This window comes from Manis pentadactyla, chromosome 2, assembly GCF_030020395.1.
Source record: "Manis pentadactyla isolate mManPen7 chromosome 2, mManPen7.hap1, whole genome shotgun sequence".
In the NCBI taxonomy this organism is placed as follows: Eukaryota; Metazoa; Chordata; class Mammalia; order Pholidota; family Manidae; genus Manis; species Manis pentadactyla.
Genome location: NC_080020.1, coordinates 115,699,457 through 115,843,635, shown reverse-complemented (window position 1 = coordinate 115,843,635; position 144,179 = coordinate 115,699,457). Strand labels below are relative to the sequence as shown.

Below are 144,179 nucleotides of genomic sequence, written 5' to 3'. Positions count from 1 at the left end.
ATGGTCAGTTAGGTTGCTTCCATATCTTAGCTATTGTAAATAATGTGGTGATAAATAAGGGGTTGCATATATCTTTTCAGTCAGGGATTTTGTTTTCTTCAGGTAAATTTCTAGAAGTGGAATTATTGGGTCATATGGTATTTCTATTTTTAGTTTTTTGAGGAACTTCCATGCTGCATTCCACAGGGGCTGTGCCAATTTATATTCCCACCAACAGTGTAGGAGGGTTCCCATTTCCCCACATCCTTGCCAACATTTGTTATTTCTTGTCTTTTGGATAATGGCCATTTGACTGGTATGAGGTGATACCTCATTGTGGTTTTGGTTTGCATTTCCCTGATTAGTAATGTGGAGCATTTTTCATGTACCTGTTGGCCATTTGTATTTCTTCATTGGAGAAAGGTCTTTTCAGGTCCTCTGCCCATTTTTTAATCAGGTTGTTTTTTTGGTGTTGAGTCATATGAGTTCTTTATATTTTGGATGTTAACCCCTTACTGGATAAATTGTTTACAAACATACTTTCCTATACTTTAAGTTGCCTTTTTGTTCTGCTGATGGTGTCTTTCATGTACAGAAGCTTTTTAGTTTGATTATTCATTTTTTATTTTGTTTCCCTTGCCTAAGGAGATGTGTCAAGGAAAAAATTGCTTATGCTTAGGTTCAAGAGATTTTTGCCTATATTTTCCTTTAAGTTTATGGTTTCATGTCAGGTTTTTGATCCATTTTGAATTTTCTTTTGTGTGTGGAGTTAGACAGTAATTCAGTTTCATTTTCTTACATGTAGCTATCCAGTTTTCCCAACATTATTTATTGAAGAGACTGTCTTTTCCCTGTTGCATATTCATGGTTCCTTTATCATATATTAATTGAACATATGTGTGTGGGTTTATATCTGGGATCTCTGTTCTGTTCCATTGATCTATGGGTTTGTTCTTTTGCCAGTACCATACTGTTTTGATTACTGTACTTTGTAGTATAGTTCAAGTCAGGGAGTGTAATCCCCCCAGCTTTGTTCTTCTTGCTCAGAATGTTTTGGCTATTTGGGGTCTTTTGTGGTTCTATATGAATTTTAGGATTTTTTGTTCTAGTTCATTTGTTGGTATTTTGATAGGGATTGCATTGAATCTATAAATTACTTTGGGCAGGATGGCCATTTGGACAAAATTAGTTCTTCCTATCCATGAGCACAGGATAGATCTCCATTTATTTTTGTCTTCTTTAATTTCTCTCATGAGTGTCTTACAGTTTTCAGAGTACAGGTCTTTTAGCTCCTTGGTTAGGTTTATACCTAGGTGTTTTATTCTTTTTGATGCATTTGTAAATGGAATTGTTTTCCTGATTTCTCTTTCTGCTAGTTTGTTGTTAGTGTATAGGAATACAACAGATTTCTGTGCATTAATTTTGTAGCCTGCAATGTTGCTGAATCCAGTTATTCTAATAGTTTTTTGGTGTAGTCTTTAGGGTTTTCTATGTACTGTATCATGTCATCTACAAATAGTAAAGTTTTAACTTCTTCCTTACCAATTTGGATGTGTTTTATCTTTTTGTGCTGTCTGATTGTTGTGGCTAGAACTTTCAGATCTATGTTGAATAAAAATGGTGAGAGTAGGCATCCTTGTCTTGTTCCTGATCTTGAAAAGCTTTCAGCTTTTTGCCATTAAATATGATGTTAGCTGTGGGTTTGTTGTATATAGCCTTTATTATGTTGAGGTATGTACCCTCTATACCCATTTTGTTAAGAGTTTTTATCATGATTGGATGTTGAATTTTGCCAAATGCTTTTTCAGCATCTATTGAGATAATCATATGGTTTTTATCCTTCTTTTTGTTAATGTGGCATATCACATTAATTGATTTACAGATATCATACCATCCTTGTATTTCTAGAATAAATCCCACTTGGTCATGATGGATGGTCCTTTTGATGTATTTTTGAGTTCAGTTTGAGGATTTGTGCATGTGTGTTCATCAGGGATATTGGTCTAAAATTTTCTTTTTTATAGTGGTTTTGGTATTTGAGTGATGCTGGCCTCATAGAATGAGTTTGGAAGTATTCCTTCCTCTTCTACTTTTTTGAATACTTTAAGAAGGATGGGTATTACCTCTTTAAATGTTTGGTAGAATTCAGCTGTGAAGCCATCTGGTCCTGGAATTTTGTTTGTTGGGAGTTTTTTGGTTATCAGATTTCATTGCTGGTAATTTGTTCAAATTTTGTTTCTTCCTGGGTAAATCTTGGAAGGTTGTATTTTTCTAGGAATTTGTCCATTTCTCCTAGGTTGTCCAATTTATTGGCATATACTTTTTCATAGAATTCTCTAATAATTCTTTGTATTTCTGTGGTATCTGTTGTAACTATTCCTTTTTATTTCTGATTTTGTTTATTTGTGTCCTCTCTCTTTTTTTCTTGATAAGTCTGGCTAGCGGTTTGTCTGTTTTGTTTATTTTCTCAAAGAACCAGCTCTTGGTTTTATTGATTTTTTTTTTTACTATTGTTTTATTCTTCTGTATTTTATTTATTTCTGCTCTAATCTTTATTATGTCCCTCCTTCTACTCACTTTGGGTTTCATTTGTTCTTCTTTTTCTAGTTTCTTTAATTGTGAGTTTAGACTGTTTATTTGGGATTGTTCTTGTTCTTCAGGTAAGCCTGTATTGCTATGGACTTCCCTCTTAGAACTGCTTTTATGCTGTCCCACAAATTTTAAACTGTTGTATTTTTGTTTTCATGTATTGCTTGATTTCTGTTTAAATTTGTTCACTGATCCATTGATTTTTTTTTTTAGAAGCATGTTGTTTAGTCTCCATGTGTTTGTAGGCTTCTCTGTTTTCTTTGTGTAATTTATTTCTAGTTTCATGCCATTGTGGTTTGAGAAGCTGCTTGATACAATTTTAGTCTTTTTGAATTTATTGAGGCTCTTTTTGTGGCCCAGTATGTGATCTATTCTGGAGAACATTCCATGTGTACTTGAGAAAAATGTGTATCCTGCTTCTTTTGGGTGAAATGTTCTCTAGATATCTAAGCCCTTCTGATCTAATGTGTTGTTCAGTGTCTTTGTTTTCTTATTTATTTTCTGTCTGGTTGATCTGTCTGTTGATGTGAGTGGTGTGTTAAAGTCTCCTAAAATGAGTGAGTTGCAATCTATTTCCCCCTTTAATTCTGTTAGTATTTGTTTTACATATTTAGGTGCATAGATACCTATGTTGAGTGCATAGATATTTATAATGGTTATGTCCTCTTGGTAGTCTGACCCCTTTATCATTATGTAATGTTCTTCTTTGTCTCTTTTTGCTTTTTTTGTTTTGATGTCTATTCTGTCTATTATAAGTACTGCTACTCCTGCTTTTTTCTCCCTATTAGTTGCATGAAATGTCTTTTTTCATTTCTTCACTTTTAGTTTGTGTATGTCTTTGGGTCTGAAATGAGTCTCTTATAGGCAGCATATAGATGAGTCTTGTTTCTTTATCCATTCTGCTACTCTGTGTCTTTTGATTGGTGCATTTAGTCCATTTACACTTCAGATAATTATTGATAGGATTGAAATTGTATCAAGCAGAGTTGTGCCTGTCCTCCACAAGCAGCTGGAGTCTCAGTCTCCCAGAGTGTTCCTACTGTCCTTGGTGTCCAAACCCACTAACACCAGAACTCAATGCAATGTGGACTCCTGCTCCCAGAACAGATCTCTAGGGTCAGGTGTACAGAGTTCCTGAGCACCTGTCCTGTCCCTGCTCTGTTCCTCCCACCTGTGGGTTGGGTTGGGGGAAGGGCTTGGGTCCTGCATGATTGTGGCTCTGCCACTTTACCCTTCTCTGTGTGGTCTTCTCTTCACCAGGTGTAGATGATCTGTTCTGCAGTCTTCAGGTCCTTTTCAGGGTTAGTTGTATTTGCTGTAGTTGCTTCCTTGGTGTGTGTGTGTGAGCGGGTTTCCACCTTGCCTTCCTACTCCACCATCTGTTTTTCTGTCCTGCTTTTGTTTTTAACTTCAATAGATGCAGGTGAAGTAAGTGTACAACATGAATTAAACCAAATTGTAGAAACTCATTCTAGTCAAAGATTGTAAGATATTATTTTGCCAGAAGGTGGTAGCAAAGTTACAATCAGACCTTAGGTAACAAATTTTAATATTACCATTCAGTGATAACTATACCAAACCAAATGAAAACAAAAAATAAGAATAAGCTAGGAAAACAATGAAGTGTTACCTTCTTACTTAATATTTGATTTTTACTTATAGTCCTGTTATTAGAACTCAGTATTATTTAAGAAAAAAAAGCTATAAAATAAATTCTTATCTCTTAAGTTTGATAAAGTTATTAAAAAATTTTAAGGGTCAAATATCTTTATCCAACTAAATTTCTACCATGTCAGTAGTATTCTATGCTGAATTAAGAGATTGGAAATGAAAATGAAATTAATGGTAAACTAATGAAGTTCACAGCATTCTGTGCATTTTCACAATGGTATGCCATTTAGTGTCAAATTACATTATTCAAGACATTCTCCAATAGGAAAATGTAGGGAGAAAGACTAAGATCTCATAATTAAAAATGTTCTCTGTTGAGACTATCATAGTTAATTATGAAACATTGGAACGATGAGAAGAACCTAAACAAATACTTTATTTTCTTGCTCCTGTTTGGGTTATTTTCAAACTTCCTTCATCTGCTTTCCCACCATTGCCCTCTTAATTAATCTTTCAGTTTATTGATTCATCCAAATTCACTCATTCATTAGTTGTACTTTATTGAGGCTACTATATGCTAGACACTGTTCTAGATGCTAGAGAAATTGTGACCAAGACAAATAAAGACAGCTTTGATTATAGTCACCTTATATTACTAGTTCTTAACAGACTAAAATAGAAAATTTTAAGTCTAAGATTTTCAGAGGGTAAGTCTATTACCTAAAATCTTGTATCACGTGAGCTTTGAGAAAATTTTATGAAACCTCCTTTCTGTCTGCTGTCAGTCAACAAACAAGTTCCCATTGGAGTTATGATTGGACTCCTCTGACTCTACACATGAATGTAAAAATCAGTCCCACAAAGGGTCTTTTTTTTTCCTTTACTCTTTATGGTTTTTCTTTAGGGCTGACCAGTTAGTCATGGGGTTTGGTGAAAAGAGTATGGATGAGAGATGTCTTTTAGCTAGGTAATGAGAAACAGAGAAGTTGAGTTGCTAAGAAAAAATGTGGACCAAAGTTTGAGAAGAACAACCTATCTCAAAGGATTACTTTCTAAAATGCACTTCCCTAACTCCAACATTCTCTTGTATATGTAAGAAATTTGCAGGCCAACCAGTCAAAGCTCACACCTCCCAGGATTCCCTTCTCTTACCTGTCTCTCACTTCTGCTTTGTGTTTGAACATTTGAAGCAATAAGAGGTCACTGGGACTTTAGGAGAAAATCAATTCTATTTTTGGAAGTCAGTAACTTTTCAAGTGACTCTACATGTATTGAGCTGTAGTGTATTGCTCCGTAGAGTCACCCTTGTTTTATGCTTTGGGAGCCAAGAAGGAAAGGTCTACTCTTTTTTTCATATAAGGAAACCCAAGTGCCCGGAAACATCAACACCCGTGGTAAAATCCATCCGAGATTCTTCAGGAGGCTGTGTGGAGGGAGTTGCCCAAAGGATGCTGGCTCCACTATTGGTGCGTTTCCCCTGGAAACCCCCTTGCTCATGACAGCTGTCCCTATCTTGTTGGCCTTAATGGGGCTGTGTCCACCCCAGCACTTAAATGCTTTTGCCCCGGGCCCCTAATTCCCTGTAGTATAGTCAAGACCAAGGGCGATTATCTCCCACTGTTCATACGTTTTTGCTTAACACAATGATTCACAACAGCCTCTTGTGCTTGCTCTCTGGAGGCCACAGGCCCATTCAACGTTCACAGGAGGCCAGGGAAAAGAGGGCATCCTCAAAGAATGTATTTCAAACCCGGTTGTCTTTCAAATTCTGTCTTGCTCCCCCTCATAGCTTCTGGCTGGGGGCCTCCCCAGTGTGAGCAAGCAATCCAAACGCAAAGGCAGTTGCTTTTGCCCCAGACCATGGTTTTCCTTTCAGGCTTGGAGGTGCCTTAAATATCTGGAGTTCTGAGAGGTGTAAGGAGGTGTGGGAAGCAAAGAGCAGGCTGGTGGGCTGAGTCCTTGCCAGTCTGCTGCGACCCCCACCTCTCAGTCACATTATAGTTACTTTTTCATTTACACCTCTTCTTGATTTGGCAAGGGGAAGGGGAGATCTACTTGGAAAATCTGTTACAGCATTGTTGCTCTTTCCAAAAGGAAAATAAATAACATGAAAAGATGAAGAGAACTGAGTAAAGAAAGTATGTATGTATTTCTTCGTACACACACCTATTTGGGGAGTGGAAGATACAGGATAGGAAGGAACAGCATGTTCCAGATGCAGTCTCTCTCAGCCGCAGCTTAAATTCAGCCCTGCCTTTGGTAGGAGTACACTTGGAAGGTTTCTTTTAGCCTTAAGATCCTGTAATTCCATTTCCACCAAACAAAGCTCACAGATTCCTCTGGTAACAGAATCTCAGCTTCTAATGTCTCACAAGTCTTAGAGTTAGGAAATTTCATCCAAATTCTCACAAAGTAAGTTACCTTACAGCCTGTGGCACACTTCTGAGCATGTGCATACGGGAAGGTCTCTTCAGCATACCGGGACGTGGGCTGTGATGAGGAGAACCAAGAATTAAAGAATGCTGCTATGCATCTATGAACTAATTAAATGCAAATTCTCAGCCTGGAAGTTGGAATGTTTTAAGAGAAGGATGAAAACCTCTGAAAATGAAGCTCAAGGTGCTGCACATGCTTTGCTTCAGGGTTGCAGGCACTTCCTAAAGTCTGCAACAGGGACACATAGCATGCTGGGAGTTAGGGCGCAGTGTGAGAGCCAACGGTGAGTGCAGAGGCCCACAGGAAAACCCCAGTGCATTACTGGGACCAGACCTTCCTTTCAAAACACCAGCATGTTGTAGAATGCCTAATGATTCATCTGACCAGCTTCAATTGCTATTGCTTCCAGAAGTGGCTCTATGTTTTATAAGAGCTTTCTTTGCTTTTATAGTGTCATCTTCTTCACAGTGTCCTCCCTGTAACATAAACGTAGAATATGGAGTCAGGAGACCTGGATTTCAGTCTTCAATTGACCACGTATCAGCACCAGGGCCTGTATTCAAGTGGTTGAGTCTCAATTCTCTCATCTGTAAAAGGTGATGATTTTGGTCATAGTATTGCGGACGTGAAATAGATGTTTTATCATGTATGAGCACATAAACACTGTCAAAGGGATTATTCCTGCTTTTCTCCTTCCGAACACTTAGGACAATATAATAAGACAAGTGGCTAATCAAACTGTCTCATTATGTGGGGGAACCAGCCATATTCTCCTAAGCACCAGTGTTCACAAGCTTGTCCTCGAAGCCTGTGTTGGTTGGAATTTGTTTTATAATCATCCAGAAGAGGTTGAGAGGAGAGGTTTGGGTTCTATTTCAGGAGCAGGAGGAAGCAGTAGGACAGAGGTGGGCTCTAAGCCTTCTGACAGAAGCACAAGCACCACCAGCTTCAGGAGGGCCCAGCAGCCTGCTCAGGCAGGTGGTGAAGTGATTCTGCCTTCCATCTCTTCTCTGAGCGCCTCTCCACACCCTGGGGCTGTCCCCTCCACTGCTATTGCTCCTTTAGGGTCCCTGCCTTCCCCGGGCATCCTAATTAGGCCGTGGACTCTCTGAGAAGCCCAAAGGTCAGCCCATCCCCCTTCAGAGAGCTGTCTTGTCCCGTTCTCTCAAGGGTTTGTTTTGTCTTCTAAGCTGGTCCATAGAATACATGTGAACACAGGTTAGCAAGTGAGGAGGGGCCAATGTGTCATGTCTCCCAGCTGCCCTGTATGCTCTTGGTCAGGCATCCTCTGCAGCCTGAGCAGTCAGAAGGCAGATGGCAGGCAGGTGGTGGAGGGAGATCTGATTGGCACTTTTGCCTCCTTTAGGGACTTTGAATCGATGGGCCTGACGACTGTCCCTCACTCACAGTGGGTGGGGGTGGACGGGGAGAGGGGCAGTTGTGGTGGAGATGCCCTAAGGAGAGGCCACCTTGGAGGAAGACGCCTGCTCTGATCCTGGGGAAGATAACATACCAACAGTTGCATGTGGTAACTGACGTCTTTCAGTCTTACATTCCCTCTTGGTCTAGACCAGCACCAAGCAATAGTGTGCTATTGTGTACAATAATATGCTAGTTTCTTAAACAGTTATGAACAATTAAAAAAAATTCTTTGAAAATTTGTTTTGTGGCCACCTTAGCCACATTTCAAGAGCACATTGGCCCCATGTGGCTCTTGTGGAGCATGCAGGGTTAGGCTGGCAGCCTGTGAATTTGGTCTCCTTTGATCTACTAATTGATGTGTTGATGTAGGCAAGAGGCCATAGACTGGAAGGCCCACAGGGGCCAGACAAGTAAAGAGAAGGAGGCCCCTGGGCCAGGTATGGTAAGAGTTGGGGGCCTGGGTCAGATTGGAGTGTGTCTGCCTTGTCCGAAGAGCAGCTGTTACTAGATTTTAGCCATTTGGTGCCATTTGGAGGTGCGGGCCCTGGGGTGCCAGAGCTTTACTTTTTTCTTTTTTTTTTTTTTTCTTGACATGGATAATGAATTCTAAAGATTCAACATTATATAGGTTAGAAAACAACAAACCTAAAAAAACAAACACCTAACCACAGTGGAGCCTTGACATAGCCCATGAGCCCATTTCACATTCTGAGGTGGACCCAACAGTTGCACGTGAAACAGCTTCTGGGGCATCAGCTTCCATGTGGAAAAAGGAGACCCCAGGAGTAGTGGCTGTAAGAGGCCAGAATGTGGGTGGGAGCTTCTAGAAATGGGCAGACTAAATCAAGGAGATTATAGTAGGTGTAAAAAACAAAAACACAGAACACATGCTGCTTTTTTTTAAAGGGTCAAAAGTCAGATAAATTTATTAGATTCACACAAGCTGATAGAGAAACAATGGTAGGGATTAGCTTCCATATGTGAAGTGTCCTTAATTAGGGGCAATGATTTTCCCCCAATGATCACCATGTCAGCATTTCATAACTGCCAGTTATCCTCAGGCAAGGAAGAGGAAAACTGTTTCCAGGCCCCGGTGCAGACCATTATTAGTGGCCTCCAAGGCTTCATTGTATGGCTCCAAAGTCATAGCACAAGAAAACAGCTCAAAGTAGTAGTGCAAACATTTCAATAGAAGGAATGGGTAGGGGAAAAGTGATTTAGTTTAGTTAGAGAGATGTCAATTATCTTAATGAATCATCATCTTGCTATTCTGTGATCAAAGTTATTACACATCCAATTCAATCTGTTTTTCTGATTTATAAGAGTGAGAGACAGTGTTCAAACCACCAAACATAAAGGGCATCATAGGTGGCCAACATCCAAAAGACAAGCAACAACAAATGCTGGCAATCATGTGGAGAAAGGGGAACCTCCTACACTGCTGCTGGGAATGTAAAGTAGTTCAACCATTGTGGAAAGAAATATGGAGGTTCCTCAAAAAACTAAAAATAGAAACACCATTTGAACCAGGAATTCCACTCCTAGAATTTACCCGAAGAAAACAAAATCACAGATTCAAAAAGATATATGCACCCCTATGTTTATCACAGCACTATTTGCAATAGCCAAGACATAGAAGCAACCTAAGTGTCCACCAGTAGATGAATGGATAAAGAAGGTGTGGTACATATACACAATGGAATATTATTCAGCCATAAGAAGAAAACAAATCCTACCATTTCCAACAACAGGGATGAAGCTAGAGGGTATTATGCTCAGTGAAATCAGCCAGGTGGAGAAAGACAAGTACCACATGATTTCACTCATCTGTGGAGTATAACAACAAAGCAAAAACTGAAGGAACAAAACAGCAGCAGACTCACAGAACCCAAGAATGGACTAACTTTTACTGAAGGGAAAGGGACTGGGGAGGGTGGGTGGGAAGGGAGGGATAAGGGGATTAAGGGGTATTATGATTAGCATACATAATAGAGGTGGGGGATTGGGGAATGCAGTATAGCACAGAGAAGACAAGTAGTAGACTCTATAGCATCTTACTATGCCAATGGACAGTGACTATTATGGGATATGTGGTGGGGACTTGATAATAGTGGGGAATGTAGTAACCACAATGTTACTCATGTGAAACCTGAGCATAAGTTTGTATATCAATGATACTTTAATAAAAATAAAAATAAAATAAAGGACATCATACAGAGAGTATCTTTTTATTATATTAGCACCACGAAAAACTTGCTGTATCTTAGAGTTCCAGTCTCTAACCATCTGCATTACTAGATTGTTATTTACTGTGTGTTTCTGGTTCAGAAACTTGAAGAGAAAAAAATGATTTATTTGCATTTCAAATTCCTGGGCTATGTCTTAGTTATGACTCAGATGCTCTGCTGATTGTCTTAAGACTGCTGTTTTATAATGTTTTTCTGACATGATGCCAAGAATATGGCAAAAAAGGAAAAAAAAAGAAACATTGAGAAACCTGAGGCAAACTGAGGCAAACACGAGGAAACTTCATCCAAAAGAGAAAAAAACTAGCAGTTTTCACCAAATATCTCAAATGGCTGCCTTTTTATTTTGTTAAATTTCACTGCATATGCCAACATTTATTGAGTGACTATTGTATACCCTCTATTAACTGCTTTGTGGTTGGGACAAAGGAATAAATTCAACACTCATTCTTGCTGGCAGCAAGTTTGATATTAAGAAATTCAGTCATTGACATTTTCTTCTGAAGTTCAGTTGAAATTCACAAATAATGACTGAGGGCCTAATGTGTTCCAGGCAACATGCTAAATCTATGAAAGTCACTACAGGATACCAACAGGAATACGTAGCTTACTGAGTAATACTTTAAAATACCACCAAGTGTTTACAGATAGGAGACATTCTCTCTCAGAATGCAAATGTTTTCTGGAAAAGGAAATACTATTAAGCCACAGAGATGCTGTTGCCTTTTGATCACGGAGTCCCTTTTCCCTTGGAGCCTTGGAGCATGTACTGTACTCAGTTCAAACCATCCTCCTTCCCCAGGGTGGACACTCCCTGGAGAACTTGCATTAGGTTTTAACAGGCACCTCAGCAAAGGGCAAGCCTGTTCCAGGAGTCAGGGGCCTTGCCGTCTGTATTCGTCTGCTTGGGCTGCTATGACAAAATACCACCAACAGGTGGCTTTAACAGCAGATACTAATTTTTTTAACAGTTAGAGGTTAGAAGTCTGAGACCAAGGTGCTGTGAGGGTTGGTTCCTGGTGAACCCTCTCTTCTTGGCATGAAGGTGGCGGCCTTCTGGCTGTGTCCTTACAGGGTCTCTTCACTGTGGGTCGGAGGAGGAGAGAGATGTCATGTCTTTTCCCCTTCTTTAAGGACACCAACCAGTCCTATAGGATGAGGGCCCCACCCTTATGACCTCTTTTGACTTTAGTGACTTTTTAAAGGTCCTGTCTCCAAATGTAGTCATAGTGGGGGACAGGGTTTCTACATGAATTTTGGGGGACACAGTTCAGTCCATGACAACTTATTAAGCTATCAGACCATTCATGTGGGAAACAGTAGTCCCTGTAAGTAATCATCCCCCACACTCAACTTTATAAAAAGACAATAACCAGATACTTCAGGATTAACCCTGGAAAGAGAATTTCTTTGAGAGATGGAATAGATGGCTGCTATAGCCCTGTTGTTTGTGCCCCAAGTTCCACTGTCCTGTGGGGGATCTCTCACACATACCCCTGCCACCACCTCCACCCTGGGTGGGGGTAGGGGTGACAGTGCATATCATTTTCCTTTTAGTAAATTAGCCTAAACAGGGAAACATGACCCTTCCACTCATGCCTGATAGCAAGGCCAAGCCAAGGTCATGTCACTTAAGCGAGGCTTTCCTAAGAGCCGGGACATGACGAAAGGCAGAGAATTACTGACTGCAACAGGAAGTGCAGTAATCCTTTGGCCAAATCTTCCCCGTTTAACGTCCACTGGAGTGCGTGGCCTTGCTCCCTAGTTCCCGGGGTATTAAAGATACTTGAACCTCCGAATTCCATCCCAAGAGAGAATTCATAAGCTCCTTTTCTCTATTTCCCATTTCCCTCCTTCCTGGTCACCCCAGCAGTGACCATCCCTCTGCAGAGGACGTCATGGAAGCGGAGCCCACGGGGACAACCATGTCAGTACACCCCTCAGTGTTTCCTGACCCAGTGGCCTTTGCTGGGGGTAGTCTGTCACCCCTTTGCACCCATGGGTGTGGCTAAATAGTGAATCTTCGTTAGCTCCCCAGTGATGTAGATTAAGCACCAAGATGTGCGAGGCACCCTGCGTGGAACAAATCACTCACATGCTGTCTTTCTATTTGGGTCTTGGGTGATCTCTGTCTTATCTGACCTACTTGTGCATCATTCTCCCTTCCAAATGGCAGATATCCAGTGCCCCCAGTAAAGAATTCAAAAGGAATGAGACCAAATAGTTCTATTAGCTCTTCCTTGGAGAGTTTATTTTCACAATTACTCAACAACCTCAGACAACATGAATACCCATCCTAAAATCCCTAGGGACTCATCCATAGTTGCATAGCAATAATGAAAGGACTAAAAATATATATTCACACCCAGACATGATGAGCATCTAGTTTTTGTGACAATATTTTTAAAAATATCATTTTTGTACATGCATTTTGTCTACCAGATACACATTGATAGAAAATGTTTTTGTCTAATAAAAGAGAATCTTAATATTAAAACCAAGGCTTCATTTATTTTCTGAAATCAAGTGAAGCCATTATTGTCAGCCTTCTGCCATCACTCTTCAAAGAGCAAGGAGAGACTGCAGTTGCATAGCTTCTTGGGCCCAGCAGGTGTTCAGAAAGAAAGTTATTTAGATGACTCAGTAAAAAGAAGAGATAGGAATCCAGGCTTCTTGGTCAAACATGGCTGCTTTGCAGGAGGATGGGGCAGGGGGACAAGGAAATGGGAAAAAAGGCATGCGTGTGTACATCCAGGCAACTGCAGGAGAGTCTAAAAGGCAATGGGAATTGAGTGAAAAGGGAAACCCTCTAGGTAAATGTCATCGGAGCTGATGAATATAGAAAGACTCTAATACAAAGCCGAGCAGATTTAGAACAGCTCTCTTGGAAAAGACTCAAAGGACTTTGTAAATACTATGAAATTAATTTTTGTTGTCTATAACACTGTATAACACTTTTTAATCTCTTTCATCTCCCTTCTGCTGTGAATCTCTAGACAATCCATGGGAAGTTTTCCCTGGCATTTAACATTCTTTTGAGCATTCAAAGCTTAGGTAATTCTTATTTTGTCTTAGGGTGGCAGTGTCTATAACACAGTCAGTAGATGTCACTGTCGAATAGTAAGGTGTCCACCCAACCAAGCCCTTAGGTCAGAAGCTTCAGGTTCCCTTTGATGGATTTACTTCCTACTTTGTTGGCTCTGTAAGGTCTAAAATCTGTGCATAGTATTTACTTAAGAGAATGCTGTAGCCCCCTCTGCATTTCAGATACGACGTTGGAGACATGATTTGCCCCAGTTCTGTGACCACAGGCTTTCACCGGCTTTCAGCTGTAGCACATTGCCTCATGCACTGAGAAGCCACAGTTGCCCTTCAAGGCTGATTCAGTGGCATTTAATGGTATCTGACTCTGGCCCATTGCCCTCTGGACTTGGATCTTTAAGTTGTGGCCAAATCTTAGCTCTGAAGATGGAGACGGGATCAGGTACCACCTGGTCCTGAGCACAGGAGCCAGCCTGAATGTGTGCTGTCACTTGATAGCAGACAGACACTCTTCATCAGCTACTCAGGACTCCAGGCGCCAGGAAGTAAGTTGAGGTCAGGGAGTTTGTTTTATCTACTGATTTGGAAAAATATTTAGCCTCCCTGGAACAGGGATGTGCATTCCGTGTGCCTGAAGCCATGAAATTTGGCAAGTCCCATATCAGATGCCTAAAACGGTTATACAACTCAGTCTAATTTAGATTGTAAGGCTGCCAGAGGGAACCAGGTCTCTCCCTTGGTCTGAAACTCCCCTCTGACAATTCTTAGGGCCCAACAATCAGTATCAATCCATAATAATCATAATAATAATCATAATCATAATAATCATCTCTATTGCCCAGATTTGACCTACAGTTCAAGACACACAGCTTCAGATAATTAGAAGCTAGAATTTGGCTCAGAGGGACATGTGAGTACTTGTGCAAAAGTTGGCCATCCTACAAAAGAAGACAAAGGTATCTGAGAGTGTGAATTAGAATGAAACATTTCCCAACCTAGTATTTCTTCCACAACTGGCTGTGGCTACCAGAAAAGAAAAGCCATCTTTTCTGTAATTTTTCAATGAAGAGGCCATTGCATGTCTCAGGTAATTTTTATTCAAGATTATCTTCAAAAGATTTAAGTTTACTTAATTTTGCATGGTATATATGCATCTGCAAGAGCAAGCACTTAAAACTCTGTTCTCTGGGAAAGTAGCACTTCAAATGGAAAGGCAAAATAAAAACCAGTATGCCTCATACTTACCTGCCAAAGGATTAATGATCGTTGTGTTTGTGCATATTGTATGGAACTATGAAAAGAGCATACATTTAGATTCAAATAGATTGGGGCTCAACTCATCACTCCTTTTCTTCTGTTTTCTCATCTTTATATTCTGTTAATCGCACCAAAACCCTTTCATCCTGCAGCATCTCTTGAAATTCTGGAATTTAGGGAAATAATGACTACGGTGCTCAGGACTCCTCAGGTTGCAAGTACCAGAGACCAAACACTGGCTTAGGCAACAAGAGGAAACTATTTGTTCAGTAATTGTATCAAAGGCAGGACAAAGGTGGAGAGAGCCTCATGGACAACTGGAGTGGCTTATGTGAGATGACTATGTGTCAGGCACTGTCACCATGCCTCCCATGCATTAATTCATTCAATCCTCACAACAGCCCCATGAGTTAAGTACTGTTAATATCTTCTTTTTACAATAGTGGAAACTCAGGTTTAGAGAGGTTGTTGCCCAACGTTACCTAGGCAGTCTGACTCCCAGCACACCCTTGGAACCCCTATGCATTGTGTGTCTCCAGGGGCTTAAATACTGTCAACGTTTATTTTCTCTATGTGACCCCTGTGTCCTTGGGTCACTTCCACTCTCTTTAACCAGCTCTCCCTATGATTCAAGACGTGTCTCCCACCTCTTATCCTGCTCTTCACCTCCTTTCCAGGAAAGGGCTCCTCCCCCTTAATGTTCTTTTAAAAACATTCTGGAGAAGGGCTCCGATTAGCCCCTGACTTGAGGTCACGTGCCCAATCTCGGTGGGCAGGTGGGTGGGTATTCTGATTAGCTCAGCTCCCATGCTTCCGTTGTCTGGAAGAGGGGAGAACTGATTAGCCACATCCACTAGGTCGCCGTGGTCTGAATAGGGTGATGTGGAGCAGTCCTCTGAAAGACAGAAGGTGTGTTTCCCAGAAGAAGATGCATGGGGCACTGATATTCTGAACTCTGACACACTCTGGGATCTTTTGGGAACTAATGGGATACATATGTAAAGTTGCTGGCATGGTTCCTGGCACTGGAGTAGGTTGTTAATTCAAGCTGTTGATTCATTGTGGCTACTCTTCTATTCAGGATGCAGAAGAGAAAGAGTATCCTTTTTTTTCTTTTTTTCTTTGGATGTTTATTTTAATTGAAGTATAGTTGACATATAATATTATATCATTGTATATTGATATTATATCATTATATTGAAGTATAGTTGATATACAATATTGTAATGTATTACATAATAGTTTGACAATTACATACATTATGAAATGTTCACCACAGTAAGTGTAGTTACCATCTGTCAACATGCAAAGTTATTATAAAATTACTGAGTACATTCCTTGTGCTGTACTTTTCATCCCCATGACTTATTTCTTTTATAATTGGAAGTTGGTATCTTTTTATCCCCTTCACCGATCCTCCATCCTCCTTCCCTATGGCAATCCCCAGTTTATTCTCTGTATTTCTAAGTGTATTTCTGTTTTGATTGTTTGTTTTATTTTTTTTTAGATTCATGTATAAGTGAAGTCATACAGTATTTGTCATTGTCTGACTTACTTCACTTAGCATAATACTTTCCAGGTCCATCCATGTTGTCGCAAATGGCAAGATTTCATTATTTTTTATGGCTGAGTAAAAGTCTATCTACGTACCACATCTTTATTCATCTATTGATGGACATGTTGCTTCCATATCTTGGCTATTATAAATAATGCTGTGATAAATGTAGGTGTGCATATTTCTTTTTGAGTCAGTGATTTTGTTTTCTTTAGGGAGAAAAACCCTTCTTGTAATGGGAATGCTAAACGAAGCAGGTGGAAGAACTAGCTAGGAAGTGTGCTTTGTATAAAAGCCACAGTTAAAACAATATGTGACTGGTCAAAGTCTAGGTCTCAGAGGTCAGGCCAAGCTGGAGGACAAACAGAACCAGGTCCGAAGTCCAGGGAATGGGGTAGCAAGATCCAAATTTGTCATGAAGAACAGACACGCTCAGATGGAACCAATCTAAGGTCCGAACTAAGTGAGAGGGCACAGGGAGGAGACAAACGAGGCAGGAGGTCCTGTCCCAAGTGACATCTGCATGTCCCCGCTCAGGCTGGAGTTTAGGAGCCTGGGTGGGAGGAGGCAGGGAGCAGTCCTCAGATGTACCTACCGTATGGCCAGGTAAAATCTTTATAACGAATGCAGAGTTATCTCCTCCCTCCGATAATACTAAATATTGAATATGACTTTCTGCAAATAATGATAATGAAAATCCAACTTCACCAGCTCTACGTTTTTGCCTCACAGAAAATATTACAGGCAAGTTTAAAAGTAATTGCCTTTTAGAAACTTATACAATCTCCTGCCTGATCTTCTTTTAGAAACTTATACAACCTCCTGCCTGATCTTCCCTAGTCACATAGGACTTTGTACAGTCTTTACTCTGCAAGCATATTGTATTATTTCTCTAATCTTTCCAAATTGCAAGGATAACCTACTTGACACTCTGCAGGGGGGGATATTGAAAAACAAGATTTTAAGGAGTTGAGGGAATGCAGTCAGAAGTGAACATATAAAAGTTCTCATACAATTATTTTTGTTGTTGTTCACTGACAGCAATAAAGGTAATACATTCAGGGTTACTGCTGCTAGGCTGTAAAATTCCTCTGTGCAAAATTTAAAATACACATCTCTGTCTGGGTGGACACAGCCTCAATTGGCCTGGCACCCTTGTGCGGGGCACAACCCGTCCAACCATACATGTAGCATTTTACACATCTCAAAATAATAATATGGATGTGCTAGAAACAATTGAAATGTGCAATCCCTTTCTTGATAGAAACTATTTAGGATCTATCTCTTCTGCACTTACAATAATATGCATGCAAATTTGTTTGGCTTGGCTGAGATAGCATGTATGGTATAAGGCATTTTTCTTCCTCTGCATCATGAGCCCGTTCAAATGGTCTGAAAGTCAGGACTGTTGAGTCATTTCTTAACACTTACCCATGATTCCAAGTATGCTGTCCCTACCAGAGCCTGGAGAGGGGTGGTGGGAGCAGGCGTCTGCTCAGGAGAGTAATCCATATGGGGCTCCAACAGCACAGGAATACAATAGTGCAAGGGTATATTGGTTCTGTAGACAGATCCCTTGAGCAGAAATAAAATAACTTGAGTGCCAAGCTGTATCTTCTAAATATGTTTGCAATGCTCACATGCAGACTCGTCCATTCAGTTGAAAGTTAGCAGTCCCAGGCAACTGGAATTCTGAAACAGTAAAGCATGGCATAGAGAACTCCTATGGTTGGAATAATGATGGTTTACTTTTATTATTTACTATACCTCCCAGTGATTGGTCAGGACTAGATGTTTTGTGAATTTCTTCACGCTACTGACTGTTTCAATCAGCACTAAATTAGTGTTTCTACATGTGCTTTATAATATATAAATGTAATTTTGAAGCAACCACATAACAGAAAAGTTACAACACAGAGTTTTTTTCTTTTGCCCTTTTTAATTAATAAGTATTTTGTGGGGAGAGACTCTGAAAATATAAATACCCTATGCCTCATTAAACTTACAATTTATTGGTTGTTTTATCAATAGAAATATGGCCTCATGTGTTTGGGTGACAATCTATTACTACCACAATTTGTCTTGTTAAGTTGTCCCAGTTTTGGCCCCAGGTAGGCTGTCTTCTGTGTCCTTTCTGGCATGTCCCCTCATAGACATAGGGTTCAGTCTTGGAACAATGTATCCCCTGCAGAAAAGGGAGGGGCTACTGTGTTCTAGTTGCTCCTTTGATTGACCCTCCTGAATGTAACCAAGCTGCCATCTCCGCTGTATCTCTTCCTCTGCCCAGATGCCCTCCTGACTCTAGGATGTTGGTACCCCTTGTCCCGCTGCCCCTCTACAAAGACACGAGTTTCACCCCTGCCATCACGGATCTCCCCTCTTCTGGGGCAGACGCCCACTCATTCTGCCTCACCTGGTAGCTTTAGGAATGAACTGGTGGGGAAGGAAAGAGAAGTGAAGCGGAAGGAGGAGGAGGATGGGGAGAGCGAGGAGAAGGAGTTACATGTGCTTCCTAATGGCAAGCAGCCTCTAGCCTTAACCTCGCTAAGTAATTGTTGAGCCATGCTCCGGGGTTGGCCTTCACGGGGCTCCTGTGTCTCCGCTCCACCCTGGCCGTCAGGCCCTCTTACGTATGCCTTGGTTCCTTCCTCCTGAACAACCCCAGAGTACAAGCCTGAGGAAGCAGGCTTCTCCCAGCTCTTTTATCTTCCTGAGGCTTTTTTGAAGAAATGCTCTATGATTTACCTTCATTTTCTATTTTCAACATTCCCGCGTCCACCCTTGTTCTTCCTTTTGTAAATATGCCTGTCAGGAATGACTTGAGTTTACTGGAATCAAAATTCTCAGGCTTGCCAGAGAGATGCATAGCAGTAAAGTTTGTTAGTAGAATTTGTTTATCAGGAACTTGGGGCTGAATTTCTATACATGTTTATTCCTGAGTCTGGAGGCTTTTTTCATAATTACTTTTGGTTTTTAGGACTTGGCATTTTACCTGGCATATAAGGTGAATGGTGTATGCTTGTTGGGTTGTAACAAGTGATCTCAACTGACACACTCCAGTGTTTGAACACTTGCTGAACTGAGAATGGAAAAACTCTCACTTTCAATTTCTGGGCTTTTAATTCACAGAGCTGGCTGTCCCTTGTTCTGGGGGAACTCATCATGACAGGCCTTTGTAATGAAAGCTAGAGCAAAGACTCTCTTCTGGAGTGAAGCGGTGTGAGCCAAATAATTTGTCTAATTATGTACAGAAGGGCCGCTACCATGGGCAGAGCCACCTCGCTGTTCGTCATCTTTGCTTAGTGTTGTTTTTCTAGATAAAGATCCAGGCCAGGATGTTCTGCATGTTGCTGCTCCAAACACCGGAGCAATCTGTGTTCTTGCCCCCACATGAGGAGCGGAGACCCTGAAGAGTCCGGGAACACACACAGGCCACAATCTTTTCCTTCCTCATGCCAGGGAAAGGCTGTGTCAAGGAACTGTGCTTGGAGCAAGGGGACCTGGATGGGATCATGGCTGAGCCCACATGCTGTTATAAAGCCTGAGTAACCCATTTGGTAAATGCACTGACACAGACATGTGTTCTGATGTCCACTGGTGCTAAATCACAGTAATAACTACATACAGCCCTGTGGGAGAAGCTGGAGTTTCCCCCGAAAGGAACAGACCGTCTACCACCAGTCATCCCAGACCGAAGTCAGTACTGGGAAGGGAGGTAGGAGTGTAAAGGTGGCCCTTAGCAAAGGCAGAGGAAGGAGGTCCTCTTTTCTCCAAAGCCTCGGGTCAGTCAGGCCTGGATACTGACAGGTGGAGGTGTTCAGAAACCTGTGGTGGGGGTGTACTGGATCGTGTGACAGAAAAAGCAGATTGGGGCACAAAAACAGGGTGTAGTCTTTTAATCTATTCTCTATTTTGTACCTTCTCATGATTTTAGAAATGCACACACTTCATGTCACATAGTTTGGAAAAAAAATCCCTGGAGTGTTGGGTAGATTTCATCATCTGTAAAACAAAGAAAACAGGACATACCACTGAGGGCTGCTGTGTGGATTAAGTGAGATAACCCTGTCAGAGTGCCTGGGACTGTGCTCATTATTAAACGTGAGCTTCCTTTACTCCCCATCGTGAGCACTTCAGGAACCATTTCCAGGGACATTTCTGTCTCATGCTCTGAGAGCTGCCGGTTCTTTGCTCCAGGGTTCTTTATTTTGCCAAACATGCTTATGTATGACATGGCAGATCACAGCATTTAATTATCTGGTCCATCCAACATAATTGTAAAGACACTAAGACACAAAATAAAATGATGAAATGTCAAACGGCAAAGAACTTCAGAGATGATGCAGTTTAGTTTCGCAAAGGGTTATGTTGATTTTCTGATGGAACAATTCTTTGTGATGTGGGCCTGTCCTCCCCATTACACAGCATTTAGCATTCTTGATTCCCTTAGTTTTTGTGACGGCCGGAAAGCACCCACACAGTTCCCAATGCCTCTGGGTGGGAGAAAACAACTCCCACTGAGAACCACTAAAACCTTCATCTTCACTGGAAGGAAGGCAGGCCTAACGGGGTCATCTGAGTCGCCAGAATCACAGAATGAATTCAAGAGTCAGAAGAGAAATGAGTCCACCACCTCCAGCAGGTGAGTCTTGCTATCTTCTTTACCTGGATTAAGAAACTGAAGTTCAGAGTGATTAAGGGGATGCCTTAGATCTCAGAGTTCATGAATGGCGAGGCCTGTATTCAGCCCCAGACCATGCGTCCACGCCCACCTGTCACACTGCCTGGTGTAATGCTCGCAGGTGGCTCATTTCCAGTTAGAGAGCCAAGACCCAGCATGCTTGACAGTTTCTGAAGGGCACTTCCTCCAGCCCCAACTCACAACCAACAAAGGGATGGATGATCCATCGATTTCCCAATATTCTAAGATGTTCTAATTTTTCTCCTATAAGTCACTATAAAAGGTGGCATTTTAAAGTGGCAGATGAAGCAGAAATCTCCAATTTTTTTGTTATGACTCAACTACTAACTCATTTTGAATTGTGCAAATAATTAAGCTCACCCAACCTTACATTCTTTGAGTAAGACCAACTTCATCACGGGACTTTTCAAACAGAGATTTAAGATGTCAGCAAAACATTTCACCCTAAACATATTACTATTAAAGGCAAATGCTTCAAATTTCTGACTGTGGAAGTTGAGAATGATTATATTTTCTGTAAAGTGAAACTAAATATTAAGAAGAGGTGTCTCTATAGCTGCCTTCATACCCCTCGCACAGTAACTAGTTTTGTTCATCTTTGTAATCAGAATAATTCTGGCATTTCCAACTAGCACATGCAAGATTGCTTTATCTGATACGGGTGATACAAGAGGTACTCTTCTCTGAAATAATCTCAGTGTTACTTGTCCATATTTCCTACACACTTGTAAACAAGACATAATTATACATCAAAGAGACTGATAGCCCCAGTAATAATCAAACCTTTCTCATTGTTATAATATAGATGGTTGCCCAGATAATCCATAACATGCTGAGATTAAGCTTTTGGAGATTATTTTAGAAATAGAAATGCAAAATCTAAACATCCTCTTACATATGAAAGCATTTCTTTTCAGCTATCAGTGCTCTGTCCTTTTTTTTTTAATGCTCTAATTCTCAGTCTAACTCAGCCATAGAATTAGAATAATGTCAATGCGTGTAAAACTTGGCTATGCTGAGTTGATCTTTTTAAATGGAGCAGAATGTCATTTAGTCTTATTGGATCAGAAATATTTCAAAATCAAGTCCTGTGTTTCCCAATCACTAGAAAGTAACATTCTCCACATGCACATTTCCTCACAAGAATAGCTAGGTAATTATTAGCAATTTCATAACTAGATGAATGGTCTGAATCTAACCTCTACGCATAAACTCAATTTACATGCTTTTTGAATACAGTCTGATAAACATGCATTCATAGAAATTGGAGCTTTCACCTCTTAATAGAGATTACCAAGAAGCTGTAAAGTATTTTTCATCTTTAAATACAGTGTGCAGAATATCAAGGGCATAAGAACTATCAAAATGCATATGGAAATTTTATACCATATACACATTTAGGAATTAATAGTAGCAAGTCATTGTAATATCCTTCAAAGGATTCATTTTAGGAAGCCACACATTTATTAAGGAGGATGTCATAGCTCTAAATCATTGTTTCTCAAACTGGGGGTCAGATGTCTGGGGGTCCAAGGATATAGTCTCAGATACCCAGGAGTTCTCCATAAGAAAGTTTAGAAGATGCATTTATATTTCTAAGGTAATCTAAAAAATTTTAGTATCAGCATATTATGGGGCATCTGGGTGAACACGTCATTACTGAATACTGCCAAGAATTTTTATGCCTCTGTTTGTGTTTGTGTTTCTGATTCATTAACATCAAATAACTCTAATTATTATGGGTTAGTAAGAAAAGAGCACAGATATTTTCACACCAAGGGAAGGCCAAGTAATGAGCTGGCCCTGCTGTCCCAAGGTTTCCCAGTGGGTTGAAGGGATAAAAGTGGTGGGAGAACTGACTCATCCCAAGGCGTGTGATGGCGCAGCAATGCTGCCCTCCCACAGGCTGGCAGTGTGGCACTCAGGGCCGGAGTCACGTTGGGGGCAGCGGCTCAGTTTCAGAAAAATGGTATTTGTCAAGTTAAACTTCTGTAAGAAATTTGAATGATTCCATTTTATCATTTTGTTTGAATTGAATCTTAAAATTTGTTGTGGCTTTATAAGGGTGATAAACCCAAGGATTTTCTTTTTTTACCTTTATTTTAATTTTTAATGTTTGTACACATTTAAATAGCACTGCTGGAAGAGGTAATTTAAGACAACATTAGATGGTCCCTGACTGTGCATTCGTTGGAATATTTTTAATGGTATAAATCTTTCTGCTCTCTTCATGGATGTGTGTAAGTCATTTTGTGTTTGCCTGCCCAGCACCCATGAAGACTTCTTGTCGTTGCTGCCCCTCTAGTTTTTTTCTTTCTGGAATGAGTCTTGGTGGAACTGACAATCATGGTGGCCTGTCCTTCTCCACCCCATCCCCTGACCTAGAGCTGGACCAGGGATCCAGTGATGTCAGTCAGACTCTCACTGGAATCTGAGGCTTGAAGCGGAGTGACACGAGGCCTGAAAATAGTCGAAGCTGATTCACCCCAATGATGGAAAAGCCTAAAGATAAAGATGTCCTGCTACTTTATTGCCTGGTTTTGCTTGGATTCTGCCTTTTCCAAGATCTAGATCAGCTCCTGCTTTAATGCTGTGGGCTAAACTTACCTGTCAACAAATCCCTTTATTTTTGACAAAATTAGCCAGAGTTGGTTTCTGTTACATGCAACCATTGATAAAGTCATAAGCATGAAGTCTGATAAAAGAGTGTGCTAATGCCAGGAAATACTGTTTGGGATCAACAATAAATAAAGTCATATGTGTAATATTTACTGGGCTCCTGATCTGGTGATTCATTCTACAAACACTGTTGAAAGAAGCTATGGAGCTTAGTGGGTTTAGCCTCAAATAGAGCTGGTTCTCCCACTTACCAGGTGTGTGTAAACTTGAACCAGTTACCTAAATTCTCTAAGCCTCAGTTTCCTCATGGTAAATTGGGAATAATAGTAATACATACTACATAGTATTGTGAAATTTAAGTGAGATAAAGTACCTAAAACATACAGTAAACATTCCAAAGATAAACTGTTATTATAATTTTAGTATGTTTTCTGAGAGAGTCACTGAGATACCTGCTGGGGATGCACAAACTAAATAAGAGAAAAGAAGTTAAATCCATCCATATCCTTCTTGGAGAAAACATTGACTATGTTCAAAGAAGTACTTCAGGTGGTATTGATTGATACTCTGCTTCAGGTGGAAAGCAAGGACTTAAGCACCCCAAGGAAATGTTTAATTAGTAGTTGAGTGAGGGTGGGAAGAGAAGAGAAATTAGCCAAAGAGCAAGAGATTGGAGATTTTAGAGTGGAAAGCAATGCAAGACGGTCCAGCCTACATAAAATCAGGGGACGGTTGTCATCTGATTTTTTTTTTATTACTATTTTTAAATTTCTGATGTTCTATGTAGGATTATTGAACTAAGGGACAAACCCAGTTATAACTTATGTAAATTCACTTTGTACTCAGAAAACAGACCCTTAAACAGGATTTGGGGATTGGGTTGTGTATATGTTCAAGAAGCACGGGGAGTACTTCCTTTGTAGGGGTGAGGGGAAAACAGGACATGGGCAATTCACAGCATGTAGAGGCATCATGACTAATCAAATGATCACTACATGATATCAAGGAGGGAAGTGCAGGTGGAGGGCAAGGCATGGGGAGATCCAGTGGCTGTGGGACTTAGTTGCTATGGTGACAGTAGTGTTTGTAAAGATTGTGGAGTCACCTGGCTTCTTCTGAGTAGCCTAGACAGTACAAGAGAAATGGGAAGCTGTGAACGTAGACTTAATACATGTAAGGAACCAAGAGGCCTGCACAACAGCTTTGAAGGAATCCTTCATCTTTTATGATGGCAGGGTTGACACAGGTTTTTTTCTTTTTTCTCCCCTTTTCCCCACCCCCCACATTATACATGCTAATCATTATACCCCCTTTCTTCTTCCCCACCCTTATCTCTCCCTACCCTCCCATTCTCCCCAGTCTTTTTCCCTTTGGTAACTGTTAGTCCATTTTGGGTTCTGTGATTCTGCTGCTGTTTTGTTCCTTCAGTTTTTCTTTTGTTCTTATACTCCACAGATAAGTGAAATCATTTGGTATTTGTCTTTCTCCGCTTGCCTTATTTCACTGAGCATAATACCCTCTAGCTCCATCCATGTTGTTGCAAATGACACAGGTTTTTTGTAATTGCAGGCTGAGGGCAAGGGTGAAGTGTTACAATGCCAATCAAATGTGTAAACCTGCTAGGCTTTTGACTCTAGGGTAAGGGCTCTGGTGGGGCTGGAGTGGGACACGAGGCACCGCTTAAAGACATTTGGGCAGACAGTGGACAAGGCTGAGAACTCTGAACCTATGCATTCCCCTTAAGTCCCTTGGCAGCAGAAGAAGCCCCACCCCTCTCGGAAGGAACAAACCTTCCTCTGCTAAAAGCCTCTGACTTGGGAACATCTGGCAGTTGCCTCCCAAACGAATATCACCACTCATTGCTGCTGGTTCTGTAACAAGAGTTAAATTGCAATGGAAATCTGATGGATAGGCAAAAGGCTGGTCTGGGAAGAGAGAGCTTATACTCAGAGCTACAAATTTTTACTGATAGGTGCTGGCAAGTGTCTGGGGAGCATTAGAAAGAGCAAGTCTAAAGGGCTAGATCAGAAAGAACACTTAAAGCTCTTTTGTCCTGAATTTATTAACACTGGAGTACTCCCCCAGGATTCCAGATTTAATGTGTTGCCTTTAGTGGCTAATCAAAATCTGGGTTCAGCCGTGGGGCAGCAGATTGTATTTTCCAAGGTGTTTGGAATACACAGCCCATCCCGTGTGCTCTGCCCCAGGGCCAAGTCAGTTCTCTTGCTCTCTATCACAGTGTAGTTTAGAGGAATATTGATTGTTTTGATATCCCATAGTTGATGGAATTATGCTAATGAAACTTGGTGATCAGGAGTAGCAAATTCCTTTGATACCTTAGCAAGACACACTTATGCCCCAGGATGTAAAAATAAACCCCAAGAAAGCTTGGGATTTTGCCATCTTAGTGAGTTTCCAGAGTCCAGAAGTCTGGCCCATCTGGGGTATTCCTTCTAAATTGAGTGATGTTGTTGTACCTTCTCTTGCTAACCACCAAAAATGAGGCACAAAGCTTGGTGAGCCTCTTTGGACTTTGAAGGTATTCATCCCATTTGGACTCATTTCCTGGGCAACCCACAGGGTTCCTGTTTCGAATGGGGCCCAGAATAAAAAATGGTTTAGGCTCTGATCCCAGCTGCCCTGTTTCTTGAGCCTTATGACCCAGCAGAACCAAGGGTAGGATAAAATTTCTTGGGAGAAGAAACTTTAGTATAATAAAAAATCAATAGTTTAAAATTTGCTTATTTTGATTTACTTAATCTCTTAGCTTTGGGTACCTAGAGTATTCTCAGCTTCTAGCTATTATGATAGGTTTTTCTGATCAACACATTAAAATTTTTATTTTAGTCAACTAAAACCACACCTTAGAAAAGAGAAAACTTTTATTTGAAAAATAATATATCTTTAAATGAAAAAATATTAGTCTGGAAAGAAATACTTCCATATATTTTAAATTGGGAAGGAGGGTAAAGCTTTGATCTGTCCTTACAATAATCTAAAACTTCCTGAAAAGTAATTATACTTCTGTGATTTAGGGATTAGTTCAGTGACGTACCCCACCGGCACTGAGCAACGTCTGGGACAGAACCATATGTAAAGTCCACAGATGGTACAGATTTCCTCTTGTTTTTTTCCACAGGGGTTGGTGAATATCAAACAGCCGTTTTACCATGACATTTTGTTTTGGGTTAACTCTGCCTAAGAAAAATTTGTTTAATAGTTGCCTTCTGCCTTCATCATGATTTCAGTTTCTTTATTTTATGATGCTTGGACGTCGTGGGGCAGCCTTGCTGGTTGGGATGTCTGCGCCTCCCCGGGCCGGCTGATTCCTGGAGAGCGAAGGACTCCACCTGCGAGCACGCTGATTGATGCCACCTTTGTGCCCCCAGCCACTTCCTTTCTGGAACTCACCAAACCAGGGTTTCCCCTGCCCTGAATCAGGCAGCAGACACCTGGAGACCACCCCTACAGCCCACAGCCCTGCAGAATTACTCCAGCTATTCAATCCTAAGCATGTTCAAACCTGTCAGCCCTGCCTCACACATCCCTTCCCTCAGAAACCACAGTAAGGGCTCTGAGCCATACTTTCTCTGGCTCCTTCTGCCTCCCGTGCCCGACCTTGGTGCTTTCCGAGTGGCCCTGCAGGGTGTGGCTTGCCTCCTACTCTTGGGAAATGTTAAGTGATAAATTTGCTTTATCTCAAAGGCAGTTGTCTCTGTGTCTGTCACCTCACCACTCCTGAATAAAACAAATCCGGGTACATTTTAGAACACCTTCCTTTTCTCCTTATCCATAAACATTGTGAAGCTGCCTGGGGCCCTGATTAGCTGCCCAACCTCAGCGTGCTTTCCCAGTTTATAGTCACATCTGTGTTGGGGCCGGTGTGTGTGTGTGTGCAGTTTTAGGATCGCCCAAGCCCTGAGGCACTTGCTGTCTGTACACTGTGTGGACAAAATACTTTTCTGTAATACAGAATACCCTTTGGGTATTGCAACCTTTTTCCCCCTTCTTCTTCTTTAATTGTCTCTTCATGGTTTTTCCTTGTTTAAAAGAAGAAGATAATAATCCGAGATTTTGCTTCATCATCTTTGAATAGCTGCATGGAACAACAGGCCCCTGGATTTTATCTAACAAAAATATGTCTAAGGCTAGAGAGTGAAGGACTCCACCTACGAGCACGCTGAGGCATGCCATGTCTGTGCCCCCAGCCACTTCCTTCCTGGAACTCACCAATGTGAATCTTTCCCTAAGGCCCAGTGACTGGACATGTAAAAGATGTGTCAACCAAAGGCTGTGTTTGCTCTCTAAAACTCTGGCAGCTTAAAAATAACTCCCTTTGAGAAATAGAAAAGTGCCTGTTCACAATGAGACTAGGAAACACAGGGGCTTCTAAGTAAATGAGTGATTCGCAAGCAAAGGATAAATGAAATGAAAATAGAACCCAGGGGATTAAGTATGTATTAGAAAACATTTTTCCTGCAAAATAAGCTGGGTAGATTTTTTTTTAAATCACTAATTTGATAAAATGCTGAATTTAGAAAATTCAGTCAAACACAAATGATCCCTGAGTAACAGCCTTATACACATCAGGCTCAGAACAAAATTACCAAGTTCTTAGTAATGTAATGTATGATGATGACACAGTAAGACATATCACACTGAGAAATAATTGTACTACTGGGCCTTGGTTCTTGGCTTGGCTTCATTTGGTGTCAATGAGCGTTCACTTAACTTTCTAGGCCCTACTTCATCCACGAAATGAAAGGATTGTACTGGCTGAATTCTTCCAGTTCTAAAACTCCAATATGTTAATAATTTACTGGGGATTCCTTCTATGACTATTCCAAGCCCATCTTTACTGAGGTCTTTATAGAGAACTCCCTCACCACTATAGAGACCTTTTCTCTTAATTTGTTAGTGGTATCTAACACTTTTGCTATATGTCAAAACACAGACCCAAGCAGACACATGCCCTCACATGTTATAATAAAGAAATGAAGAAAAAGACTGATGGTTAAAATGGAAAACTCATTGACAACAATTTCTCTAAGCAAGGAAGGTAGGTGGTGTTGAGCAGTTCTGAAGCAAAGAAGCCTCTGCTTTGGTAGGCTCAGAATTGTTATCCAAGGTGGGAGTGACAGTTGACATGGGTAAGTTCAGCCCTTGTTCTGGTTGAATCTAAACCCCTTCTTTTGCCTGTGGAATACTCTTTGGGAATATAGACTTTAGAGTTAAGCCACTGGGTTCAGATCCTACCCTTGTCACACTCAACCTGTGTGACTGCAGATAGTCTTCTATTTTTTGAAGGTTCAGTTTCATCAACTCTAAAACAGAACTAATAATAATGCCTGCCTCAGAGAGTTACTGTGAGAATTCAATGAGGCATGCATGCAGAGCACTTCCCAGGGCCTTGAGCTTCCTGATCAAGTAAGTGCTCAGGAAGTAGGACTTACTCTTATTATCACTTTCTTGGATCTCAGTTCTGTGTCCTTATGCTTTTCTAGGATTAGGAAAACTAAAGAAAAAATAAGATGTGACTTATAAATAATATAACAGAAATTGGGGAAAATAGAGTGTTCAGTATAAGAGATGACTGATTTTGCAAATGTAGAAAGTAGATCACAATCAAGTTTATAGAGGCAGAGAAACTAACTTAAGAAATCACAGGTGTGGATAAAATGAAAGTTCCTGTGGGCAGGATTCTCATCTGGCCTTGGTTGGCTAGCTCACTACACTTGTGTGGGCAATATGTGGTTATTGACTCTATTAAAAAGAGCCCTGCCCAATGCTCTGTGTGACACGGTGGCATGGCTGCAAGGCTGCAGGAGAGCAGGGCAGAGGCTGAAGTGCTGGCAGCACCGAGGACAGAGACTGTGCAGGCCCAGAGGCCCAGTGGATGGTTGTGCGAGCGGAAAGGCCCAAAGGCAGAGACTGGCCTGCTGCATGCAGACATGCTCTGAGTGAACGGGATTCTAGTGGTTGACCTGCCACTATGAGAATAAAGTTGGGTATAACCCTTTCATCCCAAGAACGTTTTACTGTCATTTCTTTTGTCACATTGAATCCATAGTGAACTTGCCCAAGGCTGAAACCCACTGGCAAGACAACAGGTTATACAAATAAACAGTACCGGGTTGGGAAGGAACACCCTCCTCCTGGTCCTGTATAACAGTAATCATGTGTTTCTATTTTACCTCAGCTTGTTAAGTACTGCTTCTTTGTCTCCAGCATTTCTAACATTTCATTCAACATCTCTTTCATTCCTGTTGATACTGGAGAGATCATTTCAACTGCAAGGTCTCCTTAGCTTTAGCAATGTGCGCTGTGCTGTCCAGCTCCCCTCGTTAGGACAGAGGCACTCATTCCTCCCATTGCTAAGAATGCTGGTGGCTGAGGCCTGTCACCTGAGTGCTTGCCAGGAATTGCACTCAGCTGAAGGCACCTCATCAAGACCATCCCCTCCCTGGGGTCTGCTTTCATGGCACAGCTGGAGACTGCTTCACTATCGGGCATTCCATCTCCGGAGCTCTTGGTGGGGCCGCACTGCAGTTCAGTCCCTCACTTCTGCCTCGTCCTCCTGCCCTTGCTCCCCCACAGATGTTGATCATGTGAATATTTACCAATAAACCTCCTGATTCAAATCCCCTTCCACAGTGTGTTTCTTGGAGAATCACATAATGACGGTTGGTGCCAGTTCATAATTTATCAATGTATCTCTTCCCCAAATCTTTGTCTTTAGTCTTTGATCTTTCTCCATCCCAAACTCTGACCACTGAGCCCAAACTCTGACACATGGTTAGTCTTCCCCCTCATGCCAATCAGGATTAGGTTCAGCTGCATATAACAGAGAAAGCAGACTCCACAATGAGATTTTAGGGCAGGATCACCTGCCATCTGGCTGACATTGAGGACAGTGTCATTGGTGGCAGGTGGGACAATGATTACCCTTTTGCTTACTTTAGTGGTGCATTCAGTAAACCTTTCACTTCTGATGTACTGGGAGGGGATACTGGTGGGTTGTGGGAATGAATGAGAGGTAGGGACCCCACCACAGGTGTCTGAGAAGTTTATTGGAACTAATAATTCTAATGTGGAATTGGACGTCTATTCGTGAGTGTGATTAGTGAACTAGAGTAAGACAGTGGAAAACTGTTTGGTATGAAACACTAATTAAAGGCTAAATGTGAAAGACAGAGAGCCTCTTTGGCAGCACATAAAGAGACTACTCCTGCAGCTGAAGGGCAGAAAGAGCAAAGGGTCAGACCTACTGAATAATTGTAAGGATGCTAGTGCCCAGAAGTGGTTGAACACCTAGCCTTGGAAAGTCTGTAAGGCTCTGGGCAAGGCCACGATGGGGACACAGCGGACCCTATGATGTGGGATGGGGAAGTCTGGGTCACTGCACTGGAAAGCCTTGAATCCCCAGCCTCCTCTAAACCTCCTGAGCCCGCAGAAAGGCATATCACCCTGTTAAGGGACCATGCTCTTCCTTTGCTTGAAAATGACATAGAAGCCTCTTCCATGCAACACAAATGAAGTTCTCTCAGGATCTATATCTGTCTTACTATTAGCCTGGCTACCATGCTAATAATGAGGGTTTAATCACAATAGAACTCAACCATGGAAGTGCAGGGACTGCTAAGGAAGGACAGGGAATCTACATGGAAAGAATTGCAGGAACTCACCAACATGCATAGCAACAGCTGGGAGGATATATATGGAACTAGATTCTGAGGGTGCCAAATGAAGGGAAGTTAGAATATAACAAAGGAGAGTTTATCACGGGAGCGTTCTTCCATTATACATGATTTAACGCCTTTGGCAATGACCCTGGGAAATGATGGCTCTTGGAACTTTGAAGAAAGGGAAGGCCCACACTGAGTGAAGTAGAAATTCCATAACTGCTATGGTAGACAATGGAAAAATAGATCAGAAGGCTCAGAGAAGAGGGCATTATATATAGGGAATATAATCCAAGGCCAGAAAGCTCGCCAACTGATGATGTTCTAGGGAAGGACTCAGAAGACAGTCTTTTGTGTGTGTGTGTGTTTATAATTATAATGGGATTTATTTATTTATTTATTTATTTTTGAGAGGGCATCTCTCATATTTATTGATCATATGGTTGTTAACAACAATAAAATTCTGTATAGGGGACTCAATGCACAATCATTAATCAACCCCAAGCCTAATTCTCAACGGTCTCCAATCTTCTGAAGCATAACGAACAAGTTCTTACATGGTGAACAAGTTCTTACATAGTGAATAAGTTCTTACATGGTGAACAGTGCAAGGGCAGTCATCACAGAAACTTTCGGTTTTGATCACGCATCATGAACTATAAATAATCAGGTCAAATATGGTTATTTGTTTGATTTTTATACTTGATTTATATGTGAATCCCACATTTCTCCCTTATTATTATTATTATTATTATTTTTAATAAAATGCTGAAGTGGTAGGTAAATGCAAGATAAAGGTAGAAAACATAGTTCAGTGCTGTAAAAGGGCTAATGTAGATGATCAGGTGTGTGCCTGTAGACTAAGTATTAATCCAAGCTAGACAAGGGCAACAAAACATCCACAGATGCATAAGATTTCTCTCAAAACAGGGGGGGGTGAGGTTCTAAGCCTCACCTCTGTTGATCCCCAATTTCTCACCTGATGGCCCCCCTGTGACTGTGCCTGTCTTAGGTTGTTCCTCCCTTGAGGAATCTTACCCGAAAAGACAGTCTTTTTATCAGTGCATTAACGAATGCCCTGTTGAGAGGGCACCAGATTCTCTGACATTCTTATTGTAGTTTCCCTGTAGGGAAGGGCTGATCCTAGGAGATACTGGTACAGAACTGGGCTTCCTGATAACAAGAGGATACCAGGATTCCAAAGTAATAAAAACCAGATGGTCAATAATCATCAGAAGCAAGGTGGCTACAAAACCAGAGTGTCATGGGGGTGGGTGGGCATGACCTCTAACAAAGCTGCAGAACTGGTTAACTGAAGATGTCTTTCCTAGGAGCAAGACAGATGGGCAGGCAATAGGGCATTGATCATTTTTATGCCATCAAGAGAAATCAAGGATGGATGATAAAGGTTGAATACTGACAGACCAAAAAGTCATGATCTCTTGCTCAGTTTCTACTCTGAGCTGTTTTAGGATCCAGAACCACTGAATGAAGGAGAGGCCATGTCTCTAGGAGGAAGGACTCGCAACACCACGACAAATGTATGCCGTGAAGATTCCTCTAGTCCTTTCCCAGGGAGAAATATGGTCATTTATTCAGATAACAAATCACCAGGAAAGGGACTGCCCACAAATTTCAAGGACTGTGAGATACAGGGTACTTGCTGACATTGCTATCCAAGGGCCCAAAGCATTTTTGTGGACCACTGTTACAATGGGGCAAAGGCGAGGCCAGGTAATAGATGGAGTCCTGACACAGGTCCATGCCACAGTGAGTCTACTGGGTCTATAGGCCCTTCAGTGATCATTTCCCTGGTCCCTAAATTGGCATATGGCTGACCTCCACACTGGCTCCTTGGCCTGAAGGATAGGACTCCATAGTGGGGAGGTCCCTGAAACGCCTCATCTCCTGCCCACTGCCCCAGCCCAAACAATACTGCATCCTCGTGGGAAACAGCTCAGATTAATTTCACCTTAAAGGATGTAGGAGAGTGACCCTTATAATATCCCTATTTAATTCACAGATATGGCCCCTACAAAATCTAGATGACTCCTGGAGGGTTACAGAAGACTACCCACACTCAAGCAGGTGGTATCTTGAAGTGCAGCTGTTGTGTCAGCTGAGGGCATCGTGGCTAGAACTCATAAACAAAGCCCCAGGAACATTAATAGTAGTGGATAACCTGATGAATGTGTTCTTTTCGATTTGCATAAGTAATGAAGGTTAAAACAGTTCATATTCACCAGAGATGGACAATAGTGTATGTTTAAGGTCTATAAATGTTTAAGGTCATGGAAAAAGAATCACTTGTCTTTCCATGTAAAGTGGGTGACCAAACAGCACAATTGCTGGATCCTATGGTAAAAGTACATTTAGTTTTATAAGAAACGGCAAACTGTTTTCCAAGGTGGCTGAACCATTTTGCCTTCCCACCGCCAGTGAATGAGAGTTCGTGTCCTGTTGCTCTGCATCCTTGCCAGTGTTTGGTGGTGTCAGAGTTCCAGATTTTAGTCATTCTAATAGGTGTGTTGTGGTTGAATTGTTTTTTGATGAGGAAATTGTTAGATTTTTCCATTACTTAGCAAATTATTTGTGAACTCTTCTGAATAAAGAGTTCACCAGCACCACAACAAACAAAACTGTATATTACTGAGTGTAACTTAACATTTTACCTATATTATCTCATTAAATATCCTGAGGTCAGTACATTTATTAACCTTGTTTCCTTTTTGAGGAGAGTGAGTTTTAGAGAAATTGCCTGATTTCATTCATCTGGAGTTCAATCTAGGTCTGATTGACTTTAAATTCTATGGATTTTTATTTTAGACTTACAGAAAAGTTGCAAAGATAGCACAGAGAATTCCTGTATTCTTAGAGCCATGGACTGAATGTTTGTGTCCCTCCTAATTCATATGTTAAAATCTAAACCCTGATGTGATGATATTGGGAGGTGGGCCTTTGGGAGGTGGTTAGGTCATGAGGGTGGAGCCCTGTGCATGAGGTTAAGTGCCATTGTAAGAGACCCTAGAGAGTTCTCTCTCCTTCTGGCATATGAAAACAGTGAGAATGCGGGTGTGTATGAACCCGGAAAGTTGGTGTGGGGCTCTCTAGATAGACTCTGCCAGCACCTTGATCTTGGACTTCTGGCTTCCAGAACTGTGACAAGCAAATGTTTGTTGTTTAAGCCACCCAGTTTATGGCATTTTTGTTATAGCAGCCTGAATGGACTAAGGCACCCAGCTTCCCCTAATATTAATATCCTATATAACTATGGTACATTTGCTGAAACTATGAGCTTAACATTGGTACACTACTATTAACTAAGCTCTAGACTATATTCAGATATTACCACTTTTTCCACTAATGTCCTTTTTCTATCACAGGCCCTAATCCAGGATACTCAATAAAACTTAGCAAAGCTTACAATTTTCACCATTTCACTTGGATTCCTCTATAGAGGTTTATAAATCTGTGGAAATGTCCATAATTGTTCTGTGAGTCTGGGTGAAACAGCCTAATACTGGGATTGTTCAGCTCAAACATCTCTATTTTTCTTAAGTATGCTAACTGCTTTGATTTTCAGATACACTTTGATTTTGGTGCCTTACTTAAAAATTGAGAAACTTTCCCTGAAAAGCTTTTTGTAATAGATTGCAGCAGTACTTTTTCAGTTTCTTAGTTTTCCAGAAAAAAACAAAGGTGCCCCCAAGTAGCCATATTAGTGTTACACACTTAGAACTTGGAAGTCATTGATGCCCTCTCTCCACTCCTTAGTCATCTCGTCCTGATGACTTTACTATGTCTCTTGTGTCCCTCTCATCCTCACAATTCCTATTGCTCTCACCTTAGTCCATCCAAGAAAATATTTCAAATCTGGAGTATTATAAGAACCCCTTAAAAGCTTTCCTTACCTCTAGACTCTTTCAGTTCCAAACTCATCTTTTATCTCAAGAACACACTGACCTTTTAAAATCATTAGTTTCATCATATTATCCTCCTCCTCAAAAGTCTGCTCCAAGTTGGTGCTGCTCCATGATTACAGGATAAATATTTTAGCTCTAAAAGGTTATTGAATGCTCTCCCTATTCTCTTCCCATTTCCTGTGATTTTCCCACGTGAGCCCATTCTTCTGAGTCCACCTAGTATAGCATGCTGACTCAAAACTCATGCTTAGGAGATTACTTTTATTTTGGAGTGTTTGTTGTTCTCTTTCCTGTGTCCAGATATTTCTATCTGTTAAAGAATGATTCAAGGCTTATCTGATGGGTCCCCAAGGCCCATAAAGAATAATTCATTTCTAAAGATATATATACTTTTATGTTTATTGCTGCATTATTCACAATATTCCAAGATATGGAAGCACCCTAAGTGTCCATCAATAGATGAATGGATGAAGATGTGGTACATATACACAATGGAATATTATTCATCCATAAAAAAGAAATCCTGCCATTTGCAACAACTGGATGGATTTGGAAGGTATTATGCTCAGTGAAATAAGCCAGGCAGAGAAAAACAAATACCATATGATTTCACTTATTTGTGGAATACAAATACAAAGCAAAACAGAATGAACAAAACAGCAGGAGGCTCATATACACTGAGAAGTGACTGGTAGTTACCATGGTGGGTGGGGGGTTGGTGTGGGTAGGTGGGGCGGTAGAGGGCGATCAAAAAAGTGCACAAAAATTCCTAATCATAATGTAGGTTGGTTACAGGGATAATAGTACAGCATGGAGAATATAATCAATGATTCTGTAACATCTTCCTATGTTGATAGATAGTAGCTGTACTAGTATGTGTGTGAGGAGGATTTCATAATATGGCCAACTGTTGAACCAATGTGTTGCACATTTAAAGCTAATATAAAATTGTATATCAACTATACTTCAATTTAAAACAAAGAATAATTCGCTTCTCTTAGTAATTCAGAACCTGCAGTGTTAAGCCATCAATGTGTCCAGGTAATGAGGAGAAGTGGATTTGTGGTCCTAATTATGTCTCTTCCCATGTCCCCTCATTTTATTATTACTACCACCATGATATTGACTCCTTGGTAAGCCATCCTCAGTCTGTGTAAAGGCAAAATCCTCTCCCTTTGTACTCCCTGGGTATAACTGAAACAAGGTCAGAACTTCAAAAGACATTCTGTATAACAGGGAAGGACAAAAGGAAAATAAATACCAAGTCTCAGGAAGCCACAAATAGCCCATTTTACAACATACAAACTACTGAACTTACACTGATGTACTAGTTAGGATTAGGTACAAATTCATTGGTGAAAAACTCAAAGGATGGTGTCAAAATACAGTTTATTCAGTCTTATAAAAGAGGCCTGCTGTCTCTCACTGGGGACTCAGACATTGATTTTTCTATGCCACCATCCTTGGCATGAGGGCTCCATCTTCAAGGTCATTCATGGTTACTGCTGGAGCTCCAGCTGTCGTGTACATATTCCAAGAAAGAATAAGAGAAAGAGCCATGGGATTCAGGGTATGTCTTCCTCTCAGGAGCCTTCCTGGAACTTTTACCTAACAATTGATTTCCACTTACATTTGGTCAGCCATATCTAGTTTCACATGGCTGTACTCAGTTTCAAGGGAGGCTGATCAATATAGTTTTTCAGCAGAGAAGATTGTTGCCTTGAATAAAACAGGGTTCTGTTAATAAGGACAAAGGGAAGAGCGGGTGCTGGATGGACAACTAGCCCTCTTTGCTATGTACTGCTTCCATGGCTAAGAAGCCCTGTTCAGTAGATGTCCTTGAGAACCAAAAAGCTGACAAGAGCTCAACACCACATAGCCTGTATTTTGTCTGTACCTTGAACTTCCCTTCAGTCTCCACGTGGAGATGTCGTCGTAGAACCCTTACCTCAGTGCTTCTGCAGTCTCTTGGGCTGGCTCGAGTAAAAAAGCCAACTACTTCTCTGGGCGTGTCCTGCTTGGATTCATTTCTTGGCCAGGGAGTCACATGCCTTCCCTACATAACTTTCAGTAAACCAAAAACACTTTATTGTAGTATGCTGTGTAAAATGTGTAGTATGTCCACTAACATGGTAGATTGTTGTTTTAATGGCCCCAATGAATTATGCATCTGGTACTTACTCCCTTATGTATTGCCTTCCCACATTGATGCTAGACTTGGCCATGTGCATGCTTTGGCCAATGAGACATCAGCAAAGGTCAAGCCAGAGACTTGGAACTTGCCTTTTTTGATCACCTCCATGTAATAAACCCAGGCATTCTTGTTGAAGAGGCTTCATGGATGAGAACTGAGATATTCTGACAGCCCCAGCTTATTGCCAGGCATCTGAGTGAGGCCGTCTTGGAATCTCCAGCCCCAGATAAGCTGCTGGAAGATTATAGCCATGTGAGCAATTCTAGATGAAAATTCCAGAACTACCCAGATTAGTTTATTTGCAGAATCATGAGAAAATAAATGACTGCTGTTTTAGGCTGTTAAATTTTGAGGTGGTCTCTTATGTGCAGAAATAGAAAACAGACATCTCAGATATTGCTCAGAGAAGTCATGACTTGGGTTAGAGTTATGGGTTGGTCATACCTGCTAACGACAGGGCTATGGTTTTAAGAACATACTCTTTAGTAAACACTTGCTATTTTTAACCATTCAGCATCCATTTCCTCCTCTTTTGGTAATAGCACCAGGATTTTACTTAGGGCCATTCAATTCTTACGTGTAATTCCTTTGGCCATGGTATTTGGACAGAAAGAGGTAGATGACCTAATTCAGAAAACTAAAGGTCAGGACTGGTACTCTTGTTCAAGCTCTCTTTTCATCTAGAAGACAGATTCTGAAGGATCTGAGGAAATGGGTTCAGCCCTCCACTTTGGTAATGGGGATACACTAAATAAGCATGAGCAACATACTGAATTTTCACTACAAAGAAGTTCTGGGAGAAAACGCTCATGTAGAGCTGGTGGGTGTACAAACTGATGCTGTCATTCTGCACAGTAATCTGGTCATAAGAAGTAAAATAAAAACACATTTACCTTTGACCCAGCAACATATACCCCTGGAAAATTCTCATGCATGTGCATAAGGGGACAACAGATGATCGTCATTAGAGTACTTTCTGTTAGCAGAAAACTAGCACAAGGGTAAAAAACTAGGAGGATGAACAAGTAAAATATGGTGGAATACTATGCAGCTTTGAAAGAAATAATGTAGGCCAGCAACACAGCAGCCTAGGAAGGCCCAATTCTTATCCACCCTACAAAAACAGTAAAACAATATAAACCACAAACTGATAAAAATAGCTCTGAGGAAGTTTTAAAGAGCGCTGCACAGCAAAGGAAATAATGTGCTTTGGCATTCTATGGAAAGGCAAACTATGAAGTGGAGGAAAACATTTGTAAACATTTCTGATAAGGGGTTAATATCCAAAATACATAAAGAACTCATACAAAATAGCAAAAAAAAGCAAATAATCCAATTTAAAAATGAGCAGAGGACCTGAGTAGACATTTTTCCCAAAGAAAACATACACATGGCCAATAGGTACATAAAAAAATGCTCCACATCACCAATCATCAGGAAAATGCAAATCCAAACCACAGCAATATCACCTCACACCTGCTAGGATGGCTCCTATCAAAGACAACCAGTAACAAATGGCAAGGATGTGGAGAAAAGGCAACCCTTATACACTTTGCTGGTGGGAATGTCAACTGATGCAACCGTTATAGAAAACAGCACTGTAATTACTCAAAAAATTAAAATAGAACTGCCATATGATCCAGCACTCCCACTCCTGACTGTACATCTAAAGAAAGTGAAATCAGTCTCTTGAAGGTATCGGCACTGTACCTTCTTTGCAGCATTATTCACAATAGCAAAGATGTGGGAGCAGCCTAAATGTCCTTCAGTGGATAATGAAAATGTAAGATATATTTCTTTATATATGTGTATGTGTGTATACATATGTGTGTACATACACATACATATATACATAAATGGAATATTACAATGAATATACTATGGAATATTTTTCAGCGATAAGAAAGAAGGAAAGCCCACCATTGGTGACAGTGTGGATGAAACTGGAGGGCTTTATGCTAAGAGAAAGAAGCCAGACAAAGACAGATATTGCATGACATCACTCATATGTGGAATCTTAAAAAAAAAAGGTGATTTCATAGAAACAGAGAATAGAATGATGGCTGCCAGGGGGAAATAGGGGGATGTAGGTCACAGAGTATAAATTTTCAGTTATAAGGAGAATAAATTCTGAGGATTTGATGTACAGCATAGTGACTATAATTAATAATACTGTACTGTACACTTGAAAGTTGAAGAGAGCAAATTTTAAGCATTCTCACCACACATGCAGAAAGAGTTAACTGTGTGAGGTGATGTATGTGCTAATTATCATGATCTTGGTAACTATTCCACAATGTACATGTATGTCACATTATCACATTGTACACTTTAAATATATATAATTATATTTTCAATTATTACTCAGTAAAGTTGGAAAACAAGAGATTCCCACTTCTAAAAATTAAACAAAAGTAATTATGTCGATTTTCACCTAATAGTTAAGGTCTATCCTTATTACTCTCTATAAAAATAAGAAAGAGCGTACTACAATTTCCAAATTGGAAAAACACATGTATGCACAAGAAGCACTCTTTTTTCTTCTTTTTTTAAATTGATATGCAATCTTATGAAGGTTTCACATGAACAACATTGTGGTTTCAACATTCACCCATATTATCAAGTCCTCATCCCCCTTATTGCAGTCACTGTCTATCAGCGTAGTAAGATGTATAGAGTCATTACTTGTCTTCTCTGCGCTGTACTGCCTTCCCCGTGACCTACCTAAATTGTGATTGTGAATTATAGTGCCCCTGAATCCCCTTCTCCCTCCCCACTCACCCGCTCCAGCCCCTGCCCTTTGGTAACCGCTAGTCCCTTCTGGGAGTCTGAGTCTGCTGCTGCTTTTGTTTTTTCAGTTTTGAAGAAGCACTCCTCCAAGAATACAGACCTACCTGTGGTATATATTAAATACATAAGGAAGATCTGATGGAGTAAAAGGCATGTGAAAGAGCAGTGAAAAGGAGAAATTAGAATAAGAAAATAAACTTGCAGATTGGTAATGTGCCAAGTATTGAGGATATAGTTAATTAAAAAATTTGTACCTAAGGTTAAAAAAAACCCAAGTGATTCACTAGAACATGAATGATTTGTATTATGAAGCAATTTGTACACTTATATAAAGGTAAATATGAGAAATTGACTATATAGAAAGTCATTTCCCTGTCATATCTCAAGACTTTCAAGTCTGCAAAGCAAGGGTTTCAGCTTAAAACAATCCTTACTATTTTTCCCAGGCAGTTAGTAAAGGGAAAAAAACCCACACAGGCTGAGAAGAGAATGATTTTTGTAGGATGGATGAAGGGCAAAGGAGAACATTTAATATCGAAGCAGGTATCCACAATTGAAAAGTAACAGTGTCAGCTTGGAGAAACAATTTTCTCCACTAATGTCAGGGTGAAATTTGATGTCACAACATGATCACCAAAACTATGAGAGGGCAAGTGTCAAGAATTTTCTTGATGTTTTCCTCATGGCATTCTATTCTATTTTAGTCTCATGCATCAGCTATCCAAGATTTAATACCTAGTGGAATGTACTTGCTGGTAAGAAAGAAAAAACTGTATCTCATAAAATTGCACATGGTGATAACAAAAATTTTCCTCACTATCTTTATTTCCTGTCCATAGCATTACAAAAGATAACATACTGATTCTTTTAGGATGCTGCATTTTTCTGATTAATAAGGAAATAAACAAGAATTAAATATGAGTGATGAGGTGTTGGTATATCAATGCACTAAAACTCGTAAAGTTGGTATTTAAATCTTTGGCTTCTTATATTACTTGCATAATCAAAAATCAACATGGTACATTTGAATGACCTGAAAACTATGAATTTAGAAGTTTACATGTGTGAATTTATATTTATGAACTTAGTTTTCTTTGAATTATCTTTTTTCCCCTTCATTGCTTAATTGTTTCTGTTCTAAATTCTGTTTTATAGGAAATTTGCATTCTTTGAATTAATCATTGGTGAAATAAAATTTTAGGTGCTATTTCTTGAAGGAGAGAATACAGAATTGAAGAAAAACAATCCTAGTCCTCATGGTGTTTATATTCTAATGGATTAATGCTGGTTAATGTAGAGTATAAACTGTTCAATATTGTGATGTGATGACACCAGGAAAAAGATTTTTAGAACATGTTTTTGAAATTTGATATCTTTTGTTCTGATAATATTTCTCTTGAACATTACACATTTACTGTTACAAAATGACTGGCTATCACATAGATTTAAACACAACTTGGGTCAAATCATATCCCCAAACAAAATGAAGGAATGTCTGATACAATATGTTTAAGCTTCAGAACACCACTGTCCTTGGCACATTGTGGATGTTTTAAAAGGTTTGTTGAGTTGCACAAGAGCACTAAGCCTTGGGCCTGACACTTTTATAGGATGGATCTTTAGTACATTAGGATACATTCTGCTCTTTTCTCATTATTTATGATGATCTGTAAATGAAATACATCATTCCTTCCAGTACAATCCTCTTTGTGCTTCTGCACAATCTGCCTATTGCTCCCCCTCATCCTCAAGGTCCTGTCCCTTTGCACAGCTACTTCTATTTTTGCCCTTAAAAAACCCACTTTCTGCTGTATCCCTGTGTTCCCTCCCGGCCTTAGTTCCCTCAGGCTGGAGGCAGTCTGGGTTTCTGGAGGAGCCTTATAGCTGTCCAGGGAAGCTGTGGGGAGAAAACATGAGCCTCTGCTGTCTTTGCCCCACTAGGAGCAGGAAGAGTATTGAACAAGCTCTTGCCTTGAGCTTACCAGGAAATATCTGAAGTTGGGAATCCAGAGGCCGATACCAAAGTGCTTGCCAAAAGGGTTTCCCTAGGGAAGCCACCAGACAAATATTAAATGAGGTCTGTTGTGGCCAGGCAATAGGTAATTCCAAACAAGTTACACATAAGCCATATCGTTTTGGGTTTTGAATTCATCCCTTCATTCCATGTGCATTTATTAAACACTTTCTGGGTGTAGTACTCTTTACCAGGCATTGAAGGGAATGTAATAACAAAAGCTGCCACTTGTTCATTTCCTAATGTAGATGAAACATTCTACATCTTCTCTTTCTCACCTTCTACAACACCAGGACAATATTATTATCTCCATTTTGGAAGCTAGGAACTTGAGGAAAGTGAGGAAACCAAAGGTCAAATCGGTGGAGTGCTAACCTACAGCATGTTTGTGAGTGTTCCTTCCTGTAGACCGGGGCCCAATTCAGACGCACCTTCTTGTACATGGAAATAAAATGTAGAGTGACAGGAACCTAAGGAGACAGCGGACACCCAGATGAGAGAGGAGGATGTGGTTGGGGTTTGGAGCTCTAAGTGAAGCCTTAAGGAAAAAAGGCCAGATCCAGGAGAGAAGGACCACTGGCTGTACATTTTGCCCTGACGAAAGTTTCCCCAAACTCCATTGTACATTTTTATGTGCCTTCCCAAATCCTTCCTGGTATGGTGCAATGTACAACTAAATAAACTAATAATTAAATATAGTCAGTACTGGTGTGCATGATGTTGAGGCACATGCACTAGTTTTCTGAATGTAATTATCTACATTAAATAGCTTGTCTATAAATCACGGATATGAGATTTCTTCATATGGCTGGCAAATTCTAAAAAATGTGTGCCAATACTCAGGTTTAATCACAGACCAGCTTACATTTTTCAGAAGTCTTTCTAATGTCATTTTGTCTCTGAATATCTCCACAGATACAAAAAGAAATTGGAGCTGGTGGAAACCTAAGAGGGCAGTAGACAGAAACAAATCTGACCATAAGGAGATAAATCTGTTAGAGCTATATTTTCCAAAGAATTCCTCAAGCCCACTACAGTTTTTGATGAAATTGAATCATAAATTTAAATAGAAAAAAATATAATTGCTATTATTTATTGTGCTGGCAAAAAACTGTAGATTTGTATAATAGGAGAAAAGGGGACAATGAATAGAGTCTGTAAGGAAAGCTAAAACCTAGAGGCAGAGTTTTAATTTAATTTTTGGCATTCATTGATTTTCCTCCCATGTCTCTAAATGGTTCCCTCTGAAACATCCACTGTATATTAAAAAATCTTAATACTCACTGATTTACAGTTCTTGAGTTCTGTGAATATTCTTGAATTCTGTGTAATATTCTTTCATTTTTTCTGCCTCTAGGGGGAAGTGTGCTTTCAACAATTTTGTCCCCAGAAGGTGTTTTCTTTGACTGCTCAGCTTCACAGGGGTGTTCTTCAATGTGACTTCAGGGCTGGCTTACCAAGAGAAGACATTCTCTTTGAAAATCTGGAAGGGCTTTTATTTTAGATGTTGCTGTGAGGAATCTGAAGGAGGTCATACAAACTATTAAAATTGGTGGAGAAAACCTCCTTCTGATAGCATTGCTAATGCATTTCAAAGACTCTCATGTTGAGGTTCCCTACATAATGCTGTCCAGGTGGTGGAGGAGTAACATAAGGACACTGGTTTGATTTCACAGGCCTGGAAAATAAACAGTTGAAGTACTTTATAGAAAACTTGCCACCTTATTTTAGTAACTTAAAAACATATGGTTTGTGGTTATCAATGAAAACATTTCTAAATCCTATAAAAATCTATTAGTTTCTGTAATGTCACGTTTAGGGCTAACATTGTCTTTTCTTTGGTTAATTTAATTTTATTTTGCAGCATTTCCCTGTAATTTTCTTCTGCTTTCATTCAACAATTGCAGTCAGAAAGATTTCACTCAGTGAATAGGTGAGCAATCTTCTGAATGCTAGAAGAAAGTGTTCACCACCCCCATTTCAGTGCTTCACAGAATTGAAAGGAATATTTTTAAAAACCTGAGTCCAAGTTACTTCTGTTTGTTTTCTTTTTCCTTCATTCTTGGTTTGATTCATCTTGATGATTAAAATGCTGCAAAAATTCTATTGTAATCTTTTTGTAATTTTCTTAGTGTACATCCTCAAAGCCTAGCTACATGTAAAATAAAGTTTTGATGTAAAGGTTGTTATCAACTAATGAGAATTAGCTTTGTTTCCCACCTTCTTTTCATGGTGGTGCATGCTTCATAATCCAATCCAATTAAAAAATATTCTCAGGGAGTGAAGAGGTATGTAAGTATGCCGTTTGTATTCTTTGGCTTCAGTTCTTCATCTAGAGAGTGAGGGTGTCTGGCTAGGTGACTTCTCATATCTTTTCTAGCCATAAGATTGGAGAACTGTGATATGCATGATTTTCATATGAACTTTCAGCTGCTTGGGAAAAATCTGATTTGATGGAAAGTGAACAAACTCGCAACATTAAAATCCATGTAATTATATTACTTGGTGGGTAGGATTTTGGTGGGTCTTTTTATAGTCTTGTGCCTATTTTCATCTGAAAAACTTTCTTTAAAAATCTTTATTTCTATAAAGTAAATAAATCATGAGGATGCAATGAATAGCATGGTGACTATAGGTGGTAATTCTGGTTGCATGTTTGCAAGTTGCTAAGAGAGTAGAACTCATCATTAGAGGTTTTTTTTCTTGGTAACTATGATGAGGGATGTTAACTACACTTATTGTGGTGATCATTTCACAATGTATATAAATGAATCATTATGGTGTGCCCCTGAAACTAATATAATGTTACATGTCAATTATACCTCAATAAAAAATACTAATTTCTTTTCATTGGAAAATTTTAAGGGGTGCTTTGAGCAATAGCAAGAGCAGTAACAAACACAGTGGTTCTTCTGATTTTGCCTTCTAGTCTGGGGGCTCTTCCCCTCCGCAATTTGGTTTGCTGGTGAGCTTGAGCGGCAAGCTGGAAACTGAGAGCTCGGAGGCCACTGAGCTGTAACACCCAAATGGAAGCGCACTGCCCTGCCAGTGACCCTCCCCGCGGCTGGCAGCGCCTGGAAGGTGAGAGGCGTCCACACCCCGCACCACTGAAACCCCAGACTTGGCCGAATGAGCCCAGACTGCAATGTGCAGAATCATATCGCCATTGGCTGGTGTTCCCCAGACACTGCATAGCGACCAGTAATAGGAAACCCTGGTTCCACCAGTCTCCTGGCAACCAGTTTCAAAATCCCTTAAGACCCTTGGAATTTGAGATTTAGCCGTTGTTCTCTTTTTCCTCTTCTTCTCTTCCCTCCCCTCCCCTTCCTCCCCTCCCCTTCCTCCCTTCTTCCTTCCTTCCTTCCCTCCCTCCCCACTTTCCTTCCTTCCCTCCCTCCCTCCCCTCTTTCCCTCCCTCCCTTCCTTCCTTCCTTCCCTCCCTCCCTCCCCTTTCCCTCCTTCCCTCCCCTTTCCCTCCTTCCCCCTCCCTCCCTTCCTTCCTTCCCTCCCTCCCTCCCCTCTTTCCCTCCTTCCCCCCTCCCTCCCTCCCTCCCTTCCTTCCTTCCTTCCTTCCTTCCCTCCCTCCCTCCCCTTTTTCCCTCCTTCCCCCCTCCCTCCCTCCCTTCCTCCCTTCCTTCCTTCCCTCCCTCCTCCCTTTAATTTCTTTCTTTCCAGGAGTTCAGGAGGATTTAATTGCTGTGAAGCTCTAAACCTCAATTTCCAGTGTGTGCAGATAACTCTCTTTGTGGAATTGAATTTTTTACAGCTGCCTCTTTTGCTACTGGTAAGCTGCTCTAATTAAATAAAGGAAAGTTCTTGCAGGAGTTAAAAGATCCTACTTGAAGATTTGGGGATCATAGTGCATAATCTGAAATCTAATGACCCAGAGGTTGGAACGTTACCCATAATTACAGTTATGGTGCCAGAAAGAGAGATAAAGAGGTGCCGTTAACTGTGACGAGCGCCGGTGCCTGAACTGGCCACATCTCCGGAAACCCCAATTTGCCTTTTCCGCGTCACAAATGAGAGCGATTGCTCTTTGTGGCCTGGACGTTAAAAAACAAAACTAAACCGAACCAAACCAAACCCAGCGCCTGGGGCTGTGGTACAGGGTTTACTAGTTGGCTGCAAGTTTCTGCCGAAAGAGGGCGTTCGTCTAAGAGTAATAAAAATATGTGGATACGGACGCCCGGTCAAATGAAAGACCATTTCAAATCATTTTCATTTTTTTTTAAATTTGCGGGACTCAAGTGTCAGAATCCTCTCGTCCAATGTAGCACGTTCACATTGCAAATGACCTCGGTGTGTCACCACGTTCATTGGGTCAAGTTCTGTCCCGCCCCGCCCCGCAGCGCGACGGACTCCGGCGCTGCTCCTCTGGCCACGGACTTGTCCACCGCTATTTCAATCCTTGTCTCCACTGCTATGGTGGCTGTGGGCAGGGGCAAGGCTGGGTCTCCGACGCAGGACCCTTCTTGGCATGCAGAACCCCTAGCACTGTGTCTCGCGTGCTTCCAAGGTAAAGCAGTTGGATTTCGGAGCGCTCGGATTGGATCAGAGGACGCGCCGGCACCCAGAGAACGATTTAGCAAGAAGGTCTCTTTATTTCGTTACCTGGTTTAGCAAAGCCCTGAGGATGCCTTTGATATGTTTTTCAAGCTTTTTGCCACCTCCAGAAGCCGAACGGCTCGTTGGACTTTGGAAGCAACAAGTTTCGCTTTTTTGCTCGCAGCGAGCCCATGGAAGGTCTGTGCGCGGGGCCACCGGAATCCCCGCAAAGCTGCGAAGCCAGGCGAACGCGTGCGGGGCGGAGGAGGGAGGAGGAAGGCGGGGGAAGGAGGGGTGCGAGTAATGCCCAGGCTAGCTGGGCGGTGCAGGTCCGTGGATCAAGCTGTTGCACTGAGACCTCGGTCCTGTTCTCTGACCTTGTGCCAGGGGGCCAGGAAGGTCGGGTGCCCGCCCGGAGTTGACGCGTCAGGAGGGAATGTGGCCAGAGTGAGAAAAAGGTGAGAGCGAGCGGGACCTATGGATTTTTGCAACGGAACCACAAATTTCTAGGACTACCCTCTTCCTCTAATCCTGCTGCTTTGTCTTACGGCGTGAGTGTGCCGGCGCGCGTTTCTTTGCTTTCAAACACGTTGTCTTTTTAAAGCCCGGAGCTGGGGAGAACACTGCAGCTTTCGGGGCCAGGGAGAGGATGGCGCCCCGGAGGCGGTGCGGTGCGGGCCCCCGCCGGTGCAGGCGTGGGCGACTGCGGCTTTAAGGAAAAGGCCCAGGGCTGGCGGCGAGTGGGGTTAGGGACAGCAGAAGGGTGGGAAGGGTAGGGGTGCGGGGAGGAGCCCTGATGTAAGAATGTTAATGAGAGGCTCCCCCAGCCCAGCCCCCACCACTCCCCACCCCACCCCCACCCCCACCCCCCGCTGGAAATACAAGCCCGGCCTCGGCTGGCCATGTGTGGTAACACGCTCCGCCGCTGCCACGCTATTTAAACGCGGGCTATGGATCCAGGAACCCGCGCGAATCAATGAGATCAAACGAGAGGGAGATGCACCGTCAATTACAAGCACTTGGACAAGTCTAACTTTTTTTTTTTTTTTTTTTACAAATACGCTTTCAAAAGAAACCTTAGCAACGCCCATATAAGAAGCCACCTCTAAGCAAAATAGTATATTTAAAGCAAGGGCGAATATATATATATATATATATATATAACTATATGTATATATACAAATATATTACAGGCGTACAGGTTTACACCTGGTGAGCTTTTCTTCTTTTTCTTTTTTTAAAACTAGTGACATTGCAAAGAAGGATTCTTCCTATCTTTTGGAGAGTTAGTGAAGGGGCTATTCTATTTTCTTAAAGCGCCCAAGGGGGCGCAGGGACCTCGGCGAGAAGAGGGGAGGAAAGACGAGGTGGGTGGGGGGCAGAGGGCGAATCGGCTGCGAGGGCAGGAGCTTTCCTACGGCACGATGCCTTCCCGGCTGGTGCTCGCTTTCTCCGCGTGCGTCCTGCTCGGCTGCTCGTCGCGGGCCGGCGGCACGGGCGGCGGCGGCGGCGGCGGCGGCGGGCGCCTGGAGCCGCAGACGATCGAGGTGCTCGTACTGTTGCCCCAGGATGACTCGTACCTGTTTTCCCTGGCCCGGGTGCGGCCGGCCATCGAATACGCCCTGCGCAGCGTGGAGGGCAACGCGACCGGGCGGCGGCTTCTGCCGACCGGCACTCGCTTCCAGGTGGCCTACGAAGACTCAGACTGCGGCAATCGCGCACTCTTCAGCCTGGTGGACCGCGTGGCGGCGGCGCGGGGCGCCAAGCCGGACCTCATCCTGGGGCCCGTGTGCGAGTACGCGGCGGCGCCTGTGGCCCGGCTTGCCTCGCACTGGGACCTTCCTATGCTGTCGGCCGGGGCACTGGCCGCCGGCTTCCAGCACAAGGACACTGAGTACTCCCACCTCACGCGCGTGGCGCCCGCGTACGCCAAGATGGGTGAGATGATGCTCGCTCTGTTCCGCCACCACCAGTGGAGCCGCGCCGCGCTGGTCTACAGCGACGACAAAATGGAGCGTAACTGCTACTTCACCCTCGAGGGGGTCCACGAGGTCTTCCAGGAGGAGGGTTTGCACACGTCCGCCTACAATTTCGATGAAACCAAAGACTTGGACATGGACGACATCGTGCGCTACATCCAGGCCAGTGAGCGAGGTGAGCGGGAGCGCGCCCCCAGCCCCCAGCAATAACCCAACCTTTCTCCGCGGCTCTCCCTACACACCTGCACCCCTCTCTGCGGACCCCACTACCCCTACAGCACTGAGGACCTGGGGCGGGGTGCGCGAGCGGGCACTCGTTCGGGAGTGTGCTGTCTGGCTGAGAGAACCTTTGACCATCGCTCATCAGAATCGCAGGGTGTAGGCAGAGGGTCCGGGGAAGGTGATGGAGCAGGAGGAGGGGCGCCTGAGCCCGCAGCTCCCGCGTGCCCAGTTTGGACAGGTGCTGTCAAGCCGCCTGGGGTTTTTCTTCTTTATTACCCGGTCGGCACGCGGGGTTGGTGATTAGCTGCGCCTTCCTGGTACCGCTCTCCAACTGGGGTCTGAAAGCGTGCGGAGGCGGAAAGAACTTGTTACCCAGCGCTTTTCCGACGTGCGCCCACTCCTAGTGCAGAAGCGTGGCGGACACTGCCTGCAGCGCCACCATCTCTAGCCTGGGTCTCCGGGTTCCCCGGGCTGTTTCTGCCACAGATCCTACCTACCTTTCTTTTAAAGGCTGATTGTATCGCCCTTCACATTCCTTGCATGGCCCCTCCAACTCCTTATAAACGAGCTTCTGTGGTTTCCACCGAAAACGCCTCGCTGTGTGTGGACTCAGGCGGCACTCACTTTCCCCAGCGCGTTCCGCACCGCGGTCTCTAAAGCGCCTAGAGCTAGGCTTTGCGGAAGCGAGCGCTGAAACTCCTTTCCACGTGTCTCCCCACCTCCGTTTCCCCTCCCCCCGACCCCGGATCTGTGGGGGTTTGAGTAAACACCGAACTGGACAAAGCGCTCAGGGCTGAGCATGGTAGCTGGGGCTACGGGGAACGGGAGGAGAAGCGCAGTTCCCTCCTTCCTGGTGTCAGGTTTAGGGCTGGGGAATCCGGCGCCCCCTGGGCGTGCTCGCGCCTGGGTTGTCAGTGGAGCAATCCCGGCGAAGCTCCCCAGGACCCTCGCGGGGAGACTGAAGGGGAGAGGGGCTGAGCCAGAGGCGGGGCTAGTCCATGACTTAGTGGGGCCGGGTACCTGGACGCTGACCGTGGGTGACAGCGCTACTGGAGGTGGGGCCTCAGGAACAGGTGAGAGTGGGCAGGGGCGCCACGGAGGACAGCACTGCGGCCACCCCGGACTCGGAGTGAACGCACCTATTAGACCGAAGAGGTGGTCGGTGTTGACAGTGGAGACCCAGGGCCAAGTTTTGAGCGTTCGAACTCCAGGCTGTTTGCGCCAAATCCCTGCCAGCCAAGCAGGCGGGGCGCAGGCATTTCTGATTGTGAAAAAGGGCACTTGTGTATGCGAAGGCTGCGGACTCGCCACGGCGGGCGGAGAAGCCTTCATCTACCTTCTCCCCACACTCAATGCCCAGGTTTCTGCAGACCCCTGTAGACCTCTGGCTCTCTGGCCCGGGAACCTGGTTCTTCAGTTCTTGGCTTCTGAGGGCCTGGAGCTATGAGTTAGAGACCTCACAGGAAGGGCTGGAGCTGGGGGTGCGTACCCCTTCGGGCGAGATCCACGGTGGGCCCACGCGCCTGTGTAGAACTGCCCTGAAGATCTCAATTGCAGGCGGTGACCCCCTGCGGATATCACCTGGGATTAGTGGTTTTGGGGAGCTGTCAGTCCGGTGAGCGCAGACCGCGGCCACGCGGCCGCTCAGCCTCACAATAATGTGGCTGAGGCCAGGGGTTAGATAGGAAGTCAATTCCCTGATGGGCCTGGGGGAGGTGTGGGGGGTGGTTCAGAGAGCGTGGGCTACTGATTAGTTCTTAATTCCAAAAGCCTGGTAGATAATGTTCCCAAGTTTCTTCGCTTTTTTTTTTCTTCCAAGTCTGAATTTAGCGGTGAAGTTTGCTCGGCTGACCTGTATGTTTTAGAAGTGGTAAGGTTGCCATTCTTACTGTAAAATATATTTCGAACAGTGACTTGACAGCTGTTCAGGAATAGAAAACAAAATAGTTTCTCCCTAAGGCACCTCACTTGCTCCCTCTTTCCTACCCCTGTTCCTTACTTTCACCAAAGAAAGTCCCTTCTTTATTTATTATCCCTTTGTTTGATAACAAAGCTCCCTCTGGGGATCTTTCACCTTTTGCTACTTAGTTCATCATAAGTAGTTAATGGGTTAAATACCGGTTCGGAGGAGGTTGACTTCCTGAGCGTCTGTCGCAGCTCAGGCACACATTGGGGGGCGAGCTTGGGCTGATACTAAGCCTCTGTACCTCAAGCCCATCAGGCAAAGCTGGGCAGTGAGTCACCCCCATCTTGGGAATGCTGGGAGGTTTAGGTGAACTAACACAGAGGATGTGCTGAAACAGTGCCAGAGGTGTACCGAGTGCTCAGAAAATGTGATGTGTTATTATAGTTGTTATTATTATTTTATATTTATGATGATAATCACCTTTAACAGAAGGTAAGGTCAGGCTGAGGGGAAAGCACTCTCCTGAGGAGCAGATGCTCTGGATTTAGTATCTATACTCAACTGCTGGGGGCCTGTGCAGGTCACTTACCTTTTCTGAGGCTGAATTTCCTCCTCTGTGAAACCCTGAGATAGGATGAGAATCACTTTCTTCAAACTGACGTTGGGTGGTTCTGATTTGTGCTCCTTCAAGTGTAAACATGTAACTGATGTATTTTTGTCTTTGAAAATTCCATATTAAACATAATAAAACTATAGAGTTCCCCCTCCTTTTTTAGATAACATTTTTAGCACATATTTTGTACTTAAGTTCATATTTAAAATCAGATCACAAATGTTTGGATCTCTTCAAGGGTAAAAACTAGTAATGCCACCATCTCAAGTAATAATGTGACTAAAATTCCATTTGGCCATGTTCTGTACTGTAGAATAAAAAACAGGGGTATTTATCATTGTTTTTAGGGACTTACTAATGAAGTCAATAATTACAAATTTCTTCTTCCTCTCATGTCTTTAGCTAACATGCTATCACCAGAATATACACACCTGAACATATATTATTTAAAAAGAAAAGATCTTTATTTGAAACTGGTTCAATTATACTATCAGCTACTCTCTTCAGCATTCTATACTTAACAATAAATTTATTTTTCAAAAGGCAAGTTTAAAAAGGTATTCTTTTCCAAGTAATCAAAGCCAGCAGTTGTTTTGTCCATATATCTTATAAGATGCAGAATTGAAGTATTACACACATAGACATTTTTGTATGAAGAACTGTAGTTTTATCCTTTTTGTTATTATTAATATGTCATTAATAATCTGGGCCTGTATAACAACTGTAGAGATAACAGAATTTAATCAGTACAAGAGTCATTTATTTTTAGAATTAGGCTGGGGTAAATGACCAGAGTGTTTGATCAGCAGAATTTTTAAGCAAAGAACCCATGATAAGTATAAAATGACTAACACATGGCAGGGGAGAAAAGAAGCATTGTAGGCTACAGGGTAGAAATTCTGAAGGCCTTTGGAGTAGATGGAGTTTGTGAACAACACAAATAAAAGTGCAATGTCTATTTTGCAAATGAGACCTATTGGTTGTAGCATAGAAACAGCCAGGAAAATCTTAAAAAAATAGATTTTATTTTTATGAAAGTTAGTTATACAGCTATATAGTTTACAAAGTGGCAAAAAGTCTTACACAAGTCTTACTAGGAACAAGAGTTTCCTGTTTCCTGCTCCCCATTTCTTACTTCCCAGAGGCAACTATTTTCAACTCATGTAGCTGTTTCTTTAGGTATTTGAGTTCATACCTCTAATTAACATATTAATTTTTAATTTTTTTCAGTTTTAGTTCTTATCTCTTGCCGTCCAGGTGATTTAGTTCTCGTCTGCTGCCTGTTAATCACACACACAAGCTTTCCTTCCAGTCATCCTTCCAAAATGGTTGTATCAAAATTTTTGATCAGCTCTGCATTCAGTGTCTATTATTATTATTGTTGCCCTCCAAATGCTATTTGTAGCCGAGCTATATAAGCCACTACAGTGACATTTTCTTTATCTCTCTGCTTATTTTCCTTGGGGTTAAACAACAAAATCTGTTTTTCTTTGTTTTCTTAGTTTCCTATGGACTTAGAACTAAATCATTTACCAATTCTCTATTTTAAGTCTTCTGAGGTGCTCCAGTGCAGTTATTTTCTGAGCCTGCTGTACAGTTGTCATTCTGGATTCTTTCTTCAGCATCTTCAGCATCTTCTGCAACTCCCATCACCTCTCTCTTGGGCTAGATCCCTGTGTGATCCTCTTTCTTGATTTATGCTCTTGTTTTGGTGGAGCTTATTCTCCAGGAACTTTCTGAGAAAGGATGGATGAGAGCTAAGTTTGAGACCTTTCATGACTGTAAATTTCTTCACCCTACCCATGTACATAATTATACAACTCCATGTTGGAAACTGCATTTTCCCTTAAAATTTGAAGGATTGTCTTCAGATTCCAATGTTGCTATTGGGAAGCTTGAATTGATTTGGGTTCTTGACCTATTTATTGTTTGGTATCTGTTTTATTTTTCTGGAAATTTCTAGAATCTTCTCTTTGCTCCCACTCTTTTAACATTTCAATATGATGTACCTTATGCCAGTATTTTGCCTTAGGTACTTTAGGGTGTTGAAGGTTAAGCTGCTTCAGTTCAGAAACTCATGTCTTTTCGTTCTGGGAAAATTTCTTAAATGTTTTTTTTTTATTTCCTTCAGCTTCTTTGTTCTCTTTTTCTAGAATTAATTTTATTTGGATTTTAGATTTCTTGGATTAAGACTCTACTTTTATTATCTCCTTTCTCCTATTTGCCACTTAAAAAAAATCCTTCTTACTTTCTGCTCTCATATTTAATTTCTGCTCTCATATTTTCAGTTTTTAGCACATGGCAGATCTTGCTTTGCTTCCATGAAGTAGTATCTCTTTTCCCTTATAAGTTTAAGAATTAAATGCAAGATGGATGCAGCAGTCAGATGGAGAATATGAAAATGTTGTTTTTATGATTGATAAAACCTATTGGAGAACATGGATTTAAACCTGTTGTCAAAAGGTCCTGCTTACTATTCCTTCCCCCCCAGAATTAGGCAGGGCCATCCACAAAGTCACAGATAGTGCTGTAGGACACCCCCTCCACCCTTTTCAGGATAGGTTCCTTATCACATGACAAAAGTCTCCTATCATTTATGCTCTCTGCAAGCAGCACACCCCAAAGAGGAAGGAAGAAAGGGTGAGTCTAGTATGCCCAAATTTTTTCTTCCAGAGTCACCAGTCAGACAATTCACTCCTTTTCCTCAGGGATAAATGAAGGCACATTGAGAAGAGTGCCACCTAATTAGAGATGGCTATAAAAGGAAACTTGAGACTGAGGAGAGGCTATCCATCCTAACTCAGCTGTGCTTCCTGGACTGTTTTTTGGTCACTGAATTCAATAGCCACCCTCCTGCACTTCTCTCTGCCATTCTCAGAGTGATCACAAGAACATGTTGCAACAGATAGAAGCCACTTATAAAAGTCATTGCGGAAATCACATAGTGGAGGGTGACATGGAACATCCCAAATTGTTTGTCGGGGACTAAATAGAGCAGATTGATGAAAAGCCTATCCAGAAGCTTTGGATCATGTAACCATTCCCCTTTTGAGAAGTTTAACAGTTCGACCAAAAGAAATGAATATTTATATTTTAAATATACTTAAATACAGCAGAAATGGTCTTAATTGTCCTCCGCTTAAGCAGCCTGCAGGATTAGCTAATGCTTTTTTTCTCTACAACTGTGTTGACTGTTAGTGAATCTGGTAGTTGTATATTTGTCCTGAGTATGCCACATGCTTCTCACATTTGTCCATATACTTCCCAGAGTTGTCCCCAAATCTGTTTATGCCAGTTGTGCTTATTAATGTAAGTATGAAATTTAATATTATATAAACTGTTGAAACATGAGTAGGAAGAGAAAGCTATTTCAGTGAAAACTATTTTAAACTTTCTGATAGATTGTATAAAGGCAAGTTGCTAAAAATACATGCTGTTGAATGAGGCATGAATGAAACAGCCATAAGGGATTACCGAATGTCCTACAAGGCTAGGAGGATGCTGCATTCTGACTGTCTGGCCAGTGTCTTCAAGTGCTTGCTCCAACTTAAACTGGATGATGATGTGCCTTTTTGGTTTGTTTTCTGCAAGAAGAACAACAGCTCACTTGTGAACTTGGAAGTTAGGGTTTCCTTTGGAGAGCTGAACTACATGATCATCCCCAAATGGATGAGATCTAAAATAATTGGTCTGCTCAGATAGACACAATGTTGATCTGGGTCATCTTGCTCATTCCAAGCAGGTACTGACATTTTAAGAAAGAATGTGTCTGTCAGAGGGGTTGATCTTGGTGGTGATGGGGATAGAGAGAAGGAGATTTTTACAGGCCTGTAAAAATAGAAAAAGAAGTGAATGAGAGGCCAGTGTTGGACAGAGCCCATCCAGGGCTCAGGGAAGGTTGTGCTACAGCCTGAGGACCTGTTCGGTTTGGTACTGGGCCAGGTATAACTCATAGATGGTTGCTTAGGGTTATCAAGTCTTGAAGCCTTTGGACACCTGAATTCTCCAGCTGACCCCCTGGTTCTGATTTCATCCTCACTAACAGCCTACTGTTTAGAATTTGGCTCCTTAGCATGCCCAGGTACATGGTGACACAAACACGTTCACAACCATTCTGGTCCTCATTGAAATTAAGTAATCTGCATTTCAGATTATCTAAAAATATCTGAGCTGGGTTACTGGGACTCTAGCCCCAAGCAATAACTCTCATCTTTATGTGTTGACAGAATCAGGGTCTGGGTCTGGGTTGTAGACCCTGACTCCGGACTTTGATCAATGGCTCAAAAAATAATGAGAGCTGCTGGTTGACAGTCAGCTAGAGCCTCGCAGCACCTCCTGGAGATGCCACTCCTTGAATCCACACTCTTTAAACTTGTCCGGTCTCAAGTCTGGCAGGTGTGTGGGGCATTATGACTCTCATTATTTAAGGGGCTAGAATCAAATCGGAGCTAAGCCAAGGATCCAGGTCACAATGAAGAATGAGAAATCTTTTTGAAAGCTTCCTTACAGGGGCATCTTGGAATCTGACTACTTATTCCAAATATATATTTCCAGGCACAAACAACACCTACTCCCACATTTATAGATCTTTAGGAGTTTGTATTGTTTTAAACACTTATTCTCCAGATATTTTAGCCTGTAAATGGAGCCCTTCTGTGGTAAGAAATGTCAGAGTCATGATCTGACCCTGAATCAACATGTGTGGTAAATGTAATATCCGCAGCGCCTAACACTGTGTGCGGGTTGCCAAGGCAACTATGGCACAGCCTGAAGTTTGTTTCAGGTCTTCCAGCACCCAGACTTTTACAAAGAATGTACGCATCTCCGAGGGCCGGCGTGCATGATGGCAAGGCAGTTTCAGCACCCCCGCCTCTCCAGGTCTGTCTGCTCAGTGTGTGCGGCTCAACAGTGTCATGGGGCAAGCCGTCAATGATGATCAAACTAACTGATAATGGCCAGGCCTCCACTTCACTCGAGCCTGTTGCAGCTCTTAGGGGGCAGGCAGCAATATTGTGGAGCTGCTTAAAGCCTCTCAAATCCACAGTGTGGACAAAAGTGGAAGGAACACAAGGAGGGTCCTGGAACCTTAACTCTTTCGTATATTTTCTCAAACTGTTGAGAAAAATGTTTCAAAATTCAGACAGCAGAAAGCCTATGCCATTTGCTGCATCCTCTGACTGGCCACATGAACGTTCTCCCTAGAATTGTTCAGTCTGCTTTTTCAGGAGAATGTATTTACCATGCTATTAAGTATAAAAAGCAGTTGACACTATTCAGTGGTTTATATTTTATATTGGGAAAATCTGGTGATTTATTTGCAGTACTTATTTAAACTCTATTTTGAAATAATGTTACACTTTTGGAAAAGACATAAGAAAGTACAAAGAACCTCTGTACAGCCTTCATTCAGATCTTTACCAGTTGTTAACATCTTGCCACTCAGCCTTTACCATTGCAGATCTCCCCTCCCCTTCCCTTCCCTTTCTTCTCTCTCCAAGCATACACACACACACTATAATCTTTTTATGAACCATTTGAGAAGTAAGTGCAACCATCACCTTCCTTTACCCCTAAATATTTAAGTGTGCATTACCTAAATATATGTGTATATAACCACTGTGTAATTAACAAAAGCAAGAACTTTAACACAAATGCAGTACTATTACCTGATCTAAAGACCTTATTCAGATTTCTCCAGTTGTGTCAGTAAAGCCCTATCTATAGCAAAACTTGCATTATTATTTTTTAAGTTCCAGGATCCAGTCCAGGATCACACATTGTATTTACTTTTTTGCTCTGCTAAATCTCTTTCAGTCTAGAAGATTTCCTCAGGCTGTCTTTGTTATTCATGAAATGGATCATTTTAAAGAGCACTGGCCAACTATTCTACAGAATGTCCCCCAAGCTGGGTTTTCGGCCGCTCTCCTGGTTAGATTCAAGTTGCCCATATTGATGTTTTTGGGCCCCTGTGAACCTGTTGCTATGGATGATGATGTTGGCTCCCAGCACTTGGTGGTGGTGCCATCCGCTAGCTTTCTCCACTATTATATAAGTGAAGTCACTGTTCTTTCTCTTTGTAATTAGCAAATAATTTGTGAAGGGCACCCTGTTCCTTGTCAGATGCCCCCCGCTGGTTTGGGCGTCCCCGCTGTCCCCCACGAAGGGGCATCTCATGCATGTTTCTGTTCCTCCCTCCGCAGTGGTGATCATGTGCGCGAGCAGCGACACCATCCGCGGCATCATGCTGGCAGCGCACCGGCTCGGGATGACCAGCGGGGACTACGCCTTCTTCAACATCGAGCTCTTCAACAGCTCTTCCTACGGTAACTCTCTTCTGGTTTCCCCTTCCTCTGCTCAGGCGTCAGATGCGCTTGTGAGAAAGAGCCAATAATTTGTGTTGCCTCCATAATTTGATTTCTGTAAATAGGGCTTTAGAAAATTGTAGTTCTGAACACTCCAAGGACTTCTTATAACTTCTCAAGTGTGTCTTCTGTGAGAACTCAGACAAAAAGATACCAGGCACCTGCGCGTGGAGGAACTTGTCTGGGAGTGCAAGTGGCTCGCCCAGCGCTCCAGACCATTGTACATCCAGGCCCCGAGATCCCTCCCCAGTGCCTTTGGAGCTGCCACGATGGGCTTTCGGAATAATTTTAGTGGGCTTTGGGCAGAATGTTTAATAGAATAAACTATTTTATAGTTCTAGTTCTAGAATAGACTAGAACATATAATGTAATAGCATAGAACATGTCAAATTGTGTCACATGTTGGCTTATGTACTGTTTCATAAAACTTTTATTTTAGCAATATAACTGTAGTTTTATATATATATATTTATGCATGCGACACATATGTTTGTAATGGGCCACAATGTGAAATAAATAAAATAACTATTAACTGTGAATTGAAGTTTGAAAGCCACAGCTCCCAGCCTCCCTTCCTTCCAGATTACTGGCCCTTAAGCCTCTCATATATAGAAGTTTGAGATCCACCAACATATATGATAAAGAGCATGTAGTTTCTTAACATGAATCTGGGGAAGTTTCAGGGTTGCTTTGATGGAGGATGTTTAAGGAGGCCACCAAGATCATAGGTACAAAACATTTTCCCCCAAATGTGGTTGGTGCTGTTTCTGAAGTAGGTGCTGTAGGGGGATGGAACATTTTCTTAAATAGGGCACATCAGCTGCTCCAAACAGCAGTTATAGGGAACTGTAAGTGTGCTTACCACAAATAGCATGTTTATGCGGAGCTCCACTTCCTAGTTTTTGCTGTTGAGATACAGTTAGATGGATCTAAACCTTAAAGCATACACCTCAGGGTCCTCCTCTGATATCCTGGATTACTTAAGCAGTAGATCATTGTGCATACACAGATAATAAGACACACTTCTCATTGGGGTAAGGAGAAGTTGGTGAAACAAAAGTAGCCACTGCTTCCTGTAGTGATAAGATTGGAGATTTGAGGCTTGCAGGATAAGCATCCCATTTTTCCTCCTTGCTGCCGTGATGGTCTTTCCCCCTCTTTGCACAAGCAGGGTGGTGGTTTCATCTCTTGACCCAAGATCAGAATGTAATTGTATTATTGGCTCTAGTATTGAATTCACTGAGCTAGTGGTAGAGACTGGTGAAAAATAAAGAACACTTATTCTGAGTTTTCCAAGTTGGCAACTGCAGACGTGGAATTTGAAGGCAATGCATGTGAATGCGCATTATAAATGGGCAAGTGCAATGCAAATATGTGGAATTACAATGAAAAACAGTGTCATTCCTTTAATCCACAGGTAAAGCTTGTGTTACTTTTTCTTGCTTATTATAATATGTGAATATTACAGAAAATGTAGGAAACATTGAAAATCACAGGGAAGAAAGAAAGCAAATTACCTTATTTTTGCAGCTCAGCTAAAAGCACATTGATAATACTTAGAAATATGTACATCTTGTCTATTTTATAAAACAAATATTATAAAAAATTTTTTTTCAACAGAATGATCACACTATTTAGAGTATGGCTACACAGTTTTTTATAATGTTGAAGTGCCATCTTAATTAAGTCTCCTATTTTCCTATTTTTCAATATTTATGTTGTTCCCAACTTTTTACTATTAAGAACAATGCTATATTGAATAGCCTTGTGTGTGCTTGCATGAGTGCACACACACACACACACACACTCACATATTTGTATACATGTACATTATCTGTAAGATAAATTTCTTGAAATAGAATTTCTGGGTCAAAGGTCATGTGCATTTCAGTTTTCATAGACATCGATTGCCACATTTTCCTCTAAAAAGGTTTACCAATTACACTTCTGCCAACAATGTATGAGGTTGTCTGTTTGTAATTTACATCCTTGCATCATCTAAGTTTTGAATTATTTTATTTGAATTTATTTTTATGTCCATAAGCAGAGTTTTGCAGTTTTATTCCTTTCTATTCTGTACCATTCTTGTTAGTTTGTTCTTAGATGTTTGATGTTTTCTGGGTATTATTATGATCATGATCTTTTCCCACTACAGTTTTTAACTGTAGCTATATAGAAAAGTGATGAGTTTTTTATTTTACAGGAATTCCGCATATTGAATCCTCCATTCTAATAGTTTTTATAACAATTTTAAATAGTGATAAGAGTTTTTCCTCCATTTTGATAGTTGAGTATATTCTTTTTCTTTTCTTATTATATTGGCAAGAGCCTCTAGAATATTACATAATAATGGTGATACTTTGTAACTGCTGACTTCTTTTACTGAAGTAGATTATTAAAGTATGCTTTTGCTCCTAGTTTATTAAGTGTGGTTTTAAAAATTAGAAATGAGTGATGAATACATTTGACTCATTCTTTTAATAAGAATTCTTTCCTAATATTGAGCCATTGTGGTAATGGAATTAATACTTTATCATTGTGGGTTTTTTAGATGTATTGCTGATTTTAAGTTTTTAGTGGTTTATTTAGGAGTTTTGAGTCTCCATTCCTGAATGAGCTTGGACAGTAGTTTTCTTGCCTTGAGGTGGATTGCCAGATTTTAAAATCAGGTTTATATTAGCTTGATAAAATTAACTGGGACACTTTCCATTGTTTTTGTGCTCTAGAACAGTTTATATACCATAAGAATATTCCTTGAAAGATGGAAACAATTCAACTCTGTATTCTGGACCTAACTTCTTTTTAGAGGTAATTTTTGAAAAACTTAAAAAAATTTAGTTTGAAATAATTTTAGATTATAGAAAACTTGCAAAAATAATATCTTTTACTCAGATTCCTCTAATTTAACAATTTAAATAATCATAGGATAATTATCAAAATAAGAAAATTAACATTGGTCATAATACTACTAACTGAACTACAAGACTTGTTTAAAATTTACCAATTTTCCTCCTAATTTTCTTTCTCTGTTCCATGATCCAATCCATTTAGTTTTATCTCCTAAATCTCCTCCAATCTATGTCATTTCCTCAATCTTTCTTTGTCTTTCATGACCTGACACTTTATTTTTATTATGTTATTTTGCAGACTGTCTCTCACATTGGATATATCTGTTATTTTCACATGATAAGGTTAAATTGATAATTTTTTGAAAAAAATACTACAAAAATGATGTCGTATCCTTCTCACTGAATAATTTTAGTGCATATAATCATATATATATATATGTGCCTTGTTAGTAATTTTAGGGCTTTTTAAAACTTATTTTTCTGTGAGTTCAGTTTTTCTGCTTCTTGAAAATTTAATTGCATAGAGTTGTGCAGTGTGTTCTTATACAATCTACAAAGTAACTTTGGTGTTTCCTGCTTAGGTTCCCTTTCTTTTACCATTCACAGCATGGTGGTTCAGGCTTTGCACTCTGGTGTCAGTCTGCCTGAGAGGCTGTGCCACATACTTGCTCTTGGCAAAATGACGTGACCCTGCCCTCTGCTGCAAGCCTTCATTTCTTCCTATGATAATAATGGCATCAGGCTAAGTAACAAATGAGGAGATGTATATGAGATACATAGCAGACTTCTTGGAACATAATGAGTGTTTAATAAATGTTAGTTATATTTATCATTAGTCCTAGTTTGACAATTACATATAGCACTTGAAAATGCTAAGTTTGTACATTTTATATGGTGCAGTTTTATAGACAGATTTAGGGCAATGTATTCTGTTACCAAGTTAACCAATTTCTATCTAATACATCCTAATGACCGTAGGTGCATTAGGAATGACATCTGCATGCAAATAAACAAGACTCCTAACTATAGTGATTTAAGCAAATGTAGAAGTTAACTCTCTCACCTGTAAGAAGTCCAAAAGTGGGCAGTTCAGGGCAGGGATGGTAATTCCATGATGACATCAGGGAATCCCAGCTTATTCTTGTTTCTCTGCTCCCTCAATCTTAGGGAATGGCATTCTTCCTCAAGATCACAAGGTAGCAGCAAGGGCTCCAGGGATTATGTCTTAATTCCAGGCAAGACAAAGAGGGAAAGATGAGAGGCCAAAAGATTCTCTCAGTTGACTCAGTTCCATTTGAAGGACTCTCTGGAAGCCCCACTCATTAACTTCTGCTTATATATTACTTGCTACCCCTCATTTTGAGGGAGGCCAGGGAATGTTTGCTTTTAGTTGGACTCTCTGCTACCCTAAATCAATTTAGGAATCTGTTACTAAGGAAGAAAGGAGAATGTATGTAGGGAGGTTAACTGTGCATGTTTGCTGCAGACCCTGAAGCACATTTTCTCTTCAGAGCAGAAGCAGTAAACAGAATCTTAAGGCAGGCAGAGTGTCCTTCAAGGTTCTGGTGTCCATCATCAGTAAAGGGCCTTCTCTGAGATCTTGTGCCTAAGAATCAGAATGTATTCATGAAAAGTTCTTAAAAGTCTTACTGTCTCCATGCTTTTCTCACACCAAACTTTACACCACTTCTAGAATAAGTGTCTTTTAATTATATTTACTTGATATTGGATTTAAAAAAAGCATATTGGTAGTGTGTCCATATTTACTAATTACTAGATTGTTTAGTCTTGGTGAGTATGCAAAACCATTCCCAGATCTGCCCAAATTATATTGTTACAGGAGTTTAGAATGTATTACAGGGGTATTCAGGTGATGGAAATAAGATTAGAGAGGTAGGTTCAAAAAAATTGAGAGAGAAGATGATATATACTGCCCTGTAGAGTTTTTAATACACCTGCTGGTATTCTCATGCGTTGGCATTATCTTCTTAGGATGTACGTTAGGTGGAAAGTTAGTTGGGGGAGCCTGTCCAAGGCTGTTGAAATTATTGTCAGAGGTTATGAGCCATAGCACTCTGCAGCCTGCCCAGGTGGGCCCCAGGCATTCACTTCTTGGGCATGTTCTGTGACGTCCCGGCCAGTGTTCAGCCCACAGTTGCGAAGCCTTACTGTGTGCTGGGTCCCTGGTAAGTACAGAGAGCTGCAGGGTGACACAGTCATCTCGTGGGGGGACCCCTGCCTGCACCAGGTTCCTGGCTGCAGCATTGCTGAACGCAGGGCGTGGTGCCAGGCAGGTTATTTCCTCTCTCACGAATATTCTGTACCCTTCTCACTCTAAGTGCCAGCCCCAGACTTCACAATGACAAAACAAAGCAAATTCTCTTTCCCTTCTTCCTGAAACAATTGCAAAGAATCACTTTCTCTGCCCTGCTTTTCCCTGGCAGACTTCCTTCTCCTCTACTTATTCCCTTGTTCAGGACCATTGTAAAAACATGGCCTTAGTACTCACCACTCCTCTGAGTGTGCTACCCTCAAGGTCACCAAGGGCCTCCTCATTACCAAAGCCATTTGCCTTCCTTCAGACCATTTGCCTCTATGCCTCTCAGGCAGCGCTCTGCCCATTGGAGCTTTCTGTGATGCTGGTTACATTCCGTTCTGTGTTCCCCAATATGGAGGCCAATAGCCACACTTGGCTGTTGAGTACTTGAAATATGGCAAGTACCACTGAGGAACTGGATTTTTAATTTTGTGTAATTGTATTTAATTTAAATTTAAAAAGTCACACATGTTGCTAGTGGCTACTATATTAAACAGCATGGCTCTGGAGCATCCATTTCTTTATGGAAACCCTTTTTCTTAGTTTTGGTGGCACCACATTCTTGCGGGTCTCTGCCATCTCCTCTGTGTCTCCTCTTAGCCCTCCTGCGTGCTAAAAACCGCCTCCCCGAGGGTCTGTGCTCACCCCTTCTCCCTTCTCTTTCTGCACTCTCTTCTTATCTAAGCCATATGGAAATGACATCCAGCACCCCAGGCCTCACTCCTCCTTCTGCCTTCAGACCACTATTTCCGATGCCAGCCGGGTGTTGTCACCTGTGCATCCTGTGGTTAGTCACCTTGGGCTGACTGTGACCCTCACTGAAATCACTATCACTTCCATGCCCACCTAACCCTTCCTCCCCCGCCCAGCTCTGTTCTTCCCTCTAATGAACCTGCTTTCCTTTCCCCTTTGGCGTCACTGGTGACGCACCTCCCTCTCTGTTGTCCCTTACTCCCTAACTCTCATACAGTCCTGAGATTCCTCTTGTGCTGTCCACTGCTTTCATTCTCAAGGGCTCTCCCCTTTTTTATGATTATAAAAGCAGTAAATATTTATTGTTGAAAATATACTAGGTTCTGTAAAACACATTTCTAGAGAGAATACCTATGATTCTAACCACCCAGAGAACCATGTTTAATTTTGGGGGGTGTGACTTCCCACATATAACCTCTTGTAACCTCTTGCCTGGATTATGGTGGCTGTGAACCCTCAGTGTCTCCCCACTCTAATCCACTGCTATTTCCCAGTGCATGATTCTGATCATGTCATTCTTCTGTTCCGCTCATAAATCTCCAGAGGCACCCAGTTGTCTACTGAATTAAATTTGTCCCCACTCATGGGGCGTCATGCCAGGCTGCCCTCTGCTTTCTCAGCATTCAGCATTCCCAGTGTGGGAGATGTTATTGACACATCCCAGTAAGAAACGCCCACAAAACCAGGAAGTCATAGTATCCATTATGGGTGTGACTAGATACCTATTTGTGTGGCTTAAATGTATTAAGTACTGTTGTTTCCATTCTTCTTCTAGCAAACAAAACTCGAGTTATTACTGTTTAGATTATGGTGACAGATTTCTCATCCTGGATTTCACTTCTTTCAAAATAAAAGAGAAATGTTTTCCATTTTAGTAATTGAGACAGTCGCTGTTTCCAGGTCTGTGTCATTTCTAATTACACAGCATAAAGCCCTAGAGGGTTATTTCCTTTCTATGCCCCTGGAGAGAACTCTTTCCCAGAGCTGAGAAGCTGTGACCCTTTTTGCCTAAGCATCATCACTCCTGCTGAGTCTTGATACCGTGAGTCAGTTATAAATGAATCAGTAAATATTGGTTCCATGTTTATAAGAAATGGTCTTGAGATGAAGATGGTGTGGACATTTTTAGAATTTGGAGTCTCCCTGGGAAATGGATTTAGCTCCTTAACAAAGGCCAGCTGGTCTGTGTCTTGCGCCCCCAGCTGGGTTTACCCTGGCTGATGGCAGAGGGGTGCAGCAACCTAGGTCTGTGCACATAGAGCTGCTGCTCATGCTGTGACCTCCTCAGTGTTTGGGAGGTTTCCTGTGGGAGGAGGAGGAGGACTTTCTCAAGTTTTGTTTGATGGCTTGAAATTTAATCTTGTGTTTGTTGTGAACAGATCTAGTCCTTAATGAATTCTGTCCTCAGCTTTGCCTTACTTATCTTTTAACAGCTCCCTGGCATATAGTATCCCATTAATAAATGGTTGCTATTATTAGGGTTATGATTATACAGATGCCTCCACAAACAAATTCTTTGTCCCTGCCTTTGCTCATGCTGCAGACCCAGGTTCCCAGCTGCCTGCTGGATGTCATGCACATTTGCGCCTTTGCCCAAGCCAGAGGCTCTGCCAAGATGCCTTTCCATCCTCCTCTCCTTCTATTAAAATCCTATTCACACGTTAGGACCAGGCTGATGCCTCCTCCTCACCTGAAAGCTTCCCCCACTGGAGCTTATTGCCTCTTCCTCTGTACTAGGCATTGTGTCTCTATACCCTTCCTCTCCCGTGGGAAGCCAACTGTTCCCCTGTAATCACTTCACTTGCTTATATGTTGGTCTTTAAATCCCTCTCTTGAAGGTGGGGGAGACTGTGCAAGACGTTTATAATACCCCTGTGGCGTCTTTCACAGAACCAAACATGTGGCACATGGCTAATTGATGTTTGTCTGATTTAAGCTGTGATAGAAATTCCAAAGCCACCAGCTCTTTAGTGAACTTTTTCTGTAAGAGTAGAGTGAGTGCCACGGGGCCCTGGCCACACAATCAGGGGCAGCCTCCCTGCCCAGTTGTGGGCTCCTGGTGTCTGTCGCAGACGGGAGGCTTGGGGCAAACAAACGGCCTTGGTGTTGGACTCCAGCAGGCGGAATTCCTGTATTTCCAGAGATCTCCAGGCAACATAATATTAACTCAGAGAAACCAGAGATTATTGCCAAAAGTTAAAGGTCTGTATTTCCTTCTGGGGCCTTGTAGGCCCCATGTTTTCTCGAACAATGAGATAATAAAGAGGGCAGTAATGGTTCTTATCCATGTAATTTGTCTTTGCTTTTGTGAAAGAGAGAGCTGTGAAGAGGGGAACCCAGCTTCTCAATGCCTCAGTTTCCTCATCTGTACAATAGGATAATGGTACCCAAATTGCAGGGTCTTGTGAGGATTAAATGAGTTTATGCATATAAAGTGCTCAATAAATAGAGCTTTTATTATATGTGTGTTCAATAAATATTAGCAATTTTTATTTCATGATGATTGATGCACTGATGAACACATGTCCAGTAAATAATGTTTGTGATGTTGCCAGCACTAGAGCAATAGAAATCTCATGTTCACCTAAACTACTTTCACTATGAAGAGATTCCAGAAATATTTCAGGAAATATAAATAATCTCAAACTTTTCCTTTTAACAGTTCCAACTTTATCATACTTGTGCACATCTGTTGTCACACATAAGCATTCCTGCCATTCCGCATAACATCACGTTTATTGTATCACAGTGACACTCGGTTGACCTCCACAGTTGAGTGTAGGTATTAAAAAGTGAGTGTGAATGGAAAGGAATGAAAACTGACTTCTTTCTGCAGTGCTGCAATTCTTCTTTGGGGCCGAAATCATAGTTACATCGTTATTAGAAGGCAATTCACTCCATGGTACTTTTCTTTCTCTCTCCCCTTTCAAAGGAATGCATGTTGAAAGGACCTCCTTCTCCTCTGAGGATCTTGATTTTGGTCACTTTTGCACCCAAGTGCAAAACTATGACAATACCTCTTGCCCAGGCTGCCAAAAGTAGTAACATGCAGAGACACATCGCAGTTGAAAAGGGAGAATGGCCCCTGTATGGTGACTGCCTCGGAATTATAAATATTTTGATTTCTCCCTTAGGAGATGGCTCGTGGAGGAGAGGAGACAAACATGACTTTGAAGCTAAGCAAGCGTACTCATCCCTCCAAACAATCACCCTACTGAGGACAGTGAAACCTGAGTTTGAGAAGTTTTCCATGGAGGTGAAAAGTTCTGTTGAGAAGCAAGGGCTCAATGAGGAGGATTACGTAAGTCTTGATGATGAGCCTAGACCTTCAGCTTCCTGAAAACAGTCTACTAATTAAATCAGAGGTGACAAAGCGTCCCATTCTGAACCATTCAGAAATTCCTAGGTGTATGTCTGAATGCCACTAAGCTTTCTGCGTATTTCTTTCCGGCCAGTTTTCCTCCTGCCTCTCCCTGCTCCCTGGCGCCTCCATCAGCCCCACCCTTCGCTTAGGCTTTCCCAGCTCCTGCAGGAAAGAAAATTGCTTTTTGTGGGTACTTGTGGTAATGCTGAGCAGATGTCTGTAGACTTCCATTGCCTATTGGACTAGGAGTGTGTTGGGGGAGAAGATGGATGAAGGAATGCCAAAGTTTTGCATGCCCAGTTTTTCCAAAGCTTGGTGGCAGGAGGTATGTGGGGTTTCAGAAGGCACTTTCTTTTGGCAATCTGTCTTGGCTTCATGGCAGTCCACTGCTCTGTCTTGTGGCGGAGTTGCTGCCCCCATCGCAAGCTGTTTCCTCCTCAGATATTCCCGAGCTTCCTGCTCCGTTAGTGCTGCTGCTCCTGATGCATTTTCCACGTGTGGACTAGCGTTGGAAGCTAGGCCAGGCTGAGGACTGAGCAGAGGAACTCGTCTGAGAGCTGGCCCGGAGGATAGCTGGCCCCCCTCGCGTAGTGCCGTCGTTTTGCTGCCTCTGGCCCGTTTTGCTTTGTGGCCCCTCAAACCTTTGTGTCACTCCTGCAGCTTCTTTCTCAGAGCAGGGTGAGCAGTGGGCCTCTCCAGCTGGTTGGGTAGGTGTGCTAGTTTTCAAAACTGTTCACTCCATAGTGTCCAAAGTAGAAAGGGAGTACCTTCTGAAGGACAGGTATATGGCTTGGTTTGTCCCTGCCCAAGATGGAAAATGACCATCCTCATAAGATATGGCCACTTCCGAATAGGGCCTCTCTCAGATTCTTTACCTGAAGTACTGCAGAGGATGGGCATTGGGCCTCAGACCACCTGCCTTCGGAGCCTGAATCTAGCACTTCCCAGCTGTGCCAGCTGGGGCATTATGCAGTCTTGTTGATCCATACTGGGAGCATGACAGATAATCTATCTGAAGCATTTAGCACTGTCCCTGTCAAACTTCAGTTCACCGTACCCATCACAGGCTCTTCAGCCCCTGCTATTGATCTCAGATCCAGCAACTTTGGTGGGCTCTTTTACTAGTTCTAAAATTTACCACGCATTTTCTAACCAGTCACATGGCCTGCGAAGAGTGACAATTTTGTTTCTTTTCAATTTTTCTCCTACGTTTGCTTAATTAAAAGTTATACTTAGTGTAATTAAATATAATTAATAAGATTAAAACTTAATGGCACTGGCTAGGATCCCAACACTGTGTTGAATAAGTGGGCATTCTTTTTTTTATACGGTCTTATGTTGGTTTCAAATACAACACAGGTGGATCAAAAGTTACCCATACTATCAAATCCTCACCCCCTCCAGGTGGCAGTCACCAGCCATCAAGGTAGTAAGATGGTACAGACTCGTTAACTGTATCCTCCATGTTGTACTCCTGTCCCCATGACCAACCTATATTTTGATTGTGAATTATTGTTCCCCTTTACCCCCCTTCACCCTTCCCCATAAGTGGGCATTCTTGCCTTGTTCTTAACATTAATATACAGATTTTGTATCTTTTCATATCAACGTTTAAATATGCTGTTTATTGTGGGGTTTTTGGGGGACTATTAGAATATGGAAGTTTCCTTTTATTACTTGGTAAAGTTTTGTTTTGTTTTGGCAAAACTACACCTTTTATTAGGATAACGGAATCAAAAATAGCACCACAAGCATTAAAGTTTATATAACGTTGGTCAGGGAAAGGCTCTGCACACAGGTCTTCATTTAGGCATTATTAATTGTATCATAGCCCTGACTCTATGTCATATATGTTAATATCCTACTCATTGTATTAGCATGTTGGTGGCACCCTTGGAAAGGCTATGATCTCAAAATGCAAAGATCTTAAACTTTAAAATTTTTATAAGGCTATACTGAAACATTGGAAGAATCGAGTGACTTTTACGCTCTTTTTAAAATTGACTGTTTTATTGAGATAATTGCAGGTTTACATGCAGTTTTAAGATGCAATATAGAGATCATTTGTATGCATTGCCCAGATTCCCCCAATGGTAACGTTTTGGAAAGTTATATACAAGATTATCTGTCAGATATTGAAACTGATTCAGTGCACTGATCTTACTATACTTTGTGTATGTACGTGTGTGTGCCCCTGTGTATTAAGTTCTAGTTTATTAACTGTGTAGGTTGTGTGTTTGAATTTTGCAAAATGCCTTGGATATGTCTGTTTTTATAACCAAATGATTTTTTCTTTATTCTTTTATAACTTCATGAGTTGCACTACCAGATTTTTCCTTTTTTCTGGTTTTATTGAAATATAATTGACACATAACATTGTGTAAATTTAAGGTGTACTACATAATGAGTTGATATGTATATATATTGACAAATTATTAACACAGTAAGTTAATATCCATCACCTCACATAGTTAAAACATTTTTTTTTCTTGTGATGAGAAGTTTTACTATCTACTCTTTTAGCAATTTTCAAATATGCAATAGAGTATTGTTAACTATGTTCATTATGCTGTGGATCCTACACAGGACTTACTTATAACTGGAAGTTTGTACATTTTCACTACTAGGTTTTCGAATTTTAATCATTTCTGTACTTCCGGCATAGGGGATCTCTCTCTTCTGGTTTCTGCCTCAAGATTTTGAGCTTCTCTATTTCCCAGGTCATATTTTGGAAACTAAAATTATGGTTGAACCTATACATGTTTGCTTAGGTAGAACTTTCCAGGCTGGCTCATATCCAAAGCTATTGGCAGCCAGGAGCTTAGCATCTCTGGGTCAAATATTGAGCCCTGTTTTTCACTCATCTGTGGTGGGTGATCGGGTAGGAACATGTGTGTGGGGTGATAGAACATAGGGCTGCTTAGGTCTGGGCTGTCACTGGGCTGTGGGTATTATGTATACTGTAATGGTCTAGCTACTGGTGCAGGTGTCTTATGGCAGAGTCTCCACCATTCTTATGGGTAACTTAATAATATTTTTGAAAGTACATTTATCTTCTTACTAGTGAACCTGGTGGAAGCCTATTCCATTCTGATACATCATGTTTTAATAGGGTCCAGTAGCCACCACTAGAGACAGAATAGCCTAATGGTTAAGTATGCAGGCTTGGAATTTCATATTCTTATCTTGTGTTCTTATTTTGGGCACGTTTCTGAAACTCTGTACCTTAGTTTACTAGAAATAATAATTTTTAACTGACAAGGCTGTTGAAAGAACTCAAGGACTGTATATAAATAATATTTAACATAATGCCAGGCACTTAGTGTATATAATGGATAGAAGCTATTATTTCTCTTCTGTCTCTTATACCTCAGACCAGTGTATCTGATGCTCCTGCATGCCTAATGTACCTAGTACTCCTACACCCTTCAGATCTTAACTCAGATCCACCTTCTCAGGGAGGTGTTTGCTGACACTCCAGACTACCTCATGGCACTCTGCCCTTTTCCATCACAGCTCACCTCTCAGATTATGATCATACACATATGTGTGGGATTTTCTAAGTAACTTTGGCCTCTTCTACTACACTGCAAATTCTGACAGAGCAGGAATCATGTCTGTTTCTGCTTACTCTTGTATCCTCTTACTGCTTGGCACTTAGGAAGCAGTCAATGACAGTAAGCTATTATTGTTTTAGTTATAAGTGAACCAGAGGACGTCTAATCCAACTCACTCAGTGGTGGAAACTGAGGGCCAGGGAGGTAGGGTAGCCTTTCCAAATGTAACCAGTATACTGAAATCAGCGCAGTGTTGGGTGGTGATTGAGTCCTGTGCCTTGACCTTCTCAGGTACACAAAGCCAGTTTCATTTATATGTGGGAGATGGTCTTGGGGGATTGTAATGGGTTTTCACAGTGGGGGTCCTGGAGATCTTCTGGGAGTCATCAGTTAGAAGTTAAAGAGGTCCTCCAGTGTCAGTGGGACCACAGTGTGGCTCAGACAAGTGGTGGCCGAGTGCCTGCCTGGCCTTCTCTGGTGGTTTTTATTAGGTTGCCCACATGTGCAGTAGCTCTCCCTTGAGGGTGTCTTAATGGAGGTCTTTGGCCTTTGCCATGCGAGTGGTTCCAATTCTAGAGCACTGGTATTTGGTTTCAGAATGCGTTGTATGGTGGCCAATCCAAGGTTAGTTCCATTCCCTGACTCCGGGTTCAGTGAGTCTTTTTTTCCACTACATCAGTCTGACCCTTTCAATAACAATGTGCTCAATGTGGGGGCAAACCCATGACCTGAAGATTAAGTGTCTCAGGCCTTGCAAGTGAGCCTGGCAGGCAATGCAAGCTGAAATGCTTCCTTCATTTCCCTGTACCCTGCCTTCCCAAATATGCACCTTTAAGATATCAGTTTCTCTTTACTCTTTCTTACACATAACAGAGTCTGGCTAAGACTGTCTTCTCTGCATCTGTAGTGATCTGCTTCCCCTGTTTTCTTCTGAAGTGCAAACCATCATTTCCTAGATAATCAGGTGCTGTTATTGAGTGCCCCAGGGAACATGGCGGTGAGCTAGATCCTGGACTGTGCAGTGGTCCCATCTGGGATGGGATCCTCATCACCTAAAAATATTTCAGTGGGTTTATAAATATCCATGGCTATGAGCTCTGAGAGCCCAGAAGAGTTGCATTCCTATTCCAGCTATGAATATAAAACATGATGCACCTCAGTGTACAACATTCTGACATGCTGATGGTACTCGCAGAAGATTGGACAGTTGACTTTGTACTGACCAAATGTGTTATAGAAAATATCTGTGTTTCTAGAGAAATGAAATCAAACACAGTGGAGTGGGTTCACTCAGTCCTTTAGTGGGAAGCTTCTTCCAAATTCATCCAAGTTTCAATGACCTCTTTATGTGGATGAGAGTTTCTTGACTCTTAGCATACATTAACTCTTTATAATTACTCTTTAAAATTTTGTGTCTAAGTGCACATGTGTATATTTTTGGAGAGAGGAGCCAACGCATGTCATCTGATTCTTAATGGGGTTAGTGTCAGAGAAGGTAAGAATCATTGAACTAGACCGTGGCTAGTCAGCTTACCATTTGCCTGGTTATTGTTCCAAGCCTTATTCAGTCATATGTATACAGGGATACCACTGAGGTATATAACCCTTAGAAGAAAATGAAGAAACACCTAAATCCCTAATATTTCTTAATCTTACATTCTAAAACCATGAAGATGAAAGATACTAATTCATTTATTAATTCATTCATTCTGCTAGGGGGTGAATCCAGTCTTTCCAGTTCCTAGTGTTTTCACATTACGTCTTTAAGAGGCAGACTTAAATTTATCCCTGCTACTATTTCTCAGTTTAGGCTGAGCCAGTGTTGGAGACATCTTCCCCTACTGGCAGCCTCTCTGACTTCTCCGTCCTGTAAATCCTACTCTTGGCCTTACCCCATTTTCCCTATTGTGTTTAGCACTTGTGAGACCCATTCACTGGCTGTCCCTTTAACAATTAGCCCTGCCCTTGGGTGAAGCTCACTTTCTTTCCCTAATGTTGTTGTTTAAATCAAAATAATATATGACTTTCTAGATTGAATACAATGAATGAAAAAAGACCATATTGAACTAAGAATGAATTCTTTAAAAAATAAATTAAAAAAATTAATTCATACTGTAAGAGTTATAGACAAACATGAGTCTCCTGTTCTACTCTCGTCCACTCTTAATTCCCAATCCTCAGTGCTTTTTTTAAATTTTGGTATCATTAATTTACAATTACATGAGGAACATTATGTTTATTTGACACCCCCCATCACCAAGTCCCCCCCACATACCCCATTACAGTCTCTGTCCATCAGCGTAGTAAGATGCTATAGAGTCACTACTTGTCTTCTCTGTGTTGCACATCCCTCCCCGTGCCCTGCCCCCTCCCACTATACATGCTAATCATAATGCCCCCTTTCTTTTTTCTCCCTCCCTTATCCCTCCTTTCCCACCCATCCTCCCCAGTCTCTTTCTCTTTGGTAACTATTAGTCCATTCTTGGGTTCTGTGATTCTGCTGCTGTTTTGCTCCTTCAGTTTTTTCTTTGTTCTTCACTCATCTGTGGAGTATAAATCATTTGATACTTGTCTTTCTCTGCCTGGCTTATTTCACTGAGCATAATACTCTCTAGCTCCATCCATGTTGTTGCAAATGGTAGGATTTGCTTTCTTCTTATGGCTGAATAATATTCCATTGTGTATATGTACCGCCTCTTCTTTATCCATTCATCTACTGATGGACACTTAGCTTGCTTCCAATTCTTGGCTACTGTAAACAGTGCTGTGATAAACATAGGGGTGCATGTCTTTTTGAAACTGGGCTGCTGCATTCTTAGGGTAAATTCCTAGGAGTGGAATTCCTGGGTCAAATGGTATTTCTATTTTGAGCTTTTTGAGGAACTTGCATACCACTTTCCACAATGGTTGAACTAATTTACATTCCCACCAGTAGTGTAGGAGGGTTCCCCTTTCTCCACAACGTCACCAACATTTGTTGTTGTTTGTCTTTTGGATGGTGGTGATCTTTACTGGTGTGAGGTGATATCTCATTGTGGTTTTAATTTGCATTTCTCTGATGACTAGTGATGTGGAGCATCTTTTCATGTGTCTATTGGCCATCTGAATTTCTTCTTTGGAGAACTGTCTGTTCAGCTCCTCTGACCATTTTTTTAAATTGGATTATTTGCTTTTTGTTTGTTGAGGTGCATGAGCTCTTTATGTATTTTGGATGTCAACCCTTTATAGGATCTGTCATTTATGAATATATTCTACCATACTCTTGGATGCCTTTTTGTTCTATTGATGGTGTCCTTTGCTGTACAGAATCTCTTCAGCTTGATATAGTCCCACTTGCTCATTTTTCTTTTGTTTCCCTTGCCCAGGGAGATATGTTCATGAAGACATTGTTCATGTTTATGTCCAAGAGATTCTTGCCTATGTTTTTTTCTAAGAGTTTTATGGTTTCATGACTTATATTCAGGTCTTTGATCCATTTCAAATTTACTTTTGTGTATGGGGTTAGACAATGATCCGATTTTATTCTCTTACATGTAGCTGTCCAGTTTTGCCAACACCAGCTGTTGAAGAGGCTGTCATTTCCCCATTGTATGTCCATGGCTCCTTTATCATATATTAACTGACCATATATGTTTGGGTTAATATCTGGACTCTATCCTGTTCCACTGGTCTGTGGGTCTGTTCTTGTGCCAATACCAAATTGTCTTGATTACTTTGGCTTTGTAGTAGAGTTTGAAGTTGGGAAGCGAGATCCCCCCTGCTTTAGTCTTCCTTCTCAGGATTGCTTTGGCTATTTTGGGTCTTTTGCGGATCCATATGAATTTTAAAACTATTTGTTCCAGTTTGCTGAAGAATGCTGTTGGTATTTTGATAGGATTGCATTGAATCTGTAGATTGCTTTAGGCAGGATGGCCATTTTGACAATATTAATTCTTCCTAGCCAAGAGCATGCGATGAGTTTCCATTTGTTAGTGTCCTCTTTAATTTCTTTTAAGAGTGTCTTGTCGTTTTCAAGGTATAGGTCTTTCACTTCCTTGGTTAGGTTTATTCATAGGTATTTTATTCTTTTTCATGCAATTGTGAATGGAATTGTTTTCCTAATTTCTCTTTCTGCTGGTTCATCATTAGTGTATAGGAAAGCAACAGATTTCTGTGTATTATTTTTGTATCCTGCAACTTCGCTGAATTCAGATATTTCTTCTAGTAGTTTGGAATGGAGTCTTTAGGGTTTTTTATGTACAATATCATGTCATCTGCAAATAGTGATGTTTGACTACTTCTTTACCAATGTGGATGCCTTGTATTTCTTTGTTTTGTCTAATTGCCATGGCTAGGACCTCCAGAACTATGTTGAATAATAGTGGGGAGAGTGGGCATCCCTGTCTTGTTCCCTATCTTAGAGGAAAGGCTTTCAGCTTCTCACTGTTAAGTATAATGTTGGCTGTGGGTTTGTCATATATGGCTGTTATTATGTTGAGGTACTTGCCCTCTATACCCATTTTGTTGAGAGTTTTTATCATGAATGAATGTTGAATTTTTTTGAATGCTTTTTCAGCATCTGTGGAGATGATCATGTGGTTTTTGTCCTTCTTTTTGTGGATGTGGTGGATGATGTTGGTGAATTTTTGCATGTTTTACCACCCTTGCATCCCTGAGATAAATCTCACTCGATCATGGTGTATGATCTCCTTCATGTATTTTTGAATTTGGTTTGCTAATATTTTGTTGAGTATTTTTGTGTTTATGTTCATCAAGGGTATTGGTCTGTAATTTTCTTTTTTTGTGGGGTCTTTGCCTGGTTTTGGTATTAGAGAGATGCTGGCTTCATAGAATGAGTTTGGGAGTATTCCCTCCTCTTCTATTTTTTGGAAAACTTTAAGGAGAATGGGTATTACGTCTTCTCTATATGTCTGATAAAATTCTGTGGTAAATCCATCTGGCCCCGGGGGTTTTGTTCTTGAGTAGTTTTTGATTACCGATTCAATGTTGTTGCTGGTAATTGGTGTATTTAGATTTTCTGTTTCTTCCTTGGTCAGTCTTGGAAGGTTGCATTTTTCTAGGAAGTTGTCCATTTCTTCTAGATTTTCCAGCTTGTTAGCATATAGATTCTCATAGTATTCTCTAATGATTCTTTGTATTTCTGTGGTGTCCATTGTGATTTTTCCTTTCTCATTTCTGATTCTGTTTGTGTGCATAGATTCTCTTTTTCTCTAAATAAGTCTGGCTAGGGGTTTATCTGTTTTGTTTATTTTCTCAAAGGACCAGCTCTTGGTTTCATTGATTTTTTTCTAGTGTTTTATTCTTCTCAATTTTATTCATTTTGTCTCTGATTTTTATTATGTCCCTCCTTCTGCTGAATTTGGACCTCATTCATTCTTCCTTTTCCAATTTCAATAATTGTGACTTCAGACAATTCATTTGGGATTATTCTTCCTTCTTTAAATAGGCCTGGATTGCTATAAACTTCCCTCTTAGAACTTCCTTCACTGCATCCCACAGAAGTTGGAGCTTTGTGCTGTTGTTGTCATTTGTCTCCATATATTGCTTGATCTCTGTTTTAATTTGGTCACTGGTCCGTTGATTATTTAGGAGCATGTTGTTAAGCCTCCATGTGTTTGTGAGCCTTTTTGTTTTCTTTGTACAATTTATTTCTAGTTTTATACCATTGTGTTCTGAGAAGTTGGTTGGTAGAATTTCAATCTTTTTTAATTTACTGAGATTCTTTTTGTGGCCTAGTATGTGGTCTATTCTGGAAAATGTTCCATGTGCACTTGAGAAGAATGCATATCCTGCTGCTTTTGGGTATATAGTTCTGTAGATGTCTATTAGGTCCATCTGTTCTAGTGTGTTATTCAGTGCTTCTGTGTCCTTACTTATTTTCTGTCTGGTGGATCTGTCCTTTGGAGTGAATGGCGTGTTGAAGTCTTCTAGAAAGATTGCATTGCATTCTATTTCCTCCTTTAATTCTGTTAGTATTTCTTTCACATATGTTGGTGCTCCTGTATTGGGGGCATATATATTTATAATGGTTATATCCTTTTGTTGGACTGCCCCCTTTATCATTATGTAATGTCCTTCTTTATCTCTTGTGACTTTCTTTGTTTTGAAGTCTATTTTGTCTGATACAAGTATTGCAACACCTGTTTTTTTCTCCCTATTGTTTGCATGAAATATCTTTTTCCATCCCTTGACTTTTAGTCTGTGTATGTCTTTGAGTTTGAAATGCGTCTCTTGTAAGCAGCATATAGATGGGTCTTGCTTTTTTATTCATTCTGTTACTCTGTGTCTTTTGATTGGTGCATTCAGTCCATTTACATTTAGGGTTATTATTGAAATATATGTACTTACTGTGATAGCAGGCTTTAGATTCATGGTTACCAAAGGTTCAAGGGTAGCTTCTTTACTATCTAATTGTCTAACTTAACTCACTTATTAAGCTATTATAAATACAGTCTGATGATTCTTTATTTCTCTCCCTTCTTATTTCTTTTCCTCCATTCTTTGTATGTTAGGTGTTTTAATCTGTGCTCTTTTGTGTTTCCTTTGACTGCTTTTGTGCATAGTTGATTTAATTTTTTGCCTTTGGTTAGTATTTGGTTGGTCTGCTTTCTTTGGTGTGATTTTATTTTCTCTGGTGACATCTATTTAGCCTTAGGAGTTCTTCCATCTAGAGCAATCCTTTTAAAATATCCTGTAGAGGTGGTTTGTGGGAGCCAAATTCCCTCAACTTTTGCTTGTCTGGGAATTTTTTAATCCCTCCTTCATATTTAAATGATAATCGTGCTGGATACAGTATTCTTGGTTCAAGGCCCTTCTGTTTCATTGCATTAAATATATCATGCCATTCTCTTCTGGCCTGTAGGGTTTCTGTTGAGAAGTCTGATGATAGCCTGATGGGTTTTCCTTTGTAGGTGACCTTTTTCCTCTCTCTAGCTGCCTTTAAAACTCTGTCCTTGTCCTTGATCTTTGCCATTTTAATTATTATATGTCTTGGTGTTGTCCTCCTTGGGTCCCTTCTGTTGGGAGTTCTGTGTGCTCCCGTGGTCTAAGTGACTATTTCCTCCCCCAGTTTGGGGACGTTTTCAGCAATTATTTCTTCAAAGACACTTTCTATCCCATTTTCTATCTCTTCTTCTTCTGGTACCCCTATAATGTGGATATTGTTCCTTTTGGATTAGTCACACAGTTCTCTTAATATTGTTTCATTCCTGGAGATCCTTTTATCTCTCTCTGTGTCAGCTTCTCTGTGTTCCTGTTCTCTGATTTCTATTCCATTAATGGCGTCTTGCACCTCATCGGGTCTGCTCTTAAGTCCTTCCAGAGATTGCTTTATTTCTGTATTCTCCCTCCCAACTTGATCCTTTAGCTCTTGCATATTTCTCTGCAGGTCCATCAGCATGGTTATGACCTATTTTTGAATTCTTTTTCAGGAAGATAGGTTAAATCTTTCTCCCCTGGTCCTCTCTCAGGGGTTTTCTGGGTGGTTCTGGACTGGACCAAATTCTTCTGCTTTTTCATGGCGATAGTTAGTCGTAGGCAGGTAGCATGTGTGTTAGAGGGGAGAACAAAGTCCCTTCCTGCTTGCTGGTCACCTTGCCCTTCTCCGCTGTCTGTACTGATTACCCGCACCCCAGGAGCAGGCTCCAGGTTAATTTCTTGAGCTGCGGTGGGCAGGGCAGCCCAGAGCCTTTTGGGGAGAGGCAGGCACGCCGGTTTTGCTCTCCTGAGAAAACCGTGCCCCTTCGCGCCTCTGCCTGTGCTGGGCAGCTGCTCGCCAGTGGCGGCTCTGGGTCTGGCCCGGGTGGCTGTGAGCTGGGCGGAGGCTCTGGTCAGCTGTTGTAGGCGCGGCCGCTCCCAGGCTGCTCTGCTGGGGCTCTTCGGGAGGGGGAGTCAATGGCAGGCTGTTTATCACCATGAGGGGCTTCAGAGCTGTGCTGCCACGCAGGGGGTTAGGGTGCCTGATGTTCCCCGGGATTCCCAGCTGCTGGGCTGAGTGTGCCAGGATGATTCCATCCAGCTGTGAAGCCCCTGTCCCTTTAAGACTTTCAAAAAGCATGCGCTTTTCTTTTGTCCCAGCGGAGTGGGCTGTGCGGACCCACTTGCAGATTTTACTTTTCTGTTTCCCTAATATCCAGCACACTGTTCAATATGAGTCTGTGCTCCCAGTGCGGATTACTAGGGCTGGGTATTTAGCAGCCCTGGGATTCCACTCCCTCCCTGTTCCTACTCCTCTCCTCCTGCTGGTGAGCTGGGGTGGGGGGAGTGCTCGGGTCCTGCTGGGCTGGGGCTTGTATCTTACCCCCTTCATGAGGTGCTGAGTTCTCGCCGGTGTAGATGTAGCCTGGCTTTTGTACTGTATCCTCTGGTCTCTCTCTTAGGTGTAGTTTTATTTGTTGTATTTTCAAAAATATATATGGTTTTGGGAGGAGATTTCTGCTGCTCTACTCACGCCACCATCTTCCCCCTCCTCCCCCTGAGTGCTTTTATTGGCTTCTTCTGCTGTTCCCCTGTATATTTCTAAAATAGCTTATTTATATTGCTGTCCTTATATTAAAAATTTGATATTATCTCTTGATTTTGTAAAACAGAAAAAAATTAACTCCTTTATACACTCTTCCTCTACAAATACTTACTTTTCCTCCCATCCTCTGAAGATTTTATAACATATTTTTTTAAAGTACATTCACCAAGTGAAATTTGAAGAAAAGCTAAAAACAAACCCCTCCATATTCAGATCCTTTATTATTATAACCATATATATATATATTTATAGCAGAATCATGTAGTATTCATGATTACAGTTCCTTTTCTGTGTAACCTTTTTCTTTCCCTGGGTTTAATTATTTCCTTGGTTTTTTAAATTGGCTTCAGTGGAGTTCTTACTATTTCATTCTTATTCTCTCAGTCAAAACTTTTAGTAATTACGTGATTAAAAAAAATCCCTTTGTCTTCCTTCTCCAGTTTAGAGTAACTGCTTCCTTCAGTATCAACCTGGGAATGTCCTTCAGTTTTCTCCTGTATTGTATCCTTTTTTCTTGGATATGAAATCCCCTCTTTGTTGAATTTTACCTTAATTTTGAATGAGTGGAAAAATCTTATGAGACTTTGTGTATCAGACATTTTTATTTCTAATTGATGGTTTAGCTGGGTATAAATTTTTAGTTTGAAGATTATTTTCCCTCAGAATTTTGATGTCATTGCTGTATTGTTTTGTAGCTTTTGGTGTCACTATTCTGATTATTTATCTTCTTACTACTTTATTTATCTCTACCTCTAGAAGCCCTTAGCATTTTCTCTGTATTGTTGAATATATGAATCAATCATGGTCTAGTAAGGAAAATAGAGTTTATCCTAGATAAGTCAACAGAAGGAATTTACTAAGAGAAACTAACTTTAAGATGTAGGAATTGGAGAAATTCCAAATGGAAGAGTAAGGCAAGCCAGAAATGAGCACAAACAAAATGCTGCTACTACATCTAAGAGCTAAAAGGACTAGGAAAGAGATAGTTTTACCAGAACCCGAGAGTTAGGGCTGTTAATAGGAGCTAGAAGCATGGAAGAAATGCGAACTCTGCCTGAGATGCAAAGAGAGAGAGAGAGAGAAATATCCTGGCTTTTTTCTTCTTCCTGGCTCTTTCCCCAGTGCTTCTTGTTGGTTGAACCAAGCATAAGTCAGCTAACAGGGAAATGGAGCTTATAAGAATCATCTTCCCATGATATAGAGCAGAGTAAAGCAGATATAGGTAGGGAAATGAACTGTAGACCAAATAGGCAGACAGTTGGTTTGCTGGAGCTCTGATATTTAACAATGATGTGTTTTGAGTGGGTCTTTTAAAATCTTCATGCTGGTCAGTTTGGTCTTTCTGGAAATTTTAAAGTTGGATGTCCGCTGCTCTCAGCCGATTCTCTGATTTTCTTTCCTGTTTACAAACTGCCTTTTTCTTTTACTTTCTGAAAGAATTCCTCAACTTTATCTTCCAGACTGTATATTGAATTTTTAATTTCTGCTATCATATTTTTAATTTCCAAGAGCTTTCTCCAAGTGCTTCTCTCTTTTTAAAAAATAGCACCCTGACCTTGTTTCCTGGATGTAATATCTTTCTGAGTATACCCTTACATCAGTTCTAGAATACATTTCTTTCACAGTTTAACTTGTCTAAAGTTGGTATTCATTTTATAATTGGTGGGCTGTCATAATTTAATATGAATTTTCTCTTTCTACGGGCCCATAAAACAAAGGTGCTTCTTATGATTGCGGGTATCTTAACACTTGTTGAGGTAAGGTTTTTTTTCTTTTTTTCTTTTACTCCCTGCATTGCCTGTTTCTTTCAAGATCCTTTTCTTTGAAAATATTTTTTATTCCTTTCTGTTTCATATTACAAGTTTTCCTAAACTGTTGGTAATCCTCAGCTGCCTGTTTATATTTAAGGGCAAGCCATGAAAAGATCAGGTCTATTGAATCAGTTATCCCTTTCCAAATTCCAAAATTTTATTGTTTCTGGTCTACTATTTCCTTCCTGTACTCTTTCCACTTTTAAGTTTAGACCTGAAAAACTAATCTATTTTTGTTTCAGTGGGGATGTTGAAGAGAATGTGTGTTTAAATGGCTCTGGTTTACCAGAAGTCTCTCTAGATTGTTGATGTCAATATCATGTAAATGTTAAAAGATGGTGGCACATCTTGTTTTGTTTGTTTTGGTGATGGGGGTAATGTTCTTATATTCAAAGCAAGGAAGAAAGAGAGAGAGAGCGTGTTTGAAAGAGGGAGCCAGCATGTGTCTTTTGGTCCAAAATGTTCTGGCTCTTTTGAAAATTCCCATTTGATTATAGTTTTCCTTCTAGTGGCTACTTTTTTCTTTATTTACTAGCTAGATGCTCACTTTCTTACCCTCATAGACATGCCTGCCTTCTTTAAAAGCAATTCTGCTCAAGCTGTTACATTAACAATAATACTGACTCTTAAAAAGAAAGACACAGGCCCAACATGGTATCACTTCTGCTAGGCCAAGTCACCAAAGCAGAGCCTAATACTTAAACCCAATTACAATTTCAACCTCCCCCAGAAATGCAGTCAGTCAGGAATTTTCTGGTCAGTCATTGATAAGATCATCTGTCACGCTGAGGTGAAGCAGGGACATGGGACAAGCATCATGATTAATTTTTCCTGCCTATGATGAAAAATGATGAGATATAAATAGTCTAGTAAGAACAGGAGGGACTTATTTTTAAGGCTAAGATTCCATTAAAAAAATCAGGGAATTAGGAGGTAAGATTCTTAACATATTCTATGGTAATCAGCAAATAACCTACCCTATCTTAAGGCAGGGCAAGTAGTCCTAAATGATATGTCCCGCTGCTTGAGGGTAAACACTGTCTTGGAGAAGAACAGGATCAAGAAATTCCTTGTGTTAAGTTTATCTTACAGAATATCTAGAGGACTGACTATGGATGATGATATAATGTCTCTCACTGGAGAATGAGACCACGTGTCAAGCCTATGCCCATCCTCCACCCCCACCCTTTGCCCCATTCTTGAAAGCCTTAAAAGACAGAATTCTAATCCCTTAAGCATGCTTCCTTTGTCCCACACTCCCCTTTCTTTGAGCATGTATTTTGCTTTAAATAAAGACTTCTTGCTGCTCAATTTATTGCATTTTGTTTCTGCACTCTTTCAGTGGTAAGCGTCATTGTTACTTTGCTATTTCATTCAATTTTCTAGTCTTTAGCACAAATCCTCATGTTCTCAGTCCTACTTCAGACAAGTAGGGTAGGGCTACTGAAATCTTTGATTTGGGCTTGCAAGTCCCCATTGCCTGGGTAATCCAGACAGGACTGCAGTTGTACAATCATGCTGTTTAGCAGCCTGCTTGAAAATCTCTTCTTTGCTCTGGAAAGTTCTCAGAACATAATCTCACTCCATCCAGTGCTCTGTGGCTCCCCCAAATCCTGGGGGTGGTAGGGACTTAGTTCCCACCCTGTGTAGATTCAAGCAGACATTGGATGCCAGGTGACCTTGGCTACAGGAGTTGGCAAGGGATATCCCCACTGCCAAACAGGAGTTTAGTGAGCTTCCCTTTCCTTCCTCTCTGCTGCCTGCATGGCTGCTGCCATTCATTACTACTCTCACATGAATGAATTCGTTTCTTACCTAGACTCGTCTGACCTGTTTGAGAATTCTTTTTCAATCAGAATCAAGAACATTCCCTGACAGGTGGAAGTTTCACCTAGTGCTTAGGGAGAGACCTCCGAGACGCAGCTGCCAGACAACATCATGAGACTTCTCCATCTTCCCTAAAAGAAGCTGCAGGAATCTAAGACTCCTGCTTCCTCCCCTAAAAGAAAGTACCTTTGCCTAAACAATCCTTTCTTTTCTTTTACTAATACCTATGCCCCAACCCCCATCCCACCGCCACCTTCCTGTCTATAAAAACCTCCCATTTGTACAACTCCTCAAAGCGTCTCTCTACTTGCTAGTGACTTGCTAGAGGGGATGCTGCCTGATTCATGAATCACTTAATAAACCCAATTAGATCTGAAAGTTTACTGGGATGAATTTTGTTTTTTGAAAAATGATTCTTTTATACATATATATAGGAACATCATCTAGGAACCCTGTTGTCAGAAGTTTAGGTTTGAAAGCAGATTTTTAAAAAGCCAAGTCAGCTCAGTTTTAAGGTTAGAAGATGGGTTATTTACCTAAAAATAACTGGAGATGTTTGTGGCCTAGCAGGTTAATTGTAATTTATCACAATTCAGTGGTAGTAATTTTACACCTTTTCTAGAATGTGTTAGGACTCTTTTATTGTAAAACAAAATACTTCGGAAAAAAAGTCGTGAAACATTTGCGGACATAAACTTGTCACCTTTCAATGCAACCTAGAGAGCAGACAGCATCTCCTCTGAATGAGATCTAACCGAAAGTAATCGCCAGTTACAGAAGGCATCATTCTAAAGCTGAAGGCCATCCAGATAGGAAAGGAGCTATAGGAGAGAAGGCAGAATTCCTAGGGCTGTGGACTTGGGCTGAGAAAGCTGTTGGCCAGGTCCCTTTACTTCTTAGGGCTTATAAAAGCAGGGATTTGAGCCACCACCTCAAGAAGTCTTTCCATTCCCAGGTTTCTGTTATTACATGTTTAAAGTGTTTTTTTTTTTTTTCTAACTTTAGTTTTAATATAGAGGCTGAGTTTTATTGGGCAGGAAGAACTTTCCTCTATCCTTCAGGTTCTTCTGCCTGGTCTGTGAATCAAATTGACATGAGACAGATTAACAGGAGGAAAACACCAAAGTTCAGTGAAGTGCCTATGGAGAATCTATAGAGATGAGACTCCACAGGCAGGGACAATGAGGTAAATATGTCATCCTGAACTAAGGAGAAGGGGGTTGGAGTCTAGGATTTCAAAGGGAAGGAAGGTAATTCATAGGAACATGAATGAGCTTATGCTTGATAAACAAACATTTGCTGTGCTGCAGAGAAACAATGGGATTTAGAGAGGAATTTTAACAGACATTGCTAAATTCTTCACTATCACCTCTAGTTCATATTATAATGTGGCTATCCATGGTGATAGGTCTCTTCCTGCAGCAGTTCCTCCAGTTAGATTCCATTTTTTTTGTATTGAAGTATTGTTGATCTGCAATGTTATATTTGTTTCAAATGTATAACACAGTGTTTCAACAGTTACCCATAATCAAATCTTCACCCCCTCTATTGGGGTTACTATCACCATACAAAGATGTTACAGAATCATTGACTATATTCTCCATGCTTTACTACCATCCCTGTGACCACCTTATATTGTGATTGCGAATTATTGTGCCCCTTTATCCCCTCCCCTTGCACTCATCCCAACCCCTCTCCCTTGGTAACTGCTAGTAATTTCTCAGTGTCTATGAGTCTACTGCTGTTCTGTTCATTCTGTTTTGCTTTGTTTTTAGATTCCACAAATAAGTGAAATCATATATATTTGTCTTTCTCTACCTGGTTTATTTCATTGAGCATAATACCCTCTAGATCCATCTATGTGGTTGCAAATGGGAAGATTTCCTTTCTTTTTATGGCTGAATAATATTCCATTGTGTATACTCACCACATCTTCTCTTATGCGATTAGTGGGGAAGGTCAAAGGTTTTTGCAGAGTCTTTGGGCATTGATTGCTTTCGGCTGTGTGCCAGAGTGGCACATCTTGGGGTGGCCTGCCCTTGGTCCCTACAGTTTTATTGTCATTATCTGGGTGTGGAATTTACCGATCCTTTTTTGAAAAATCACAGTCTAACAATCATCACAATACTCACCCCCCCATTTTAGGAGAATTTAATTACAATAAAGTATTCTGTTGCTTATAACATTACATGAGAAGTCTGTTGGAAATTTTCATCACTCTAGCTTTAAAATGTAAAGGACCAGCTTTTCTTCAGCTCAAACTGGTTACTGTTCTGTGGCACATAACTTTACATGCAAAATTCACCTTGTGTACACAAATTAAGTGATTGCAATGTTCTGTGTCTATTTACATCTGTAAAGATACACAAAGATGCAAGTGTAGTTCTGCAAACATAAAATTAGACTTTAGTTTTTAAGAATAGATCAGAAATGTTTTTTAGTATTTTTTAACTTAATCTCAGAAATGATTTTTTTTTGATTGTTGTTAACAAAGGTATTCAAACTATAAAGAACGGGTAGAGTCCATTTTTTTATGAAATAATGCTGCATCCTTAGCACTTTGGCTTTCAAACTCAGTTTCATACTTCATAATGCGACCTCTGTTCTTGACTTGGGGTAGAATTTGGTAAATGATGTTTTTATTTCTAACCAGGTATTCTGAGCAGGGGGTAATTTTAAAACCTTAGATATTTGCTCGTTTGAGGTTAGCGGGCCACCCATAGCTTGTTTTTTCTCCTTATTTAAAGTTTGAAAATTTAACTAATTAAACAAATATTCCAGCAGTGTTAATGCACAGCAGTATTGTCAGCAAGGTGGGATGTGTATTTGGGCACTCTCTCTCCCAGGTCTCCCTCTGACACTCAAAAATGAACGGGGAACCTGGGAGTAGGTGATTTATCCAGCCAAGGTATTTGAATAGAGAGACAGGGTTTAATAAATCACTGTTTAGATAGGCCAGACATTACATTTTGGAATGTCCAAAATATTGAAAAACAGCACTCTCATTTCCTTTAGTGAGGGGATGGCCGTCTACTTTAGTAAAGCTGTCTTAACTAGCTTGTGTTTTGACACTGGTTTTGCACAGAACCAGTGTCGGAGGTGACATCGGCTGAAAGGTTATCAGGTCATCAATAAAATCTTGGCCAGACACTTTACCCTCTTTTCTCTCACCTAATATCATTTAATTGGAACTATATATACTCTTACCTGAAAAATTTCAAAGTTAGCTATCAGTAAAACTAATGGAAGAAAAAAATGCAGCCAGTGCAAGCTCTGTGTGCCCCACTTCTGGTGAGATTGCGCACACAGGAAGGCTTTTGTGTCCACCAGAGCTACATCAGAATGGGATACTCCCTCCCTGCACTACCATCCCCCCTGTGCCCCCTTCCTTAAAAGCCAGCCAGGGAATAATTTGTCCAAATGAAAAGGCCCTTTCAGGCACTGGATGGCTTTGCTAATTGTATTTGAGAGAATAAAAGCCACAAGTTGGCTTTTAACAACAGAGAAATAATGAGTTCACATGCCAACATAGTAAAAAGATTAATTTTATTTGGAAAATGTAATCAGGTGGACTGTGGCACTGCAAGAAGAATGGCTCAGTAAGAGCCATTGTTTTTTTCCAGCTAAAGAAATGTCAGTTGGCTTTCAAAGCACATTTAAATAAAGGTGCAGTGAAATCTAAAAAAATGCATCATTTCCTTTTTCTTGAAATAAAGGGGAAAATTACTTTTACATTGTTTATTCTATAATTTTTAAATAGCTTTAGTTGTGCTAAATTAGAATATTTAAAAAACTTGTGGATCTCCTGATTAAAGTGGTTTTTGTTTGGTTGTAAATAAGCATTCATTTGCTTGTGATTTCCACATATTGGCTGGTGTGGATTTATTAATGCAAAGGTGCTGTCAAACTGGGACAAATCTGAAAATGTTTGAGAACCACGGTACATTATGAAAAAGGACTTTTCCAAGCAGTAGGTTTCATTTGACCTTTCCAAAGACAATCATTGTGGGCTTTTTTTTCCCGTTATGTGTGGTGATATAATTTCAGTTAGAAAGATATTGTGCAATAATAGTGACAATATACTCAAATATGCATGACTAAAATAGCAATGCAGTGTGGAAATATATTTCACAATTGAAAGGCTAAGTTGATTAATTTTTTTCCCTGTGCTGTCGCTGCTTGGAGTAGAAGGGCATTTTGGCACATTTGGCCAAATTCCCCACAATGAAAACAACTTAAATTCTTTTTAGAATAGTCAGATCACTTAAAATGTGGACTGCAGACACATTACCAGGTCGTCTTACAGAAATGACATGCATCAACTCTAACAATTATATCCATCACTGTAAGAGAAAGAAGAATGGGGCAAAACTGTAGTGGAGGAAAGCTCAGATTTCTTTTTTTTCTCCCTTTCTCTCCACTCCCACTGCCTCTTGTGCTCTGGGGCCTCAGGATCCTTCTTTGTCCACTTGGTGAGGAACTCATTGACACGAAGATTTTGGAGGGGTTTAGTGGATTAACTTTACTGTGATATTGCATATAAAGGAGGAACCTGGAAAAGGAAGGTTTGAAGTAAATGAATCTAAAGGTGGTATTCTGCTGTCAGGTAGAGGAGATGAGGGAATCTGTCAAATGCTAGGATTCATTCTTTCTACAAGACAGCTGTGCTCAGGAAATGTTGCTCTAGTCAGACCACCCCATGGCTAGAGCAGTGTGGTTCTTCCCAGTCTTCAACTCCTGTTCTCGAAGCTTTGTATTTTATGAATAGAGCAGCAGCCTAAGGAGTCTACATTTCATATAATTTTACAGGAACCTGGAGGAAATGCCTGTGTGTTCAGCCTTCCAGCTTGGAAGAAGGGAGGTGATAGGCCCCTGCCACCTTTCTTAGCCACGGCTCTAACAGAGATCTCTGGTGTTTGATGCTAGTAGCGGCCACAGGTTTTTAAAATCCTAGGGTAGAGTTCTGGTTCATAAGTCCTGGCCATTGATGTTGCTGTCTGTGTGGGTGGATGTGGCAGGGGAATCCAAGGTAGTGGTTCAGTAAATATTAATTGATGGGCATTAAAAAAATCAATGGCCCTAGGGCATGCCACCTTGTGTGCCAGAGACTTTAATCTATGAAATGGGGAAAATCACACTGAATTGCTCTTGGAAGTTGTGAAAAATGATTGTAAAGGGCTTTTATAAGCTTAAGCCCTTTGAGTAACAGTGTCCAAAGAAAACAGCCTAGCAGCTGAGAGCAGAGCATCCCCATGGCCCTGCAAGCAGTGCTCAGTAGTAGTTTTAAATGACATCCTTTCTGGGGCCCAGCCAATTGTTAAAAGAGAGGAGCTGGAATAATATATTGCTGGGGACTCACTCCCCTTTCTAGTGATGAAATTTAAAGTTGCTCAAGCTATTTGTAGCAAATTATTTCGGATTAGTTTTTATCTCCTGTTTTCTCCGCCTGGTGTGCACTTACTTAATTTTGTAAGTCTTAAAACTCTTGCTCCCCAGGCTGTGATTCGGGGTAGTGGGGACCATTGGCTTAAATTTGGGGCCCTTAATTAATTATTTCCTTTATTATGTTGTCTTCCTGTGGGATAATGACTAAATCACTGAAGTTAGATAGCATATTTCTACCCTATGCTAATGATCTTGAAGAGATTTAATGTCTTCATTAGAAACAGTCCTGCATCAGCTTGGTGCCTCAGTCTCTCCGGGGTTGTCATACAAATTATATTCATTTCAGTTTTAGGCCATTTTTCCTTTTCTGTTCTCAGGGTTGACATTTATTTATGGTAACCACATGTGTCCAAGAATCGCTTGGGTGACAGACGTCAGGCCCAGTTCATATGTCCTCTAGGTAGGTGCACATGTGCTTTCACTGACCACTTGGTCCTGTGTATCACCAGTCATACAGTTAAGCCCACAGATGGTTACTGTTTGAAACTGTGCATACCGTCAGGCATGTGCCAAGTCCTGCCTTTGGGCAAAGCATTGTACTGGGTCCTGTGAGTTCCATTCAGCTCTGGGAGGATGGGCATGAAGAGATGGGTACAGAAGTGCTTCCTAAGTCAGGCAGCCCAAGCTTAGAAGTAGGAATGCATTAGACACATTTAGGCAATGGTGAGCCAAGTACCCTGGCCTGGCTGCAGGGGTTTGGTGGGGGAGTACTCAGAAAGGGCTTTCTTCTTTGAAATTTGCTCACCTCTTGGCTGCCAAGACGCCATGGTCCCCATTCTCTGCCTGCAGCACAGTCCTCTGTAGTCTCCTTCCATGACTCCTTTGTTCCACTTGCTGCACAAATATTGGTGTTTCCCAAGGTTCTTCCCTTGGCCCTTTTCTCTCTAAACACTGTTTCTGGGCAGCACATCCACTCACCTGGATGGGATGCCCATCTTTATATGGATAACACCTCAATTTATATCTTCAACCCCAACCTCTCTCCCGAGTGGCAGCCCCCACTTCCATATTCCTGCTGGGACCTCTGCCTGAATGATGCTCTCTCTGCCTGCCCTGTTCTTTCTTTGAGATCTGCTCCATGCAGAGCTCTGGCTGGACCACACATAAAGGGCAGTCAAGGAGGATGGCAGCTTGAGCTCAAAGAACTGTCTGCACACTGAAGGAAGTAGGAACTAGAAGATTGTAGTCAAAAAGAGATTTTCAAGGAGTTTGGAAGCAGAACATTCCCAGGTGTGATAAGGTCTGGGTCTTGCTACTCATAGGGGTGGCCTATGGACCAGCAGCCTCAGCATTGCCTGGGAGAGAGCAGAAATGAGGACTCTTAGCACCCCATCACTCAGGCCTGCCTAATTGGAATCTGCATTTGAATGAGATCCCAGCTGAACTATATGTGCATTGAATGACATGCATTGGTCTAGGATATGTTCATGAGAGTAAGTTAATGAAATGGAGTGGAGAAGGGTGGTAGTAAGGGTGGTGGTAAGGGAACCAAGAGGTTGTGGTGTTGAGTGAATGAATAATGCATAGGGACACTGAAATGACCCAGTATGAATGCAGTAGTGTGGGTGGAGAGGAAGAATGTGAGCTGACTGCCAACCTCCTTAATGCACGCATTATGTCCTGGAATTGAGGGAGGGTCCTTGCATCGGATGACAGGCATATTTGACATAGGATTTTTGACATCTCAGTTCTTTGTGAGTAGAGTTTCTAGTTAGGATTTTTCCCCTTTAAGTTCCATGTCTCAGCTCTTAAAAAAATACAGCAGTTTCTTAAATAATGATGAATTGACTTCATGAGCAGTGGACTTGAAGAGATTAAGCCCTTCTTTTCCTGCTTTATGTCCATTTACAACCTTTCTTTTTTTTAGCAACCCTGGAGTTGGCTTTAACAATCTGTCATCCAATATTACCTTTTGATCCTATTTTCTTTGATCCTAATTTCCTGACATTTAATTAAAAATGTGCTTGGTAGGACAAACTCCCTCCTTTTTTTTGTCCCTTCTGATATGCAGATAGCATCTTGTAAGTCTTATATTTGTTAGAGAAGTCATTCAGTCTTTAAAAGAGCAGAGGCTGGTACCTGTGGTGCTCTATCCCCAGGTGTGAATTCAGTCTTTAGGAAGGTGTCTTGCTTGACAAACTAAACCACTGATGATGAAGGTGCTGGTTTGAAGTCAGGGGACTTGAGTTCCAGTTGCAGCTCTGTCCTTACCATCTGCACAGCATTGAGTGAATCAGGCAGCTGTTGAGGCCTTCACCTTCTCATTTGCACAACATGCTGGTGGGACTGACTATATGAGCTTCAATTCCCTTCAAGTTTTAAAGTTTTGAGATCCTATAATTCTTTTAAGTTGTTAATGCCTATGAAATTAAAATACTGCATCTCCTAAAGACATGTACCCAGGTGTCTCGTATTGTGGCGAATATATCTATTAAGCTTAGTGTCATTCTACCTTTCAAAATATTGTGACTTTCTCCGTGATTCAAAATCATGATAACTGCATCTAGAACACTCTGCATGGCTTTGGGAACTTTCTTAAGAGAAACGAGTGTCACCACATTAATAAAGTATATTACCCTAAATATTTTAAAAAAGAAATAGAGTAACTTTTAATTGCCCAAGGGAGTGAAACAATTTTCTTATGAAAAAGACTTAAAAAGATCAGTCTCTTTAAAATGTATAATGTATAATGTAGTATGATCCAACCTTGTGAAGACTGTGGAGCAATTCTTGAAATATGAAGACTTGACTGGATTCTCAAAATGTAGACCTGAAGGCTAATTACAAGGAATGACTACTTTTCCTGGTAGCTAGTAAGCATATGAAACTCATTAGTTGCATAGTTTCCAAAAGCTGTCTTAAAATGGGTTCCAGAGTGATTTAGATTAGTTCATTATGATGGATAACAAATGGGATGGAGAGTGTATTGATTATGTGGTGTGTTCTCCTATTCTTTTAGGATGATATTTGAGATCTACAAAAGTCTTTTTGTTAAAAAAATTATTGGTTTAAAATTTTTAAAATGTGGTTTGATAGTAGAAAACACAGAACTGCACAAAAACATAAATGTTGACCTTACTCTTATGCATTTTCGTATGTTCTAATACCATCAATTGTGGGAAAGTTTCCACAATTTTCCAGCCTTGGGTTGTTCATTTAAAGAATTGATAATAATAAAAACTTTTTATTGTGGGAAATTTCAAATGTATACAAAAATAGAGAGTGCAGTATAGGAAGCTCCATGTCCTCATCACTCAGCATCAGTAATTATCAACTCAGTCAAATTTTACCTACAACCTTTTCCCCACCTCTCTATTTCTATGAATTTGATTTTTTTTTTAGTTTCCACATATAAGTGAATCATATAAGTGAATCATACAGTATTTGTCTTTGTCTGGCTTATTTCACTTAGCACAATACCCTCAAGATCCATCCATGTTTTTGCAAATAACAGGATTTCCTTCTTTTTTATGGCTGAATTCCATTATATATGTATATATACCACATTTTCTTTATTCATTTGTCTGTCAAAGGACACAGGTTGTTTCCATGTCTTGGCTATTGTGAATAATGCTGCAGTAAACATGAGGGTGCATATATCTCTTTAAGATACTGATTTAATTTCCTTTAGATATATACTCAGAAGGGAATTGCTGGATCACATGGTATTTTTAATTTTTTGAGGAACCTCCATACTGTGTTCCATAGTGCCTGCACTTCCTCACTGACAGTGCACAGTGTTGCCTTCTGTCCACATCCTTGTCAACACTTATCTCTTGCTTTTTTGTTTTTCTGTTTTAATAATAGGTATCCTAATAGATGTGAAGTGATATCTTGTTTTTATTTACATTTCCTGGATGATTAGTGATGTTGAGCAAGTTTTTATATATCTGTTGGCCCTCTGTATATCCTCCTCAGAAAAAATGTCTATTCAGGTCTTTTACTTGTTTTTTAATCAGATTGTCCATTTTTATTTGCCATTAAGTTATATGAGTTCCTTATATATTTTGGATATTAACCCCTTAGCAGATACATAGTTTGCAAATATGTTCTCCCATTCCATATGTTGCCTTTTCATTGTGTTGATGGTTCCCTTGCTATGCAGAAGCTTTTTAGTTTGATGTTGTTCCCACTTGTTTATTTTTGCTTTTGTTGCTTGTGCTTTTGATGTCATATTCAAAACAGTTATTGCCAAGATCAGTGCGAAGGAGCTTTTTCCCTGTATTTTATTCTAGAAGTTTTATGGTTTCAGGTCTTACATTTAAGTCTTTGATCCATTTTGAGTTAATTTTTATAAGTGGTGTAAGGTAGGAGTCCAGTTTCATTCTTTTTCATGTTGATATCCAGTTTTCCCAGCACCATTTGTTGAAGAGACTATCCTTTCCCCATTGTGCATTCTTGGATCACCTGTCAGAGATTAATCGACCATACATATGATGCTGTTCTCTTGGTCTATGTATCTATTTCTATGCCAGTACCATACTGTTTTGATTACTATAGCTTTGTAATGCAGTTTGAAATCAGAAAGTGTGATGTCTATTGCTTTGTTCTTTTTTCTCAAAATTGCTTTGGCTATTCACAGTCTTTTGTAGTTCATACAAGTTTTAGGGTAGTTTTTTCTATTACTGTGAAAGTTGCCATTGGAAATTTGATAGGGTTTGTATTGAATCTATAGATTGCTTCAGGTAGTATGAGTGTTTTAGCAATATTAATTCTTCCTATCCATGAACAAAGAATACTTTCCATTTATTTGGTCTTCTTCAATTTCTTTTATCAATATCTTAACAGTTTTCAATGCATCATAGATCTTTCATCTCCTGGGTCAAATTTATTCCTAAGTAGTTTATTGTTTTTGATATAAACACTCTTCTTATTTATATTACCATACATTTGTTTTGCCTGCTTTTAAATTCATACAGCATACACTGTATAAGTGGAATCATACTCTTTGTCTGACTTTCACTCATATGCTATTTTTGATATTTTGCATAATGTACATATTAGTTCATTTTTCTTTCTTTTTTAAATTGCTGGGTAATACTGTGTTGAATAAATATACCATAATTTAAAACTCTATTCTCCTGTTGATGGATGTTTGTTTTTTTCCAGTTTGGGACTAGTAAGAATAAAGCTGCAATGAGCATTCGTACATAAGTCTTTTTGTGGGCATATGTTTTCATTTTTATTGGATAAATATCTAAGAATGGAATTGCTGGGTTGTAGCATAGATGTATGTTTAACTATAAGAAGCTGCCAAAGTAGTATTGTTTTACATTCCCACCCTCAGAGTGTGAGAGTTTTAGTTGTTCTACAATCTCATCTATATTTGGTGTTTTCAGCTTTTTAATTTTAGCTATTCTGATGGATGTAAAACAGTATCTCATTGTGGTTTTAAATTGTATTCCCTTGGGGATTAATGCTTCTGAGCCTCTTTCATGTGCTTGTTTGCTATTTCATTTTTGTGGCCTGTCTGCTGAAGTATTTGTTTAACTTTAAATTGATTTATTTAACTTTTTTGTTATTTATTTAAAGAGTTCTTTAAAAAAATATTTTGGATATGTCAGATATATATGTAATGAATATTTTCTCTCAGTCTTTCACTTGCTTTTTGTTATTTTTAATGATGCTTTTTGATGAATATTTTTTTAAATATTGATGAAGTTAAAAAAAATATTTTACATGTTTTGGCAATGAAAAATTTGCTAACCCCAAATATACAAAGATATTCTTCAGTTTTCTTTCATAGCTTTATAGTTTTAGCTTTCAGATAGCTTAGATCTGTGGTCCATCTAAAATTTTTGTGTATGCTACGAGGTAGGAATCAATTTTTTGTATCAGTTTGTCCCATCACCATGCATTGAAAAGACTCTGTTTTTCCCCACTGAATGGCTCAGGTGCCTCAGGCACAACTCAGATGACTGTATACATGTGGATTTTGGATTCTTTATTTTATTCCATTGGTCTGTTTATCTATACTTATATCAACCTATGTTGTCTTGACTACTCAAGCTTTATAGTAAATCTTGAAATCTGGTAACGCAAGTCCTCTAATATGCTCTTCTCTTCCAAGAAAGTTTTGCATGTTCTAAGTTCTTTCCTTTTTCTATATAAATTTTAGAATCAACTTGTCAATTTCTGCAAAAATACTTCCTGGGCTCTTTGATTCAAATTGTATTGATCTGTAGACCAATTCGGAGAAAAACTGACTTCCTAAAAATATTGAATCTTCTAATCCATAAATATGGTATATCTCTCTTTTTATTTGAGTCATCTTTAATTTTTTCACAGTAATGTTTGTAGTTTTCTGTGTGGAGATCCTGCATATCTTTGACTAAATTTAATGCTAATGATTTTATGTCTTTGGATACTGTTGGGAACAGAATAAAAAGTTCATTATTCAGTTGTTTGTTGGTAGTATATAGAAAGACAATTATTTTTGTATATTAACTTTGTGTCATTTCTTTCCTTTAGGTTGAGATATTTACTATTGATATATCTTTGAGGTTGAGGACTCAATCTGTTTTTAAGCCTATCTGGTATTGTACTTTCCCGTTCTAGAATATCCACTTAATCTTTTTTTTTTTGAGAGGGCATCTCTCATATTTATTGATCAAATGGTTGTTAACAACAATAAAATTGTGTATAGGGGACTCAGTGCACAATCATTAATCAACCCCAAGCCTAATTCTCAACAGTCTCCAATCTTCTGAAGCATAATGAACAAGTTCTTACATGGTGAACAGTGCAAGGGCAGTCATCACAGAAACTTTCGGTTTTGATCACACATCATGAACTATAAACGATCAAGTCAGATATGATTATTTGTTTGATTTTTATACTTGATTTATATGTGAATCCCACATTTCTCCCTTAGTATTATTATTATTATTATTTTTAAATAAAATGCTGAAGTGGTAGGTAGATGCAAGATAAAGGTAGAAAACATAATTTAGTGCTGTAAGAGGGCAAATGTAGATGATCAGGTCTGTGCCTATAGACTAAGTATTAATCCAAGCTAGACAAGGGCAGCAAAACATCCACGGATGCAGAAGATTTCTCTCAGAACAGGGGGGGTGAGGTTCTAAGCCTCACCTCTGTTGATTCCCAATTTCTCACCTGATGACCCCCCTGCGACTGTGCCTGTCTTAGGTTGTTCCTCCCTTGAGGAATCTTACCCGTATCTGGCTAACAAGTCATCTTCCGGGGCCATACAGGGAAATGTAAAGTTGATAAGTGAGAGAGAAGCAATATTGTTTGAAAAGGTTAGCTTTTTACTTCTTTGCAGATTTATGCCCTGTGGCTTCTATGCCCAGCATTTGTCTTGAGGTATCTTTACCACTTGGAAGAATTATGATACTCAGTAATTTTCTATATGAGGCACGAATTCTACTGAAGGGTTGTAATTAGAAAGGAAGAAGAAAAAGCTATAGAAGTAGCGGACAGAAGAAAACATGGGAAGATTGATTATTTCTTTGACATATTTTCTTGTAGAGTAACATAAGCATGTATTGGTTTTAAACTACTAATTTAATTGCACACACACATTAACATAATATGAATACAGCTACATAACAAAAGCAGACCTACAATTACCAGCCATATCCAGTGAAACCAAGAAAACCAGTTAGGTACCCTAGGCATTTGTGAAAACTTATCAATGATATGATGGATATTGTCTAACTGAATTTGAATAGTTTGAGAAAAATCAGACAAATTAAAACAACACATTCCTGGGAACTGTTCACATCCCATATGTTCTTTTAACAGTAGATAGTCTATAGTCACACGATTTTGGAACACTGCAACTTGCACTTCTCCTAATTCTTGGTTGAGTTCCGACAGTATAGATCCAGTCAAATTTGTTGTTTTACTGTATGCACAGGCCAGCTTAGATATCTCCTTCTTCATTCCAATGGCAAGTCCAGGAACCGGTGGGATGAATGCAGCTACAACTGCAGCAGCGCCAGGATCTTTGTTGAAGTTTTTTGATGATCATCTTCTGGAATGACTCTTCCAGAGGATATTGATGTTGGAAGTTCTTCTTCATATCGTATCTTAATTCGTTTTCTGGGTAGCCAAATTAGGCTTTGATCCTCTGTATAAACACAAACAAACCCTTTGCCCACACTTTGATATGACCTTTATACCATTGTGAAGAACCTATTGGAGATCACCACACAGGAACTGCTTTTTTTTTTTTTAAAAGAAAGGAATATTATCAGAAAAATGTACTTCCATAGCTGATCATCTGCCACCCTTTAAAAGATCAAAATTAAGGATATGTAAAGCATGCATTAATTGTTGATTTGCAGTTAGTTTTATCCTATCAGGGAGTAATCCCCCTTTTCTTTCTCTTTTTTTTATCATTAATCTACAATTACATGAAGAATATTATGTTTACTAGGCTCTCCCCTATACCAAGTCCCCCCCACAAACCCCATTACAGTCACTGTCCATCAGCATAGCAAAATGTAGAATCACTACTTGTCTTCTCTGTGTTGCACAGCCCTCCCCTTTCTCCCACCCCCCACATTATGCATGCTAATCTCCACTTATTCTTTATTAAAGCTTCCACTTCACTATTGAGTTCCCCATTTGAGCACTCTTTTTGGCCATCTTTTTTGTTAAGTTCTTGAACATATTTATAATAGCTGCTTTAAACTCCTGTTACATGTTCTTTCATATACAACAATAATAGTATTATACACAGCAGTAATAGTAGTATAGCTCCAGTCGGGTTCCTGGACCCAATTCCAGTGGGTATATGTGCATGGGAGGGGGTCTACCCCATACATAACACCAAGCAATTCTCAAACACCAGCAGAGTGTCAGAGAACTCAACTCAATTCTGATGCTATCCACCTGGAGACAGTACCAGCTTCCCCAGGTTAAGGGCTCCGTCCTACAAGACTGCCCTCCACCCCCCACTCCAGACCTTGGTTGCAAACTCCAGGCTGTTACCTGTGCTTCTGACCTACTGGCAACAGATTGGAGGTTCCCACAACCTTCCCTTTAGGTTTGATTTATTTACTGGAGCAGCTCACAAAACTCAGGAAAACACTTACGTTTACCAGTTTAATAAAGGATACTGTAAAGGATACAAGTTAACAGCCAGATGGAGAGATACATAGGGCAAGGTCCCAAATAAAGGAGCTTCTATCCTTGTGGAGCTTGGGACCTGGCTCCGTGGAAGGGTTCTGGTTCCCCAAGCATAGAAGCTCTCTCCAACAGAGAAGCAGGATCTGAGACAGCAATAAGCACTCTTCTCAGGGGTTTTGTGAGGGTTTCATTGTATAGTCATGGTTGACTAAACTATTGACCATTGGCTGATTCAATCTCCAGCCCTCACCCTTGGGTGGGGTTTCCAAAAGTTTCTCATTGACATGACAAGACACCCATTTCACCTTTGAGACTCTGCAGTGTTTTCAGGAACTGTGGATGAAGACCAAATATACCTGGGAAATATATATTTGATCATATGATTGACCAAATATGTATTTCTTATGCCTCATTATATTGGAAGTCCTTATCTGCTAATTCCAACATTTGGATAATTTCAGGGCCACTTTCTATTCACTATTTTTTTTTCTTGACTATATCACCTGCCTATCTAGTATTTTTGAACTTTGTGCTGGATATTGTGAATGATATGTTGTAGAGATTGTATTCGCTATGTTTTTTGAAGAGTAATTTTGTTCTAGTAGGCAATAATTAAAACAGTTAACTTCTGATCATCTCCTATATGCCAGGAGCTGTGTAAACACTTAAGTTCTATTGCACTTAGTTCTTACAAAACTTTCAGTAGGCAGTTCATTTACTGACTGACCACTTTGAACTTTTGGAAGCTTGGCTTGGCTTATTTTTCTTAAGGTAGCTCTGGTTCAGTTTTGCTTTTAGTCTTAGGATTGGTCTTTAGTCTTTGAATATAGTCTTACTCCTGATGTGTGGCCCATATGGGGTTGTACTGGAAAGCCGGAGGTAATTTCCAAGTTATAAACTCCAGACTGTCTTCCGTGCAGAGTATAGAAGCTCAGTGTCCTCAGCTCCTTCAGCCTTCAGCCTTCAAGCTGTTGCCTTCTACTAGACTCCTTGGGGTCTCCCCTGTGCATGTGCAGTTTAGGAATCTGCCAAGGGCAACAGAAGTTTGGGAAGATTTGTGTGCTCTCTTCTTGGTGGCTCTCCGTTTCTCAGGATTTATTCCCTCACTGCATGTCCTCAGCATAAGCTTTGAACTACATCCTCTGACCTCTAAATCAAGAAGCCTTTGGCTTTTTCCTTTTGAGTTTTAGCCTCCCGGACAAGGAGGACCCTCAGAAGAAAAGCCATGTATGTGTAGTTCTCATGCAGTGTGACCCCTTCTTTCAACGTTTTTGTCTGCATTTGGTCACTTACCAGTGCCTTCAATTAGATCTCCTTTAAAAATTTTGTTCAAAGTATATATGTGTCTTTTTTTGGAAGTTATTCTGATACAGACTACCCTGCCACTACTGAAACTCTCTTTGAAAACATAACTGTAATACTATTATCACACCTTAAAGTTTCCAATAATTCTTTAATTTCGTCAATAAAGAGTATTCAAAATGTAGGGAATTAAGTTTCTTGTGAGGAAGATAACATGTAGTTTTGTAAGGATTGAGTGTAATAGAACATCAGTGTTTACAAAGCTCCTGGCATATAGGAGATGATCAAAAGTTAGCTGTTATAATTATTACCTGGCGGTAAAGGGAACTGCTTGATTTTGTTCAATGTAGCATTTAGTAAACCTTTTTGACCACAGTACTGCCATTTCTATATCCATCTGTTAACGTCTTAAGGGATGCTGCTACTCTATGGAATACAGCTTGGTAAACTCTGAATTAAGAATTGAACACAGTTAAGCAGATGACTGTTCACAGTGAGTGAATAAATCAATAATACTTATACAGGAGTCAGCTTACTGGATCTTAGCTCACTTCTTACCACACCTTGAAACTGCTAAACAAAAAAAGAGTTTCATTTTAGGATACAAAACAGAAATGAAAAACCATCCAAAAACTAGATTTTTTTCTCATCTTGTCCTTACTGTCACATCTCTAGGTGACTCAGACAATTTAGGGGAAGCTGTCTGAAGTTCTCATGACCACTTTAAAAGGTTGTCACCAAGTTGTATAAATTAGAATTCACACGCTCCTTCTGATTTTTGCCTTTGAGTAATAACAAGGCCAGAAATTGTCCTCCTGTGTCCCCCTGTCTCCACCTGCCCTTGGCCTGGTCAACCTCTTCCTGTCTTGGGCCTGCCAGGAGGCAGTGACGTGATGGGGTTTGCAGGACACCCAGTGCCTGCCCCCATCTTTCTCCAGTTGGAATTTGGTGTATGCATTTACCCACCATGACATTGTGCCTGAAGGAACACTGCCAGGAAGAGAGGCCACCGATTGTCCAGAGCAGTCTGTGGGGGTTGGGTCACCAAGCTTTCCAAATGCCCATCTGGGCGGGCACTGGTGAGACGTCAAGGCCAAGGTCAGACATTGCTCACTTGATCATCTGAAATCCAGGGACAGTCATGTCATTATGCATGTTCATTTCTCAAGTGAGCCTTCAAAGGTGATGGGTGAAGAGAAGCATCTGGATATGATGTGTGTGTATGACCCATTCAAAGGGGGAAGTATATCAGGTGAGTGAATTCCCTGCATGAGCACTGGGAGAATTTTTAAGAGTCATTCTCATTTGCTCATGTCCCACATCCACCAGTCCAAGAGCCCAGTTCCACGGAGTCCTCCTGTACCTCGTAGCTCCCCATAAGCAGGCCCCCACATGTCTTTCCTCACTGAGGTTTGCTCTTGTAAATGGATGCCGTATGCCAGCACTGTGGTGCCTGCATTTAGCCTCCACTACTGTTCCAGTCATGAAAAGGGCAGCCAGTTGCTGTTGCATGGGAGATGAATGAGGGGTCATAACTTGACTTAATGATCTTCCGAGAACTGCTTTTGTTTAAGAATCCATTTGGTTTTAGGTGATGAGAGAGAGAGAGAAAAAAAAACAAAACCTTGCTTCTATCTGCAGGCAGTCACACCTCAGGCTCTGAGATCTGAGTTAATTTGCCCATCTAGGGCATTGCTATAGGGACAGAACTGAGCCCAGGATGGAGCAGCCATCTGGGCAACTTAGGGCAAACGCCCACCCCAAGTAATTCATAACTCCAGTGTGAAGAGCAAGAAGTCTGTCAGATGGTACAGCAATGCTTTGGCCAAGCCCAGAACTGGACCCTGGCTCTCTCCCTGATCTGCTGCCTGTTAATGAGCCACTCGCCCTTTGCATTTCCTCAGAGTTCAACCAGGATAAGGATGCAGATTTCCAATTTAACTTTCCTCAAGGCTAGAATGAGTCAGCAAGAGGCCAAGAGTGAACTCCATGAAGGCAGGCCCAGTTTGGTAGAGCTGGATGTCTACTGGTAAGAGGAAGAACCCCCTCTTTTGGTGTTGAAGAGGTTATTTGTCACTTGGTTTATGGATGTTCCTGCTGTTACCCTAAATTGCAGATTTTTAATTTTATGATTAAAAAGAAAATGGAATGAAAACAGATAATATCTATACTTTTCTTGTATGAAAGTCACTTGTAAAGTGTTCGTCAAATGCATAATATTCTTTAACCTTTGCCTACCCTTGCAGTATGCCCAGACCATTTCCTTCTGCTGTCCACTGTCTCCAGTGGCTCAGGAAGGCAGGATGAGTTTCATTCAAGGGTCTTATTACCAATCAGACCAGATGCTGCTGTTCCTGCTATGATGGGGAAAGAGAAGGTCCTGGACCCATCTCTCTTCTTACCCACCTACCATCAGAATCGCCTTTTCCCCCATCTCCCCATCAATAGACACTTTATTTGATACCCAGCACAAATAATCATTACCCCAGAGCTTGCTCCTCATGGTGGTCTCCTCATCTTCCTTGGGTAGAGTCTGTCTGTGTTCCTATGGAGAGGCAGTAGTGTCTAGTTGAGATTGTCAGGATTGTTAAGGATTATGTCTTTTTCAAAAGACTCAAGAAATGCTCCCCAGCACTCTCAGTTTTCCTCATTTGCATTGGGAACCATTGGTTGTGGTAAGGAAGATAGAGCCACCATGTGATATGCTTGAGTTGATGTGTATGTCACAGGCAAAACCCCTTGCATTTAACATTGGTAGCCTCTACTTGAGAGCTTCACAGGCTTTCTCAGATATCCAGATGACCCAGGGAGCTAGATTACTGCCATGTTATTCACCCTCACTGTATAGAACAGTGGAAGCATGCAGCATATTTTTCTTACTTGTTTAGAACACAAGCATTGAGGAAGTCATCTATGAATTTGCCTCACCAAAGAGAAATGAGAAAGACTGTGCTCAGAGTTACAGATAGGAGCCATGTCATGAATGGCAGTTCTGTATGCTCAGATAAAAAATAACAAGATTTCTATTCAGCTTTTCCCATGATAGAGGATTTTTTAAAAAACTACAGTAATAAATAGATGTGGCTGACAGGTGTTATCAGAGAGGAAGACCAGTGGAAAAAATGGCATATTCTTTCACTTGGAATACCTGCTGGCCAACTACAGAGGACAAAATCAAGAGAATTGAGATGAAATGATAGGAGAGTTAATGGCAGCATGGTACCTTACTCTGGCAAACTTCCCAGAATGAGTGGAAGATGATGAATGCATTCCATCCCATTTGAATGACAGACACTTTACCATCAAAATCGCCTTTTCCCCCATCTCCCCATCAACAGACACTTTATTTGATACCCAGCACAAATAATCATTACCCCAGAGCTTGCCCCTCATGGTGGTCCCCTCAGCTTCCTTGGGTAGAGTCTGTCTGTGTTCCTATGGAGAGGCAGTACTGTTTGGTTGAGATTGTAAACTCTCTGGGCTCCTGAACTATATTGTTCTCTTAACTCTGTTTAGCATATAGCTGGAAATGGCTGCATTTAGGAATTTAAGACAGGAAGAGCTTTCTGACTAGAAATGATGCTCAATACTAGAACAGGTCACTCAGGTGAGGAAATTCTGTTTTCATCCATCAGTAACAATAGCATGATCTGTCAGTCAGGACTCTGAGGTTCAAGTGTTGTTCTGACCAGGGGCCGGGGGATAGATCCAGGTGACCTTATTGCTTTTAGGAGGTCCAGTGGAAAGTGTTTCAAAGGCAACCTAAAACCCTGGATATTTTTTCTCCCTCATTAAAAAAAAAATTTGCACTTCCAATTTTCAGTGTCTATAATGTGCTAACGGGCTTTCCTCCCATTAAAAACACGTGTGGATGTGAGAATGTTCTCCTTGAAAAAAGACAGTCTCTAGGGTTTTGCTTCTGGCTTGAGGTCTTATGAGGTAGGTGTTATGAAACCTCCCCCGCAGCAGGCTGGAGTGCCAGCAAACCGCAGCAGGGGTCAGAAGCTCTCCTGCTAATTTTGGCAGAGGGAGACACTCAGCTGCTTCGAAAGAAAAAGAAGGTAAATTTGTTGACCCATCTGCAAATCAAGATAGAATGAGTTTCAGACCTGGGCACACGTTCATTCTATCTATTCCATCTACCTATCTATTCTGTTAGGACAAAAGTAATCCAAGTTCATGTTTCTCTGCCTGAGAATGGTTCTTCCCATCCTGGATTACGGGGGCATCTTGGAGAGCACATCCAAAAGGAAAGAAGGAACAGGGCCAGATGGGGGCTGGTGCCAGGGCACATGTGCTGGGCATTGGGTGGCCAATGGCAGCATGCCAGCCCTGGGTTAGGATTTTGAGAAGGAGTCAGGAAGAGGATGAAGAAAGGTGGATGGGTAATGCCTGGCAGCTGGCACTTTACAATTTAACAGGGGCCACTGTAGGCTCCCTGGAACAAGTTGTTTAGAGGGTACACCCCTCAATTACAGAGTGCAGGAAGACTGATGGGGGGTGCTCTTTGAGTTCTCAAAGGAAAGGATTAGATGAGCTATTCTAAGGCACCTTACATCTCCCACATTCAATGATTCTGTGATTCTGGGACTTCCCTTTGTAGCAGGGTCAGTTTTTATTACTTAAAAAAATTTTTTTTTGTTTTGGTATCATTAATCTACAATTACATGAGGAACATTATGGTTACTAGACTCCCCCCATCACCAAGTTTCCCCCCATACCCCATTATAGTCACTGTCCATCAGCATAGTAAGATGCTATAGAATCACTACTTGTCTTCTCTGTGTTGTACAGCCCTCCCCGGCCCCCCCAACACATTATATCTGCTAATAGTAATGCTCCCCACTTTTTTTCCCCCTTCTCCCTCCCTTCCCACCCATCCTCCCCAGTCCCTTTCCCTCTGGTAACTGTTAGTCCATTCTTGGGTTCTGTAGCAGGGTCAGTTTTATACAATTATCTAAGAGCAGATAGATCTTTTGAAAAGAATTTTATTGTGGCCTGAGAATTAAATTACACAGCTAAAGTCCACTTACTGGAACTCACTGTCATTAGTATGCATACTTCCTCAAGCCATGATGACTTCATGCCTAAGTGAAAATTTCACATTCCTTTGGAAAACTGTATTTGTGTAGCCAAATCAGCAGAAAATTATCTTTGGCTGGTTGATGTTATTTCTACACCATTCTTTTTGCCTAAGAAAATAACCACTCCAAGACTTAAACGTGATGGCTGAGAGTAAGAGCCAGTGTCTACCATTTGCTTTCATGATCTCAGGAACTACTCCAAATGTTTTACATGTACACTCAGTCCCCAGAAGAGCTCTGTGAGATGAGTAGGTACAAAACCCCATTTAACAGATGAGGAAATTGAAGGTTAGAGAGATTAAGGAATGTGTTGGGGTAGGATTTGGCTTTGGGTCCAGCAGTTAACTCTGAGCTCTCCTGTGAACCATCACTCCCTTCCATCCTCCAGCTCTCTCACAGTAGAACTGACTATCCTGGGCTGCACCCATCATACTTGGATTGAATTAAGGGCATGGCATTGTGGAGGCAAGAGAACCGCTTGGGGTGTCAAACATGAACAAGGAGCCTTAGTTTCCATTATGTGTAAAATGGGTCAATAATATATATTATACCATTAAGTAGATCACTTATTTTCTGAATACTGCTATTAGGAATTAGACACTCAATAAGATCCCTAGGTTTATAATTCTCCATCTCTATCTAACAACAACAGCAAAATCTAACAGTGATTGCTGAGATCAGGCATCATTCAAAGTTTTTTTTACATCTATTAATTCATTTAGTTAATAATCCATTTAATTAATAATAAAATAATTAATCAATAACTAACAGTAATCTCATGACATAAGTACTGCTCTTTTCCTTATTTTCTGGATGGGGGAAACTGAGACCCAGAGTGGCAGAGAAACGAATCCAGGAAGCAGCTGAGCCAGGTAGGGAGCCCGGCTTTACCTGTCAGTCTAAACTGCCTCTCAGCAAACTGCCTCACAGAAGCAAATCCAGAATATTTGCTTCTGTGACACAAACAGGGCTCTCCGTCCTTATGGGTGGAACAAGGCCACGTGGAACTGGAGGCTGAGGTGTGTCTTCTGTGACTGTGTAGTTGAACTGGGTGACACAGGTCAGTCGTGTCTTTCTTCTTTCAGCATCTCTTTCTAGGGATAGAGCACGGGATGCCTCCTGATGGTTGTCTGTTGGAAGCCCGATTCATTCTGCTACATGGCATTCCATTCTTGACACTGTCTCCTGAAATAAGAAGGCTCAAACTTTTCTGTTCTTTTATACAGAATCTCAGTGTTTCAAGATTATATTTGCCCATTTCATGTTCAATGAATGTTACAATGGGTCTAAACATGGTATTCTAACTTGCCCGGTAGTGCTTACAGAAGGAAACAAGGCTCAAAGAGATTGTGACTTCCCCAAGTTCACAGGAAACTGTTAATTTCTTGAGGTCAAAGGCTAATTTACCTGAGCCAGGACTCAGCTGGGACAGACCAATGATCCCAGCCTGCTTCCATTTCTGTCCTTGGAGCTTGGCAGTGGGTAGGAGTTTTGTCAGATGCACAAAAGCCATGCAGAACAGAGATTGGAAAGAGGAGAAACTTGGATGTCATTGCTCACAGAGGAAGAGGCACAAATGCGGGCAGGCAGGAATGGCAGGGCCCCCTCCTCGCACCCTGGGTCCTAGCACTGCCGTAGGCATTCGCCAGTGTTTGATCACGAATGAGTGGATCCCTAGTGTTCTTTAGTCATGGTCCACATTCAGGCATGGAGAGATCCTGGGGGCTGTTGAAACTGGGGAAGGCCTCATGGGGGAGGCTGGGCTCTAGTTGACTTGAGGAGGACAGCAGACGTGGGAAGGAGGAGGGTATGTGTGTGGAGGCAACTATGGGCAAACGTGGACGCACCTGGAATCCTTAACCTATCAACAGGTACTTTTTTTTGACTTCTGCATATCTTGTATGCTTTCCAAACTCACGAACTGGGGAGGGGTTTTCCTCATTCAGCTGGTGCCAAGAGAGCCATGACATGATTCTTGCTGGCTACCCTTCTGCCCCCGTTGGCCATTGCTTGTGGACCTCAAGTCTGTCTTGTTAGCCATTTTGATTTGTTTACGTTATTCCTGACTGTGAGCCACGGTGTTTGGGCTCACCCCACCGGGGTTTCCCTTCCAGGTTAACATGTTTGTTGAAGGATTCCACGACGCCATCCTCCTCTACGTTCTGGCTTTACACGAAGTACTCAGAGCTGGTTACAGCAAGAAGGATGGAGGGAAAATTATCCAGCAGACTTGGAACCGAACCTTCGAAGGTGAGGATTCGGTCTATAAGGCAATAACGCTCTGCACCTGACGAAGCTGCTTCTCTTCTGGTTCTGTTTGTCTCTCTTAAAACTGTGGGCCTTGCTGGTGTCTTGCTTTTCTCAGCTGTAAAGTAAGGATAATAAGTCAAGATCAACCCACCTACAGGCTTTTTGTGAAAATTAGATGAGTTAGAGCTTGAGAAAGAGCTCTGAAAGAGTCCCATAGAAATAAGAAGTGCCTTGTCTCCTGGTTGTTAGGTAACAACTCTATGTGTTTTAAAATTAAACTATCACAAGTCTCATTCACGACAAATAATCAGTTTTCAAAGAGTTCTGTGATCAGCTTTAAAAGCGATATCCCAGATATACATTATTCTGTTCAAACCTGGTTGGTTTGAGGTGATGAGCAGGTCCTATTGAGCCCTCTGCCTTTTACTTTATTTTTAAAGTAGTGAATATCAGCTGTGGCTTTCTTAAGAACAGAGAAGTATAAGAACAACAACAACAAAAAAGTCCATAATCTCATCTCTCAAGCAACCTCTGTTGACATTTAGACATTGTACAAGAATGAGCCTATTCTTGGCTGGAAAAATCTAAACAGTACAAAAATGTACAAGATGAAAAGTGAAAGTTTTCCTTCCCACTCTAGACCCCTCTCCCCAGTGTAATCACTATTAACAGTTTCCAGTGATTTGGCCTAAAAATATTTTGTGCCTTCTGCCAGCACATATGCATTTGTATATCTTATCTAAAAAATTTACACAAACGGGATCCTACTATGAATGCCATTCTTCATCTTAGCTTTTTTACTTGCATGTCAAATAGAATTTTCCACATGAGCACTCATAGGTTCAGTGCATTTTTAAATGATAGTTCTATATTTTTCCACCGTGTACAAGAAATCTTTAACCACTCTCCTATTGATGAACATTTCAGTTGTTGCCAGTTTTTGCTTTTATGCAAAATGCTATCATGTGCATCTTACACATCTTGATGAATTTTGTGAGTACATCCAATAGGGAACATTCCAGATCATGGGATATCTGGGTCCAAAAGTATGTTGGTGCCTTTTAAAGTGCATTAGATATCTCCAAAAAGCTTCCTTAAAGCTCTAGTAGTCTATATTCTTGCTAACAGTGTGGTTTCCTCTTATCTCACCAATACTCAAGAAAATGAACAAGAGACTTACTATGAGAATTATCCAGCTGCTGGAGCCCTGCAGATAGCAATTTCATATTCATTCATTCACAAATAATCTTTAGTACCTACTATGTTCCAGGTATTGTTCAGAGTGCTGAGGATTCAGCAGTGAACTAAAGATGTTCCCTGCAATCAACTGAGCTTCCATGGTAGTGGTGGGATCTTGTGATAAACAAATAAACACAACATCTTAGGGGCTATAAAATAAAGCAGGGTAGGGAGATAAGAGAGAGAGGGTGGGGTGTGGTGGGATTGCGGACTTAGAGTGGTCAGGGAAGGTCTCTCTGATAGGTGGCAGTTGAGTAGAGACCCAAGGGAAGTGAAAGAAATTACATATATGTTTAGGAGAGAACATTCTAGAGAGAGCAGCAAGCACAGAGACTCTGGAGTATCTCATCCTCTAAAATCCTCCAGAAGACCAAGGTGGCCTGTGTGGCTCAGGTAGAGCCTGTGAGGGCCAGTTGATGGGAGCCAGCTGGAAAGGTAGTGGGGGCCAGACCGTGCAGCCCGGGAAGCGGCACTGAGGACGTTGGGTTCCACCCTGAGGGAGGTAGAAAGCCACGGGAGGCTTTTGAGGAACCTGATCTCTCTTGAGTCTTTAAAAGGGGTCTTATGGAGGCTATGTGGAAAATAAACTGTGGTAAGCTGATGGGCATCATTGGAGGACCCCTGACAGAGTACAGATCGTAGGACCAGGGGTCCGGGCACCTGCCTCCTTCCCTCACTATGACCTCAGTCCTTTGGGCTTCTCTTCTGTGGATTAGTTGGTGAGAGATAAGGGCCCTGTCAGTTCCGCATCTTGCTAACTCCTCCTGTGAGCCCTTTAATGCACTGAGGCTATGCCTGTATTTTTAATCCAACTAATGAAATTTTTGAGTGTCAAGAACAAGAAATGATGAGTCCAAATTTAGGATATACATATATATTTTCATTTGGGACTCCTGTCCATTCCACTGCCTCATCCTGTCCTTGGTTATTAGAAATGATAGGACAGTACGGAGGGATCAAGTCCTAGTTAGATAGTTTGGGCAGCAGCTATTGTGACAATTGGTGGATTTCATTTCTCCTTGGTGGTTTTAGTGAATGCCACATCTTTCTCAAAAGTAGAGTGTCATTTGCTTTATTTATTTATTATTAAGGTATGATTGATATACAATCTTATGAAGGTTTCACATGAGTGACATTGTGGTTACAACATTCACCCATATTATCAAGTCCCCCCCCCACTGCAGTCATTGTCCATCAACATAGTAAGAAGTGTCATCTGCTTTAACTTTAGACCAGTTATAGGACATTAACACACATGCCTCCAGAAGTGTTTTGTTCAACCTTTGACTGCTTCAGCTGAGGAACTGGAATCCAATAGGATAATTCAGGGGGCATATTAGGACAGAGTGAAATTTCCCAGCAATGGATCCCCTACCCTGAGAAGCTGGCGTGTGTGGACACAGCCTGGGTAGGCCCGCGCCCCTTTCCTCCCTGTTCCTTATTGTGTGGTCATTTATTCTTGGTCTTCTGACGGAGGTTGTTAAGGGAAGGGCAGGTGCCCACAATGGCTGGAGTTCAGTTTTGTTTGAGAATATGGGTCAAATTTTCCCTTAGGTCATCCTGATGCTTCCATTCTAAGGCCAGGTCTGGACAGGCAATATGAGATGAGTCCCCAAACAATCAACTATACAGTTCAGTATAAACTTAGAATTTCATGTGTCCAAATGTAAAGATAATTGAAGCAAAGGAAAGTTTTGAGCTCGAATTGTTCAGAGAGCCCATTTTATTTGCTAAACAATGATCAATCTAACGGTTGCTTCCAAAAGAGCTCTAAGAAAAACCTTGACCTTCCAAAATTAAAAATGATTTTAATTTTAATGGTCCCTGAAAGTGACCAACAAGTTGTCAAGGGAAAAATATTCTGGATGTTATTTGACAAATTTGGGTTTTATTACCGTGAAACCTATGATCAACTCTCAAGGCTTTCAATAAATGGCTTGGGAAGAAGCTGAATTTCCTTTCTGTGTGAGAGGTCAGAGTGACAAGGAAGATAGGACTGCGGCTTAAACCCTGAGGTCCTCTGCGACCGACAGAAACGAGGGTGGAACATCTCATTACTTATGTACAGGAAAATTCTACTGTCAGCCCGACAATCTCACCTTATGTACAGTACTCACAGGTGAAGTCTCACTTGCTAATCGGCCACCCTGAGGGTTCTCACCCCATTTCTTGGCAGAATTATAATAGCTTAAAGTGTAATGAGGTCTTGGATTACTAGGGCCACCTTGTCTTATAAAATACTCTGCAAAACTCAGCAGAGTAGACCTATCATAGCACCTCTGAACAGAACGACTAGTTTTGAATAGCCAATATGGTTGGAGATAAAAATATTTTTTACAAATGACATTTATTACTTAAAAGTTGTATAGGCTGTCAAGGATATAAATTTTGAGATAGGTGTATCCTTTGTAACCAGTCTATATTAAGAAGACAAAAACATCTAGATGAGTAGTAACTCCATTCTGTTTCCATCAAAGTAGACCAAAGTCTGGAAAAAATCAGTGGGCCTTCAAACCACAACCCAAAGGACAGTAAACCCAAATACTTGCCATCTCCAAACCACACTAGAGGATGGAACTTTCCCTTGGGAACCCTTTTCCCAGACATTCATTTTACTTCTGGAGAGAAGGAAATCAATAGAAACACCAGTTAAGAATTACACTGAACTCTATACCACAGTTTAAAAGGAAAGAAGACAAATAGCCTTATGTAATTAACATGTGGCTGACATATGCATTCTCTTACTTAGTTAATGGTAATTATAACATAGAGATATTTCATATCAGTGATACACATTTGCTTTTATTAATCAGCTGCTCTAAGCCACTTTGCTGCATGAAGCAAATTTAAATCCTTCCTGTGGGCACTCTGGGCTCTCCACACCCTGGCCTTTCTGTTCCAGCTTTCCATCTCAGTGCTCCCTTCCATACATCTGAGCCTCTTGTCCAAACACTGTATTGTCCCTCTGGTTCCTCAGCTTCTGTGCCTTTGTAAAGACTGACAAGGCAGCCTTTCTGCTTAGAATACTCCCACTCCCTCATGGCTGCTTGTCCAAATCGCAGATGTCACCAGTGTTCCTATGAAAGTTCTGCTCTTTTACTGAATCCTCCTTGAGTCTCCAACTTTATGCCCGCTCCTCTTCTGGGTGGTGTTGGCATAGTCAGATATCCTCTCCCAGATTACACTAGCAGCATTAGTGGAAATAACAATAGGAGAAAACAATGAACTTCTCTTCACTCTGGGTTGAAAGTGTTTTACTGGTTGTAGGTCCTTGGCAGTGTCTTGGGAGGGGGGCACTATTATGCCTCTGTTAAAGGCCTGGACACTGAGGCTGAGTCCTTGCCCAAGGTCGCAGAGCTAGTAAATGTGACAGCTGGAATTCAGATGCAAGCAGTTGGATTCTGGCGCCAACAAGCTAAATCCGCAGTCCAGGCAGCCCTTCTCTGTCTGATTTATCTCTGCCTCTGCTGCAGTGTTAAATTCAGCACCTAGTAATCACCCAGAAAGCATTTGGATAAACAGTGAATGATTTATTGTATCTGTATGAAGATGATGGATGGTAACTAAATTTACCATGGCAATCATTTCACAATATGTGTAAGTCTAGCCCTTATGCTAGTTTTTAAAAAACTCATACAAGAATGTATGTCAACTATATCTCAATAAAACTAGGAAAAAAATACCCCAAAAAATGAAAAGAAAAAAACACAGATTGAAGGGACACAAGTGGGATGAAGAGTAGCCCTTCTTTAGTTCTTGGCTCTCGTGACCCGCGAAGCAGGACCTCTGTCTGGGCATCAGAGGAGCCCCTTACATAGCACATGCCCCAGTCCTGGGCCTGGAATGAGTTTTCTTTCATAATGTTTGTCCAGTGATAATGTGGACCCATGACAGGGCTAGGGACGTACCTCTACTTCTCACTCTTTGCAACTTTGTTTTGTTTTGCTTTAAATTAATTTAAAAAATTAATTATTAATTCTGGAATAAGCATGCTGCTTTGTAGGATTAGCCTTAATAATTTTTTTAAACATAGTCCCCAAAGAAAGTCATTTATTTCTTTTTCTTTTCATTTTTAAGTGGAGAAATGTTAAGAATTTAGGAATGCAGACACAGATGAAATTACAATGCCTTTACAAATGCCAACAAAAATGCTCAGAGTCTGATGAGATTCCCTGTGGCATGAGTTTGTTTAAAAAATCCTGTCAATTCATTTTCTTGTTTTGGTTGGCAGACAGAGGTATTTTAAGTAACCAACTTGGAGCTCTTCGCATCTAACCCTCTAGGTATTGCTGGGCAGGTGTCCATAGATGCCAACGGAGACCGGTACGGGGATTATTCCGTGATCGCCATGACCGATGCAGAAGCGGGCACCCAGGAGGTAAGCAAATGAGACTCTGCCCAGCTGCTCCTTCTGCTTATTGAGGTTCCAAGGGATGCATTTGCCCTGGTGTCCATCCCCAGAGCAGCCTCCAAATCAAAATGAGCTGAGAACCCAGGAGTTTCCAAGTAGGATGGGCTCCCCTCTGGCTGAGGGTATCAGGAAATGGTTCTGTGTTCATCCTCAATGGAGAAAGCCCACTTTGAAGTGGCCAGGAATCACACGTCAGTCCTAAGATATAGGATGGGATCCTCAGATGAGAGAGGTGAAGTGAAACTATGTATTCATTTCCTGCCTAAAAATTTGAAAAAATGATTTTTTTGGTGAGGGGTGGGATACAAACTGGGCACATGTTACTATTTCAAAAGATGATGGAATTTCAGAACAGCATTGTGAAGAGAAAAGAGTGCTCTGGACACAAAGATGAGTCTCTGACATCGGGGTGTGCGTTCTCTGCCTCAGTTTCCTCAGCTGTAGTATGGCAATCATAATATTTTCCTTGCTGATCTCACCTGATTATTATGAAACCTAGAAAAGTACCAGATAAACTTTAAATGATATCAATAAAGATGATACAAACAAGCAGTCTTTCAGGTCAAATAATGCTGCTTTCTCTGTGCGTCTCTGATGGCTTTCACCCAGGGGCCATGTTCTCATAGCACTCTATGCAGCATAAGGGACTTGATATTTTTCTCTTAGTACACATATACCTGGCCTTTGTGGGAGGCACTGACTGCAGGACCCAGCACTTGTTACATTTATGAAATGATTTTGTACCTTTGGAGTGGTCTGGGTCTTATCTGTATTCTAGTCTCCCCCTCTGTAAAAGGTGGACAGTAATCGTCTATTACAGAGTCACTGGGAGGCTGCAGGAGTCAATGTGTGTGATGCATGTGGTAAGTGCTCAGGACATGCACTGATTGTTGTATTCTGGTGATTATCTAGAATTCTTTTTACTATGACATGAAATCCCTGAGAGCTTGCTGGTCCTCCTTCTGGGGAGAGGGGAGGAGAGGTCACAGGCCACTCAGGACAAGTGTGCTGGCACTCAGGCCACAGAGAGCCGGATACAGAGAGGCTGAATGGGAAGGTCCTTCTCCATCAGGGGTTAGGTAGCTGATGGAATAGTCACTGAAGCAAGAAGCTGAGGGTGAACCTTGAACGGAGCCATAAAAGTATACTGATTTCTCAGGGGCCAGAGGAGCCAAGTGGAAAAGAGAGTTCAACCTGGAAAAGGGGGCACAATTAGGGTAAACCCACCAGAGAGGAGACTACCTCCAGAGTCAGGGATAACCTTCCAACCAGAGGAGGGTGCAACAGGAAGTGGCTAAAAGATATTCGCTAATGCTTTAATTCTATGCCAAGCTAACTGGGTAATGAGAGGCCGTGGCCCTGTAGTATGCTTTAGGTGTGTATAAGATGGGCCATGACCACCTCTCACACATCCCTGAAAGTCACCTGGGCCTTACAGAAGGCCGCCATATGAGCTGCTCTGTGGCAGATGGGAGGCCCTCTGGATGAGCCAGGAAAAGCTGTGAGTTCTGAGCTGACTGTCTTCTGTGTAACCGCCTTCCCCGCCACGGGGAGCCGGAGTTCTCCCTATGCTATGCTAGTCTTAAGAGCACTATTGGCGACTGCAAATCTTGACTTGCAAAGTCCTTACCAAGAAACACACCATTTAGTCAGTGTGAACAACAGAGAATCCCACCCTGTGTCCCCTTTGGTAAGAGAAAAACTCTGACCTTTCACTTTGTATATATCTTTTTGCCTTTATATAGGTTATTGGTGATTACTTTGGAAAAGAAGGTCGTTTTGAAATGCGGCCGAACGTCAAATATCCTTGGGGACCTTTAAAACTGAGAATAGATGAAACCAGAGTGGTGGATCACACAAACAGCTCTCCTTGCAAATCATGTAAGTTTAGAGACTTAATTTGCTCTGTGTTTCATCTTTCATAGCAACAATATAATGCATGTTATCCAGGAGTTCGTGTACTCCAAATCCATCAGATGTCACTTTCTGATGTGGGAAATGCCAGCCATGGGCACAATTCACGAAATGGCAGCTGTTTTTCATCATCAGAAGCTTCTAGGTCTTTCTTCCCTTACATCTCTTTCCAAAGTGGTGGAAGGTTTCTCCCTATTTTTACCTCTCTTCCTATAATCTCTAAGTATTTGAGGTTTCTACTTTTAGGAAAAATCAAAATATCAGATATTAAATGTTTCTTACTTATGCATCTCTTGTACCAAGTCTTGTTTTGCTTTTTCAGTTTGTAGGTATCCTCCTACCCCTCAGGACCAATACATATCTTTATATATATCTTATAAATTGGCAAGTAAGTGTACAATGTTACTCATGAGCAGCTTTGTCTTAGCTATAGAAGCAAGTGAACATTCTTGTAAGCAGCTTATAAATAGGAAAATTTTTGGAAGCTGTTGCTTTGGAGAGACCCTTTTATGAGCTAGTGAGGGAGAACAAAATGGGTATTGACCTCTCAGGCCAATTGGTTACTTTAGGCTAACAAATGTATGCTCGTTATTTTGAGATCAGCTTTCAAACTGTGAGGTAATTATGTATATGCGAGAACTACAGGGAAAAGGAAGGAAGGCAGAAGTGTGTTAAGAACACAGTCTCTGGAGTTCTTGGGCCCAGCTTTGAAAGCCCACCCATGCCACTTACTGGTTTTATGACCCTGAGAGTATTCTTTCACCTTCTCAAACCTTGGTTTTCCCATATGTAAAATGAAAGAAATGTACCCAATGCTCAGGTTTGTTTTGAAGGTTAAGTGAGATAGTGCATTAAAGGCTGTAACTAAACTTTTTATATAAAGCTGGCTTTTTATCTTTTTTATATAATAACTGGGACACTACTGAACTTGATTATTTCAAATTGTTCACATTTTCACAAAGCTATATAGGACATTTTGACATGAAGCTCTGGCTCTGGTGAGAGAACATCTAAAAACAGAACATTAACCCAATGAATTTTTCACCCAATCTTCCAGCACTTTGAAGTGTCACCATCCATCTGTGAAAAGGAGAAGTGCTGGAAGACAACTGGACAGACTTGTCCCATCATCTGTCCAGTTATGTTCTCTGACTATAAACTCAAAAGAGTGTGGATGCCTCCGAAAACTTCAGTTTCCACTGTTGCTCAAACCCTTCCTGAGCCTGCTTGATTCCCATTGTGCTCACTCTCTGCAGCAGGGAGTTCGTTTGCCTAGCATTTTCTTAAGTGCATCTTAAGCTTAGTGCTTGGCAAAAAAAGAAAGTCCCCTAGTATATCTTTCTTAAAAAGAAAGGAAAATTTGACTCAAGTGAGAAACTGACAAACACCTTCCAGTGAATGAAACTTAAGGCATTTCTACTGTTTCTCAAAATGAACTCTGATTATCTGTTTCTTTTTCAAGCAGGTGGCCTAGAAGAATCGGCAGTGACAGGAATTGTTGTGGGGGCCTTACTAGGAGCTGGTTTGCTAATGGCCTTCTACTTTTTCAGGTTGGCTTCACTTTATAAAGTTTTAAAATTCATTCTCCACTGTTGCTTGATCAGTTGCCTTCGCACATCCTCTTCGTCACTTGTCCACAGCTTGTTCTTACCCCCAAAGCATCATGGGTAAAAGAACTAAGCCATTCTTTTAGAATAGCTCTGGGTGTGGTGGTCAGTGGGTTGCAGAATGGGGACTGGGTCAGGGCTCCTGTTGCATCCCTCTGTAGGCCACTGAACCCCTGCCATCCTTTGATCACAAGTATTCTGACCCAAATTCCTGCCACCCATCAAATGCATAAGTGGAAAGGGAACTTGGTCATAGCGGAGATCCATCTCCTCATTTTCAAGCTTTGTACAATTCAGAAATAGGTGCCTGGGTTCAGCTTTTGAAGAGGAGGAGGGAGCTCGGAGTAGTCCGTACACCCCAGGCTCATCTGTGCTCGGGATCTGGAGAACCCACATGCTTGGTGGCCACTGTGGTTGAGCACCAAGGCTTATAAAATTGTAATATTTATGTGTGTTCAAGATACTGATGGTTTCATCTCATGAGGGTGGGCCATTCCTTTGTAATGTTTGGTGGTTGAATTTGTGGCTTTTTCTTAAGTCATTAGACCAAGATTTCTTCATTTCTGCATGGAAATAAAACTCTGGGTGTATGTGATTCTTTGTGGGAACAGTTGTAATGCTGTCACAGTACACTGACTCTGATCTTTATCTCGGGCATATCCTGGGAGTCAGGGAGAGCTTCTGTGTAGTAGAGACAAGCCTTTAACCCACAAGGCACCCAGGGAAGAAGGGGGAGACTTGTTCTATGGCATTTCAGAAAGCATGCCAATTTTCCTCCTTGAATAAGGGCATAATGCCTTGGGGCCCACTACTTTAATCTCTGACCAGGGTTTCACATTCTGTCACTCCTCATTTATCAGCACAAACCCAGATGTCCCTTGAGGGCATTCTTTGTAAGAGAAACCATAGTATTTTGTAGCCAAGTGAGGTTTTATTACTACATTCACTTTCCCTTTACCCAGGAAGAAATACAGAATAACCATTGAGAGACGAAGCGAGCAAGAAGAAAGTAACGTTGGAAAACATCGGGAGTTACGGGAAGATTCCATCAGATCCCATTTTTCGGTGGCTTAAAAGGAAACCTTTTCTTTTGGCCTGAGATTCTTTAAGGAGATAGATGGGATGAAAGACATCAATGGAACTGAAGGGGCGCTCTTGAAGAACCCATTCTTTTAAGCAGTTAGTCATTTCATTGTAAAATTTCTTTAGAAGCTCAGGAACTATTATTAATCACCATATGCCTCCTGGCCTTTCATCTCATGACAAACAAATATGAGAATATAATGTCACTCTGTTAAAGGGAGTATGTTTCAAGGGCATATGATTCAATTTATGTTTTGAAAATCAGATGGCTCCATGTCTTGATGACATTTGGGGGCATTTCACACAAGGCTATAAAATACAGTTTTCTTAAATGAAATATTTTATAGCTAGAATAAAATCATCTTTACAAGTAGAACATTCTTGGAAAGAATTTAACACCCAAGAAGAGGAAAATGTAATGAAAAAAATCTCCAGGTTGGAAATACAGTGTTCCTTTCTCTACCACTGGTGGACAGATTTGAGGTTGAGGACTGGTCTGTCCAAGGTTAACATTCAGGTCCTGACTCCATATCTTGAAAAAGGATTTTTTCCCTGTCTCCTTCTGTGTCTTCTAAAAGCTACTCTGGAAAGTTGTAACTATTAATGAGATAAGAGGATTTATACAAGGAAAGCAAATCAAAAATGTTTCATTTTTTATTGTAAACACCCCCCCAATTTCACACTAACATTTGATTTTTAAGTATTTTAATCTTATATTTTGCCATTACAAAATGTGTCTATTTTTTCATTTTAAAGATTAAATTTCACTATATTTTAAAAGCATGTGTAAAGTGTGCAACAAACCAACAATGATGAAAGTTGCTTCTTTTTCTAGCTGTTTCCCTCTTCCCTTTGGCTGGCTATAGCCAACTGCTAACTGCTGCTTTAGTTACAGAGATCCAGAAATGTATTCAGACTACAGACTCTTCAGGAGTACATCAGTTCACCTGTTCTTTATGCAAGTTATTTTAGGGACAGACCCCTTCCAGTTCTGGCCAAATGATGAGTTTCAAAATCAAGGATGAAATGTATTAGAATTCAGTATGGTTTTATAAAAGGAGGCAGCCTTTTCCTTTCAATCACAACTTTATAATAGAGCATTAGAACTTGACAGTAAGCACAGGTATGATAAACTTAAAAAATGCATACATGACATTTTACCAAAATTCACAGTGATGATTTTGGTTCAAAAAGAGGGAATCTAAGTGGCTACTGTATTCCCTCTTAGTGGACTCCACAGAGCTTTGTAGTCATCCATTCATAACCTGTGTAACAGTGGGTTGGGTGTGGATGCAAGGACTTTGTACAAAGCTGAATTAGTATTTACCGAATATGTACTTTGCACCCTGTACCATGTGCATAGGTTTAAACTCAGGTTGCCACTTTTGTTTGTAATGTATTGGAGAAATGAGTGAGGGAAGAGTGGGAAGTTGCTGGATTAATGTACCATTGTTGAATTATGGGTCTTTCTCAATAACATTTGGAGCATCCGGAAAAAAAGCTTTAAAAATTATCTTACTGTGTATAAAAGACGATGTAATGGGAGGAAGATAGGGGAGTTTGAGCACTTCCTCGGTGATGGAGGTCGCAGTAGTTCACACAGGTAATGGTGGAGGCAGGTGAGCAGAAGCTGTGTGTGCGTCTTGGAAGGTGGCCCGAGCTCTCTCCCCTGGGGGAGTCTGCCTCTGTCACTCCTGCTCCAACCAGCCAAAGTGAACAGGTCGTTTCTGTGTGAGGCACAATTTCCCTCTGTTGTTTTAAAAATGGGATTCAGGCAGCCGGAGAGCATGGTAAAAGAATGAACTATGATCAGCTGAAACAGCTATGTTGTAATTCTTCATGCTGGGTGCAAAGGAAAAAGTTCTGAATTCAAAACAGGATGGAAAAAGAAGGCAGGAGAGGCAAGCTCAGAAATTCTAATGCAGAAAGAGAGTTTGGGAAGGAAAATCTAGGAAACCAAAATGTTTCACAGCTCAAGTTCTCCATCTTATTTTCATTATGTCTCATATTTTTCAATGATGTTTTCAATATCTTTTAGAGATACTCATCTTCTATTATCTTGTGTTTGTAAAAATCATTTAAATTTCAAGCCCATGTTCTTATTATAGGTGGGGGGTGGGGGGAGAATTACACTACCTGGTTGCAGTCTTTGGGTATAAACATTTCTAACCTGTCTAGAATTTACATAAAACCCATTAACTCTAATATTTTTACAGCCAATACTTTTATTTCTACTTAAGGTAGAGGAATAGTTGTAAACTTGATATTATAGCCCCAGATAAAATCATTAAAATAAATGAGATTGTAGTCTTTTAAGAATGGCAGAACAAATCGTGGGGATTCTCATAATGTGGATGCCAGTCTCTTTCACTCTTAAAGCAGTTCTAGGTTCTTAAGATTGATTGCTTATTTGCATGTTTGTTGTCCATTCTTTCTTCCTTGAATTCATCATATGAAATTACCAAAACTCCTTGAAATCTTCAAAACTCCATTAAGTTGGAAACCTTTGCTTAAAGTGTAAGTGTTTGGCCCAAGGTTACCCTGGGTTAAGACCCCTGGAGACTATAATTTGAGATTTAAGTTCCTAGCTACTAAACAGCGTCTTTGACAACTAGTCCTTCACACTCTGCCAGTAGTCACTTGTCACATGCTAACGTAAATTGGGCTTTAGTTCTTAAGTCATCCTATAAGTTTTAACCCTGAAATCTAGAGTGTTCAGAGTTCAAAGGGATATTTGGTCAGTATTTTCTCCTCTGGCCAAACATAAGTGACACTGATACAGGTCAAAATGAATATATACGTTTTATATACACTCATGGTGTTGGAAATAAGTAGAGATTTTATGGTGATCATTGTTACCTTCTTAGGTTGTTTTTCCTGGACTCAGAAATAGCAGCTTTCTCCAGATGATCTCTTCTATCCAGAAAGAACTTTCTATATAGAGCTCATGTTTTCCCCCCAACTGACCACAGGTTCCACAAAGAAGTCCCTGTAAACATTGCATTGCTCAGAAGAACCATCAACTTGCCCTTTTCTGAACCATAGACTTGCTTCCATGGCTTTAAACTAGGTGTTTACATTGCAGAAGCCAGATTTAATGGAGGGAGGGGAGAAATGCATAGAAAGAGAGTGCCTCCTTTCTCCCCTTCCTTAAATTCTTTTGCTTTGGAAGGTCCAGTTCCTTTTCCCTGTTCACAGGCTTCTAGGATTGTTAACTTATTCAAGGCACCAGCGCCCTCTTTGCCCTTAATGTACCACTTTCCTTCTGGTTGCCACTGATTTTAGGAGTGTAAAATATGCCTCTGGCAGTGAAGTTAAGGCCATTGTATAGACCTCACACAGATGATGATAGGAATTCAGCAGGTAGGTTCCAGTGGCATTGCCTCCTTCTTGTGAGTACGTAAGGGAGTGTTTAGAAACTGAAAAGAACACATACCTATGCTTCTCGGAACACAGAGAACTCAGATCCTGAGTGGGTGTAGTTAAAAAGCCTAAAGCCAGTCAAAATTAGGCTCCCTGATCAACGTTTCATGGGTTTTGTTTAGTTATGACCTGTTGGTCTGTACTTCAGGAGGAAGCTGAAAATGAGCTAAATTTCTTCTTTGGTGGAGAAAAATGAAGCTGTCTAAAAACACAATATGTTTTGGGGACAGTGTGGAAGCATAGAGAACAAGGTGGTGCTGTTAGGAAGGCTCTGTTTCTTTTTCAGTTGATCTTTAGAACTGCAGAATAACCAGTAATTTAGTCCTCTTTAACAGCCAGACTCAGACTCAGTAAAAAGCTTGGGACACACCCTGCAAGAAGAATGGGGAGCTTGATCCTCCAAAACAAACAGAAGAGGTAGCGTAGCAAGCTGCCACCGTCTGTACTACCGCACCCACCTCACCCCCACCCGTGCCCCAACCATCCCTCATGGCTACAGAGACACCTTCGCACCTTGCTGGTGCAGGTAGAAGCTTGTGAGTAGGACCTTCATATTCCTCAGAGGGAAAGAAGACAAAACCGTGTTGGCTGTAAGAATGTAGCTGCTTTTTTGATCAGAACACTTATGGTAACTTGACCGCACATGCCCCTGGGGCAGTTCAAGCCTGTGATGTGCATTTACTCCAGTCAGCCTGACTCTGGTTTTCCACAAGAAGATCTCTCGAATATCTATTGCAGGCACACTCCACAGCTAGACTCTAGGATTAAAATGCCTCTCAAAAGGTGCTGGATTGGAGTTCGTTCAAATTTTTCATTAACCACTAATGTTAATTTATACCAAAGGCAAAGCAATTCTAAACCAGCTGACACTGTTAATGGCCATGTTTTAAGCTACGTCAAACATAGGGAAAGGGCTTCAATGGGAGCTGAGTCTCAGAAGTAAAAATCCGTATGTTATAATAGCTCTTTGATGTATAAAGTGTGGGATGATTCCTAGGGGAGAGATTTGAACAAGTAGAATTAAGTTAGCAAAAATTCTGTGTTGCTTGAATTCACATGTTTAAAAGACCCAGATTTCTATGCACAATGAATAAAGGGTCCTTTCACCAAGTGTAAGTCACAACATAGACTACCAAACTGTTTTTTATTTGCTAGGAGAACAAAGCTGTCATAGCACTTAATAATTGGGCAGAGAATGTTGAGGAAGAGGAAAATTTGAATTTTGAAACAGGATGTCTTATTTAATATTCAGTGCCAAGGTTCGAAAAAGTTCAGTGTTTTGTGTCTTACTTACAAGGCAGCAATGAGATGCCCTCGACAGCCTGGAGATGCTCTGAATTTGCAGACCTGGGAATCTGAGTCCTGGGAATCTGAGCTTTGCTCCCTGTGCATGGTGAATAACTGGAACCAGGAGGATGTGAAATAGACACTGTGGAGAATTACTTCTGCGGCCCTTGCCTTCTGGGCCACATCATTCATTGTTTATTTAAATACACGACTACCAAACGATACATGAATCTGGTAGAAAGGTAAAGTAAAAGCTGCACAAGCTATATAATTTATTATTCTAATGTAAGTAGAACTATCTGCATATAATGTGATTTAATTTATTGTTATTTTATGTAGAAAATGAGAATTAATGACTGTGGATATAACCCTTGTTTTGTATAATATATTCTATTTCTGGTGCAAACAGGTCATTTAAACTATCTACTTCATTTGGTGTTTGGATATAAATGTGTACGTGTTCTTGTAAATGTTTCTATTAAGCAAGAATGCCACATGCTCACAGTGTAACAATGTGTTCTCATTAAAAATACATCCCACAGAAACCTTTTCCTGTTTATAATTCAGCCAACATACACTGCACATACCCATATAATCTGAGGACTTTCTGTTCTCCTAGGACGAGTTTAAGTAAAAGATTAATTAGTGGATGTGATGCTGCTGGAATGGTACCCATGAAAGAACTCTGCCCTGCAAAGGAAAATTTGCAGAAATAGGAAAAGGATGTATTATTAACATGAGTTGAATTGGCAGGTAAGGGAAGAAATCCTCAGGAACTAATATAATCTTGAGTACAGCTTGAGAACACCACGTAGTTACACAGTTGGCTTTACTGATTCATATTATGATGTCCTTTGCCCACTTCAAAGAGGTCCTAAGTTGGTTTGTCATTCCAAAGAGCCACTCAGGTTCTGGCATACTCAGCAGGCTAACCAGCCTGAAGCATCTTCAGTTGCCTCAGAGTTGTAAAAACGCACTGCAGGTGAGGTCCCCTGGCAAAACCGCAGATGCCACTCACACTGGGTGCCTGTGTCCAAGAAGATTCCGCAGCAGGATGTTGATTTGGGGCTTGGAGGTGGAGTGGTGGTGAGGGGATGGGGGTGGGGGGCACGGCAGGGAGGAAGGGTGGGGCCAGGAAGCCTCCAGGAAACATGGGGTGTCTTAGTCCACTTGGGCTGCTGTAACAAAATACAGCAGCCTGGGAGCTTAGACAGCAGACATATATCACAGTGATGGAGGCTGGAAGTCCCAGATCAAGGGGCCAGCCCATCTGGTTCCTGGTGAGGGCCTTCTCCCTGGCTGGTAGACAAATGCTTATGCAGCAACTCAAAAAAATGCAGCTTTTTTACCATTTCAAGATAAGGTTGCAAAGGGAGATAGAGATGAGGGGAGGGAGGGAGAGAGGAAGGGGCTCTCTGGTGTCTCTTCTTATAAGGACACTGATCCTATCAGGTCAGGGCCCGGGCTTTATGACCTCATTTAACCTTAATTATTTCTGTAGAAGCCCATCTCCAAATATAGCCACACCGAACGTTTGGACTTCAATATCTGCATAGGGGGAGTACAGATATTCAGTCCATAACAGAGTATTCCCACTACTTTCCCCTGTCACCTTGGGGACTGTGGCCTCCTGGAATCTTTCCATTCCATGTCTTACCTCCTCGTTCCCCCTGAACTTCTTCATGTGTACTTGATATCCCACCATAGGCCAAAGATCCCCATGACTGGCTAGTTGGGGGCTGCCCCCTGGAGGAGTCCTACAGAGCCCCAAACACCACTGATGGGGGGCTCTGCCCTAACCCTAAATCACAGGCTCCTGGGTCTGACAGAAATAGCAAGTACTATTAGGAGAGCTACCTGTAGCTGCATGTCTTTAAAAAATAGCAGTTTAATAAACAATCTATTAGCACAAAACTAGAACCAAGAAAAATATTTCTTTTGCAGGCTTTGTGCAGCCTGACCACCATTAGCTGTTGAAGCTCTGTCATTCCCATTCCATAGATGAGGACACCCACTCTGGAGCCAGTTTATGTTCTGGCTCTGCAACTTGCGGCTGTCATCCTGTGTGAAAATGAGGATGATCATAGTCCCAGTCTCACCTGGCTGCTGTGCGGACTTGAAACTTAGAATCCTTCCTGGCACATAGTAGTGAAGTATTCAATAGAATATTTATTATATCCCCCGTCTCCTTGGTTAAGGAGACAAAACCCTCAGCTGGTCATTGTTTAGGTCTTTCAAGACTATTTGGCTTGATGACCAGCAGCCCTGCCCTCTTGGAGGCTGAGATGAGTGACATTGAAGAGGAAGAAGTATCTTTTCCGTACACTGCCCTCCTCCCAGAGGGTCCAGACATATGCCAAGAGTGGGGGCCAGTGGGGGCCACATTGCTTCAGAAGTGCTTTGAGGGCCAGAGCAGTTTCATTCAAATCTGTTTTTTCCTTGAGGCAAAGGGGTCACCATTGGGCTAGCATGTCCCATCAGCTGCACCCCTGCTTCTGTGCCCCTGGCTGACGTAGCCCTAGGAGTCCCTCCCTGCGCCCTGGACTTTATTCTCCTGGGGCAGTGAGCCTTGCAGCTGTGATCAGTCAGGGAAGTGCCTGCCTACCTACTACAAAAAGGACTCCCTTGTGTCTCACCAGTGGCCTTCCTCAGCCTAGGTCTCCCCTGAGAATACTGGGATTTTTGTCCCAAATGTGACAGTGGCACCTAAGAAAGATTTAGTGGGTGAGGGGATTTCTCTGTGCCGACAAAAGGGAGTTCTTATTCTCCCTACTAGCTCAGTGGGCCGAGAGAGACTAGGCACCATGCAGTCTGGTGGAAAATGACTGCATCAAAGTCACAAGGTTCCTGGCACTTAGAGGGCCTTATTGCCCCAGGCCCAGGGACACCAGAGGCGCAGATGGACAAGAGGACTACCGAGAGGGCCTCAGACAGTTCTGAATGAGGACCCCATAAGGCAGGTCTGGGGGGCTGCAGTCCAGGCCATGCCACCCCCTGCCATCCCTTAGTGTGGTGGCCAGTGCTGGGTACCCGCTGGCAGGCGTTCCATGGAATGCTTGAGAAGAAACAGCTGTATGTGAGACCCATGCTCCCCCAGAAGAAGTGTCTTGGGTGATGTAATAGGTATTTTGTGTTTTCAGGCAAGAATCCAGCAAGAGAGCTGTATCTAAATAGTATTCAGCACCTGGTATCTTAGCCATATACCACTTGATTACTCTTCTTAGTATTTTATCCAGAAGGAAATGAGGAATGAGCAAGAGTGTGTGTCCTTCTCAATTCAACAACAGTAGCTCAAGGAGAGCGCTCTACATGCCAAGAATGGGCTAAGCACCTTAAATATGTTAATTTATTAAACCATTACATGGTTACCCTGTGCCACCCCTATGAAGTAGGCCTGTGGTCATCTTCACTTTACAGGCATGCAAACTGAGGCACAAAGAGGTTAAGTAGATTGTCCAAGGCCCCCCAGCTACCAGTGGCCGAGCTGGGGTTTGAAGTCAGGCTACTACTTCTACACAACCATGGCCAACTACTTAACCCAGTAGAGTGGTTATCATCCGTCTTCTCTAAGTAGACCTCGCCTCCTTTTCATTACCTCCCACATCCAATCTGATTTCCATCCATATCGTCCTCTCCATTTTCACTGCCACGGAACAAGGCCTTTATCACTGTCAGAGTAGCAGGGAGTAGCCTCTTAACTCTTCCTATTTCGAAGCTCTCCTCTTTTTCTCATTTTTCTCACCACCACCATGCCTAAAATGCTGCTTTGATAAGGCTACTCTCTCGGTCAATGACCTTTAATGACCTCCCTTCCTCACATGTCAGTTTCCATATTCTGTGCCTGGGGTTCACAGCCCTACAGCCCCAGTCTTGCTTCAGACTGCCTGATCGTTCACTGTTCCTTTGGTCCAGTGGAATTGTGCTGAGTGTGATTTACCCAAGCTGATGTACTTGTCACCCACTCAGTGCCCTGCACCTGCCTGCCTGCAGCTTTCTCTTTCTACTCTTCCTCCTGCCAGGAAAACCCTTTGATTTCTAATCGGGTCTGTCCTTTCTATGTGGTTCCTCTGCAGGCTTCCCTGCCCATCCCAGCTTTAAATGTGCTCTATCTTACTTTATGGTATTGTCGTCTCCAGGGTTATGAATAGGCGGTCTGCACACACATTTTGTTTGGCTGGCCAGTGTTTAGAAAAGGAAAGAAGGAATCTGAATGCCTTTGATGGAGCAAATGCTCTCCTATTTGTCAGAACCCTCCCTCCTGATATTCTTACATCCAGCTTTTCTTACAATTCACTTTAGGGCTTTGGGGCTTACAAACTCTGTTCCAAAGTGGACAATCACATAGAGCTTTGTACCATCTCTTCTTCGTGCTGCCTTGTCCTTCCGCTGTCATAACTTCCAAGCCTCTGGTCTTCAGAGAATTCTCTGACACTTTAGATTTGTCTCTCTCCCTTAGCTTCTTTGTCAGGTGCTAAGGATTTCAAAATAAAATATTTCTCACACAGAAGACTTATTGCTCAAAGAAACTCCATATAGTTCTTGTAATGTTAATATGCACTCCACAATGTTTCTGCTTTGTGAAATATTCTTAAAAGTATCCCTCCTATTCTTAACTGGCTTGCTCAAATCCCTGCTTTTCTGCTCATGGGTTGTGAGGCCCTTCTTACTCAGTTTCCTCCTTTGCACAATCAGGAGAATAAAAACCACTTTGTAGGGTTCAAATGGTGCCTGATATACAGCAGAAGCTCAATAAATGGGAGCTGTTATTATTTTCATGAGGCAGCCTTACTTATTAGCACTTCAAATTCTTGGGATCTTGGTATCAAGCCTGACCTAAAACTAAGGCCCTGGGGTCCCTTTTGCATGTGACCTTGTGGTGGATATGCACCCTTCTAACCCTGATCACCATCTCTTAGACAAGCCCCCGAGGTATGCACAGGAATAGGGGTGTGAGATTCCTGGTACACAGTGGTAATAGTGGGTTATTTCTTTCATGTTTTTGACAGAATAAAAAATGGTATATAGTAGCTGAAATTCATGAAGTCCATCAGTCTAGAAACAGTGTGTTAATCTGTTGTCTGATGGGATTACACAGTGTCTGTCTGTTCATTTCCTGCTGCTGAGAACATTTCTTGTTTTTGGGGCCAGCCTCCCTCTTTTGTATCCCAGTGGTTTAGAGATAAGATATCTGTTCAGTAAATCCCTGCGGGCTGAGTCTTTTAAGGTCACACAAAACCTGTGTCCCAGCCCAGATTCCCAAGAGTTTATCTTTGTCCTCCTTTGACAGATCTCTCACATTCTGACTAGTTAAGTGATTATTAGCCTTCTCTAAACCGAAACTGTTGGCAAAACAGAAGTCCCAACCCGCTGCTCTTTCCTTCAAAGGTTTTCATAGCTGTTTCTCAAAACCAGCCTCCAATGGTGAACTTTGAGTTACATTTACAAGCAGCGAAACTGATCACTACTTATCGGCATATTATAAGAACAATGATAGTGTTAATAATGTGAGGACACATTAGAGACTTCTACTTTGTGGCCCCTTCCAAAGGATCACATTGACACATGATTTTTCTTATTTTAAGCCTTTTCTAAATTTAGCTGTTCTGAGTAAAAAAAGAAGAGGCCCTGATAATGACACACTGCGTGGACGGGTGCTTTTTGCATTTTATTCTCATTTCTACTGATCCAAGGTCCTGTACCTTTTCATGCAAGTACGCATTGGCCCAAGGGCTTTCTTAGATTTCATTTAAGAGTTAATTGACATTCTCTGGTTCATCTGTTTCACAGAAAGGTGTGCTGGAGCTGCTTGCCCCAGCTCCTGAGAACAAGGTGGAAAGTACTGTGTAATTATACACACTCTCAGAGACGCACCACTAGAAACACCACTCGGACAAACTGTGTTTTTAATATACCTAATTTTGTTCCATAAAATAATAAAATGAATGTGATAACTGATAATAAATTGACGGCTTGCATTTTCAAGATGCATTTGCCCAGCTACTGCCCTCAAAGGATGGGCAGTTTTCTCTCTAGCCCCACTGGCCAAACATGCCCACGCCTCCATAGGCATCATACCTACGCTTCTGTAATGGTATTTCTAACTCAGTATTTGATTTGCAATTTTACACCTAATGTCACACCATTCGAACTTTACCTTCTTTTCTAAGAGCTCAGGTACATTGTAAATGTTTCCCTTTACAACTATAATACATAGTATTAATAGAGTGTTTGTCTAGATGCAATGTTATACTAAATAAAAATGGGCAGGGAATATTCTCCATATGCCTAGCCTTGGACTTGGGTATTCAAATTCAAATAATTTCCTGAATTTTCTAAGTATGAGTGATACTCTGATACGTAAATGAAGGTCTGTGAATAGGTCAGAAATGGAGACAGTGCGTCCAGTGACCCTCTGGAGGTTTGGGGGTCATTTAGATGATCCCATGATGCTCCTCTTCACTGTTATTACATCCAAACAGGTTACCAAGACGTATAGGAAGCTTATGCTGTTTAGCTGAACACAGAACTTTCAATGAAGAAGAGAGACGACTTATCTGGGTGACCTTGACAGATTTTGGATTGCTCTGCATGGACATCATGTAGAAGCTTCAGAGTCCAGGCATGTCCTATCTCAATCAAAGCCACTCTGATGCCTTCACCAAGTTGGTGAGAGAGATTCCTGTTGTGATCTGGACTTCTCACCCTTCGCTTGAGACACCCATGGCAACTCAGCTGCGCTGGTAGGACCCCAAGGGCTTCATTCCTTAAATCCCTTTCAAACACGTACAGGAGAGATTCCTGCAGCCTACTTAGGAAACTATTTCTTGAGGAACAGTCATCACATTTCTGAAAAATTATGGTGGCAACTGATCCAAAATCTTGGCCTTTGAACTCCAGCCAATGTTTTCTTGACTCCAAAGTGTCCTGCCAAAACAAAGTAATTGCACAGCTGACAGAACCTCTCCTGTTACTGCTTAGGAATGACCTTAATTTACAGCCTGTAATGCCAGTGGGGGTCTCCCAGTGAACATACAGCTACTTGGGGTGCATTTCAGGGAGTCATCTCAGGGCTAATGACCTTCTCATATTTACCATCTCAGGAAAACATGGAATTCTGTGCTCGAGGAGAATGAACATCACCAATGAGGAACTCTGCTTTTACTGTAACTGTGTGCTTCTTTTTCTTTTTTCCAGTTGCCTACTGGTTTCCTAATCTGACATTTTGTGCCATTTTCTGAGACCTCTCATTTTCCTCCCAGGTGCTGGTTCCAGACTTGAGTGGCCATGATCATAGCTGTCATTATGCAGGTTTGTTAAAGGGAAGACTTCAAATTTGATTTTGAAAACAGGCAGGCTCCCTCCTTCTGCAAGGAATAATTGTTAAAATATTCTGAAAGAACATTCTAGGCTTGACTGTTCATTTTAAGGCAGAATAGTTTCTGGGCTCAGGATCTTCTGGGCTCTAGATTCTACAATCTAGAAACCTTGTGGTGGGACAGGCAGGAAGATGTATCCCTTAACTTTGTGAACCTGGGTGAGAAGATTAGCTGAAGGCTCGTGGGTAACTACATGCTGCCGAAGCTGGAAGACTCTGAAGTTCCCCAGGGTTTGTTATTTTACTTAAGAGGCTTCAGGGCCCCATGCTTTCTGATAGAAATAAACACATCCAGAAGAAGCACTCAGGAAAGTTCATTACATTCATTTTCAGGATCAGCCAATGGAAAGAAGATCTGAAGGTTGGTTCTGACCAGGAGACTAAAAAGTCACCCAAGGCTACTCAAGAGAAACACCTAGTCATGGCGAACTTTCTCTGACAAGCATTCATTCTCTATTTCTATGTGGCTGTTATAACCCAAGTCCTGGTTTCTATAAACTAGCAAACTCCCCACCTTGTTTGTGCCCAGGATAGCAGCCCTCAGCTCGTGCTTTTATTGCTTTGGTGTCCATTCCATTCCATCTGTATTTTGGGCCCCTGGAGCTTTCCCTTAATGTTTTGGTGAGCTCAGCTATGCATTTACGTGTTTGTTATATATACCCAGATTTCGAGCTATTCTGTAGCGGGCAGTTTCTGGGTATGTTCCATGCTGCTGGAAGTGAAGTCTTTTCCAAGTTATCTAAAGGGGATGGATTGAGAGCAACAATGGATGCCTTTTTTTACCCTCAGTAGGTAGTGCCAGGCATTGGCAACCTCCTGAATCAGGGTCCTCCAGGTGAGGTGAGTTTCTGTCTGGGGTGGTCTGCAGGTCTCCTCCCTGGGAGGAGCTTTCTGACAGGAACATTAGTTACATTTTGTGGCAGGGCTCCTGAGTCTACTGCCTGGACCACCTGCCTGTGCTCTTGAACTTCTGCTGGTCATACTTCCCACCTGGGGAAGGGAGGCTCCTATTCTTGCCTGTGGTCCAGATTGCTGGTCTCTGCATCTTGGGTTCTGCCCCACTGGCTGGTCTTGTTCTCAGTTCTCTGTTATCCTGTGGCTTCCTGTGTTATCCTATGCCTGAATGTTGTGAACCACTGCCTTGCTCCAGCCTGAAGGACCATGCCCACCTACCCTTCAATGGCTCATTCAGCCCCCAGGCTTCCCCCAGACCCAATCCCCTCTTACGTTTTAGCCCCAGGATGTACTGCTTTTTCCCAGTCCTCTTCCTAGCATGGATACAGGCAAGTCATACAAAGACTGCTGTGACAGTTCAGATAGTATAGATTCCAAGGAGGAGTGAGGGGGTGGGGCTGTGGTATCAAAAGATGCCATCTGTCAAGACATTCAGAATCGAGGCTATTTGAGGTTAGCAGAAGGGAGGTCTCGCATAAGCCTTTTGTATTATTTCAGCTCTCTCTTCAGCTCCGCGGCCTCAATAGTTCCCAAGTTACTAGAAAGGACAGACAAGTCGAGATCCCTTAAAACTCTGCATTCTTTCCCCGACCCATCTTCCTGTTATCTGTGAGGAAATCTTTCACCCAATCTCTCCTGAAGTTCACTGACAATGAGGGAATTGGCAATGTCTTCTGGGTGTCTGTGTATGTGATGTTATGTGAAAAACACATAACATAAAATTTAGCATCTTAGCCATTTTAAAGTGTATAGTTCAGTAGTGTTGAGTATATTCACATTGTTGTCAAACAGACCTTCAGAATTTTTCTTTCTTGCAAATCTGAAGCTGTATACCCATTAAACAATAACTCCCCTTTTCCCCCTCCCCCTAGTCCCTGTTAATCACCATTCTTCTTTCTAGTTCTTTGAATTTGACTGCTGGATGCCTCATGTAAGTGGGATCATATAGTACTTGTGTTTTTGTGACTGGCATTTCATTTAGCATAATGTCCTCAAGGTTCATCCACATTATAGCACGTGACAGGATTTCCTTCCTTTATAAGGCTGAATAATATTCTGAATATATTCTGAATATACATACACACACACATACACACATATACCACATTTTGTTTTTACATTCATCTATCAATGAACATTTGGTTGTTTAAACCTCTTGACTATTGTCATAGTGCTGCTATGAACATGGGTATACACATAGCTCTTTGAAGTCCTACTTTCCCCTTTTTTTGGATATATACCTAGAAGTGGGATTGCTGGATCACATAGTAGTTCTATTTTTAGTTTTTTGAGGAATTTCCGTACTATTTTCTATAGTAGCTGTACTGTTTTACTTTCCTACTAAGAGTGTACAAGGGTTCCAATTTCTCCACACCTTTTCAACACTTGTTATTTTCTGCTTTTTCTTTTAGCCATCCTAATTGGTGTGAAGAGGCACTATCTTTCTTTTCTTTTCTTTTTTCTTCCCATTTTTTAATATTTTGGTATCATTAATATACAATCACATGAGCAACATTGTGGTTACTAGATTACCCCCATTATCAACTCCCCCCCACATACCCCATTACAGTCACTGTCCATCAGCATAGTAAGATGCTATAGAGTCACTACTTGTCTTCTCTGTGCTATGCTGCCTTCCCCGTGAGGCAATATTTTTCTTATACTTCTGCATAAGATCCCTGGAATTATGGATGTTTTGAAAATATCCATCCATCCTGTCAACTTCTCGTTGCTCAGTTCAACTTTTGGTGACAGATGGGGCTTCAAATGATCTTCAAAATTCTAAGAATCTGGGACAAATTCAGAGTCTTCCGATCAAAAGTGGAAAACATCCAAAACATTCCTGTTTACTTCCCATCCAAAATTATCACTCAATTAATGTTTACCACCAAATTCCACCTGGTTTCGTTACATAAACTTTATAGAGCTCGCCCTACAAGCCTTCTGTGTGTTCTCCTCATGATGGAAAGACCACTTCATCCTGGCTTCTGCTTTTCCTCTGTGAGCTCACATCAGGGTCACTCTGCCATGTCCTGTGTATGCTTGAACTGGATTATAACTACCAGAGTCTATTCCCTTATGATTCTAAGTCTTGCTCTCTCCTCAAATTGGGGTGGTTGGCTCTTTTGAAAGTCACAAAGGTCACCTTGGCTACCTTTAAGAAATGACCACAAGCCACGTATCATTTTCACGACAAATGACTTTGTTGCTCATCAAATTTATTTTCAGCTGGTACTGGATCAGAACCTGGTATTTTTAGCTTGGAAACCTGTCTTCCTGTCAGCATCATGCCATTCCCAAGGAGAGTATCCTCATGGTGCCTGGTGTGCCTCTCCTCTAATGCATGACTCTTAAATAAGAAATCATACTTCTTACATTCCTTTTTATTTCCTTATTAGCTCTCGAGGTATAGCCCTGCACCCATTCAACATAGCAAGGTACATGGCAAGGTGAGAACTTACAGCTCATAACTGATGAGTATTTTATCTTACTGGGAGGTAGCTTGAAGGGAACAGTGTACCAACCTGTGCTCCGTCAAGCACAAACATTGCAGTCCAGTACAACTGAATGCTTCTGACCTTGAAACTCACTGGCTGTTGATGCTTTACAAATAAGTTGGTATGGGACCATCATACCTTTTGGTCATGTGACTAGGGTGGTAGTTCTCAAAATTGTGCACTCTGAGGCAGCAGATCCCACGAACCCTACCTCCTCACACTTGAAAATACCTTGCAAAAATGTCCTTACTATAAATGAGGGACAAAATGAAGGTACTTTAAATAACAGTTCAATGAGGGACTGATATGGAAAGAAAGTTTTTCCTTCATGACCAAGACTGTGGTGACTATAAACTAGAAATCTTAAAAAAAAATTCAATGGCAGAGAAAAAAAGATGGAGGGAAACTGGGTCCTTGAAGGTGAGAGCCACCATCTGGAGGACTTCTGCTCAGTATTATTTAAGTTAATTGAGTGGGGGTTCTCTGTTATTTGTAGCCCAAAGCATCCAAAACCCAGAAGCCATGTGTAGGGTTTGGTCATTAGCTGATGAAAAGTGGGTATCTGCTAAAGGGTTTTTTTTTTTTGGCCAAAGTGTGACATGGTCAGATGTGGACTGGATGAAAAAATATGGTCTAGTTTTAGTGTGTGGAGGTGGGGTTGAATGTAACCTATTCAACATTTTGAGTATTTTAATTGACATTGAGTGTAACCTGCCCTTAACTTTTCCTAATGGAGATGCCACATAAGTACTGAAATATAGGGAACATAGAAATGAGATCCTGTCTGGAGAGACAAGTTTAAGAGTCATTGATATACACTGCTACTGGACTCAAGGGCATGGAATGGACGAGCCTGGGATGAATACTTGAAGAACTTCATACTTAATGACAGGATAGAAAAGTATGAGCCTCCAAAGGAGAGAGAGAATGGTAGGCAATGTAGAAGGTATGAACACCTTAAGTCAGTCCATGGATTTCCACTTAAAAACCCATGTGATGGAGAATTGGACTTCATGATTTCTCAAAATTCTCCTACTTCTGAGATCCTTGATTCTAATATAATTCTGATTGCTTCATATTGTGACATCAATGATAAATACTGTTGAATCTTCTTTTTCGAATCCTGACAATCCCAAATAATCTCTCTCCCTTGAATTCACATTATATATTATCTGTACTCTTATGGCACACCCTTTCTTGTATTGTGGTTGTGTGTGACTGTGTCTTATATTTCCTATTAGACTAGGTATTCTTAGAGGTCAGGAATTATGCTTTATTTATTTATTTTACCTCCCTCCTTAACCTGCTCCCTAATTGACAAGGTGTTTTGAATATAGTTGGACACCAGTACATTCTTTGGGGAATGAGTATTTAATTAGAATACTTAAAATTAAAATGAATAAGTAATTAAAATACAGAGTGAAATTGTTAACATTTTCTTTTATTGAATTCTTGAACATGAGCTAGAAAGTCTGACTGAATTCAAAGCCAAATAAAGAGCCCATCCTGAAAAGATCTATGGGCCACGGACATTTCCCCAAAGCCTTCCAGCTGATGAGCACCCAGCATCCAGCTGTCTGTCTAAGGTGGGAAGGTCACTACCATTCACTGACTTCCAGATTTCTGATTCAGTCTAGTGATCAACACGTGCAGAAGAAAAAATAACCCTTCCTCTGAACAGGAATTCTCATGTCCCCCAAGTTGATAATTTTCCTATCTCCTACAGTACTTCCAAAATGGATCCTTTCTCAGTTGAGGAATAAAGCAATGTTGGATTTGGCCAAAGTAGGCTTCAAAAATGGATTTGGCATCAGAAATTGGTATGATCTTCAAGGTAGATTATCAGCTTAGTCTTACTATGGTACAATTTTGTGACTGTGTTTTTAACTGATGTCCATTCAAAACAGCACATTTAATATTCCGTTGCGTTCATTCAAAATCTAAGCGTGGCAAAGAATTGGTTCATTATTATGCGGCAATTGAATAAAGCACAGAATGGAAGATGAAATGAAACCTTTATTTATTGATAACTTCTATTTGCTAGGCTTCTTAACATCATTATTTCATTTGACAAGAGGAATAAAGGATATGTACATCTGTTTTCTGGTTTTACTTATATATGATCAGTTAAGATTAAAAATTAAATAATTTCAATTCCTAGATTTTTAAGAAATCTAGATTGGCTCTTTTGCTTTCATATGTCCAATTGTCCCTCAAGATTCCCTTTCTTAAACCAGTAACCATTAAGTTACTCTTAAACCCACACTAAGTAGTATTTAACACAGGGGACAGAAGGCCACATAGGTCTGGTTTTTGGTATCAGTAGTGTCTTTGTTGTGGAAAGATGTCAGTTTTCAAATTCTTACTACACTGTACGACCTGTGTACCTTAGGCAACTTTATAGCTCAAACCCCAGTCCTTGGGGACTTATAGCAACTTGTAAACCCATGAGGAATTTTTCAGCAAAGTTGTATTTCTTAGTTTATTCATGGATTAGACTTGTAAGAGTAGATTCATTCTAAGGCTCTAATGAGTGGGGTTTTTTTTTTACCCTGAAAAGACGCTTGCTTCTCTTTTTCCAACATTCAGCTTATGATGGTTTTAGAATTTATGTTCTCAGTTATATCCCCCATTGACTTTGAAATCTTAGAAAATACCCACCATGGTTCTTCTCAGAATTCAGCGCTATTCAAAGCTTTTCTTTATGTAGCATTAGAAAATAGAGACACACAAAGCTATTTCCCTGAGTTTGCTGCTCTGGTTTGCTTCTAAGAACTTGGGCTCTGCTCTTTCGACCAACCAGAAGTCATGAGAGTGGTCTAAGAATGGAGAAACGTGTGTTATTAAGGGTGGAGAACGTGAAGAGGATTTCCACTCTAAGTTTCTCAGAGTTGGGCTGAAGGTAACTTCTTTTTTCTTTCACTAGAAAAGATTTGAGCTAGATAAAAATAAACAAAAACAATAGATGTCTTTAGAATGAAGCCTATAAATCCAAGCTGGGAAGCACTGACGGTCCCATCGCCCACTTGGCTGGATGTGCCGCTATCATGTGTATGACTGGTCTGGGCCATTTTATTTCTTGACTTCTTTGGGGCTATCAGTATAAGGGCTTTTTATTTGTTTACTTTCTATTCAGAGCTGAATTTCCTTTTAGTTTCAATATTTGCTCATCTCTGTTCCACTACTTCCAAACTCATTCCTTTGTGCGTCATCTCGATTCAAATGCATTTCAAAGGTATCTTCCTCTCTTTTGGGCCATAGGACATGAAGTCTTTAAGCTGAAAGGTCCCTTAGCTTCACTCACTATGATATCCTTATTTTACAAATGAGAAAAATGAGGCACAGAGAAGGTAGGGAATTGTTGGTCATAATTTAGTGGGATTTGTCTCAGATCCTAGCTCTTTTGAGTCCTGGTTCAGTCATCTGCCTAGAGAGGCAATATAATCTGAAGTAGGACAGCACCAAGGCACATGTCTGGATAGTTTGTTCTCTCCCTGTGTAAGCCTGTATTAGCTTTCTATGCTATGTAACAAACCGACACAAAAATAGTGACTTAAAACAATATACACTCACTATCTGTTATGTGCTATATATGTGATTCTATCATCTATATCTATCTATCTATCTGTCTGTCTGTCTGTCTATCTATCTATATCTATCTATCAATCAATCTATCTACCTATCTATCATCTATCATCTATCTATATTTATCATCTATCTATCTATCATCTATCTATCTATCTATCATCTATCTATCTATCTATCTATCTATCATCTATATCATCTATCATCATCTATCTATCATCTATCTATCATATTATATATATATCTTACTATTTCTGTGGGTCAGGAATCTGATCAAGGCTTAGCTGGATTCTCTGGGTTCCAGCTGCAATAATCGAAGCATCAGCCAGGCTGTGTCCGCATCTGGAGGCACGACTGGAGAAGTAGTCAAACTCTCAGGTTGTTGGAAGAATTTATTTACTTGTAGCTATGAGACTGAGGACTCTAACTTCTTTATGGTTGATCGGCCATCCTCACCCCCTTGACATGTGGGCCTTCCAACATGCCAACTTACTTCTTCAAAGCCAGCAAGATAAAGTCTTAATGTAATCAACTTAAGGTAATCAAGGACAGACATCGCATCACCACTGCCATATTCTACTGGTTAGCAGCAACTCACAAGGAGCACCCAACTCAAGGTGAGGAGATGGTACAAGTGGATGAATACAGGGAGATGAGATCACTGGGGGGTGCCTTAGGTTCTGTCCACTACAGCCCCAAACAAATGATTTACTTGGGCTAACAGAGGAGTGAATGCCAAGCAAGCAGTATTTTATCAATTTGCAAGCATGTTCTTAGTGTTGTCTCCGAGCTCTGTTCTCTCATTCAATAATTTTATCCTTTTTATCAATGACTTACAAAAGATAAGTTTTTCAAATTAATGAGTGAATGAGATCAGAGTGTTAGCAAATAATTTGGATAACACAATTAGCTTCCATTTTTATTTTCATGCTAGTCAAAGGGAGAATATTTTTGACTTATAGAGTGATTTTTATATTTGAATTTCCTTGCATGTGACCTCTTATTCTGCCAGAGGTACCCATTCACTGTGGGAAAGTTGGGATTTTTGCAGCAGGAATGCGAGGCCAAAGGCAGGGCTGAATTTATAAATTCCCAAATGGAAGCTGTGAGTCTGCAGACTAGCCATACAGCGGAAGGCAGGCTGTGGTGAGATAGATTGGGTTTCCTAAACTTCTTTAGCTCCCAGTAACATTTCTGATCACTGAGTTTTAATGTAAGTGGTAGGGCAGAGGGAACTTAGATACCTCTGCAATTAAGGAAGGAAGGAAGCTCATCCCTTGCATCTCAGATGACTGTGGGGAGGAGAAAGGAAAGGGTAGGATGTGGAGGTCAGATGTTAGGGCCCTTAGGGACCTTGATCAGGGCCAGAAATTCAAGGGCTGCAGAAATATCCAGATAGGTTTATGGAAAGATAGTCACGTTGGGGTGATTGTCAGTTTCCTTAGGGGTGGCCTGAGGTAACTGCAAACTTCTGGAATTGGCCCCCGCGTGGCTGGGCAGCGATGCTTTCCAATGTGGTGTGTCACTGACAGAGAGGTAGCTGGATACATGGATCTGAGGCACCACTTCCATCCTCCTGTTTGTGCCGTTCTCGGAGCCCAGAAACTCACATGCCCTGGGGAGGGCACGTGGAGATGCTGACAGGAGGGTTCCCAGTGACAATGCTGGACCTTACCTGGGCCCTGTGACCCACCTTTTTGTGTTTCAGGAAATTGCTCACTGCAAAGAATCGCCCTCCCCCACTTGACCTAGGTAGGATTCTCCCATGCCACGTGGGTTACCTATGACAAGGCTAGACACACATCCTCCAAATGCCCATTTTTTCCTCATAAATGATTAGCTGAACTACTTGTGTATGCTGAACAACTGGAACAAAATGCTTGTTTGTCAAACTTTAGAGTTAGGTCTCTTTCCCCTAGGTCTCTGAACTTTAGCCCAGGGTCAGCCTAAGCCAGCAAACAATAAGAACAGTCTGGCCTTAGGATAAAATATTCTCTAGTCTATTGTTCTGTCACACCACCCTTTCATCCCACTTCCCCATACCCAGGTCTTTTTAGCCTTGTTTACTCCCCTCTGTAAAAGAAAAACTCTTTCTGCTGAGCGCTTGAGAAACCTGCAGATCTTATAGTCACTATGTCCTCCCTATTATAACAGCCCCTCCTCCTACTGTAATAGCCCTTCCTCCTTTTGCAATAACCATTTTGATTAAAGTCTCTCTTTACTAAGTCTGGATTTGTTATTTGGCAAGAGCATGTACCTCTGCCCCGGCTGTGGATGCCAGCGTGGTGAGCCAGGCTCGGTCGGGGCCATCGACACCTTGGGGATGAGACTGGACAGGTCGCTTTCCAGTTCAGACCAGTGAGCACCAGAGGATGTGGGGCCCCTTTTCCGTTGTCATCATGTCTCATGATTCTCTCCTTCAGCCAGTCAACATCTTGACAGTAGAGGGGCTGGAGTGCTCCAAAGGATTGAAAATTCATTCAAAAGAATGACTCTGTTTCTTTGAGCTTTAAAGTCATTTTTGGGTAAGACCCCATTACAGGATAATTAATTATTTTTTTGCTACCCAGCACGGCCTTATGAGGGTGAGTAGTTCTGTCACTGGAAGTGCACAAAAGCCATATTTTATTAGCCGACAGTAGTGCATATAGATCTGTGACCAACTGCACTAGAATTAGGAATCAAATAAAACGGATGATGTTCAACAGCAGTAAATGTAAGATCCTGCCTTTGAGTACAAAAACATGTAAGTACAGGATGGGAATATTTGGTTTAGGAATGGCACAGAAGCACAAGAAGAAAAAATTAGAGGTTGTATTAGTCAGGAATTTTTTGGTTGCAACTTACAGAAATTCAACTGGAATTAGGCAAAAGGGCAAAAAGGGAATTTATGGGCTCTCAGAATCCAAGAGCAGCCAGACTGAGGGAAGGAAGAGAGGCTGCTGGGCTTCAGGGGTAAAAGGGGCAAGGGGCGCCAAAGCCCTGGGGCCCTCCATTCTTGAACAGGTTCTCTTTGGGAGGCATTTTCTCCTTTGGGTTCTTGTCTCTGTCATTACAGACCATCCTTCCGTACTAGGCAGGGTTATGACCCTTAAATGCTTGTGAGTCTTACCTCTTCTGAATTTTGTTACAGGGCTTGAGAGAGGCTCAGAAAATTCTGTGGAAGTCTTCTGATGGGAAAACTGGTTAGGGTTCTCCTGTAGCCAGGGAAACAGAATCATGTGAAAAAAAAGGTCAATTCTCAAAATAGCCATTTAAATGTGCCTATGTGGATGGGGAAGGAGCAGGGCCAATCCAAAATTTCAAGAAGTAAAGGGAGTTGCTCAGTAAATAACCCCATATAGTTCAAGTAAAAGTGTGTGTTCACTGTTGTTAATATTAAGTCAGTGAGAGAGTGTGGTTTTCAGAGTTGCTGCCCTGGCGGGAGGCAGGTCTGTGGATGTGGAGGTTGGGGCAGCAGGAGGCACACCTGGAGATGGGGGTTTCATTATGGGGTTGTGTGTGGAGGAGATTACGGACCAAATGGAGGGTGTCTTGAGGAAGCAATAGGCTGGTGGGGCAATTCAAACCGTTTCATGTTATTGCTAGTGTAGCTTTCTTGAATATAGTGAGACTGGAGAGAAGAAGGTCTGGGGACACAGCAGATGTCAATGCTGTCAGCTGCTCCTACTCTTATGGACTAATACATAGGAGAAGCTTCAGGGCAACACACTTTGATTCAGTATAAGGACTTCCTTGCTATCAAAGCTGTCCTGGGATGCATGGGCATGTATGATGAAGCAGTGAGATAACGTATGTGGCATATAGGGTTCACTTATTCACTCCTTCATCCCTCATCCATTTGGCAAATATTCACTCATTAGTAGACAAGATTAACAAAAGCTCTGCAAGAGCAGCCGGCACAGCACTGCCCTACACTTGGCCCAATGTATGAGTGCTAGATTCCTATTTGTTAAATGAATGTAAGAGTATATGACAGAGTGAGTGGGTGCAGTCACTGCTGGGTACTAGAGATGACCACAGGCCCTCAGGCACTGACAGTCTAATAACAGGCAGTCGATCAGTGGTAATGCTCTGTGTGTGGTGCTCTGACGGACGTGTGCACAAGTTACTCTGGAAGGACAAAGGAGTGGGATTGGCAGAAAGTGCTCCTGGGGCTCAGAGACAGGCTGGCAGAGTTGGAAACTTGTTTTTGGAAAAGGTGAGCAGGGTGGGGAAGAATAAGAAGAACATTCCCAGAGGTAGAAAGAGTGTAGTGAGGGGAGAGAGGAGGGGCCTCCCGTTCCTGGGTGGCTCACCTGCCTGATGGACGCCCCACTGCAGGCTCTGTAGTGCACTGGTTCTGTTTCTCCCATTTCTGTGCTGTACATGCCCTCCCTGCCCCACTAGGTGCTGGAGCAGAGGGCAGCCAGGGATCTCCAGGTGTTTGAGGGTTGCCTTCAGCCTGGGCTCTTTCCACCTTCACCCGGGAGAGGGCAAAGGCCTAGGGTCACCAACATGCCCCTACCTCCCCAGAAAACGCCCTTTATCCAGTCCGTCTGGCACATTCATTTTCTCACTCCCACCCCTTACCTATCCAGTCTGACCTCCTTTTTCTGTTGTGATGGGATGGGAGGATGTGATGGGATGTAATGTAATATTTAGAATCATAAAGGTGTAAATGATAGGCCAGGTTTAATCTCCTATCCATTCAGGGTTCATTTACATTTTAATAAGAGAAAACATTTCTAGCCAAAGCAATGATCTCCTCAGTGGGAAATTTTGAGCATTTCCAGTAGAAGTGGGAGGATTTAGAGGACTTGTGATGAGGATTAATTCCTTTACCCCCATGCCTAAGAGTTTTTTTCACACTGTGGGTCGTGGATTAGGAAATCAATATTGTGGGTCACAGCTAGCATTTTAAAAAGAGTGAAATAGAATTGAATAGAATGGAATAGAAGAGATGAAAATATCAGAGTTCATAGCATGTAGTAAGGGTAAATTGTATTTCACAAAACATATTTTAGGTAAGTATATATGTGTACGTAAAGGATGTAAAATATATTTATTGCTATGGGTTGTAAAATCAAAAGTTTGAAAAACACTGCTTCACATTTCCCTTTTAGAAAAGGGTAATTTGATTTTGCCTGAATGAGTTAGCTTTTTCTTAGAACTGGAAAGATCTTGGCTAGTTCAACTTGCATTGTGGTGGGTTTTGAGCAGAATATTTTGGTTTTGTTTTATGTCCCATATCAGAGGAGTGGAAGTCTCTCAGTTTTTCTAAGTCCTCACAGGAAATAAAACAAAATGAAATACTAACAATTGTCTCCTGCCTACCGAAGCAGATGATGTTTACCTCAGATTTCCCCAGGGACCATCACAAGGGGCAAAGACTTGACTCAGTGTTTCTAAGTGCCCTTGAGGATCGGAGTCATTGGCAATGCCTATCTGCCATCCACAAGCGTAAATGTGGATTTCCTACTACACTTTTCCATTTGTTGAGAGCAGACGAATGAACATGGCTTGTTTAAATCAAATAAGGCCACTGTTTAAATTACTAATCTTGAGGAAGAAAAGGTAGACCAGGTGATAGGAGCAGAAGAAAGCACAGAAGTGTTTTCAATGATTATCCCATTTTAGATAAAAGCATGTGAAAATGATAAACTGTAGAAATAATTTTTTTTTTCCAGAGATGCCTCCTGAGCTCTGAAGAGCTGTATGGAGAATTCCATTTCACCAAGGCAAGAGGGTGACTGAAAAGTCTATTAGGTGTAAGGGGAACAAGATCTCGGTGGAGATTCAGGCGGATGACCGTGAGAGTTTCTGCCCTCGGGAAACCACCCAGAATTGTAAACTGATTGTTTATGTGATGAAATTTGTGCAGTCTGTGCCACCCAGATGGAAAAACCCCGCCCAACCAAACCCCATTATTCTTTGGCCAGATTGATAATGAGTAATGATTAACAAAATATTCTTTTCCTTGGCTAGACTCCCAGGAGAGAGGCTGTTTATCCCAGGCAGCTTAGCGAAGGAGGCGCTTGCCTGTGTGGGCTCTCCGTAATCCAGGGGAGGGCGAGGCAGAGCTCAGGCCTCTCTGACAGATGAGGTTCCCTGTCTCAGGTGGTCTTTCTGGATCAGGCTGCCTCTAATTACAATGTGATCGTTTTAAAAGTGAAATTCCAGGAAGCAGTGAGCCGGTGAGCATCCCTGACTTCTCAGAGCCTTCAGACCCACAGGAGCAAGTAATCACCTTAATGATCTAGTATGTCAAGAGCTTCAGAACATAGCCTTGAAGCTCCTTCCCTGAGATTCCTCATTACATTAGCCCCTACATGTAATATAAACTACAATATACTAGAAGAAGTCACCTCTAAGTCTGATGTGTTATCCAAACTTTAGTATGATTTATTTTTTACTTAAAAGGAAAAGACTGAGAATATCAAGTGTTATTAGCCTTTCTCTCACATTCAGCCCTTTGTAATTTGAAAAGACTTGTTCATAGTTAAATATGTGTCTGTGAAGAAGCAATGAGATCAGAAGTGGCAAGCAGGGTCCCAGGAACCACAGCTCTACGAGATGCAGACACCGTGATTTTCAGGAGGAGGGAGGGGAATGCTGCTGACAACACCGACTGAGAAATGGCAAGGGCAATCTTGTCTATAGAGGGGTTTGCCTCGAAGTGAATGGTCTGTCTCATATTTTCACAAAGGTACAGGAGTTTTATCAGATATGATACATGTTCCACTGGGAACAGTTTGTGGACCAGAGGAGTATGTCTGGGGAGACAGTTGAAGAAAATTCAGGAAAAGCTGTGAAATGTAAACGAAGTATAGCCCACCATGAATGCTTGCCAGGAGTCCTTCCCAAGTAGAATTCTCTTGGGAATGTAATTCTGAATTCCTGTTTGCATCATTTGAAGCCTCTTATATGCATTTAACCTCTGTGTTGGGCATGTGTGTACTTAACATCTACCCCAATTCTCCATACTGCTGAGCAGGATGCAAGAGTTTCACAGATAAAGGTTGGAAGGAAGGAAGGAAGGAAGAATGAATGAAAGAGAAGGGAAAGGAAAGTGGGGGGAAATAGAAGGAGGGAAATGAAAGAAAAAGCAGCAAGTCCTACTAAAGCCTAGGAAAGCGAGCACAGATAGAAGCAGGCAAGGCTTCGCTTCTCCATTTTTCACAGTCAGGCTGCAGCCAGGACCGATGTCAGGAGGTCAATCCTCTTCCTGGTCCTGCAAGTGGGTTGGGGGTGAGGTGGGTCTTGTCTACTGGGGCTTGGGATATGACCACAGGTGGGGCTCTAGAATGAGCACTACGTACAAGGCTCCCAGGAGAGCCGGTGAGACTGAGTGAACCCGAGAGAGGTAAAAGAAAGAGCAAATACGGAGAGAAGGAGAGGCCCCAGAGGTGTTAGTGGAGAAGACTGAGGCAAGTGAGTTTATTTCTGATACATGGTGAATGCTTTGCTAGTTGTGCAAACTAATAGTGGATACATGAGGCTGGTCTTGGCACAGAGGAGGTACTCAGTAAATAATTAGTGGGTGAGGTCTGATAATGGACCCTGATAATGGTGGGCAGAGAAGTAGATGCCAAAAGATTTAAGGGAATCAATTGTTTTCAAGCATATTGATTTCAAGCATTTAAGTTTCTATGATGTGCCAGAAGCCTGTCTTCCCGCAGGCACACAGCTTCTATGAGGAGCCACCTTCTCCTCCTCCTGTTTTCTCATTCCCCATTCCCACCACCACTGCCACTCAGCAAGGCCTGGGACTACCACAGACATGTGGACAACTGCTCGCCCATGTTCCCTGGAGGCCTGGACTTCCTCCACTGCCATCACCCCAAGTCTCCCCCTAGCCTCCCCTTTCTGCTCTGGGATTCCCATCTCACTGCTGGGAGTTCTGCAGATGACCATGGCTGGAATGGAAAAGAATGGAGCGTTTGGGCAACCAGGCCTTGAGGTCCTGACTGGAACTTGGGTTAGTTTAATTCTAAAGCAGAGTTGAAAGTGGTGATGAGATTTCACAGTACTATTAGTGCAGTGCTACACTTCAGGTACAAAAGGGGTTAAAGAAGCATCTGGGGTTGGCTCAGCATTTAACTACAATGTTTATATGGCAAATTGCTACTAATTTGCTAATAATTAACTAAGAAAAGACTATTAAAATCAAGCCATATTCACTGAGAACTAACAAACTATGATGGTCTAACTATTTCACACTTTGCACAAAACTCAGATGGCTCTAACTTGTCTGAATTAGGGCCTTCAAATGAAGTAGATAGAACACATCCTTCTCCAGCAGGCTTGCCCTCAGGACAGGCCAATTTGCCTGTAGGGAAAGAGGCCATAAAGTCAGATATTTGGTGGTGCTAACGCCTTCTGGATGTTTATAAAAGGAACAACTTGGGGCCAAGTGAACAAGAAAAGAGGAAGTTTCTGAAGCACTCGCAAAGGGTTGAGGCTGAAGAACAGATGTCTCTGGGCTGCCCAGATGTCTGCCTAACAGCCCAGCAATACTGCTGCTGCTGAAACCCCAAGTCTACAACTCAGGGTGGTCTGGAAGTGAAGGATTGTTTTCCTGAGAGTGGTTTCAAGAATGCAGCTCCTCACCTAATAAAAGGAATGTGCGATGATTAACTGAGTCTAATATTAGCGTCTACAAAATAAAGAGCAATTGGGCCTGCTATGAAAGAGAACAAACTTTGCATGCACCCACTGCCATGTAAAATCTGTTCTTTTTCAGTCATAAATCTTTCTTGGACGCCAGAGAAGAACCTCACTTCTGTCAGAAACACTGCGTGAACCAGAGAAAGAACACGCTGTTCACAAATGAAAGCGTCTTGAGTTGAAAGCTCTTGGTGTTGCCTCTGCCCGTTTTGCTGGCTTCCTTCTGAGGGTGTCCTTGACTTGGCTAGGCTTTGCATTATTTTTCACAGGATGGAGCAGTGGGG

At 41.3% G+C, this 144,179-nt stretch overlaps 1 protein-coding gene and 1 long non-coding RNA gene across 10 annotated transcripts; both read left to right on the top strand.

Moving 5' to 3' along the window:
- Window positions 1–16,086: 16,086 nt before the first annotated feature.
- On the top strand, window positions 16,087–31,473 carry LOC130682017 (uncharacterized). The gene is made up of 3 exons (XR_008995307.1): window positions 16,087–16,743; window positions 20,588–20,779; window positions 26,744–31,473. It is a non-coding gene; the product is annotated as an uncharacterized LOC130682017 (long non-coding RNA).
- A 14,785-nt stretch (window positions 31,474–46,258) lies between these two features.
- Window positions 46,259–121,808, top strand: NPR3 (natriuretic peptide receptor 3). 9 transcript variants are annotated; one of them, XM_036926601.2, is made up of 9 exons: window positions 47,166–48,763; window positions 57,530–57,652; window positions 66,745–66,911; window positions 105,735–105,870; window positions 111,393–111,487; window positions 113,266–113,401; window positions 114,897–114,984; window positions 119,410–119,487; window positions 120,845–121,808. In XM_036926601.2, the coding sequence occupies exons 1-8, from the start codon at window positions 48,034–48,036 to the stop codon at window positions 119,453–119,455; spliced, it is 1,521 nt and encodes a 506-aa protein (XP_036782496.2). In that variant the 5' UTR covers window positions 47,166–48,033; the 3' UTR covers window positions 119,456–119,487; window positions 120,845–121,808. The 9 variants fall into 9 exon arrangements, with proteins under 9 accessions (XP_036782498.2, XP_036782500.2, XP_057352014.1 ...); XM_036926603.2 differs by lacking the exons at window positions 47,166–48,763; window positions 119,410–119,487; window positions 120,845–121,808 and adding exons at window positions 46,259–46,580; window positions 116,004–116,904; XM_036926605.2 differs by lacking the exons at window positions 47,166–48,763; window positions 119,410–119,487; window positions 120,845–121,808 and adding exons at window positions 46,667–46,807; window positions 116,004–116,904.
- Window positions 121,809–144,179: the final 22,371 nt, after the last annotated feature.

Excerpts from the sequence above, each read along its gene's own strand:
- NPR3 (XM_036926599.2), top strand. The coding sequence starts at position 48,034 with ATGCCTTCCCGGCTGGTGCTCGCTTTCTCCGCGTGCGTCCTGCTCGGC. Across the intron at positions 48,764-57,529 it reads CATCCAGGCCAGTGAGCGAG|TGGTGATCATGTGCGCGAGC; the intron begins GTGAGCGGGAGC and ends CTCCCTCCGCAG. Across the intron at positions 111,488-113,265 it reads CAGAAGCGGGCACCCAGGAG|GTTATTGGTGATTACTTTGG; the intron begins GTAAGCAAATGA and ends GCCTTTATATAG.